The sequence below is a fragment of the Lynx rufus genome, unplaced genomic scaffold (genome assembly GCF_022079265.1).
Source record: "Lynx rufus isolate CCGP_SWC_20201006 ecotype Redwood Valley unplaced genomic scaffold, mLynRuf1.p SCAF_7, whole genome shotgun sequence".
Taxonomy (NCBI): Eukaryota; Metazoa; Chordata; class Mammalia; order Carnivora; family Felidae; genus Lynx; species Lynx rufus.
The window spans coordinates 82439779-82579117 of record NW_025814889.1 but is presented as its reverse complement, the minus strand read 5'-3'; the positions used below and the strand labels follow the sequence as shown (position 1 = coordinate 82579117).

At 44.9% G+C, this 139339-nt stretch overlaps 8 protein-coding genes, 1 long non-coding RNA gene and 1 pseudogene across 15 annotated transcripts; 4 read left to right on the top strand and 6 right to left on the bottom strand.

Moving 5' to 3' along the window:
- Positions 1 to 15258: 15258 nt before the first annotated feature.
- Positions 15259 to 17150, bottom strand: RPS26 (ribosomal protein S26). The gene is made up of 4 exons (XM_047065616.1): positions 17041 to 17150; positions 16593 to 16770; positions 15692 to 15822; positions 15259 to 15366 (listed from the first exon to the last, which is right to left on the bottom strand). The coding sequence occupies exons 1-4, from the start codon at positions 17041 to 17043 to the stop codon at positions 15331 to 15333; spliced, it is 348 nt and encodes a 115-aa protein (XP_046921572.1). The 5' UTR covers positions 17044 to 17150; the 3' UTR covers positions 15259 to 15330.
- A 2264-nt stretch (positions 17151 to 19414) lies between these two features.
- On the bottom strand, positions 19415 to 33903 carry IKZF4 (IKAROS family zinc finger 4). Its single transcript, XM_047067071.1, has 8 exons — positions 33782 to 33903; positions 31941 to 32034; positions 29774 to 29878; positions 28500 to 28760; positions 27660 to 27827; positions 24502 to 24651; positions 23900 to 24031; positions 19415 to 23282 (listed from the first exon to the last, which is right to left on the bottom strand). The coding sequence occupies exons 1-8, from the start codon at positions 33866 to 33868 to the stop codon at positions 22522 to 22524; spliced, it is 1758 nt and encodes a 585-aa protein (XP_046923027.1). The 5' UTR covers positions 33869 to 33903; the 3' UTR covers positions 19415 to 22521.
- LOC124502429 (uncharacterized) lies at positions 25483 to 27759 on the top strand. Its single transcript, XR_006959905.1, has 3 exons — positions 25483 to 25949; positions 26531 to 26682; positions 27651 to 27759. It is a non-coding gene; the product is annotated as an uncharacterized LOC124502429 (long non-coding RNA).
- Positions 33904 to 46286: 12383 nt separating the features above from the next.
- On the bottom strand, positions 46287 to 52439 carry SUOX (sulfite oxidase). 3 transcript variants are annotated; one of them, XM_047066814.1, is made up of 4 exons: positions 50411 to 52439; positions 48890 to 48946; positions 48442 to 48619; positions 46287 to 48204 (listed from the first exon to the last, which is right to left on the bottom strand). In XM_047066814.1, the coding sequence occupies exons 2-4, from the start codon at positions 48934 to 48936 to the stop codon at positions 46795 to 46797; spliced, it is 1635 nt and encodes a 544-aa protein (XP_046922770.1). In that variant the 5' UTR covers positions 48937 to 48946; positions 50411 to 52439; the 3' UTR covers positions 46287 to 46794. The 3 variants fall into 3 exon arrangements, with proteins under 3 accessions (XP_046922770.1, XP_046922769.1, XP_046922767.1); XM_047066813.1 differs by having other exon boundaries at positions 48442 to 48946; XM_047066811.1 differs by lacking the exon at positions 50411 to 52439 and having other exon boundaries at positions 48442 to 50378.
- A 57-nt stretch (positions 52440 to 52496) lies between these two features.
- On the bottom strand, positions 52497 to 59729 carry RAB5B (RAB5B, member RAS oncogene family). The gene is made up of 6 exons (XM_047065568.1): positions 59017 to 59729; positions 57896 to 58158; positions 56671 to 56822; positions 56158 to 56280; positions 55515 to 55608; positions 52497 to 55178 (listed from the first exon to the last, which is right to left on the bottom strand). The coding sequence occupies exons 2-6, from the start codon at positions 58056 to 58058 to the stop codon at positions 55063 to 55065; spliced, it is 648 nt and encodes a 215-aa protein (XP_046921524.1). The 5' UTR covers positions 58059 to 58158; positions 59017 to 59729; the 3' UTR covers positions 52497 to 55062.
- Positions 59730 to 69611: 9882 nt separating this feature from the next.
- Positions 69612 to 75158, bottom strand: CDK2 (cyclin dependent kinase 2). Of its 3 annotated transcripts, XM_047066923.1 has the most exons (8): positions 74847 to 75158; positions 74059 to 74136; positions 73834 to 73954; positions 73000 to 73170; positions 72419 to 72520; positions 71605 to 71748; positions 71108 to 71311; positions 69612 to 70827 (listed from the first exon to the last, which is right to left on the bottom strand). In XM_047066923.1, exons 1-8 carry the CDS (start codon positions 74960 to 74962, stop codon positions 70723 to 70725), a joined length of 1041 nt encoding a protein of 346 aa, XP_046922879.1. In that variant the 5' UTR covers positions 74963 to 75158; the 3' UTR covers positions 69612 to 70722. The 3 variants fall into 3 exon arrangements, with proteins under 3 accessions (XP_046922879.1, XP_046922881.1, XP_046922882.1); XM_047066925.1 differs by lacking the exon at positions 71605 to 71748; XM_047066926.1 differs by lacking the exon at positions 69612 to 70827 and having other exon boundaries at positions 71262 to 71748.
- Positions 75159 to 75961: 803 nt separating this feature from the next.
- PMEL (premelanosome protein) lies at positions 75962 to 83472 on the top strand. The gene is made up of 11 exons (XM_047065326.1): positions 75962 to 76037; positions 78296 to 78406; positions 78553 to 78699; positions 79414 to 79548; positions 79876 to 80037; positions 80287 to 81003; positions 81753 to 81869; positions 82118 to 82202; positions 82313 to 82522; positions 82577 to 82708; positions 83328 to 83472. The coding sequence occupies exons 1-11, from the start codon at positions 75962 to 75964 to the stop codon at positions 83470 to 83472; spliced, it is 2037 nt and encodes a 678-aa protein (XP_046921282.1).
- Positions 83473 to 83677: 205 nt separating this feature from the next.
- On the bottom strand, positions 83678 to 105284 carry DGKA (diacylglycerol kinase alpha). 3 transcript variants are annotated; one of them, XM_047065323.1, is made up of 24 exons: positions 105110 to 105284; positions 99552 to 99693; positions 99063 to 99136; positions 98597 to 98729; positions 98275 to 98349; positions 97762 to 97811; positions 97324 to 97398; positions 97007 to 97126; positions 96780 to 96894; positions 95959 to 96047; positions 95702 to 95821; positions 95402 to 95500; positions 95124 to 95207; positions 94833 to 94906; positions 94598 to 94672; positions 93895 to 93980; positions 93714 to 93803; positions 86410 to 86570; positions 86093 to 86157; positions 85287 to 85377; positions 84797 to 84995; positions 84566 to 84686; positions 84311 to 84371; positions 83678 to 84037 (listed from the first exon to the last, which is right to left on the bottom strand). In XM_047065323.1, exons 2-24 carry the CDS (start codon positions 99613 to 99615, stop codon positions 83954 to 83956), a joined length of 2205 nt encoding a protein of 734 aa, XP_046921279.1. In that variant the 5' UTR covers positions 99616 to 99693; positions 105110 to 105284; the 3' UTR covers positions 83678 to 83953. The 3 variants fall into 3 exon arrangements, with proteins under 3 accessions (XP_046921279.1, XP_046921281.1, XP_046921280.1); XM_047065325.1 differs by lacking the exon at positions 105110 to 105284 and adding an exon at positions 104284 to 104339; XM_047065324.1 differs by lacking the exon at positions 99552 to 99693 and having other exon boundaries at positions 105110 to 105279.
- Positions 105285 to 108078: 2794 nt separating this feature from the next.
- PYM1 (PYM homolog 1, exon junction complex associated factor) lies at positions 108079 to 126635 on the top strand. Its single transcript, XM_047066927.1, has 3 exons — positions 108079 to 108564; positions 125227 to 125320; positions 125712 to 126635. The coding sequence occupies exons 1-3, from the start codon at positions 108531 to 108533 to the stop codon at positions 126193 to 126195; spliced, it is 612 nt and encodes a 203-aa protein (XP_046922883.1). The 5' UTR covers positions 108079 to 108530; the 3' UTR covers positions 126196 to 126635.
- Positions 126234 to 137998, top strand: LOC124501938 (peptidyl-prolyl cis-trans isomerase D-like; annotated as a pseudogene).
- Positions 137999 to 139339: the final 1341 nt, after the last annotated feature.

Genomic DNA, 139339 nt, shown 5'->3' with positions numbered 1-139339 from the left:
TCTGTGCTGACAGCTCAGAGCCTGGAGCCAGCTTTGGAATCTGTCTCCCTCTCTCTCTGCCCCTGCTCCGCTTGCAATCTGTCTCTCTCTCTCAAAAATAAACATTAAAAAAATTTTTTTAATTAAAAAAAGTAAACTTAGGGGCGCCTGGGTGGCTCAGTCGGTTGAGCGACTGACTTTGGCTCAGGTCATGATCTCACAGTTTGTGAGTTCGAGCCCCGCATCGGGCTCTGTGCTGCCAGCTCAGAGCCTAGAGCCTGCTTCTGATTCTGTGTCTCCCTCTCTCTCTGACCCTCCCCCACGCATGCTCTGTCTCTCTCTGCCTCAGAAATAAATAAACATTAAAAAAAATTAAAAAAAAAACTTATAAAGTGCTTCACAGACCTAAAACTATAAACTTTCAGGAGAAGAACTCAATAACCTTGAATAAGGAAACTATCTCGATTCAATTCCAAAAGCATGATCTATAAAAGAAAATAAATTTGATTATAGCAAAATTAATAACTTCTGCTTTCAGTAGACACTATTAAGCGAATGAAAGAATAAGTCACAAATTGGAAGAAAAAATTTGTAAATCACATATCTAAGAAATAACTTGCATTCAGAATAAAGAACCCTCAAAAACAAAACAAAAACAAAACGCTCTCAATAAAACCTTGTTTAAAAAAAACTTTTGGGGCACCTGGGTGGCTCAGTCGTTTAAGTAACTGACTTCGCTCAGGTCATGATCTCACCATTCATGGGTTTGAGCCCTGTGTCGGGCTCTGTGCTGACAAGCTCAGAGCTTGGAGCCTGCTTCGGATTCTGTGTCTCCCTCGCTATCTGCCCCTCCCCAACTCACGCTTGGTCTCTCTCTCTCTCAAAAATAAACATTAAAAAAAAAAAAAAAAAGAACTCTCAAAACTCAGTAAAGGGGCACCTGGATGGCTCAGTCAATGGAGCATCCAATTCTTGATCTCAAGATAGTAAGGGTTGTAAGTTTGAGCCCCACATTGGGTGTAGAGATTACTTTAAAAAAAAAATAAAGGGGCGCCTGGGTGTCTCGGTCGGTTAAGCATCTGACTTCGGCTCAGGTCGTGATCTCACGGTCCGTGAGTTCGAGCCCCGCGTCAGGCTCTGTGCTGACCGCTCAGAGCCTGGAGCCTGTTTCAGATTCTGTGTCTCCCTCTCTCTCTGCCCCTCCCCTGTTCATGCTCTGTCTCTCTCTGTCTCAAAAATAAAAAGAAACGTTAAAAAATAAATAAATAAATAAAATAAATAGACCTCAATAAAATAAGCAAAATGATTTTTAAAACATGGGCAAAAGAGGGGCACCTGTGTGGCTCAACCCGTTAAGTGTCTGACTCTTGATTTCAGCTCAGGTCATGGTCTTGAGGTTTGTGAGATGGAGCCCTACATCAGGCTCCATGCTGACAGTGCAGAGCCTGCTTGGGAGTCTCTCTGTCCCTCTCCCTCTGCTCCTCTCCTGCTTGTGCGCTCTCTCTCTCTCTCTCTCTGTCTCCCAAAATAAATAAATAAACTTAAAACAAACAAACACACATGGGCAAAAAATTTGAAAAGACATTTTATCAAAAAAAAGATATACATCTGGCAAATAAGCACTTGAAAAGATGCTCAACATCATTAGTTATTATGGATAAACAAATTAAAGCCATAATGAGACAGCACTATTATCACCAGCTAGACCCCATGACCAGGCCTTTACTGCCCACCTGCCTGTACTCACTAACCTTTGTCTTACATCTTTCCTTAAGCTCTTCTTTCTGCTTTCTCCTTAACTCAGACAAATGAAACACAAAACCACCCCCTAGGTGATGGCAACTGCCCTAACAAGACCTCCCATAGCCCAGACCACCCAGACTTTTAAGCAGAAACTGCCTGGCACCTGCACAGATGGATCATGGGGTGACCTCCGGAATGACCTACAATTACCTTTACCTCATTATAGTACTAAAATCACTGTCCAAGGAGGAGCCTCAGCCTCATTTATATCACATCCGATGTATGTATAAGCATGTTTCCTTAATGTGCATGCATAACCTTATGCACCCACCACTACATAGGTAGACGGGGTTTCCCCATCTAAATACTAGTACTAACCCTAAACAAAAGGAACCCATTCACCCTCTCTAGGGGAGTGAAGGCTTTGGAAGGCATGGGAAGTCAAGGCTTTGGAAGCCATTCCCGTGATCTTTTGCTTCAAATAAAAGTTTTCTTTGTGGGACAACTCAACCTGGTGCAGTTTCTGGCTCATGGTGCAAACTCATGTTGGTTTGGTTACACCATGTACCTATTAGAATGGCTAAAATTAAAAAACAAAACAAAACAAAATAAGTACTGGAGAGAATGTGAAGAAACTGGAACTCTCATACTCTGCTGGGAGGAATGTAAAGTAGTATAATCACTTTGGAAAACAATTTGGCAGTATCTTTTTTTTTAAATTTTTTGGCAGTTTCTTTAAAAGTTAAGTATACACTTACAGTATGGCTCATCCAGCCAGTGATTCTATTCCCAGGTATTTACCCAAGAGAAACAAAAGCGTATGTCCACACACACTTCGTACATAAATGTTTATAGCAGCTCTATTTATAATAGCCAAAAAAACTAGAAACACACGTAACTGCCCATCAACAGATGAATGGATAAACAAACTGTGGCACATCCGTACAGTGAAATCCTACTCAGCAATAAAGAGCAATCATGCAACAATGATGAGTCTCAAAATAATTATGCTGAGTGAAAAAAGCCAAGATTAAAAAAGTACATACTGTATGATTTAATCATTTGTTTGCTTGTTTATTTATTTAGTTTTAAATCAGGCTTCATGCCCAGTGTGGAGCCCAATGTGGGGCTTAAACTCATGACCCTGAGATCCAGACCTGGGCTGAGATCAGGTGCTTAACTGACTGAGCCACCTAGGCACCCCTGTATGATTTATGTAAAATTCTAGAAAAATGCCAACAAATTTATGATGACAAAAAGCAGATTAGTGGTTGCCTCAGGAAAGGGCTGGAAATGATAGGATGGTGAGATTACAAAGAAGCAAAGGCAACTTGTAGGGTGATCTATATGTTCATTATTTTGAGTATGGTGATGGTTTTATGGGTATACACATATGTCAAAACTTTTCAAATTATATATTTTAAATATCTACAGTTTATTGTATATCATTTACCCTTAATAAAGCAATTTTAAAAATTGAGTTTTTATGACATAACAAAACTGAAGACTGGGCCAGGAATAATAACTATTGCCATTTTTAATGTTACATTACCTAGCAGGTTCTATGGAAAGTTTCTTGCATATGTTATCTTATTTAATTCTCCAAACAGTGCTTTGAAATGTAACTATTACAATTTTTTTTTAACGTTTATTTATTTTTGAGACAGAAAGAAAGACAGAGCATGAACGGGGGAGGGTCAGAGAGAGAGGGAGACACAGAATCTGAAACAGGCTCCAGGCTCTGAGCTGTCAGCACAGAGCCCGACGCGGGGCTCGAACTCACGGACCGCGAGATCATGACCTGAGCCGAAGTCAGCCGCTTAACCGACTGAGCCACCCAGGTGCCCCTACAATTTTGTTTTAAAGATTTTATTTGTGAGTAATTTCTATACCCAAGATGGGGCTTGAATTTACAACCCCGAGATTAAGAATTGTGTGCTCTACTGACTGAGGTGGTCTGGCACCCTCTAACTGCTACAATTTTTTTTAAGTTTGTTTATTTATTTTTCAGCAATCTCTCCACCCAACGTGGAGCTTAAACTCACAACCCTGAGATCTAGAGTTGCATGCTCTTCTGACTGAGCCAGCCAGGTACCCCATATATATATTTTTAAGATTTTATTTTTAAGTAATCGCTACACCCAATGTGGGGCTTGAACCCACAATCCTGAGATCAAGACTCACATGCTCTACCAACTGAGCCAGTCAGGCACCCCTACAAGTTTTAAATGAAGTTATGGAGGTTCAGTAAGTACCTTGCCCCAGGTCACAGAAAAAGAAGGGTTCAAACTCAGGTCTGTTAGATTGCAAAACTGAGCTCCTAACTGCTGCACTAGGCTGCCACTATGAACACTCCTCAGTACTGAAATTATGAGGCTGGCTTCCTGTCTCTGACATATATCATCTTTAACCCAACTTTAATCCAGGCAGCGGGGATCCTGGTAGTCTGGGTAGTGTTTTAACTTGGAGAAGAGGATGTACCCTTAGAACTTCTCTTTGTTTTTTGTTTGTTTGTTTGTTTCCTATTTTCCTCTTTCACAGCCCTCTGAAATCAGAGTTCATTATCAGTAAAATCCCCCATCTTCGACATTCCTTTCACCATTGGCTCTAAAGGAAACCTGGATCTCCCCAAAGGACCCTTGACTAGTGACTGAAAACCCACCATAATTTCCATTTTAAACATCCTACTCGAGGGGCCCCTGGGTGGCTCAGTTGGTTAAGCGTCCGACTTCAGCTCAGGTCACGATCTCGTGGTCCGTGAGTTCAAGCCCCGTGTCGGGCTCTGGGCTGACGGCTCTGGGCTGACGGCTCTGGGCTGACGGCTCTGGGCCTGGAGACTGCTTCTGATTCTGTGTCTCCCTCTCTCTCTGCCCCTTCCCCATTCATGCTTTGTCTCTGTCTCAAAAATAAATAAACGTTAAAAAAAATTAAAAAAAAATAAACATAATACTCTCTGACCTCTTATTTTTATCAGCTTTACTGTCCTAACTCCAACCAGAACTCAAACCCATTGATCATGTCCTTTCCATTGGGCCTCACCCTCCCCATGCCTTATCTTTCCTCCTTACCTACCTTAACTTCCATGGTCCGTCAGTATAGCCACTCTCTGGAATATACTCTCAATTCCTTTGCCCCTTCACTTCAGTGTGCTCATTTGGCTAACCCACAGCTCTGGCTAAATCCAACTCTCTATCCATTTTGGATCTATACTCATACAATTGAATAGATGGAGAAAAGTACATGATCATGCCAACTGGTCTCACTTTAAATTCCTGCCTCTAACCTCTAGTGCTGCTGGGCAATCACACTACATCCCACTGCATTCCCTAGTCCACTCACTTTCCACTCCCCAAATACCTGTTTCATTCTTTTTCTCTCTCTCTTCAAACCTCCAACTCCCCTTCCCTGTATTCTCATTCTCAGGTGATGACCTTGTCTCCTACTTCATTTGGATTATATATTCTACCTTCCCTCTTGTTTTTGAATTTTTTTTTTCAACGTTTATTTATTTTTGGGACAGAGAGAGACAGAGCATGAACGGGGGAGGGGCAGAGAGAGGGAGACACAGAATAGGAAACAGGCTCCAGGCTCCGAGCCATCAGCCCAGAGCCTGACGCGGGGCTCGAACTCACGGACCGTGAGATCGTGACCTGGCTGAAGTCGGACGCTTAACTGACTGCGCCACCCAGGCGCCCCTCCCTCTTGTTTTTGTACATAAACTGTCCATGCTCCTATCCAAGGCCAACGTCTCCACCTGTGCCCTGGACTCCACCCCTTGTCTGCTCAAGGACATGGCTCTTTCTGTTGCCTACACTGTCTATTTTTCTCTATTTCCCTCGATTTTCCCATCCTCAAGCAACCATGCTGACATTTCTACCATTCTATAAAATCCCTCTCTTTACCCCACTTCTTCCTCCAGCCACTGCCCTATTTCTCTCCTTCCTTTTTCAGCAAAACTCTTTGAAAAAGATGTCTCCAATGTTCTCCCCTCCCATTCTCTCTCTCTCTCTTTACAATTATCATATTTAACAATAATATATGTTAGACACATTCTGCCCATTCTCTTTTGAACCCGTTCTTATCATGCTTTTGTCCACACCACTTCATTAAAACTTCTCATCAAAGTCACTAATGATTCCATGTTGCTAAAGCCAATAGTCATTTCTCAATTCTTATTTAATCTATTAACAGCAATTGGCACAGTTAATTACTTGCTCTTCCTTGCACATTTTATTCACTTATGATATCCTAGTTCTCTTCCTACATCATTGGCCTTTCCTGTTCTCTTTTGCTGGTTTCTTCTCACTTCCCTGATTATTAAACCTTACAATAGTATATAGGATTCAGCCTCTAGACTTCTCTCTCTCCCCCTACCCCTATCTATATATTCTCTTTCTAGGTAGCCTCATCCAGTTTCGTGAATTAAAAACCAATTATAGGGGCACCTGAGTAGCTCAGTTGGTTAAGCATCTGACTCTTGATTTTAGCTCAGGTCATGATCTCATGGTTCATGAGTTTGAGCCCTGCATCAGGCTCTCTGCTGTCAGTGTGGAGCCCACTCCGGATCCTCTGTTTCCCTCTCTCTCTCTCTGTCCCTCTCCCCACTCTCTCTAAATAAACAAACACTTAAAAAAATTATAAAGTGATGATCCCTAGGGGCGCCTGCGTAGCTCAGTTGGTTAAGCTTTCAACTCTTGATTTCGACTCAGGTCATGATCTCTCTGTTTGCAAGATCAAGCCCCAAATGGGGCTCTGTGCTGACAATACAAAGTCTGCTTGGCATTCTCTTTCTCTGTCCCTCCCCCACTCACACTCACAGACTCTCTCTCTCTCTAAATAAACTTAAAATAATAATAATAAAGTGATAATCCCCAAATTTTTATTTCCAATGTAGGCCTCTTTCCCTTAAATTCCAAACCTTTATATCCAGCTGCCTACTTTACATTTTCCCTTTGATATAAGATGTGAAGAAATATATACATACACAATATCAGTACAAAGAAATTCATGTTCTTGGGTGGCTCAGTCAGTTAAGCGTGCAACTCTTGATCTCAGCTCAGGTCTTGATCTCAGGGTTGTGAGTTCAAGCCCCACACTGGACTCCATGCTGGGTGTGGAGCCTACCCAAACAATTTTAAAAAAGAAATTCATTTGAATGATGAAACTTCAGTTTAGTGGTTACCACTTAGAGGAAGAGAGTGGGATGCAATCAGTGGGGAGCTCACAGAGAAATCCAATTCTACAGGTAACCTTTTCTTTCTTAAGCTGGGAGGTGGATATATAGACAATTTGCTGTGTGTCTTAAATATTTCATTGTATGTTTTACCACTTCCCCTATACCTTCAGATCTTGTCTTCTTGCTCAACACCCTCAGTCCTCAGCCACCCTTATTTTTTCCAATCAGTTCTTTTCTGGTTCCCCTTTCTCCCAACTGATCTTGGACTTCTCCATCCACCAATCATGACTGAAGTAGCACTGTAATTTCCATGCTTATATTCCCAAACTAGAGCAAACCAATCCTGCATATTCTTTTCCTAGTACAATTCTTTTTTTTTTTTAATATTTATTTATTTTTGAGAGAGAGAAAGAGACACAGAGCATGAGCAGAGGATGGGCAGGGAAACACAGAATCCACAGCAGGCTCCAAGCTCTGAGCTGTCAGCACAGAGCCTGATGAGAGGCTTGAACCCACAAACCATGGGATCATGACTTGAGCCGAAGTCGGACACTCAACCAACTGAGCCACCCAGGCACCCTCCTAGTACAATTCTTTAATATCTTTCAAAGTATGGTCTGCAGATCACTTGTATCAGAATCACTTGGGGTGTTATTAAAATGCAGAGTCCCAAACTCCACCCTCAAGATCTTTGTTGTTGATGTTTTAGGTAAACTCTCCGCCCAACATGGGACTGTAACTCGGGACCCCTAAGATCAAGAGTCATATGCTCTATCGACTGAGCCAGCCAGGTGCCCCATACCCTCAAGATCTTTGAATCCTGCTTTTTAGAGGTGACATTAGGAATGAATTTTATTCAGTTGGCAGAAATAATCTTAGGAGATTATTTCATTCATCCCTGACTTTTCAATAAGCCTAGCAATATTTATTTATTCAAAATGTTGAGCACCTGCTGTATGTCAGGCAATATAATTGACCATCTAGACATTGTCTCTGACCTCGTAAGTTTACAGCTGAAGAAACATTTCCCATAGACACATGGGATGACTTTGGCGGTACCATCTTCGGTGATAAAAACCATTTTGGGGATAAAAAAATAGCAATAAACTTTTTTTTAACTTAAAAGATTATGTAGTTTGCTTTTAAAAAAGCATTACCTTCTATTTATGGCAAGAGTTATTAGTTTTCCATTTAGAATACTAATTTCATCATATAGAATCCTTTTTCATGATTAATATATATAAAGGTGAATCAATTTAAAGAAAATGACAGTTTTAGATATGACAGAAATACCAACAGAAGTATACAAATGTTTGAAGTTGGGAAGTACTCATCTAGCATTTCAGAGGTAGCTGTGGTATAATAAAAAAAATAGCCGGGCACCTGGGTGGCTCAGTCCACTCTTGATTTTGGCTCATGTCATGATCCCAGGGTTGTGATTGAGCCCCACCTTGGGCTCCCTGCTGAGTGTGGAGTCTGCTTAAGATTCTCTGTCTCTCACCTCTCCCCCTCCACCAGGTCGTGTTCTCTCTCTAAAACAAACAAAAAAAGAAAATAGCCAAGATTTATCATGAACTCACTAGATCTAAGTCAGATCATGTCACCGCTGTGCTCCCCCAATGGATTACTATCACTTTATTTTTGTAACAGCTTTACTGAGCTATATTCATATAGCTATAATTCACTCATGTAAAGTGTACAATTCAGCTGTTTTTAGTATATCTCACAGAGCTGTGCAAGTATCACCAATCACTTTTAGAATGTTTTCATTACCCCTAAAAGAAATCCCATATATTTAACAGTCACTCACTCCTCTCTCCTCCAACCTCCCTATCCCTAGGTAACCATTATTCTCTTTTCTGTCTCTATAATTTGGCCTATTCTGGGCATTTCATGTAAATAGAATCATACAACATGTGTTTTTTGTTTTGTTTTTGAGAGAGGGTACAAGTGAGTGTGGGGCTGAGAGGCTGGGGGAGAGAGAAGTGGGGCTCACACCACGCAGGACTTGAACTCATGAATCGTGAGATGACCTGAGCCAAGTCAGATGCTTAACCGACTGGGCCACCCAGGCACCCTCATACAACATGTGGTCTTTTATGACTAGCTTTTTTCACTTAGCATGTTTCCAGGGTTCATCAATGTGGCACATAGCAGCACTCCATTCCTTTTTATGGCCAAATATTCCTTTGTATGGACATACTATATTTTATTTATCCATTCACAAGTTAATGAACATTTTGATTGTTTCTACTTTTTTTTATTAATGTTTATTTTTGAGAGAGCACAGGCTGGGGAGGGACAGACAGCGAAAGGGACAGAGGATCCGAAGTGGGCTCTGCCCTGTCAGCACAGAGTCCTATGAGGGGCTTGAACTTATGAACTGTGAGGTCATGACCTGAGCTGCAGTCAGATGGTCAACCGAGCCACCCAGGTACCCCTTTTTTATTTACTTATTTTTAAAATTTTTAAGTAGGCTCCACACCCAATGTGGGGCTTGAACTCATTATCAAGAATTGCATACTCTACCAACTGAACCAGTCAGGAACCCTGGTTGTTTCTACTTTTTGGCTGGTATGAATAATGCTGCTATGAACATTTCGTGTATAAGTTTTTGTGTGAATATATATTTCCAGTTTTCTTGGGTATATACTTAGGAATGGAATACCTTGATCATATGGTAAATTTAACTTTTTGAGGGCTGTGTCCCAAAGTGTCTGTACCATTTCACATTCCCACCAGTAGTGTACAAGGGTTCCAACTTTGTCACACATTGTCCAGAACTTGTTATTGTCTTTTTTATTATAGCCATCTTAGTGGGTGTGAAGTAGTATTTCATTGTTTGCCATCACATTTTGAGTGAAGTCCAGGGCCTATAAGGACCCACATGATCTAACTTTGTATACCATAGGTAGATACATAATTTTTTTAAATATTATTTTATTTTGAAAGAGAGAACAAGCAGGGGAGGGGCAGAGAGAGAGAGAGAGACAGACTCCCAAGCAGGCTCCATGCCATTAGCTCAGAGCCCGACGCAGGGCTTGAACTCATGAACTGTGAGGCCATGACTTGAGTAGAAACCAAGAGTCGGTCACTTAACCAACTGAGCCACCCAGGCACCCCAATACACAATCTCTTATCTGAAGTTGACAAATAAAACAGCTCTAAACCAAAGATTTTTGGAACGCATATGGCAAAAAACCTGACACGAAACTCATGTTGGGTAATTTACATGACTGTTCTTGCATTGTGCTGCAGAAATAGTAATGTGTTTTATCCTGGGTGCTGCTCCAGATCCCTCTAAGGATGTTATATATTAAATAGTATATGCTCTATATTACTGTTCTAAAGTAAAAATCAATTCCAAAGCAAGTAAGGTCTTAAGGATTTCATATAAAGTATTATATATCTAAACCACTTCCCCCTAGTTCACTTGAATATAGCCAGATTGCTTTGCTTTTTCTGTGACATGCCAGGCATAGTTTCCTGAAGACATTTACACTTGGTATTCCCTCTGCTAGTAAGCTCTTTCCCATTTATTCAAATGGCTTGCTTTCACTTTCTTCAGTTTTTTGATCAAATGTTATCTATCAACCTTATCAGTATAAGGCCATTTATATAAAACTTAGATGGCTGGCACATAGTACTTAATTTTTTTTTTCCCTCTTTAAAAAAAGTTTTTAATGTTTTATTTTTGATAGAGAGACAGAGTGTGAGCAGGGGAGGGGCAGAGAGAGACAGAGACACAATCTGAAGTAGGCTCCAGGCTCTGAACTGTCAGCACAAAGCCTGACGTAGGCCTCAAACCCACGAATGTGAGATCATAACCTGAGCCAAAGTCAAACCCTTAACTGAGCCACCCAGGTGCTCCCTTTTTTCCCATTTTTAAAAAATATTTCTTTCTGACTTAGTTTCAGCTCAGGTCATGGTCTCATGATTCAGGAGTTCGAGCTCTGTGTCAGGCTCTGCGCTAATAGTGTAGAGCCTGCTTGGGATTCTCTCTCTTCCTCTCCCTCTCTCACTGCCCCTCCCCTACTCACACTTTCTTGCTCTCAAAAATAAACTTAACACAGTATTTCTTGAATAAATGTTTTGTATCACTTAAGCCTCACAAAAATACTATGAAATAAGAATGACCACGTGGGGGCGCCTGGGTGGCTCAGCAGGTTTTAAGCATGACTTTTGGTTTTGGCTCAGGTTATGATCTCACCTTTCCTGTGTTGGAGCCCCACATTGGGCTCTGTCAGAACCTGCTTGGAATGCTCCCTCTTCCTCTCTCTCAAAATAAATTAATAATAATAAAAAAAAATGGCCACCTAAAAACTAGAAAATTGGAGAGGAGTGCCTGGCTGGCGCTCAGTTGGTAGAGCTTATGACTTGATCTCAGGGTTATGGGTTGGGCATGGAGCCCACTTAAAAAAAGAAAGAAAAGAAAATTGGAAAGGTTAGGTAACTCATTCAAGGTCACAGAGCTAGAAGCAGAAGATTCACATCTAAGAGTCCACTCTTGGGTTCTTAACCAGACAGCTCTGTTTAATGTGGGGGGCTTGGCCTGAGAAACGAAGTGCCAAGCATATCAGCAAGTAACATTTACTGAATGAGTGAATCTAGATTCTAGCCTGTTCTTTCATCCGCTGGTTCAGCTTCCTTTGACAAGCCTATTAGCTTGTTGATGCAGATGAAGTAGACACTCCTCTATACCTAATAGTTACTGAAAGAATAAGCTAAATGTATAAACTAAAGAAGAGAACCAAAGACTGGAATATCCCAGAGACCTCTACCTGGCTTGAATACTTTACAAATGGAGACTAGAGGATACATCTTAAGTGTTACGGGGGCACTTGGGTGGTTCAGTTGGTTAAGCACTGACTTTGGCTCAGGTCATGATCTCACACCCCACATCAGGCTCTGTGCTGACAGCTCAGAGCCTGGAGCCTGCTTCAGATTTGTCTCTCTCTGCCCCTCCCTTGCTCACACTCTCTCTTCTTCAAAAATAAGTCCACTCAAACTAGATGGGAGTGGGAGGTGGGGACTCAGATGACTCTACCACCTTTTTTGCAACCGTTACAACTTTAGTCCACAATAGCTTAAGCACAGCAGGCTGTTCATTTTGCTGTCAACATCTGGAGAACCTTAAGCTGACTTGTGGGTCACTTCTGGTGGCACAGCATGTGATCTTTCCCATACATGGGAGCGATAACCTGATTGTCCACCAGACAAGGCGTGAATTTGAATTATTTGCAATGGGTGTTGGGTTGGGAGGTGGAATGGGGCTATTTTAGGGCCTGAAGCACATGAAAAGCTTTTTTATCAGTCATCTCTGGCACTCCAAAATTTCAATGAATTTGAGATTATCTGCAAGGAGAGAAATTGCTAAACCTATTCATAGTCCGGTTAGGCTCTGGAACGTACAATCCCTGGAGACAGGATCATTGTGTATTTTTTAAGATTTTAAGTAACCTATACTTCCAACACGGAGCTTGGATTTTCAACCCCAAGATCAAGAGTTGCACACTGTACTGACTGAGCCAGCCAGGTGCCGCAGGTTCATACTTTTTAAGAATGTATGCATGTGCGCGCGTGTGCGCACACACGCACCAAGAATGCACAAATCAGGGGCACCTAAATGGCTTGGTAAGGTTACTCTCGATCTTAAAGCGTTGTGGGTTTGAGCCCCAAGTTGTTGTAGATTACTTAAAAATAAAATCTTAGGGGCGCCTGGGTGGCTCAGTCGGTTGAGCATCTGACTTCGGCTCGGGTCATGATCTCACAGTCTGTGAGTTCGAGTCCCGCGTCGGGCTCTGTGCTGACAGCTCAGAGCCTGGAGCCTGTTTCAGATTCTGTGTCTCCCTCTCTCTCTGCCCCTCCCCACTCGCGCTCTCACTCTCTCTCAAAAATGAATAAACATTAAAACATTAAAAAAATGAATAAAATAAAATAAAATCTTAAAAAAAAAAAAAGCACAAATCAACATTTAAACTCCCAGTTCTGCAAAACTCAGTTAAAACCTACTCTGAAAAAAAAAAAAAAAAAAAAGGCTGAGCCTATCCATATTTCAAGAAAAATCCTGGGAGTAGTTATATGGCCTTGATTTACTATCTGAACCTGGCATTACCGAACAAGTTACGGTTTTAGAGCACCAGTTTAGCATCCATTTTTACCTCAGTGTTCTATCCAGTGTTTACCTTTGGTGTAAAGGGCCTACAGGAACAAAAGAACAGCCGGTATCGTGGGCCTCCCCAAAGGATGCAGACATTCTTATCTACATTGTTCTGACAAATTCAGCATTTGCCACTGCTATTTCAGCATATGCATTGGTATGCTGACCATGAGCAAAGTTGGGAGTCAGCAGTTTCTGGGTTTTTTTTCCCAGTTGAAGAATTCAATTAACAGGGTTACCTCTGGGGTGCCTGCGTGGCTTAGTTGATTAAGTATCCGACTCTTAATTTCAGCTTAGGTCATGATCTCCTGGTTTCTGGGTTGGAGCCCTGCATCCAGCTCTGTGCTGACAGTGCAGAGCTGGCTTCTAATTCTCCCCACTTCTCTGTTCCTCCCCTGATCACGTGTGTGCTAAATAAATATAAACAGCAGGGTGTCTGGGTGGCTCAGTTGAGCGACTCTTGGATTTTAGCTTGGGTCACGGGTTTGAGCCTTGCATCAGGCTCTGTTGCTGACAGAACAGAGCCTGCTTGAGATTTTCTCTCTGCCCCTTCTCAGCTTGTGTGCAAACTTTCCCCCAAAACTAACATTAAGAAATATATAATCTTAAAAACTGTGCAGAGACTGCTTGGGATTCTTGGCTCTCCTTTCCCTACTGGCATGCTCTCAAAATAAAACTTAAAAAAAAAAAAGAAAGGTTTCTAAGTGGGGCGCCTGGGTAGCTCAGTTGGTTAAGTGTCCCATTCTTGATTTCAGCTTAGGTCATGATCTCACAGTTCGAGCCCTGCATTGGGCTCTGTGCTGACAGTGCAGAGCTTGCCTGGGATTCTCTCACCATTCTACACATGCCATCTCAAAATAAATCAGTTAAACTTGTGATCTCCATACGAATGTGGGGCTTGAATTCACAACCCCAAGATCAAGAGTCGCATGCTCCAGTGGCTGAGCCAGCCAGGTGCCCGAAATGTGTTATTTTAATCAAAACTTCCAAGCTACAGGTTTAGTTCAGTTTGAGGCGGAAAATAATCATATAACCTAACTAGCTAAACCAGTCATTATCAACCCACTCCCAAATGGATTTTTCAAACATATATATTCATAGCTAGTAACTTTCTAATTTCTGAACTCCAGAAAAAACGACCCACTGACACACAAAGTAAAATACAGCTTTCTTCCATACTTTGTATGGAAATTCTTTTCTCTTGTGGGACTACAAGTTCCCAGGAATGCTTCTGGTATCCTGCACATCTTTACTCCACAGAGAAGTACACCATAGAAAGGTGAAAGCTGGCCAAAAACAAGCCCAGCAGCAGACCAATCCCAAAAAAGGTTAATTTTATAAAGGATCTGAAATACATATCCTCTGAAAAGCTATCCAAGTTATGTACTTCCTGTTAAAGTCTTTATGTCCCCCATTAGAGGTAAACACAACCTTAGTCTAAAGCATCTCCTGATGTACTCCTCACTCAAGTTTTCCCTTACCCTCCTAGTTCCTTATCCTATGAGAGAGAGAGTGAGCACCTGTGAACAAGGGAGGGGAAAACAGAGAATCCCAAGTAGGCTCGGCACCAGCAGTGCTGAGCCTGATGCAGGGCTCAAACTCACGAAACACGAGATCATGACCTGGGCCGAAACGGAGTCAGACGCCACTGACTGAGCCACCTAGACAGGGCACCCCTCATCACCCGTTTTTTAAATTTTTTTTTTCAACGTTTATTTATTTTTGGGACAGAGAGAGACAGAGCATGAACGGGGGAGGGGCAGAGAGAGAGGGAGACACAGAATCGGAAGCAGGTTCCAGGCTCTGAGCCATCAGCCCAGAGCCTGACGCGGGGCTCGAACTCACAAACCGCGAGATCGTGACCTGGCTGAAGTCGGACGCTTAACCGACTGCGCCACCCAGGCGCCCCAATCGTCACCCGTTTTTAAGACACCAACTTAATCCACTAGGCATGGTGGCATTGACTTAACACCCAGAGGTACCTTTAACCCTACCCCCCACCCCCCACAATGCTATGCAAGTTGGGGAGGCCCAGGATACACATACAAAAGAAACCAAGTTAAGGTTTTACTTACATGGATAAACTCTCTCCCCCATGAAAAGACCATGTAGCACTCCACACTTGAATGGAAAGTAATTACAGTACTTGTGACACATACAACTCCCACTCTGACAACAGATACACTCAACATGCTATTTATAAAGTACAATCTCTGTTTTATTTTATTTTTCCAGAGAACAGTTTTTCTTCAATCCTTAAGGACTTAACTCTTTACATAGGCTTTGGTGGAGGTCGTGGGGCAGCACCCTGGGGAGGGGAAAAAAACAAAGAATAAATTTTAAAAACATCAATGAAAGAATATTCCCTCAAAGAACTTGACAACTACCCTCCCAGCACTGACAATGCACTTGGGCCATAGATACAAGGAAAACCGGTAGGTGTGCAGCATTCACATTACTCCACCGGAAAGGGACTCTAACAATTCTTCTTCAGAAGAGACTTCAAAAGCAGACGTTTTACATCTACCATACCTACTTAGGGCTTAATTTGATATTCCCTGGATCTTCATGTTATCTTCTGTCCATCACCCTTCTGCCTCCCACATCTTTTTCATCTTTTTCAGGATACTTACGGCAGGTCTAAATCTGGGTGGTGGTGTTCGGTCCTTCCGTGCTTCACGAGAGCGATTCCTGACTACCTTGCTGTGAATGGCACAACTCACACAGTAATGCAGTTTCACATACAGCTTGGGAAGCACATAGGCTAAGAGACAGAAAGTAAGAGGCATAACAGTAGATATCATACCCACTTTGCACTTGTTCTCTCCTTCATTCTATCAGTTAAAAACAAAGAGTTAAGTGTCTCTCATGCATAGCTACAAAGTTGCACTTGGAAAGCAACTGTTCAGTTTCTGATAATTTAACACACCTGCATTTTCACAAATGAACACTCCCGGACCCCTACACTAACCCATCTTGTCATCATGGGTACCAAATCCACAGCCTACATGTAATAAACAGAGAATCAATCCAGTTCCTTCAACAGTTGCACCAATCCCACTGTCTGTCCCTTGGGCCCCTTTTCCTTCCTTAGGAAGACTAATTTGTTGTAAGAAAAAGTGACCAAAACCACAGGAAGCCTATTGCTACAGAAAGTCTACCTTTGACCAAATGAGACTACCTTCATTCTTGAAACATTATTCAAAAGACTTAGTCTGTACATTTTCGTAAGTATTCAAACGTTCTTCAACAATCCGTGAAGGTTGCTACATTTATCACATTAGAATCTCACTCTCTAAAGAGCCACAAACGATGACCCAAAGACTGCACTATTATAAAAGACACCGCCCAGTCAAGGGTGAAAAAAAAAACCCAAAGAAACAAACAAAAAAAGAACAATACATAATAAAAATACCGTTCTCTGTTAACCGTCAACAGTTCTAAATGTGCACAGAAGGTACCTGGGACGCGGCAGAAACGCGCCGAGGAAAAGAGCCTGCAAGTGGGGAAGGGCTGCACCAAGAGCTCACTCACCGTCGAAGACACTCGCTTCAGAAATGTCCCTGACCGCGGCGGCCTCTACTATGTTCCGGATAACGAACTTCTTAATGGCCTTATCCTTGGGGACGCAACGGGCACAGTTGGTGCAGCGAATAGGCTGCACGTGGCCGCGGCCTTTTTTGGCACGACCATTGTTCCTTCTTTTCTTGGTCTGCATCAGAATGAAGGTCTTTATTATAAAGGGGACGCAACTTTCCCAACCTTAGCCTCCTACCAGCTTCAATCCTCGCCGGCAGCCCCTAAAAAGGCTCCACTGAGACCTTCAGTCCGTCCGCAAATCCCTCCAAGTTCGGAACAAATATACACACTCTGTGTCCTCCCCACCCCACCATGGCCCAGGTTTTGAAATCCCCAACCCCCCCAAATCTGCTCTTCTCGGTCCTCACCAGGACACCCGCACTCACCACGCGCCACTACTCACCATCTTGGAAACGAGACCCCGAGAGAGGACGTTGAGCTCAGCCCGACTCTTTTATATAGCACGAAATCCCTCCGCTCACACAGGAAGACTATTTAGGAGACACATACCAAGAACGGCCACCCACTTTACTCAAACTTTCTTTATTATCCCGCGTTTACGCTGCAATCTAGGGTAGAAAGGCGTTTCTCGAGCTTAGTTATCCGTGGCAGACAGTGACCATGGGACTATTTAACCAGCTGGCGGAAGAAAATGAGGGTTATACGTTTCCCACCAAGCACCACGCACCCTACCCCGGAAGCAATTCTGGGCGTTGTAATTATCCGGTTTTTGCGACGCTATACGCAGATATTGCCCGGGGCTAGACCACAAACCGTACTATTAAAGGTCAGAGTTGGCGGGATGCATGGGAGTTGTAGTGCGAAGGTGGCAGGCCCTTGGCTGCGACCACTTAGAACGAAAGCGGAGCTACGCCACCGGGGGACGCTCTCGGCTTATTTCTCTCACAGTCATAGTACTTGGTGTGGGATTGAGAAACGGAGGACGGGAGTGGGTTGGGGAACAAAACGTTTTGTTAATTCTTCCTTCCAATACGGACAAAACCCTTTGAAGGGCCGTTGGGAAGTACGTGGGTGTTAGGGCTGTTTTTTATTCACTTAAAAAAAAAATCCCCGGATCCTGTTAGCATAGTGTCAAGCGCTGTAGTAAGCGCTTTATAAATATTAACTCATTTTACCTTCAACAAACCTATAAGGGAGGTACTATTATTATCCTCACTTTGCAGATTGAAAAACTGAGGTGTAGAGCCGTTAAAACTGAGGTTGCCGAAAAGTCACAGAGTTAGTAGGTGGTGTCCTGGCTCCATTCCACTATGTTGCCTCCCACCTAACAACAACAACAAATGGACGCTGGTATATAGTCTGGAACAGTAACTTCAACAATTTTGATTCCACCCATAGTAGAAATATATTTTACGTTGGTACTTAATACAAACACAAACACAAATACACAAACCTACAAAACGCAAACAGACTTCATGAAACAGTACTTGCCTTAGGACGTAAGGTGCAATGATATGTTCTATTTTATACTTTGCTTTAATAAATGTTGACCAAGCCCCACTGAAGTGATTTCATCACTCCCGTGATGAGTTTGGCCTATGGTTGAAACATACTTTCATTCATATAAGTTCCAATTACCTCTGAAGAGTCTTCAGAAAGTCTTCAGCTTTGAGCCGAAATGCTATCCATGGGCGGCCAACCACCCAGTTGTCTCCAAATATGAAAAAATTAGAGTGTCAAGTGGACCTCCCAGAATTCAGACCCAAGATGGTACAGATGGAGATCCACAATTCATTCATGAATCATTCTGGAGTCTGAACACCAGTTACTTTCTCTCAAAAGAAACCCATCGTGTTTTGTTTTGTTTTGTTTTTTCTTTTCTTTCAGTTTCTTTTAATCTCTAATCCAATTTATTGGGGTTAAAATTTATTTTCTAACTTTGTTTTGGATTCAGAACAACTATATTCATGGTCTCTCCCAATTTTGAATTTGTTAGTTTTAATGAGGCACAGAAAATGATAGACTTTAGATGGAAGCGTCTTCAATTTTCACTTCAATATAGTCTCATGGGAAACAGAAGGCAGACGTTAGTGTGTGGATTGGCAGTGAGATAAAACAGAAAAAAGTGCAGCGTGAAGGGGACAGAAAATAGTTAAGATTTAAGAATCAAGTTAATGTTCCTATCTTGGCTTTTCTTTGGATTTTTATAACCTAGGAGTTTCAGTGGCTGCATTCCCTGGCATAAAGGTATGGACACAGACTTTGGAGTTACACACTCCTGGGTTCAAATCTGGGTTTTGACATTTATTGGCTGATGAGTCTCGGACAAGTTATTTATTCTCTTCTGGGTTTTTATTTCTTCACTAGTAATGGTGGATCATTTATTTGTAGGTGGTTTCTACTATTAAATGAATACTTGGCACAGCGCTTGGCATTTATGAGATGCTCAGGAAGTGGTAGATCCTATTGTTTTAATCTCTCATGTTATTGTAACTTGTATCTCCCTAGGCATGTAATGTGTTTTGCATATAGTAGGTACTCTACAAATGTTTGACGAATCTCTACTTTGGACGGATAGGCAAGCTGGGCTTTCTCTATCCTGAAGGCACTCCTGGTAGGAAAATCTCCACTTCCCACTGTAGGTCGAAAAATCTGTTCTTCTGTGGGAACAACTTGAGCATTCTTATTTGGCTTCCTCTTAGTCTTAGACTTGTTCACCTTCAAAACGTTTAGTAGTTAGTACAATATACAGCAAGGAGGCCCCCCTTCCTCCCAGCAGAAAGTTACAGCAAAGGAAGTCTACAAAAACAACCAAGGGTGTTAAATTACTCATGTTTATTTATAACAGACCTTCAGCCAGTACAGTACAAAACTTACAGTAGTATATCTCCGTTACACAAATATTTACTTACAATATATTACATATACAAAATGCTTTGCAATAAGTCTCAAAAGCTAGTTTAACTCCCCTTGAGAAAGGAGAAAAACTCTTTAAAAAAGGGGGTTGGAGGAAACCAAAGGAAGAGGAGGAGGTGAAAGGGTAAGGTCCAAGGAGACACCAAGCATAGGCTACAAATGAAACCCTGGGAGAGAAAGAGAAGAGAGGTGGTATTGCACTTGCTTCTGTGTTTTATTTTTTTTTCTTTTTGTTCTTCATAACTTCTGATTAAAAATATATATAATATATATATATTATGTACACAAAGAAAGAAGCTGCTGGAAGTATTACAAAATCCCATCCACAGCTTGGACACTGACACAAAAAAAACAAAGGTCTGGAAAAGTGTCTATTTAGAAATTTTTTGTGTGTGGTGTTGGTTTTGAATATCAGTATAAAAGGAAAACACCTCTTTTCTCCATGTGGGTTTCAATGTGGGTTTTTTTTTCTTTTTCTTTACTTTTTTTTTTTTTTATGCAAAAGGAGCTGGGAGAGAGCATGAGGATGTTTGAGGTTCCAGAGTTGGAAGGCTCTGGAAAGTAGGATTTTGTACCTAAGACCCTGGTTAAAGTGCAGTGATGGTCTGGAGAGAGACAGAGTGCCCTTCTCTCCCCTCCTTAGCACCTGGTCTTGCCTTTCCAGTCTCTGCTCTCATGGGCTCAGAGTATAGCCTCAGAGCATAGTCCTTCATGTTCCAGGAGGTTACAGGTGCCAGAGCTGACTGGGGGAGGGGATGGGGGCACCCTAAGGCTCTGATACCTCAGAAGGGACTAGTCCTTATGAGGTGTCACCAAGTACACAGCAGACGCAGAAGAGGTGGTGAGGGGTAAGTTTAACAGGAAGGGGCTCAATAACCAGAACAGTTGAGGAGAACCCTAGATATTAATCTCAGCTCTGCTGCCATCCTGAAACAAGGAGCCAGTTCCCTAGGGTGCTGTTGAGAAGACTCTCCCCTTATCTAGAGACCACTCTCCTTCCAGTTAACTCCCCCATCCTCTGCCCTTGGCAGCATCTGTTTATTGCTACATTGGGAGGAACAATCAACCCACAATGCCCCTTCCTGACAATCTGGTTCTCTCAGGGAGACTACATAAGGGGGGAGAAAAAGGAGGAAAAAGAGGAGAAGTTTTTCTAGGGTCTCCCTTCCCATAAGAGGGTAAGGTAGACTCTTCTTAGAGCCCTTTGGAGCCCCAATCCCAGGGTCTGTTCCTTAGCCAACCCTTCACCATCCCCCTAAATTATCCCTGATAGGGAGTGAGAAAAGTAGGAGGCAAAAGAGCCAATAAGGAAAGGACATATGGAAAGAAAGATGGAAGGGAAGAGAAAAGGAGAGAGAGAGAGGACCAAGCGTTACAACTTGTGAGGTGTTGTGTTTGGTTTTTACTTTCTTTTTTTTCTTTTTTTCTTTAAATATAGAAAAACAGCCTTTGGTTTGAATCTCAAGGAAGCAGAGAATGGGATAGCTGTGGCCTGGGGGCAGAAAACGCTTGTAGAAAGAGACCTCCACTTGCAGTAGAGCTATCTCCTCCTGCCCCCTTCTCACTAACTAGGTTACCCAAAAAGCCAGGGGGTCTCTGCTGTAGCCAGGAGGAGAGTGCCCCCTCCTGCCCTACATCTGGGAACTGAGTATAGAAGGGGGCAGTAAAGGATGACCCCCAGTTCAGTTGTGCCCATCCCATTCTTGCCGGGACAAGAATGGAATAAGGTGAGGGGCAAATGCCCTTCCTCATCCTGGGATAATTTTTTGGTTATACTGAAAATTAGAAGAGAGAAAAGAGACACCCTTTTCTCCCTGCCACTGATCTTAAGAACAGGGCCCAGAAGCCTGGGAATGAGGGTGAATCTTGCAGGGGGTTGCGGGGAGAAGAAGAAGGCAGCATGACTGAGGGGTTGAGATGCCCCTTGTCATCAGGCAGCAACCCACTAGTTTCTCATAGGACAAGGACTGTAGGAGCCCCTGAGAGCCTAGGAAGGTCACTAGAGTGAAGAAGTTTAGAGGTGGAAGAGAAAGAGAAGAATTTTTAACCACCCCCTTCCCATGCCCTGGTTCCCAATTAGGCACCTGTGGCTCCCAACGTGTCAGAGACAGGATTGCAGACCTAGCCTTGGCCCCTGAGAATATAAAATTGGGGCACTCCAAGGAGAGAAAAACCACCACTGAGTAGACGAGGAGGTTGAAGAGAGTAGCTGTGTTGGGGGTTGTTTGAGGAGAGAAGAGATAGATCACATCCCAGAGGGAGATTCCCGAATGTGGGCTTTGGGGAACTCACGTTACTAGGGGAACATCAAGAGGACCCTCAGTCCCACAGTGCCTGGGGAGAATTTCTTCAGCCCCTCCTACTTCCAAGTGAGGAAAGCTTCATTTTTTCAAGCATAGTGCAAGCTGCCTAAAGTGAGAGGGCACAAGAGGTATGGAGTACCAGGTTGGAGGGTCCCAGAGAGGAGATATAATGCCACAGAGCAAACGGAGGGCCAGAGGGAGCTATCAGCATCAAAACTGAAGAATCAGATAAAGCAAAAGGTGAGGAATTAACACAAGAAGCTCAGAACTCTTAGGACTAAGAGGAGCTTCCTACCCCTAGGGCTGTTAGAGAAAGCTGGATCAAAGAAAAAAAAAAAAATGAGGTCTAAAGTGGAAAGGGACTGTGGGCAGGAGGGTGGGGGAAGTGGCAAGCGACTGATACAAGTTAAGAGAAAAAAGCAAAAGAAACATCCACAAATTGTATTAATAAATAACTCTGAATATGCTGGGATGAGAGGAGAAGAGGAAAAGGAGAAATGTAAGCAAAAAAGCCTGTTTCATCACAATGCTTAAATCAGTCAGGGTAGAGGAGAATAGGTGAAGAGGGGTCAGGGTCAAGTATGAAGTCAGGTAGCCAGTGGTGGGGGCTACCGAGCAAAACTCCTTGGGATGTAGTGGGGACAGAGCTAGACTCGTGTAGGCAGGGCAGTGGAGTGGCGGACTGAGGGGAGGGCAGCAGGTGGCTAGCCCACCTTGTGCTCCCCCCGGACAATGTGAGAAGAGAATTCGTACCGGTCCTGGCTGTGGTAACCACAGATGTTACACTCGAAAGGGTCTCTGAAGCCATGGCAGCCCATGTGGATGGTGAACATGACATGGTCCAGAAAAAGGATTCGGCAGTGCTCACACTTGAAGGCTTTCACGGGCTCACCACTCTCACCCACCACCCGGAGCACTTCCTTGGAGGGGCCTGGGGTGCCCCGTAGTAACCCCTCCTGCGGCTTGGGGTCCTCTTTGGCGTAGGCAGGACTGGGCCGGCCCACCACAATGGTGGGAGGTGGCTGGGGTGGGGGACCCTGAGGGAGGGATACCACCCCCCCAACCCGATCTTCGTGGTTGCTCTCTGTATCTGTGGAGTCTTGGCAGCCATTGCTGGGGGATGCCCCAGGGTCGGTCAGGGGGCCTCGGGCCCGGTAGAGGAGGGGACCTCCATCGGCCAGGTCCTCGGGTCCCTCACCTGCTTCTCGGGACCCTGGAAGCTCCAGTCGGCCGGGGAGGGGCTGCATCTGGGTGTAGACAGAGCTGATGACGGGTGTGAGTTCTGAGATGCAATTGGTAGGTGGAAGGCGGAGGGGACGCAGATGCTCTGCCCCCACAAAGGCCAGAGAACCTCCAAAGCCAGGCTCCAGGCCATGATGTGCTACCAACTCCACATCCTTCTCATAGCCACCCGAGTTCACATCATAGGGGATGTCTGAGAGGCTGAAACGCATCTGCTTTTCACCTGTGGAGAAGAGGACCTCAGCAGAGCTGGGTTTGGAGAATTCCCAAGCTCCTCCAGGATTACTTCTTTGTTTTCTTACCATGGGGATGGCTGTAATATTATTTACCACCCCTCATTTACTTCCCTCAAGGTCAGGTCCTCTTTGGGGCCACTCCCCAACTACAGGCTATAATCTTAGGGAAGGACTCAGTCCCAGCCCACTGATCTTTAAAACTTCCTTCATTACTCTTTATAAAGCTAGAGAGTGAACAATCAAGGCCAGATGGGTGGACCCCACACTCACACCTCCTCCCTCTGACACTAAGAGTCATTCTCTCAGTTCCCACAGGCTGAAGTCCTTGCTATTCTCAAAGCCTGGAAGAACCTGAGCTCCCTGACCCCTTCTTCTTACAACTACCACAAGACCCCTCAACACTGACCCCTCTCCACCCTCCTGAGGTACCTTCTCCCTCTTCACTCCCCTCCTGTTCTCTGGGGATGTTTTCCGAGCACCAGAGACTACCAGACCACTTTTCCAAATCAAATCTCCAGACCTAGCTGGTCAAATGGCTACCAGAGCTCAGATTTAGATGAGCTGTGGCTTAAAGCTGATCTCTTCTCTCCAACAGGATTCTTACCTACGAACTTCTGGGGGGTGGAACGCTTGCGTTTGGTGAGGCTGTTGGCCAGCCGATCAATGAAGGTTGGCCGCTCAGAGGATGAGTGCAACATGGAGTCTGGCACCATCTCCAGGTCACGTATCTCATCACCTGGGGGGAAGGGGGTGGAGATAAGTAATAGCTGGATGGGGGTAGCATTAGCCCAGCAGCCTTTGCCTGGAGAAAATCAGCAGGTCGGTAGCCAAGGAAGGTCATACCTGATACCTGGAAAACTAGGTTCTGCTCACTCCCCGTCCATCCAGAGCTCATCCTAGCAACATTTCAAGTAACTTGAGGACAATTATGTACATGTGACCCTTGATTTTATACTTCCTTGTGTTTTCTCTCTCCCATTACACTGAGGACATAGATCAAATCCTCTCTGACCCCTGGATCTCCCTGCAGCACCTACCACAGGGCTTTGCACCCACTGGAGGGCTTGGCAGATTTACTGAGGTAACTGTCCTTTTTCCACAGATCGCATCCCTTTGTGAAGAGGGGGTAGATGCTGGAATCATCCTGGTCCTGCACTCCCTCTGACCCAGCCCTCAACTCCCCCACAGGCCTGCCTACAGCCCTACCTGCTTGGCCAGCCAGAGCTTGGGCTTCAGTGCTGAGACTCTGTAGGTAGTTGTGGCACCGCTCTTTGTGCTCCTCCAGGGTACTCTGCTGTTTGTAGCTCCGGCCGCAGTAGTTACACTTGTAGGGCTTGCCCACCGTGGGAGAGGAGACTGTGGAGGAGACGGGAGACGGATGGCATGAGTCACTTCTCCCTGTACCCTGGCTCTACAAAACCATCCAGGAGCAAAGGCTCATGGGCTTGAGGAGGAAGGGATGTCGCTCAGGTGAGTTCGGCTTGTCTTTCCTTCCCTGACTCCAGCTGCAAGCATGGACAGATAACCGAACTGTGGAGAAGAGGGCCAGTGCGCAGCTATGGGAGGACAGAGGGGAGCCAGGGCATATAGCTTTGGACTGCTGGTGGGCCTCACGATGGCCAAACTGCTGCTAAAAACGGAAGGGAGGACCCAGGGACTTTGTAGGGGATCGTCCCTGGCAGGCAGGCTGGCCCCACCCCAGGGTCTCAGATTCTGGGGCCCAGACTGTGGTTTAACCTTTCCATGTGGCAAGCGGGTGTAAGTGCTGTTTATCAGACAAGGGGATTTTTTGCTTATGAGTTATCTGCTTCGGTTTGAGGGAAATTGGTGACCTGGGGTGACAGAAATGAGAGCCCTTATATCTGTCAATGGGGGGAGGGACAGTTCTCACTGACCTTTACTTATACTTTTACCTCCATCCTTAGCCTAGTTTTACTGATTTTCTTCCTCTTTCTTTCTTCCTTCCTTCCTTCCTTCCTCCCTCCCTCCCTCCCTCCCTTTCCCCCTCTCTTTCTTTCTTCCTCCCTTCCTCCCTCCCCCCCCCGCCCTCCCTTTCCCCCCTCTTTCTTTCTTCCTTCCTCCCTCCCTCCCTCCCTTCCTCTCTCCCTCTCTCTCTCTCCCTCTCTTTCTTTCTTCCTTTCTTTCAGATTTTATTTTTAAGTAATCTGGGGCTAGAACTTACAGCCCCAAGATCAAGAGTCACATGCTTCACCAGCTGAGCCAGCCAGGCGCCTCTACTGCTTATTTTTCTGTCCCTCTACACTGAGATACCAAGAGAGCCCCAGAACAACTATCACTGATAGAGAAATTCCGAGAAGAGAAAAAGAATAAAAGGACAGAGAGGAGAATAAAGGAGATGAGTAAAAGGAAGAGAAACAACAACTTTGAGGGCCTTTAAAATTTTTTTAAAAATAAAGAACAAGTTATAAAGATTTTTTCTGGGGTGTTTGGCTGGCTTAGTTGGGAGAGCATGCGACCCTTCATCTCAGTGTTGTGAGTTCAAGCCCCATGGTGACTGTACAGATTACTTAAAGAAAAAAAAGAAGATTTTGTTTCTACTGAAGAAGTCAGGAAAACTGAGATGGACACTTCATTTAAAGACAACTTTTGAGAGATGATATTTGTGACAGGAGAAGGAAAGTGAGAGAAACAAGGTACTGTATATTTTATTTTATGTATCTTGCTACTATTGAGCAGGAAGATAGGAGGTGTCTCCAGGAGGCTGGTAATACTAGCCGCGTGGCCCTTACACACTCACACACACACACACCCATAAACTGGGCCTTGATTCAATCAGTCTAATGCCATTTTGACCTTGCTCTGTAAATCCTAGTATTTGGGAGATGAGGTGAATGCCATGGTCCCTGTCCACTCAAGACTTTGGGGGAAATGGTTTAACATCTGGGAGAGGAGCCCCTTTTTTCATTATAGTGTGGGTTATAACAGAAAGCATATCACAGAGATGGGACCCAGTGGTATACCTGTGTCTAATTCTGTCCCTAATAAGTCTCCTAAAGAACAACATCCAAAATTTACCCAGCTGGCCTCATTGCTATTGGTTCAAGAATTCTAGGGAGAAGCCATCCTTGTTCCAAACCAGCAGGGGGAGCCGCCCCTTTTCTGAGGAAAAGGAGTAGGATTCTTTGACACAGAACATTTATAGGGGTCCAGGAAGGCTGCAGGATAGCTCTGTGACCAGCAAATCTTTTTTTTTCTTCCTTTCTTTCTCCCCCAGAGTTTCAGTATCCTTGTCAGCAAAACAAGGATAATGCCATCTACCTTAGAGTCGTTATGAGGATCACATGAAAAGACAAGCAAAATGCTTTGTGGATTATAGAGCCTGAATCAACGATGACCTTTCTCCCTGTTTCTCTACTCACCTCCAAGGTGAGAGAACCTAGAACACGGTAGGTGGCTGGGAAAAGGGTGATGAGGTGATTGCTCTGTCCCTTTACATCCTGGCCTGAGAGAGTTTGGGAAAAGAGAAAAATAGCAAGGAACATTTCCAAGGACAAATCCTACTAATTTTTTCCCTCTGCCCTTCTTCCAGCCTTTCCCCACTCTTGAGCTCCTCCTTCCTGCCAGCGTGACTCCCGGCCTCTTCACAAGGCCAAGTCAAAAACTTAAAATTTAGTAAGATGCTTCAAAAGTGCTATCTGTCCAGCTGATTCAGACAGATGTTGACTCAAACAGTCTTGGCTGGGGTAGGAAACCCGGGTAGTCTGGTTCGCTGGCACTGATCCAAACACTACCCTCTAGACACCCTCATGACTTGTTCTTGCCTCTGGGAAGGTGACAACCTCTTGGGATAGGGAACAGAGGTTTTTCCTAGGCTACCTTTCTCCCAGTTTGGAGGACCATGGCTATTTTCAGGAACCAGTAGGAAGTAAAGGAGAGGACAGACAGTGGTTGTCCGAGACGTCTGGTATTCTGGAGGGAGGTGATGATGGTGATGAGTGTGGGGCCTCGAGCACAGGGGAGTATGAGGAAGGGTTTTCCTGATGCTTAGAAGTATGTGTGTGTGGGGGGGTGACAAGGCACAGATGGTTCTGGCATTAGCACGAAACTTTAAAAAACAAAGGGCGAGTGACTGTTAAGAGCCAAGAAAATCACCCCTGCTCCTTTTGCTCCAAGTCACAGTGTGGCACATGTAAAATACCTCACCAAAGAGTCCCCCAAATTCCCCATGGGGCCCTGCTGCCCAGACGAGGGGTGAGAGAGGCAGGGCCCTATCTGCTCTGTGAGTGCTCTGCCCTCCTCAGTGACAGACACTGTAACTCCCCAAATGTCAGAGAGGTCACTGAGCTCTATTTTCTGGGTGTACTGAGGTCCCACTCTTCCTTCCCCCTAAATAGGTAACTGACCCGAGTGTGTGCGGAGGTGGCCAGTGAGAGCATCGCGCCGGCGGCAGGCGTAGTTACAGAAGGGACATTTGAAAGGCTTCTCCCCAGAGTGAAGTTTGATGTGGCGCAGCAGGTTCCCCTTCTGGGTGAAGGAGGCGCCACACTGGTTGCAGTGGAAAGGCCTTTCACCTGCAAGAGAAAGAACAGATCTCTGAGGACTGCATGTGAGGAATTTTGAAGGCTGAACCTCTTCTGTCACCCTCTGCCCCACCCTGCCTAACGGATGGTGCTCAGAACAATTACTGAGAGGCAGAGCTGTGGCACGCACAGGAAATTCCTGCTTTCTAAAGATTCCCTTGTGAAGAGCCTTACCCTGGGAAGGTGTGGATCAGGATGAATGGCAGAGCAAAGGGCACCAGGCCTGGAACTCTGGGCCAAAAGATCATTAACCCAAAACCGAGCCTTATTAAGACCCACTCTGCCCCTGGAGCCCAAAGGCTGAGAAAGCTGAGAAGAGGCTTTTGTTTTCCTTTTCTTTGTTTGTGTATGTTTGTTTGTCTAAATCAACAGGGCCCAAACAGGGTCCTACCCCTGTTGGGCTGTAGGATTCATCCTGAGGCTACATCTACCTCTCCCTCACCTCCTGAGAAAAATACCAGCTTTTCTTTATAACAACAGCTGATGAGAGTGCCAAAGAAGTACAGTGTGGAGGGAATCCAAACGCCATCCCCCCTTTCTTTCATTGGCTAGAAAATGTGCTGGGAGAGACTCTTCCCTTTCTGAGGCTGTCCCACTGCATTGTGGGCCTCTGCCTTTCCAGCCTACCCTGGGAGCTCCTCCTCAACCCCCTGGCTTACTCACCCGTGTGGCTGCGCTTATGCACCATGAGCACATTGGGTCCGATACAGACCATGCCGCAGACATCACATTTGAGCTTGCCATTGGGCAGCCGGATGCCCCCGGGGGAGTGAGGCTCTGGCCCACTTCCATCACAGTAGCCCAGGGGCTCTGACAACGAGTCTTCCACGATCACACTGTCGTCCTTTTCTAGGAGCCGCTCATCTGGCCCCAGCAGTCTGCTCGACTCCTCATCGCTGTACATCTCCACCTTGATGGAGTTGGCTGAAGGGTGGGATGGTGTTTAGGACAGAGACAGGCAAAGGGGGGAACCTGCCCGCAGACCAGAATGTCACTCCCAATGTCCAGAAGGCTTTCTCCCGGCCCTGAGACACGTGGGCTTTAAAAGTGGCCAATACCCTCGGTATCCTCGGTGGTGATATGGCACTCCTGCTGGGACCTGAAACAACCTTTTCCTTCTATCTCACCACCCAGGCAAATAGGCTTCAAGAGAAAGAAGTTGGGGTACATTGGATGTCTTCTGTCCCACTGGGGAGAGGAGGAGGCTAAGGAGAGCCTTTTTCTCCACTCTCTTGTCATAAAGAAAGACGTCTGGCTTGGCCCTGGGCAGGAAGCCAGCAAGTAACAGTGGCGGGAAAATGGTCCTAGGAAGACCAAAGAGACGGCAGGCTAAAGAGAGAGCAAAACTGGAAGACAGACATGGCTCACATTATCCTCCCTCCCCATAAGAGTGAACCCCCTCTACTCCCCTCCATTAAAATCTGGAGAGGGGGATGAAGGAGGGAGGAGCCACTGAGGAGTAAGCTTTGGCTCTAGCTCTGACCTACATTCCTGGCTATTCCAACCATTTAGAGAATGTCACAGATCTAGGGCCAGCTAGAAGAGGCAGTAATGGGGACCCTGTCCGGGCAGGAGAATGGGGGTGGGGCTGGGTTGGTGGTGATGAGAAGATCCCTCTCATCCCTATTTCCTGACTGACTCTAGCTTGTGACCATTCCTATGTCCTTGCTTCTCCAACTCCAGGATTTCTCTTTGGAGACTTTAGCTTAATCCCACCCGTGCTTCTTTTAATTCTACCCTTGTCTGGCAGAGACCATTCACTCTCCTTCCAGAAGTCAGAAGGACCCTAGATGCTGAACTCCTTAGTGTTTTAGAGGCTGTATGCAGGAAACCAGAGGGAGGCAGCAATGGGGAAATGGCTGCCAGTGGAGGGTGAACTGAGGGCCAAACACAAACAGGGTGCCTAGTGCCAGGGCAGGGCAGGAGATTGCACTTACCACTGAGTGAGCGGCTGGGAGAAGAGTGCTGGCTGTTGGGGGTGCTCACCGAGGGCCCCACCGGGGCCCCAAGGAACTCCTTCTCCAGAGATGAGTCCCCGCTACCTTGGAGGAGAGAATAAGAGGACAGGTGAAGCTGCAGCCGGGCCTTTTACTGTCCATTGCCTCACCTTTTCAAAATTCTGTTATGCTTTGCAAACACTCATCTTGTAGCCATGTACAAGGCAGTGTTATACGTTCAGCACCATACCTTGTGATGAAGTTTTGGGGTGATGGTGGGGTGGTCCAGAGCTGACGGCCAAGAAAGAATTCTTGAAGACGTCTTTGGTGCAAAAAGGTGATTTTATGAAAGCACGGGGACAGGACCCGTGGGCAGGAAGAGCTGCACTGGGGTTGCTACGGGTAACTGATTATATACCCTCAGATTGGGAGGGGGTTAGGGACAGAGTAAGTCTCCAAGGAATTTTGGAAGCAAGCTTTCCAGGACTTCAAGGGGCCAGCTACTGTTAGGAAAATGCCATTTATTACCATTTAGTAAAATCTCAGTCATGAGACCCTTCAGATGTATATCAGAGGACCATAAGCTTGGGGTATGATTGCTAGCATATATCTTGGGGGAGTTGAGATAAAGGAAGTTTCCAAAGGAATTTTTATATGTTAAAGTAGACTTACAGGATCCTGGGGGTTGGGATAATGTTAAGCTAAGATTCTCTTTTGCCCATAGCAAAGTGTCATCATCGAGGCAGCTGAGCTCTAGAGGAAGGTCACTCTGCCTGTTTCAAGGACTTGTCAATGGGCTGTAGGCAGTAAGGGAATTTAATTTTTCATTTGCCTTTGTTTCCCACATCACCATGGTAAGCACTTAAGCCCCTTTCCTTTGTTCTTGGGTAGCCAGGAGTGTCTGAGGAATAGCACATATATTCCACCTGGGGTGGGGGGGAGTGGCCCAGGAGGCTAGCTTGTACTTTGTCCTCAGCTTAACTTATGCTCCCTCATCACCTTGTGCCCTTGTCAGCCTGGTGCCCACTGCTGACTTCTGCAAGCTCAGTAGCTGCATCTTGTTCACTCTACCTTTTTCTAGGCCTGAGGGGAAGAGCATCACTGCCTGACATCTACAGGAAGGAAGGCTGAGGCTGGGCAGGCCAGGGTGGAGAGGAAAATGGGGGCCTCAAAAGGGAGGTGGTTCAGGAGAGATGCTCTTCCCTATTGTTCCTCTCCGGAGACCCCAGCACCAGGTTTGGGATCTGTAGGAAGGGCAGCTGGAATTGTCCCTGAGTCTAATGATAATAAAAGTGATCATAATGACAGCTGCTAACACTTATTGAGTGTTATTGAGTGCTTATTTTGTGCCAGGTATTGTTCTGTGCACTTTATGTGAACAACCCTGTTGAAGCAGGTGCCAATATTGTCTTAATTTTACAGATGAGAAAACTGAGGCACAAAAGAGGCTGTGTTACTTGTCCAAGGTGACATAGCTGGTAGTGGTGGAACCCGGATGGAACATAAACAGTAAGCACTCATGTCCTTAGCCACCCTCTACACAGCCAGTTGAGAGTCATTGTTTCAGCAGAGGAGAGTTGGGCCCATTAGATCTTCTCTTCTGAAATCAGTAAAAATTTGACTACTCTAGAAAGCCTCCAATCTGATATGATTCCAAATACCTAAATACTACTTGATGTTCCCTTGACAGTGACATAAGTTTATTCTCAATATATTCATTGTTAACTTATTGATAAATTGCTTTGTAAAAATGAGTTTTGAGAGTTTGGTTATGTCTTTAAAAATTAGTTAACATATCTGAAGATATGAATCATGTCTTTAAAAAAAAAAAATCCCTCCTCCCCGCAATCTTTTGCACAAATTTATAGGTAAAAAAATCCACAAAAACAAACAAACAAAAATAACATACAAGTAGGTAAACATACACAGAAACACAGACATATATCACACATGTAGATACACATAAAGAGAACATACCTACGGGGGTAAACACACCCATAGCCTTCTACATTATCTGCTAACATGAACATGCATGGATGCGTACACACAAGCCTAAATATGGAAGAGAGAGAGAGAGAGAGAGAGAGAGAGAGACAAACCCTAAAATTCATCCCTAAAGTCCACCTATTAGTACTTTACCCAATTTCCCAGCTATGTACATACTTACTTTCACAAAATAAAGATTCCATTATAAAATGGTTGGAGTCTTGGGCCTGAGGCAAGAAATCCGGAACACACCCTCCTGAGGGATCCCTCTCCAGCTTGGTCAGTGGGAAGAAAACAACCACTCAGGACTTTGGGACCATTTCCCATTCATATCCTCTTCTAAAAGTCCCATTTCCCCCATTCTATCCCATCAAAGCCTGAGGAAAATTTGTTCACTATCTATAGAAAATGCCTTATGGCATTTTCAGTTTTCCCAGCTGGGGCTCTTTAGATGAACCATGGTTATCTAGAAAAGTTGCCCAAGTCAGAACCACATGCATATCATCAAAGTGAGCATCTCAGGAGTTGTGGGTTGAGATGTGTAGACTCAGACCCAGTTTTACAATACGTCCTTTAACAGAGTGTAGGGTTTACTATGGTTAAAAGGGCTAAAAGGAGTGTCTCCTTGTTCCTTTTCAGACATTAGTGCTAACTTGCCCTAAATCACTTGATATTTGTAATGGGGGAAGAACTGAGCTCTGGGCCCTGGTACTGAGCCCTGGACCCTAAAACAATGAGTGAACTTGCTGGAAATCCATCTCTAGTCCCAGCCTACTGGGCTTGATATATGGGGAAAATATGCTTAAAGGAATATTTAGGGACATTAAGAGGAAAATATCCTTTGTCCCTTCCTTATTAAGGCCTGGGAACAGGAGGAAGAGTAGGTGCCTCCACAGTCACACCGTTAGTCTGAGTGGGTCTTAGATGCCATTGCCCTCCCTAGGATAAAGGTAAGAGGGAAAACAGGTTCAAGTCTACTTTTGTGGCACTAATACATAAAAATGAATCTGTTTTAGGGGTCAGAAAGTCTTTATGGGGACCCTGGGATTTTGAGTTCTAGCCGGAGGGTGAAGGGGACTAGAGTCAGATTTAGGAAGTTCAGCAGTTCCTCTGTCAGTCCCAGAAACCCCAGTGAGGGAACTTCAAATGCCTGGGACTCCCAAGAAACCCCAGACTGTCAAAGCCAAGAATTAAGGCCACTCTCAGGTCTCAGATAAATTTTCTTGGTCAAAGTCATCATAGATTGGCTGAACCCCCAGAGGGCAAAGCCAAATCATGAGGTTAACATCAGAGGAACAAGGAGGTGGGTATGGGGCAGAAAAACAGGAGGGAGAGAGAGGAAATGGGGCAAGGTCCCACCAGCTAAATGTGTTTCACATGCTGAAGGAGACAAGCCCTCCACTCCTGCTGCCCTTCCTCGATCCCTTCAAAGAGTGGTTGCCTCTAGGGAACAGCCATGAGGTCTAAGAACCTCCACACTTATCAGCAAGGAATCTTATCCTAACTGCTTTCCCTGTCTTGACCATGGGCTCCAGGGTGGCAGGATGCTAGCCTGCTAGCCTGCTAGCAGGGAACAGTGGGTACAGAAGCAAAGAAAGACGCCCATCCCCAGCTCTATTGTGGGGAAGAGGCTGAGGGCCCTCGGATCTCTCTGTTCGAGGCTGAGGCTTCTGCTGCCAAGGCTCCTCTTTACCTAGATTCTATTACCCATTCCCACCCAGGCCTGTCTCGGCATTTCACCCAGGGCAGCTCTACATCTGTCCCCAAGGCCTAATCAAGATGTCACCACAATCTCCCACTGTCCAAGTCGCAGTCTTTGCTTAGCAACACCAAACACCCTTCCCATCCTCCGCAAGTGTAAGGAGGAACGCCCCCTCCCCCGCCACACACACACACACACACACACACACACACAGCCCCCATCCTTTCCCTCTCCTCAGGCTTGGGAGTTGTTACTGAATTGGCTCCCTAGCCCCGGCACCCCCCTTCCCCCTCCACTAGCCACCTTCTGCCTGAACTTACATTATCCTTCCCTTGCCGGTGAGACCCTGGGGTGCGAACGCGGCCGCCGCCTTGGAAACGGCGAGGGAGTGCGGGTGGTGTGTGCATGTCTGCGTCTCGGTGGCAGGCAGGGGTGAGCCCAGCCACTCACCTTCCAGGAAGCGTGGATTCCTGGAAGTGAGGGGAACCGCCGTCATTTCGCAGGCAGCGGCACGGTGAGCAGGGGCCCACGGCTGCAGCCAACAAGAAGAGCTCAGCCCAGGGTGTATGTGTGTGAGTGTGTGTGTGTGTGTGTGTGTGTGTGTGTGTGAGAGAGAGAGAGAGAGAGAGAGAGGCAGAGGGAGAGAGAGAGAGGCAGAGGGAGAGAGAGAGAGGCAGAGGGAGAGAGGGAGAGAGAGGGAGAGAGGGAGAGAGAGGGAGAGAGGGAGAGAGGGAGAGAGAGAGAAAGCGAGAGTACGCTTGGATGTGCTTGGGGAGGGGGCTGGAGAGAATGTATATGTGTCTGGTGGGGGGGATGCTAGGCTACAGCATCCCTTTCCCAAGCCAGTAAAGGGGTGGGGGTGGGGGGTGTGCACAGGGAGGGGGAGGCAGATGCCGTTGCCCTCGTGCCCAGCAGACAAAGAGGAACTGCACAACAAATGCCTGAGAGAGGCAAGAGTGTGTGCAAGAGAGAGAGAGAGAGAGAGAGATGGATGGGCCCTCAGGGTGGGAGGGAGAAAGGGGGGCCCCCAGGGAAGGCCCAATCCTCTGCCAGCTGGGGAAGCCAAGGCCCCAGAGGTCATGGGGCCCAGGACATGGGGCAGCTTCAAGGCTCTCAGATCGTCAGAAAGCCCCTCCCCCACTAAACTCAGGCACTCAGATTCCCTCCTTTCCCTCCTCCTCCAGGAGGGAGGTTGCTCTTTAGATCTGGGGACTGACAGCCCCCTCCTTCCCAGCAGCGAGAAAGCCCAGCAGTCTGGTCTCAGGCTAGTGTTGCTCTGTGGCCCTGAGGCTTTTCAGATCCCAGGCAAAATCCTGGTATCTTCTCCCCACCTCCACTCCCCTCCCTCCTGTGCCCCTGGGGCCTGGGCGGCCGACAGCCCTGGATGAATCCGCCTTCTATCAAGACAAGGCCTCTGCTCCCTTCCCTTCCAGAGGAGCTGCTCACTGACGTGCTGACCTACTTTGGAGACTAGATTTTCTGATTCCAAGAATTTGGGGGTGGGAGGGGCTGTGAAACTTTGGGCTGCCTACCCCTGGATCCCTTTCGAAGGTTCCCTTAAACAGTTCACAGTCCCAGAAAACTTGTGAAAACACCGCTCAGTCAATTAATTGCATGAGCTGGGTTTGAGCAACTCAGTTTCCCCTGAAAGACAGGGAATGGAGGTGGGGAGAAAATCTGTGTGGTAAGTTAGTGGATCCCTTCTCTTCCCTCTCTCAATCAGGAGGGACTGACCTGCACCTTTAGAAAGAGACAAAGGGAGAGAAGATGCATTTTCTGAATCAGGATCTGTGAGGTGGGAAAATCTCTTTAAAGAACAGGAGAGATACTCCCTTCATCAAGTGGCCAGGTGAGGGAAGGCCACCTGGTATGAAGACAGAAGAGCTGTGATGACCTTGAAGGGCCAAAGTGTGCTTTAGGAGGGGTCTACACAGCAGCCTTTCCCACTGCTTGCATATTGGCCCAGGAGAGATGGGTCATTTAGAGACTCTCAGATGCCCCTCAAATGGACTGTCTCAGCCATACCCATTCCTGTGGGGGCTACTTTTCAGAACTAATGTTAGCCTTGGCTTTCCCTTTTCCTTCTCTTTAAGGTGGCTGCTGGCATCTAGAATTCTCGAAACACAGATGAGGGGTTTCTGGCCTCTACTTCCATTCAAAAACTATGCTGTGCAGAGGCTTCTCTTGTCTAGGAAATGTCAACCCGCTGAAAGCGGGGAAAATTTGGTTTCATAGCACAGTGAAGCAACCACCCTAGGGGCTTTCCTCTAATATCCAGCATTCTCCAGAGACAGAGCTCCATGGGATATTTCCCCAGCCACATTCTCAGTTTCTCATTTACCTACATTAGGGCAGGGACTGGTTTTTATCTGAGTGTTCCCCAGCAATAAAACAGCGTCCTGAGTGTGGTTGTTGCTCAGTAGTGGTTTTCTGAGTAGGCCTAACTGAGCAGGAGATAGAAGGATTGGGTGGTTCCTCAGAAGGGCCATGATTTTAGTTCCAACAAAATCTCTTTCAATTAAATCAGTCCACTTGATCCCTGTCACTGTGTCCAGCGCGTGGCAGGTATCGAATGCCTTAATCCATTCCAACTCCTTCCCCCTTAAATAAGAAAGGGGTCAGAGTCAGTGTCTTACCTTATGTTACCCACGTGCTGCCAATGACTCTTATATGTGTGTCTGACCCACCTAGCTATCATCTTTGAATGTACCCATAATTCCATTGGTCCCACTTCAGGGTATAAAAAATAAAATGCTATGGGTCATTTCTACAATGGTGCTTGGATTTCTGATGGGCATACTCATCATGTCAAAACCCAAATCTGGCTCCCCTTATCTCTTATAATCATTCCCTGCCCTGACATTCTAATGATCCAAAAAAGGAGTCCTTGCGTCTTAGAGACAAACTCTGTCTTAGGCCCTTTTCTGCGCCTTCAGAGAGGGGGCCAGAAAAATTCCGCATTTTTTTTTTCACCTTGTTGTTAAACTCTGAGAGGACCCTGATTACTCTCATATCTCTAAAAGCCGTTTGTAGTATAAGCAGTGATCTCTTCTGCCTCAGTAAGAGTATTTGGCAGGTATGAAAAGCCATAGCATGTTATGACCATGACAAAGGACTGGGGGAAATGAGAAGTGGGCTCCATATCGCTCCTTCAAAGGCTCTTCGTTGTTGGCCCACTGGCTGAATTCAGCCCATAGATAAGTTTGGCTTGCTCCATGGAACATTTTTTTAAAATATTGAGTCATTATTCTAAAATGGAGACATTTCACATAAAATATGGATTTCTGAATTCTGTTGAAAAATTGGAAGTTTTGGTCACACCGGATACACATTCTGGCATGGCAGTGACTGGTGGACACCGAGAAGCAGTTGCTCCTTGAGGTAGGACATGTGTTCTCTGTCCATGACAGTCCCCACATTCTCTTCGGCTCATTATCCCAACCCAGTTCACTCATTTACATACCCAACTGGCTCCTGCAGGCCTTTGAGGTTTGAAACGCTGCTCCACTGTCTACCTGGCTGGGATAGAATATCCTGTTTGGCTGGTGACCTCAGAGAACAGGAGAAGGAATCACATCTTCCTTCAATCTCTTTACTTTTAAATCATTCCTCTCTATTAGTCTCCACTCGTATTCCCCTCCTATTCCCGTCCCCTACCCTTATCCTCCAAGAAGTCTGGGAAGAGAATCACTATTTAGGGAATGTAAAATGACCAAAATAGATGCACACTACCAAGCAAACCAAGCATGAGTGGCAGCTCTGTGACGACTGGGGCACTCAGAGGTCCTGTGCTAGGCTGAAGGCTCTCCACTCTGCTCCACAGGCGAGTGTCTGCTCCCAGCCCCTTACAAACAGAATGCACAAGAGGGCATACCAGACATATAGGAGCGGCCATTGCAGTCTTCTATATCCATCTTAGAGTCTGCTGAAAGAGAAAATAGCTGCTATCAGAAGCCAGATCTGGGAAGGGAGGAGGTTTCTAACATTCTGGAATTAGCAAGTGTGCTCTGGCCCTATCCTAAAGATGAAAAACCTCATACTTTGTCCTGATGAGAAAGACAATGTACCCTGACTTACAGACCCCAGGGTCTTGTCCAACCCACAACTTCTACAGGCTTCCCCAGCCTCCGAAGTGGAAACAGTGTCTTACTCCAGAGTGGTCTTGGTTGTGTTGTTTTGAGAGTAGACCCCTCCTCCTGTAGGTGGAGCTGATGCTGTGGGAAAGGAGACAGGTTACAGCCCAGCTTTCTGGAGGCACAGAAACCAGCTCCATAGAAGCTCTGTACCTTAAGGATGGGGTAGTAATAAAAGGAAGAAACAGGATTCTGTCTCAGGGGATTCTTTTTGTTGGGGGGGGGTATGTGGGGGAGGGTGGGGGACAGGAAGGTAAATATGGAGGAGAGCAGCCCACCTCAGGTTCAGTGGAGTCCACTACTGAAGGTATAATAAACAAATTAAATCTTCAAGTGGCTTCTCCCCATATTCTTGTCACTTACGTTGCTATGTTTTATTTATTTATTTATTTATTTTAGGGTGGGAACCCTGAATTTAAAATGCAGGTTAGTCTATTTGACAGAAGCAAGCAGTAATTGGCAGTAGAGTATTAAACAAATCAAGAACTGAGAACAATTAAAAGTGATAATTTGTTGCAATGAATTCTCTCTTTAGGAGCCTGTGGGAGGAAGAAAAAAAAATCTCTTTGGTAGAAATTTACATACCTCCAAAATTGATTTCACCAGTCACCTAATGAAAAATAAATACTCCAGGGGCAGATTTGAGGGCGCAAGAGTGGAGAAAGGAAACAGTTGGAGCTGCCACCAGGATTCCTGTCTCTTTGAAGGATCTCTCTGAGGTGGATGGATGAAAATTTGGTTTGCTTGTAATACTATACTGTTAGAGGCAAGGATTGGGGACTCTGGAGGATGCACAGGGGAACAGTATCTATTACCCTGTCTTCTCCTTCCCCCAGGTCACTCTTGCGCCGAGAGACATCATACTCTTCTGAAAAGTCTCAAGACAAAGCCTGAAACATGGGCTTTCCTTCACTTCACAAAGCAGCTCTGCCTTAGATTTCATCAGAGAGTCCTAGTCTCACCCAGGAAACCTGGGTGTGGAAGAAAAATTTATCTAAATTTATTTTCAGTTCTTTTCTTCACATCCTCCCTGAGATGGTCTCAGCTTTGGGATCAGACTGCTAGACCAAGCCACAATAATAAGTGGTTCCTTGAAGGTTCCCTTAGGGGTAATGATTAGAAGAGCCCAAGTCCACAGTGGTTAGCAAACTCATACCCCCTGGAACTAGCCATAGAACTGTGGTGGTCAGAGATTCAAAGAATGAGGAAGGGCGGTCTGGTACTCATGGGGCCCCTCTCATTTCTGAATCATTAGCTCCATAATTGCCTTTTAGGATTTTTCAAAACTACTGCAGAGCTAAGATGCCACATGTGACTTCCCTACACATACGCACTCATGCACACAAACAGGAGAAGCAAGAATGGGCAAGATTTCCTCCATTTTCTGCTTGGAGAAACTGAGGCTCAGAGCAGTGACGTTACTTGTCTCTGGGCTCATGGTGAGACTGGAACAAAACAAAACAAAAGAACACAGGTCTCCTGAGCTGTGCTCTTCCCATTAAACCATCTTGTTTCTTTTATTCAAAAAAAATTTTTTTAATGTTTATTTTTGAGAGAGAGAGCACAAGCAGGGGAAGGGCAGAGAGAGGGAGACACAGAATCTGAAGCAGGCTCCAGGCTCTGAGCTGTCAGCACAGAGCCCAACCCAGGGCTCGAACCCACAAACTGTGAGATCATGACCTGAGCCAAAGTCTGCCCCTTAACCGACCGAGCCACCCAGGTGCCCCACTGTCTTGTTTCTTTTGGAAAGTCAGAATACTCAAGGCCTTCATGGATCTTCTTGCTTTCCCCTGGTTCTAACATCAATTAAGGCATCTTTTCCTTTGGTATGACCTCCGTGGGAGTGGGGTCTGTTACTTAAAAAGGAGGAAAAGTAGAGCAGGCTCTACAGGGAGAAATATATTAATGTAATGTGTGTGTGGTGTGTGTATGTGTGTGTGAGAGAGAGAGACAGAGAGAACATGAAGGAACCAGGGGCTAGATAAGCACTAGGTAGGCAAAAGAGTTGGAGCATAGCATTCAGCTAGCACTGGCTCAGGAAGTACATCTCATTCTTGGACACCTGCTCAAATGGTCCCAAAACAATTTCCAGAAGGGTCTGAAGGAGTTGTTTTCTGAGTTGGACTTTGTTCCTAGCAGTAAACTGAGCTCTTCTGCTTCTTAATTGCTCTTAACAGGTGCTCCATGACACATCTTGGGCAAAATCAGCATTTGGCTGCCTCTAACAGGTCTACATGCCAAGTTGGTAACCCTGGAAGTGAGAGGGGATAGAGATTCTGCTGTTCCCAATCTTGGTGCTCTGAGAGCCAGAAGCAAATCAGTAGATGTACTTCACTGTTTGTTCAAGTCTCCAGGCAGCACATCCCTCCCAACCTTCCCACTCCCCGCCCCTCAAAGCATCTCCTCCCCTGCCTGGCCAGGCAGGCAGATCTTAGTGTCTCCTTAGAGGAACTGGGTCAAATTAGGCACTGCCAATTGGAGACATACCGCAGGGGGAGGAGGCATAAAAAGAGAGAAGTTAGTTACACAAGACAGGTTTGGCTCAAAGATCTTGGAAAGAAACCGGCTTTATAGCAACATAGGCATCATTCAGTGATGGAGGTAGGCACATATGTACTGTAAATTCAGTTCAGTGAGCTGAATACAAAGCAACTAGAAATAGCTAGTCTCCTAATTCAAAAGGAAGCGTCTCTGTGAGGGAGGAAAGGTTGGTCATTGTAACCTCCGGAGACAAAGGTTTTCTTCCCTGTTCTTTTGAATCCACTTGGCACTATAACAAGAGCCCTCCATGGCCCTGGCTTTCTCCCATCAACACAGTATCACATTTGAACAGGAATGGGCAGGAATGGACATTCCTTTTAGACAGAAGATTTCCCACCACACTTCCAGACAAGCACCAGGTCATGACCAATCCAAAGTCTGACTTCCAGGGGCAGGTCAGGCATCAGCTACCACCCCCAGCTTCTCATCTCCACAAAAACATCCCCACGGCTTTCACTATTGGGTGACAAAAATGTCAGAAAGTCAAGTTTTCTGTATGTGGTAGCTCTGAAAGCCTGAAATAAGATGGATATCACAAGTATTTAAAGCTCTTCAAATCCTTCAAAGAATCCTGTTTGATCCAGTGACACTCCAAAATTGGAATTTAAAATATACTCCATGTGGTCTAGTGTGTAGAAAGGTAGCGAGGAGGATATTGTTGGGAAAGAAAGTGGAGGTGGAGAGAGTGGCAAGGATTTGTGCCATCCTTTTGGTTATTGTTCTGGAACTGCAGCCGAGAGTAGCAATCTTTTCTCTGGTCTCTCTTAGGACCTGGGACCTGAAGTGTAGCCCGGTGATTATTAGCAAGACAGAACTTTTCACCTGCCTGGGAGTGAGCAGTTCAGGTACTGCAAGTAAACCAAACCCACAGCATCATCCTCTCCTGTCTGTACCTCCATGAACTGAATGAAAGCGACACAAAAACATGTTGGAGTCACATAGCTGCTTCTGTGGTCTATCGGGGCTTTGCATAACTGGGGACAGGAAAAAAGTAAATGGTTGAGGGAAGAGATGGAATAAGGCATTGTCTGCAGCCTGACTACGTGCCCCTTTCCAGGAAACAGACCTTGACATTGAGCAATCTGCAGCTCTGAAATGATCTTTGGGTCAACCTAGTACTCTCTGAAGGAAACCCACCAACCTTTTCTCAGCTCATGTGTCTGTCTTTATAGCAGAAAGGTCTGACTCATTTTTTTCACCAGGCTGTAGATGATGACCTTCTGTCTACATATAAGACAGACGAAGACAGCTCAGCTTCATTATCCAAGTGCTTGGGGAGCAGTGCTGAGGGGATGAATTCCCAGGTAATCCTAGGAATGACCAGTCTCTAAAAAAAGAAGGGGTATGAGCTGGAAACACAACGTCTGGGGAGTGGGAAAATATCACCTCATTGTCTCCTTTTAGATCTCAGAAGGATGAATAGTTTCTCTTGTTCTTTGCACTTCCCTGTCCTCCCCATGTAGACTGCAGAAGAGAGAGAAGGCTAAGGTTTATAGATAGGAGGAGAAACAATCATACCCCTCCCATGTCTCATTTTAAGACTTAAGAAACTATGGAGGGGCTAAACTGAACAGGTAAATCACTAGGTGATGCACATGAGCTGATACTCTCTGGGTTTGTGGTACACCCTGAAGTATTTGAGCCCTGTGTTTATAGAAAGGCCCCACAAAGTCACTGCTATTCAACTGTATGTTTGGGTAAAGGTGAGAAAAGTAGGCCAGCAGTGTTCGATTTGAGTTTCTTAATAATTAGTTTTGAAGCCAAAGATGCCCCTAACAAAGTTAGCTTAAGTGAAGTTTGAAATTACGTGGAAGGTTCAGTGAACTATCCTGACTGGTATAGAGTAGCAAAAAGGGGGAAGAGATGGGAACAATTGCCTTTGGTGGCAGTCCTGACCAGTAGTCTCTAATGCATGCTGATCAAAAGGGCTCACTGTTGTTTGGGCGGGACAGATATTTTCAGGCTCCTCTGCTAACAAAGAATCTTGCCCTGACAAGTAAGCCTCTCTTCTTGTGGAGGGCCTAGGGCAGGAATGTTGTAGGACCTGGGGAATCTTGCAGCTAGAATTGAGTTGAGAGATGATCTCCAATCTCTTGTTTTTTAACAGAAGAAGAAACTAAGCTGAGTCACCTATCTGGTTAGTGACAGAATTAAGACCAAATAGAACCCAGGTTATCAGTCTGGTAACCAGTCTTTCTACTACAGCCCAAAGTTAAATTTTGCCACAGTGGGAAGGTTTGGGACCACCCATGCTTACCTTCTTTCTCGGATGTTGAAATGAAAAATTTGGGGGTCTGCATCTTGTGGCTTAAATCCTTAAACTAGAAACACTGGTTTATGGATGAAAGAAAAAATAATCCTCTCCCTCCCATGTCTCTTTTTAGAGATTATGAGCCTGAGGGAAATGCCAACCTAGGCCCTTACTAGGTCTCTTTAAGGTAGAAACAGAGCTCCTTGGCTCAAGGATTACACCAGCATATGTATTCCAGTAGAGTCTACAAGGTTGATGCCACTCCCACTGGTGGGGTAGGAGGGGACAGGCCATTCATATCAGCACTATCCTTTCTTACATGCTTTCGTCAGATAAACCTTGAAATTATCTCCGTTTCCAATACAGAATCTACAACTCTTCTGAGAAGGAGGCAAATCAAACAGCTGGGAATTCAGAGCCTTCTTTAGGCAGGGTCATGACACCAACAAAGAAAGGGAGTCCCTCTGCCTGTAGCATTGTCTACACCCACAGAGCTCCACATTCTTATTTGTTCTTGTAGAGTAAAATGAGCCCAGAAATACCTGCCCTACAAAAATTTGTCTTCATTTTTCCTTGGTTATTTTGTGTGTATGTTGAAGGAAAAAAGATGGCCAGTTTGGGAGAAAATAATTTCTTTGTGGATGTTAGTAGGAGGTAAAAGGTGGGATAATGTTCCTCCCACACTGGGAAGTACAAGCTGCAGATTTAAACTAGGAGAAAATAAAGAAGAAATGTTCAGTTGCATTTTCACTGGAAAAAAGTCAGGACTTCTTTCTGAGCCAAGTCCCAAAACATGCTTTGCCCTTAACCTACTAAGAGGAAGGGGATTGCCCAGAAGCTACAACTGAACTACCTGCACTCAGTGGGCAACAAAGACATTATATTCTGTGTTTGAGACATCAGCATCTATTGACTAGGGCAAGATATAATTCTGACCCTGCCAAATTGAGGGCAGCTCCCACCACCTGGGACCCACCCTAGAAGTTCCAGTGAGATCTATCCTGCTTCCCAATGACTACACTATTTTCTTATTTTATTTTTTTAAATTTTCTCCTTTTAAGACTTTGTTTTTATCTCATGAGCCACTCTTCTGACTATTCTCATGATCCAGGGAGCTGTCTGGATTCTCTGGCTTTCGGGTGTTCAGGCAAGGCTGAAGTTCCCTACACCACAAAGCAATATTAACTGAACTACTGACAGACCAATGAGGAGATACTTTTACCAAACAAGAAGCTACAATTTCAACGATTGTTTGATTTGGACTTGTCCTGGTCTTGTCCTCAGAATCACAGTTATCTTAGGCAGAATTATTAGGTAGTCAGACACCTGTTTTTAATGCTTCCTAAGAATATCAACATGTACCTTCACACAGATAAAGTGAACAAATAGCAGTAAGGGGAAACAGCAGGCCTCAATGTTTTTTTTATTATACATTTTTTAAATGTTTATTTATTTTTGAGAGAGAGAGAGAGCATGAGCAGGGGAGAGCAGAGAGAGAGAGAGAGAGAGAGAGAGAGAGAGGGAGACAGAGAATCCAAAGCAGGCTCCAAGCTGTCAGCACAGAGCCTGATTTGGGGGTCAACCCCACAAACTGTGAGATCATGACCTGAGCCCAAGTGGGACAATTAACCAACTGAGCCACCCAGGTGCCCTGGCCTCAAATGGTCTTCTGCTTGGCCTTGATGATGGAAGGCCTAGCGTTGATATGTGAGTGAGTCAGAAACTTTCTAAGCTCACCACTGATGCTTTAAGGGTTCAGGCGGGGTAGACTGGGAAACAGGTGGGGCTATGAAACATGTCAGTGGGGGATCTGTAAGAGTCACAACAGTTGGCAGTTTTGCTTATGAGAGAAAGGACTGAAATGAAAGAAGGTATGCAAAATTTGACACAATATAGTTGGTAATGCATCAAATCTTCCTGGAAGCAGAGTTAGTAAATTCTTGACCCTGGAGAAAGAAATGGGGCACTTTATTTCCTAAACATCTTATACCTAAAGATCTGTGTTCCATTAAAACCCAACTCATGACAGGACTCCAACTGGTCCTCATGACAGGACCAGTCACGATTAAAAAAATTCAAAAAGCGGGGCACCTGGATGGTTCAGTTGGTTAAGCAGGGGACTTTGGCTCAGGTCATGATCTTGTGGTTCATGAGTTTGAGCCCTGCATTGGGTTCTCTGTTGTCAGCACAGAGCCTGACTGAGATCCTCTGTCTTCCTCTCTCTCTCAAAAATAAAATAAACATTAAAAATTTGAAAAAATTAAAAAGTAGAGAAGTCAAATGAAAATTTCAAAAGTGAGAATCTACAACTCTAGCAGACAAAGGGGAAGAAAATAACTGGGGATGGGTTGTGCGAAGAGGTACACGGAGGCCTATTTCAGTTTACAACTGCTTCCCAAAGTCTGTCTCTCCTTAGAGTCCTCAGACCCACAGCTTCCTCTGTTACATTTCTTTCTTAGGACTCATATGCAGTGAATCTCTTCCTTCCCAGCCCTGCTTCTCAGGTTCCCTAGACGTCTCACCCTACATGGTACCTTAGACCGCACTTTCCACTTGCACTCTAAGTTTCTTCTCTACTGTTTCTCTCATTCTGCTCATTGCCTCCCAGATCTTCCCACCGAGGCCTATGTCCTTCTCTCTAACCTTCTCGACAAACCGCCCCCCCCCAGTCCTCTTGCTTTCTTGCCCAGGTACCCCCTCTGCTTCTCTTTCTCACCCTCTTCTGTTCTACCCCAGCGGTACCCCACCAAGGAGCCTCGCGCACCCAGCTCCTGGCTGTCTTGACCCGTCTCCCGACTTTTTAGGACCCTTTGGCTCTCCGTTACCTTCCCCTCAACCTTGGAGCCTCGAGCCTAACTCCCCCACTAGCTGGGCCAGCTCCCTCCCCTCGGGCCACAGCCCAGGCGGCCACCCTCTTCCCGCCAGCCCCCAGTCCGGGTCTCCCCTTGCTTCACGCCCAAGCCCCTCAGGCCCCGCCCCCGGCGACCGAGGCCCCGCCCCCAGCGCTTCGCCCAAGCCCCGCCCCTCACTCACCTGAAGCAGCTCCGCGCGCGCGCAAGCTGGGGGGGTGAGGGAGAGGGGACGGTGTTGGGGAAGAGGGGGGCGGGGCGGCGGGGGTCCCCCACTCTGGCCCGGGCGGCCCAGTGCGGGGGGAGTGGGGTCACTGAGGCGGCGGCAATCGGGCCGGACCCGGGACCCGGGCACTCAGCGGCGGCGGCGGCTCCATCTCCATCAGCGGCTTCACCTGAGGAGGGACCGGCCCCCCCCCAGCAACCCCCCCCACCACAGCCGTCCCCCCTCCCCCGAACAACTTCCGGTCCCACTACCAGGCGACAGGCGGCGTGGCCGAACACCGAGCGCCCCCAAGCCAGGGAGACTGCTGGGGAAAGGAAAAAGAGCTAGGGGAGAGTAGCCGAGCGCCGAAAGCTTCAAGTCGGAAAGGAGCGGTCGCGTGCGGAGGGTAACTCGATGACTGCCCCTGCATCTGCGTTTGATTTGTAAGCTAGGCGCACTTTGGATGCCCCCACCTGCCGTGGCATATCTGCCCCTAGTGCCAAGTTTTGCCCTGCCTCTAAGGCAATATTGATTTTAGCCTCTTAGAATTCTTTGCTTTTCCTGCCAAGTGTTTAGAAATGGGGAGGGGCGGGAGGAGCTTAACAATGCCATTTAAAAAAATCTCTCTTGAGGGTATTCTTAGGTGAGTCACCTAAGCAACGCTACAGATACTGGCGGACCTCGGAGAAGGAAGCCCCACTTTTTGACTTCCCTACTTCCCTCCCCCCCCCACCTTGTTTGGGATTATCTCACTACATATCCCAGTACCAGTGCACCTCCCTCCTGCAATATGCTCACGCTCCAGCTTCAAGAAGTCCCCAAAGTAATAATCTTTTCTTTTTTCGGAGTTGTGTCTTAAACAGATACTTTATTGATGTGTTTAGAAAAGTGGAACTATAAAGGGGCAGGATTGCACCTCTCACGACCCCTGGCAACCAGAAAGTCAGTAGAAAGTTGCATATACATTTTTTGTACACATATCCACACACATTCTCTGAAGACTCCCAAGAGGAAAAGCAAAATAAAGTGATGATAGACACTAGAAGTGGAGGTGGGGTAGGAGGAGAAGAGTGCTTGTTTACAGAAATTTCCCCACTTCTAGCCTCCATCTTCAACAGCTCTCAACTTCTGGCATAATAGGGATATGTAACATAGTGTCAAAGGAGAGCTGGTGTCTGGGTGGAAATGTGCAATGTGCATATCTGTGTGTGGTTTAGTAAGGCATAGTATAGGGTTGTGATCCAAGAAGTGGAGGTGGAAGGAAAGGTTTTCCTGTGGTAACAAGGCAAAAGGATGTGTGTGGAAAGGGGTTGAGATGATGATTCTGGGGAGTAGGTAATTCCATTTCACCTTCTTATGGGGCGACATGGACATGGACACGGTGCCAGGCATTGCTGAGCACACCTCGCAGGTTCCAGATTGGGGCCACGGTGTCTGGTTGCACATTGTAGCTGTCATCTACAGCTTTACAAACAATGTTCAATTCCTTTCTCCCAGCCGGCACAGGGGCTTGCAGCTGCCATAGTCGCCAGGCCCAGGCCTTTCTGGGACGCTGTTCCTCTCCATCCAGCTCTGCCACGTGCCAGGTTAGGCCCCCATCCAGAGACACATCCACCCTGACCACAGCCCTCCCACCACCACTCCATGCATAGCCCTTGATAGTCACCTCCCCTGATTGTACTGTCTCCCCATCCTTGGGTTCTGTGATGGCTGACTGGACAGGAAGTTCCTGAATAGATGGAGCTGAGTCAAAATCTACTGTGTCCCAGTCCACAGATGGAGAGAAGCCTTTATAATCCCGCCGCTGCCAGTGACTGTAACTTTCCTCTGGTTCTACACTCACTTTGCCCAGCCATTTGACATGGCGGGCACCCACCACACCAGGAACAACCACTCGCACAGGGAAGCCATGGTCACGAGGCAGAGGCTGCCCATTCATCTCGTATGCCAGCAGGACCTCAGCTTCAGGATCCATGGCCCGAGCCAGAGGGATGGATGCTCCATAGGCAGTCCCTGTGGGGTCTGAATCCAGTCCCTCAAAGCAGACGTGGGCCTCAGTTTCACAGAGTTGGTGACCAGCCTTGGCTAACACATCACAAAGGCGTGCCCCAGCCCAGCGTGCAGTGCTAATGGCCCCGATATTCCACTCCAGACCTCTCACTTCTTTGAACTGAGTCATTTCAGAGCGCCGGTTGCCAGCACACTGCAGAGTTACAGTGATCTCGTGTTTGGGGAACTTGTACAAGTCATCCAGGGATAGGCACAGTGACTGACCCCCAGGTGGCCCTACTACATGCAGACGATAGGTTTCTGGGTCCAGGTTAGGTACAGGCAGATGGTTCCGGGTGAAGAAGATAGGGTTAGGTGTGATATAGTTTTCCGTCAGCAGTTCAGGGGGGGGCTCTGCATTAAAGGGGCGCTGGCTGTTGACCTTCAGGGCTGGGTGACGTACGGGATCATCAATGTAGGGGTCAGAGGTCTTCAAGGTGGAAGGTACCTTGTCTTCAGGGCTCAGCTCCCCAATCTTGTACTGAGCCAGAATCTCACGCACATGGGGCTGGTTATGAACAGCATAGAGGGCCCAGAAGGGCTCTAGAGGACCCCCTGCTGCTAGCATCAGCTTTGATGGCCCCCCAGGGTGTAAGTCCACAAATTCTGTAACATCAAACACCTCACAGCCCAGAGTCACCCAGATCCTAGTCTCAGGGCTGCTGTGAGATCTCACTTCCTCTCTTGTGTATACGTGTGGTGACTCCTGAGTAGCCTGCAGACAACGCAGGGGTAAGGCAAAAGAAACATAAACAGTAAGAAGGAATCACTCTTGCTTATCCTGACCCAAACCATAAAGTCATGGCCACTGTGAAAGAGAGGTAGCAGATTTCATCTTTACTCTGCATGAAGACAGTATCACCATGGGCTCTGTGGTAATAGCCTGGGTTGCCTGGGGAGCTTATTAGGGCCCCCTTGTTCTGACAGTGAAGTCCCTTTCTTCCCCACTTACCCTGCACCGGTGGTCATGATAGGCCAACACTGCACCCAGGCCTAGCAGAGTCCCCATGACTTTCCATCCCCTGGTGCTGGAGTTATCACCAGAGAAGGCAAGGCTGGGGCACTGGGGCTGAAGTGAATCATCTGTAGAGCAAGCCCGAATATAGAGCCTTGAGGGGGCTGACTTGAGTCTGGAAGAGAGAGAGGTCCTCTTAGCAGCACACTCCTGATCATAGGAAAGGGACAGTGAAGGCCTGAGGTTTACCAGGTTGGCCATTGGTTCCTTCAGTTGGGACTTAAGTTTCTCCAGGGTTGAGTGGAACAAGCAGGTGAGATATGGCTTTCCCTTTCCTCCTTAGTATCCAGTATTTCAACTATCTTATCTGGTAGATAAATGTCATAAAGATACTGGGGGTGGGGAATATGGGCTGAGACACAAGTTCTAGGATGCGATGGCCTACCTGCAGGCCTGTCGGAGATGGGGGATCACAGCCCTGTGCAGCAGCATTGTGACAGACCTGTGGGAAAAAGATTCCAGGATCAAGATAAGGAGTTCTGGGAGGGGATGCTATTAGTGAAACTTGAGGAAATGAGTGGAAAGAAGACACAGAGGTCAGCAAGGTGCTCTCTGGGCAAATGAAGAGACTTTTTCTGTGGTAATGAGGCCAAAGGAAGGGACTATGTGTGGGGGGAGGTCCAAATGGGTCCTTAGAGAAAACATAAAGGACTTCAAAGAGACTGTGCTGACAGGATGGAAGGGAATGGGGCAGTGGGTAGGGGGCTTCTAGAATCACCATCCTCCATTCTCTATCCACTACAGAGACCAATGTTCAGGGCCAAGGGCCTAAAGGTCAGAAGCCAAAATGTCGACTGTCCAGTTTGCTGGTTTATTATTTCCAAAGTCAGCAGAGGACAAATGAGAGGCAGACCAACTTAGGGACAAAAACATGAAAAAGGCAGTGGCAGCCTAACAGGGTGAACCAGCTCAGATTCTGGGGAGTCAAACTGTTTTGGGTTTGTGAAATGAGCCTTACCATTAACCAGCCCCATTTCCTGGGCAAAATACCAACTCTCTCAGAACTTATGTCCTCATCTATGAAATGAGATCTACCTAGCAGAGCAGCTGTGAGGAGCAAACACATAATAACATGGTTTTTGAAGGCCTTTCAGTCCCTTCCTTTCCTTCTACCGACCTTAGGAAAAAAGAAAATTGAACCTGGCTGGGAACTGGACTCCAACCTAGGGTTCTCACCCCTACCTTGTCTATGCCATTCCCGTGAACTCAGCAAATGGAGAAGTTAATGGCTTTGGTGTCAGGGAGTGGGCTAAAGAAGTAATTTTTCCCCTCTCTGCCCTGCAGCAGTTTGTTCCTCACAGCATTGAGCAGCTCACTGACCCCAGGAAGGCCAAATCCAGGAAGAGTAAGAAGAGTCCCAATTGCTGGCGAAATGCTAAAAGGGGGGGCAGGCCGAGAAACTGTGAAGGAGATAGGAACAGGAGCAGTCTGCATTTTACTCCTGGGCCATGGGATCCTCACTCTCCCTCCCACCTGCCCTCAGTCCCAGCAGCCTACTTGAACCAGACAGGAGTGGTCCAAGTAGGACTGACTTGCGGGTAAACTTGGTAAACCCAGTGTCCCAGGTTTGGGAGAAGCAGCCTTCTGCTCCAAAACAGACGCCACCTCCCTTTTGCGGGTGGTGACGCCTCACCCCCCCGGGGGGCACTTTAGGTAGGAGGATATGTCCAACTCCAGAGCACAAGCACCCAGTCCAATGCCATTGCCCAGCAGCTGGTACAAGAGTGTCTCGTAGCAACACACTGCGCTCCTAAGAGGAGCAGCGGGAGTGGAGGTGGTACTGGGTTTTTGTTCGAACCCATGGGGTTCGGAGCACCCCCGGGTCCCAAGGCCCTGGCCATCTCCCAGGTTACCAGTCGTTCCTCCTCCTCCTCCTCTTCCCACTCCCAGTCCCCAGCCCCCTTACCGGGTTCGGGTTCGGCGTCCGGCGTCGGCGTCGGCAGGGTGGATGGCTTACCCGCCCAGCTCCCAGAGACTGCTGGCGAAGGGGCGGGGCCAGCATCGTGACGTTGGGGCCGAGTGAAGGAGCACTCTCGCCTTTCTGTTCATCCCCCAGCTATTGGCTGACCGCGCGCCTGCAAGCTGCTGTGCCCGCCTTCTGGAGGCGGAGGCAGGAGGGGTGCCACGAGGGCTCGGAGCTAAGACTGGCTGTTTTTTGTTTCCAATCCCCGCTCGACAAGGAATGGGACTCTCACTGTTGTCCAGAACTGGGCAGTGGAAGGTGACGAGGACTCCAAAGCTTGGGCGGAGAGGTGGGAGGTTTTGAGACGCCCCCGCCCTGCCCCTACGGCTGTGACACAAGGTGCGTTCACTGAGAAGGCCTGGGAATCCAGCCGGCATTCTCCCGGCTGTGAGCTCCACCTCTACCCTGTTTTTGACAAACATCTGTGTTGCAACTAAAACAGCCCGGTTTGCCTTTTAGTGAAAACAAGGTCAAGCGCTCAATTCTCTTATATCCAAGAATAAATACAGAAACGAAGCTTAAATAGTGGTTCAAAGACTAGTTCCCTTGGACATGTCTATTTTCTTCCCAAAGTATAGAACAATACAAATACCTACTTTTTTTTAGTTAAGCCAATTAAAAAATCATTGTCATAACTAGAACAATATTTTAATACCCCCAAGTATAAAGATTATAATCGCTCATAATCACACAGTGGAGAGCACTAAGAATACGTTTGCCATTATCCTTTCATCCTTTGGCGCAGTACACACTGTTTGTTATTGGCTGGCTGTGAACTTGAGGCGAACGTATCCACACTGCCCTCTAGAGGCCAAAAGGTTGAACTACAACCTTACTAAGTGAAGGTCTTCATCTTTAATTTTGGAAGATCATTTCCTCTCCCTTTCTGCTCTCCTAAAGTGAACTAGAGCTTTTGTCAAGAATCATTGAGCCCTGGGGGGAGTACTAAGAGACAGAAGGAAAGTGGAATCGGCAGTGAAAAGGTAAGTTTGGCCCTGAGGGTTTTGGAAATTCCAGCTCAACCGTGTTCAATTAAATCATTGGAGAGGTCTGATGCCCAACCTATCCTACCAGCCTTGAAAATTGGGCTCAGCCCAAGAATACAGATAAATCAGTTAGGGACTGTCTGAGGCTGCAGGATAAGACTTCTCCATAATAACAGTGTCATCTTGTGTGCTCCACACATACTTTACACAATTGACCTTTGAACCTCAACTTTTCTTCATTTTACAGAAGAAGAAACTGAGGCAGAGAGCAGTTAAGTACCTAGGTCAAGGCCACAGCTGATAAGTTGGTAGATGGGATTGTAATGCCAGCTCTGTCTGGAACCAGTCCTTCTTCCTGTACTTCTGCAACCATACCTGATCTTTCTCTGTGTCATTCTCTCCCACCCACCTCCATTTAGACCGTGATGGACTGAAGGGCTTCAAGTACAGTAGCAAACAAGAGCAGATCTAGGAGAAATTTTCCTGTTGGGGTGGAAATGATCAATTAAAAATACAAATTTCGTGCTTTCTTTAACCTTCTTTAGGTCACGGACCCCTCTAAGATACTAGCAAGGCAAGCAAGGCACACTTTCCCTGGAGAAATGCATAAACTTTTGCAGAATACTTCAAAGGATTCACAAATACCTTTCCTTCCAGTCTCATCAATTGTTTGCCCAGAGGTCCACAGACCACACCCCCTACCCCACCCTGCCCAATATGTATTAAGAGGTCTATAAAAATAAGTTACGTCAGATTTGATGAGCTCTCTAGCGGCTTGGGAATAGGAGTGATTAAACAGCAATAAAGCGAATATTTTCCAAATTGGGCTATCTCACTATTCAAGAAAGATTAAAGGGAACTTATAAGGAAGTACGATGACGTAGGAGAGGGTATATTTCTGATTCACGAAAACACTGAATGCCCTTTCTTCCAAATTTCTAGTATCAAATAGCAAAAAAAAAAAAAAAAAAAAAAGAAGAAGAGAAAAAAAAGAAAAAAGAAAGAAAAAAGAAAAAAAGAAGCAACACTCCAATACACTTTTCTTTTTTTTTTTTTTCCTTTTTTACTTACATTAAATACATCGGTAAATCAGCAGTCGCATTCTGTTACCACGATTGTTATGTTGGGAGAGGAAGAAAAGGGAAAAAAGGCAAATGCTTTCTTAGAAGAAAAAAAAAGGACACCCCCCCACCCCCGCCTAAAAAAAAAAAAACAACTGATCAGAAGGGAAGAAAAAAAATGAAGAGCTGGGAAATAAAAACTAAGATCCCCAAGCCCAAGAAAGCTCAAAGGAAAGCAGAACTGGTAGGAAGTAGAAGGACTGGTAGGAAGTAGAAGGAAAAGCAGCAGATAGGCCTAAAAGCTAAGGCCAATCCTGTTCCTAAGGGGGCTGGGGAGGGGAGAAAAAGCCTGGAGAAATGGTTTCCCAGCCCCAAGGCAATGAACCACTTCACTCCCATTCCAGGGGGAAAGATGCACAGAGAAAAAAAACAAACAAAAAAAACCCTTCATTTCTAAGGAATTTAAGAGAGCGATCCTAGTTCTTCCACTTATAAGAATGCACTGGGTGCTTTGGGGAGCTAGTGGGTGCTGGGAAAGGAAGAGAAAAATATATGTGTTTCAGGGCCACGGGAACTAAGGCTGCCCCTGGAAAAGGAAGGGAATTGAGGCCTAAGTGGAAGAACCTAAGCTGGGTCCTTCGGAATCTCAGCTTCAAGGATTTCTCAGCTGCTCTGGGACAGAGGGCAGTCTGCAAATCAAAGGGTAGAAAGGTTCCAATCCTAGGTCACTGTGACCTTTCCTATCTTACTTCCCCCAATTTTCCCAAAATTCTGGGCTGGAACAAGAAGGAGTTTAGAGCTCTCTCTTGCCTTGATGGCTTCACAAAGATATGCTAAAACACCGGATGAGAGAGGCCAAGAAGAGTGGCTAGAGATTTAGAAGGGACCAACATCCTCTGGTGACATGAGACAGCTGTGATGGACCTTCAGTGGCAGTTGTTCCCTGTCCACAGGAACAGGTGTTATGATTTGAGGGGTCCACAAGTAGGCCTGTGGTATTAACTTCTAGTGGTACATGGATTAAACCACTGGCTGGGGGTGAGTATGAGGATAAGAATCAGGGGACTAAATGGAAGATACTAACAAAGGAGAAAAGAAACAGGGCCTGATTGATGGGAGGTGGAGGACAGAACAGACTGTACAATGGGAATAAAGATCATACCTATTTACAGGGAAGTAGAAAAGACACAGTAATGGTTGGATCAAATTGAATGTGAACCCTAGGAAAGGATAGAAAACTCCTCCCTCCTGCCTGACACCCCTCTTCACTCCCATACAATGGCCTAGGCTATCCCGAGACCACTCTCCAGTTGCTCAGTTAATTCCCCAGGAAAGGCAAACCTATACTTGAGAGCTAGGTTGGCAAGAATATAGGTTAAGAGTCAGAGCTGGAGGAAGCAAGCAATGGAGACTGGACTTGAGTAGCTGCCACTGGTCCTGTTCTCTACAGCCCCTCCCCAAACCTCATATATATACTACCTTGGGTTCCATTTAATTAAAAAGGTGAGAGGGCAGGTAAATAAATCAAAACCCCCATAAAACAAGTATCCCAACTGAACTACCACCAATTAAAGTGCAAACTGCAGGGGAATATAGTGGCTGGGGCTGAGGCCATCTAAAGGCCAGAGAAAAAAATGCATATGTATAAATCAGAGGATGGGATTCAGAAACTGGTCCCTCCTCTAATTAGATCACAGCAGAGCCAAAGATGCAGGCAACCAGTGAAGATTCTTTGGAGGACTCTGGGGTCCAGAGTCTCCCCCACTATGGGGGAGAAGCTACCTAAGAGGCTGGGTGAGGGGGAAATCAGGCCTTGGAACAGTTCCAGAGCCACAGGTGACACTGCATCTCCACCTCCTCTACCTCTGCCCAGTTAGCTAACAACACAACTCCCACCTGGTACCCGAGAGCTTGCCTTCCCGTTCTCATCTCTACCTAGAAACACCCTCCACAAGGCCAACTCATGGAGACTGCAGTGTTTTCAAATACGAGAAACTCCAACCAAATAAAAACAAAAAGGAAAGGTTTCCTTACTCCCTCCCGCTCTGAGCCTTACTCTCCCCCAGGGCCCTTTAATGTGACTGAACTGGAAACCTCCTTCCTCAGTTCCTGGGTTCACCACCTTCTCCATCCTGGGGAGAGGAGGAAAAGGGGATCAAGAACAGGGATTGACCAAAAGCAGAAGGGGAAGGGGCAGGAGACAAAAAAATGTTTTCTGGAAAAATGAGGAGGAGGAGGAAGAGGAAAGATAAGTAGGTCACTGTCTTGCACCTATAATACAAAGTGAAGAAAGTTTGTTTTGGAAGGTAAGTCCTGGGGGATCTGACCCCCAAGCCCCAGAGTAGGGGTAGGAGGCCAGTGGCAACAGCTGCCTGGTGTTGGTTGCTGAAGCGTTAAAAAGTGCCATGACGGAGCTGTCAGGAGGCAGCCCTTGGGAGCCAGGGCTCAGTGTGCTGTTACCGTAGGGGCTGTGTGCTGAGGGGTGGGGATGGAGGTTATTTCTTAGCTCTCGTGCTAGCTCCATACTTGTTTGCTGCTAGCCACCCCCTCAGTTGCTACAACACTGGCTCTTGTTCTGCTGGGACTGCTCATGGAGATCCACACCCCGGCTTCGGCCTGCTGCACCCCCCAGATTCTGGGGTTCACTCTTTGGCAGCTTCTTAGCTAGAGATAAAAAGAGAAGGGAAAAAAGTATGGTAGATTTTACTCATCTCTCCAAAAAGACTATTGGGTGGGGGAGTGATATGGGGAAAGGGGAAATGTGAGAGATTAAAAGAATGTTTTGAAGAGGGGAAGGTTCACTTTTGTAAACTACATTAAAGATGTGGGGGGATGGGGGCTAAAGCTGTAGCCAAAGGATGGAAGTCATAATGGAAAGTTATTTCCATACCTAGTTTTCACAGCAGGAGACACTCCCCTCTGTCTTTACGACTTGGGCTAGTGATCTTGCCAAGAGGCAAGGCAAAAAGACAGGAAGACCCCAGGCTGTTCTGACCTTACCTATTGCCAGGAAGAGATCGTTCACGTTCATAGCTGTCTTGGCTGAAGTCTCCATAAACAATAAGCTGTTGTCATCTGCATACGCCTGGGCCTCCTGCAAGGGGTGGGTATACTGGTACTCAGAATGTAAGACAGGAACAAGTACTGTCTTTCCACTTCCATGTAGCACCAGAACTAGGTAGTATCCTAGGTTTAATTGCCCTCTGAGCCAGCTGGCTCTGGACTCATATTTTGGTGACGACTTCCTCAAGGATAACTCATCGTCTAGACCATTTAATCCAACAAGCAGATATCAGGAATCTTGATAATGAGGGAGAAGGTAAATTGGTTGGGGGCTTTTAGGTTGTGACACTTGAATAGTCCCTTACCTCAAATTCACCTGCTCCCTCTTTCCTGTTTTCACATTGATATCCCTATAGCTGGTACTCCCCTACCCCTCTGCTCTGAAGTTTTTTTCTGACTCCTCTAAAATCTCCTGGCTGTCATTAGGGTCACAGTATTGTTGTATTTAGCCTGGTGTGGAACTGGGGAATGGAGATGATAAATGTCCTCAGATGAGGTTTTCAGAGAGGGCAGGTTTGGGGACTAAAGATCCTAAGTACAGAGGGAGTGTGTTACAGAGGGATTCTATGGGCCAACTTACTTCATACTCCACCATGCGCTTATTGGCCAGGTCAGCTTTGTTCCCCGCCAGGGCAATAACGATGCTAGGACTGGCCTGTCGCTGTAGTTCCTTTACCCATGTCTTCGCCCGGGCGAAGGTTTCCTAGGAAAACATGAGGAAGAGAAGGTAGGCTAGAATGACTGCCAATCTAGGCCCATCACCTTCTTTTTTTTTAACTTAAGATTTTATTAAGTAATTTCTACACCCAACGTGGGGCTTGAACCCACAAGCTCAAGATCAAGAGTCACATGCTCCACCGACTGAGCCAGCCAGGTGCCCCAGACCCATCACCTTCAAAACCCTGTCTCAAAACTCACCTCTTCTAGGCAACCTTCCCTCACTGAAACCACTTTGTCATTACCTCTGTCTTACCAGCACTTGGGAGTAGAATTTATACTCTTATTTTATTTTGCCATTTCAAGAACTTGTTTTTTCTTCCCCACCTAATTTAATTCCTATTAATAAAAGCAAGAAACTTCACAGCCCACTTACCTGATTAGTAATGTCATAAACCACAATGGCAGCTTGGGCACCTCTGTAGTACATGGGGGCCAAGCTATGGTATCGCTCCTGCCCAGCTGTGTCCCAAATCTCAAACTTGACTGTTGTGTCATCTAGACAAACAGACTGGGTGAGGAAGGCCGCTGTGGATGAGAGAATGGAGGGGAAGAAGTTGTAAGTAGGAGGATCAATGGGAAAATCCCAGCCCCCTTCATAATATCTCCATTCTCAGTCTAAGACCAGTTACCAACCAGGTCATTCAGCTAAGAAAAAGGTTTAGAGTTCCTCTCCTTATGTATAGGTCTTAGAACCAGGATTAAGACTGCCCTTGGCTAAGTCCTTCCTGCCAGAAGTTCCTCTAAGTAGTGGGGGCACATAAGCTATGAATGTTAGAGAGAGGAGCTGACACTTATCTCTCTTCTAACCAAAATAGAGGAATAAGGGATAGTGACAGAAAATAAGTTTCAAAGGTCACATCAATAATTAATTAGAAGATTTTAAAGACTGATGACAGATCCCACTATTAGCAATAAATTTGGCTGTTACTTTTTAATATAATCTTCTGCTGGTCCAAGAACACTGCATTTCCAAGGTTACTAGTAAAAGTAGGGAAGGTGTAACATGGGAGTTCTCATAAAAGATCTTTTACTGAATTACCGCCCTAGGGAGTAGTAGAAGGGAGAAGGTAGCAAAGGTGGGAAAGGCAGATGTCTTTTATCTTTTATATTTAGTTCCAGCCTCTTCTACAGAGCTTTTCCAAACATACATGTCTACACCTCCACCAAATTCACCCTACTTCCCATACTGATCAGTACATCTAGGGCAGGGCCCAAGCATGACAGGATAAAAATGTTCCCCAGGTGATTCTGATGTACACTTTTGATTATGAATCACTGCTTTAAGCCAACCCTGCTCAAGATGACACTCAACTAAACTTCAATTGGATTAAGAGGAAAGTGAGAGGAAGAAGACAAACAGATTAAAAAAAAATTAGTGATTTTCTTGGTGTGCAAAGGTCAACCTTTCTAATTTTCTTCTAGGAAGCAAGAGGACAAACATATCTATTTTTTGGCATTATGACAATTTTTTTTCTTCTGTTTTATAAAGGATTTCTGTTCCAGAGAGCTAAAAAGGCCAGCTCCACAATCAGGTCTCTAGATCTCCCTTCAAAAAGCCTCACTACACACTGAACCTCCTCTTTCCCTGAGGTACTCACCTCCAATGGTGCTCTCCTGGTACTCATGAAACTGCCCTTTGACAAAACGTAATACCAGACTAGACTTCCCCACTGCAGATTCACCCAGCAGGACCAATTTGAACTGGCATATTTTGCTGGCCTGCGGCTGCCCATTGGGCCTGGCTGTGCTTCTGCTAGTCATGGCTAGATTATCCGAATGGGAAAGGGTGGAGGGAGGGGGGATGCCACAAAGCGGCAAAGGGGGAAGGGGGAAGGGGAGGGGACTTCAGGCTTCAACAGTCCTGCAAGAAAAAAAAAGTGGGTAAAATTAAACACCGGGCCATTGCTGCTGCAATCAGTTTTAGAGAAAAGATAAATCTCCTAATTTCTTTGCTCCTATGAGGACTTAATAATTAAAATCAACCCCATTAACCCCATCAACCCCACGGAGAGGGTCCCAGGTAGCTGACACTCAGTGGTAAGAATGCGGAACAATAAAATAAAAACTGCATCGGAAGTGGAGTCTGCCCTACTACATAATCTCCAACTGCTAAGGGAGCTGAAATGGAGAGACTGAAAATGGTATGAAATAAGTTTATCTCCCATTACTTTTCCACCAGATCTTCAAATAGCAAATTGATCAATTTTTAGTTGGCCCGAAGAACACCCAAATCTACCCACAAGTACCGTAGACCCCCAGTATCTCCTTGGTATCCCTGGTGCTGTCCTTCCCCTCACCCCCATCTTTTTTCTAGCTTTCAAAATGAGAGATGCACTCTAGGGGTGTGGGATGAGTCACCCCTCCCTAGGAGCAGAGGGGTAGCTTCTGGGTCCATATCCTTCATACACAACCAGTCTTCTTGATGTTTCTGAAACTCTAACCAGGGTCCATTTGCCAGAAAAATCTGTCCTTTATCATTTCTGGTCAAAGGTGAGTAGAGAAATAGACCATAGACAACTAACAAACTGCATTCAGCATCAACTCTTTCTTTTTGCTTCTGCCACCTCTCTGAGTCTGAGAATCTACCATGTCTAAGAATCAGTAGGCTTAACCTCTCAACTTGCAGCTGTCTTCCTGGTGCCTAGGGATTAGATTACTCTCCACACTAAATGGGCCTAACAGCTGTAGCCCTCCAAATTTGAAGCAGAGAAAGGTGTACCTTTTGACACAAGCAGGAGTCTCCAGAAGATGATGCAGGGATAAGTTTTCAAGCGATAAACATTTGATGAAAAGAAACTGAACCACCTTTTTTTTTTTTTTTAACCTCCCAAGGAGCTTGGAAAGCTGGTGGTAGAAGAGGAGACAGAGACAGAAGTGGAGACTTCTGAGAGTCTAATCATCCAAACCTGAATATACTTCATCATTCTGATTCTGAGGGGAAAGGAACTATAAGATTCAAAGGTGTTAGCATGATTAGAATATGCAAAACTTCTGTCCAAAACCTAAGCATTACTTTGGTTGTACTTTGTTCAAATTAATCTTTCTGTTCTCCAAGGCTGATTCTAATAACTCCATAAACATACTTTATGGCACGTGGGGAAACATTATTTTGTCACTATAGCAAGATGCTTTGGAGTCAAATCAGCGTTAACAATCTATAATTCTACTAAAGATAGAATAAAGATAGTAAAGAGAAAAATTATACAGGAGGCAGTGCAGAGGAACAAAGACTACGAAATCTAATTCACTGGGTTTATTTTACAGTTTTGCTTACTACCTGTGAAGCTTTGGGCAGATTACTAAATCCATCTGTGCATTTCTTTCATCTGTAAAATGGGATAATAGTTTATGGGCTGCATAAAGCTGTTGTGAGGACTGAGATAACACAAATAAGTATTGACAGGGGCATCTGGGTGGCTCAGTTGGTTAAACTTCTGACTCTTTGATTTCAGCTCAGGTCATCATCTCATGGTCGTGAGATTGAGCCCTGCCTTGGGCTCCATGCTCAGTGTGGATCCTGCTTGGGATTCTTTCTCCCTCTTTCTCTGCCCCTCCCCAGCATGCACACGTTCTCTCTCAAAATGAATAAACTTAAAAATAAATATGCGGCAAAAAGTCCTTCATGAATATTAAACCACTAATCATTTTTTTTGAGTGTGCATGTGTGAGCTGGGGAGGGAGAGAGGAGAAAGAATCTCAAGCAGGCTTCACACCCAGTGTGGAACAAAAGCTTGACATTCTATCTCTGGACCCCGAGATAATGACCTGAGCTGAAATCAAGAGTTGGATGCTTAACCGACTGAGCCATCCAGGCACTCCTCATTATTAACGACATCAAGAAATTTCTCTGAGCCCTTCCTTCCACCTTTATAAAATGGAAAAAACACCTAACTCACAGAGTAGCAATAAAGGTTAAGGAAAAGATATATTTAGCATAGTGCTAAAAAATAAGTAGTGTTGGGGAGTCTGGGCAGCTCTGTCGGTTAAGCATCCAACTCCTGGTTTTGGCTCAGGTCGTGATCTCAGTCATGAAATCGACCCCCCCCCCCCCCGGCTTTCTGCCCCTCTTCTGTTCGCACTCTCTCTCTCAAAATAAATAAACTTGAGGAAAAAAAGGTAAGTATTATTTAGTGGCCCTGATTTACAGAAAAGATCAATGAGAACTCCAAAAAGTCCCAAAGTAGACTAGATTAAGACAGAGGAATGTAAGAAATTACTCTGATTCTACTGGGTATTTTATATTCCCCAGGCCAGTGAGTCCTACGAATCCAGATACACACAGGCTATTTTGTGGTGTTTTCAGTGGTTCATGAGGAAATGGTAAAAATAAAGACGATATAGCAAGTTTTTCATAAAGCTAAATTTATTCAATTTAAAAGAATATTCTCTGTAACAAGACTTCTAACTTCTTACTTTCTTCGTTATCAATTTCCTCTCAAAGGTAAATATGTATTATATAGAAAAACCTCTAACACCTATTGTTAAAAAGTTGTAGTACAAAACACATGGTTGGATCCTACATATGTAAAACAAAATTCTGCATATAAAACATTTTGGAAGAATACATACAAATTTGTTAACAATTTTGTTACCTCTCTCTGAGGAGAGTAGGATTGAGGAGGGTGTTATGTGAAGGACTTAAGAGTTTTTCATTCTACCAAATTCTTTTTTTTTTTTAAGAAGAAATATATATTTTTTAATTATATTTTTAGGAAGCATTTTTTTAAAAGCTTTCTAAATAACTGTTTTAATGCTTTAAAAATATAATGGTGTTGATTGGCAATAGTAAGACTTCTAGATACCAGTATGTGGGAAAACAAAAACCCTCAAATTTAAATTAATTGGTCCACAAAATCCTAAATTCTGGGATCCAGTACTGCAAGAATCGGTATTAATTAGGTTCTTAGCCACTAGTCACAATGCTTTAGCTCTTTTTCAAACTGGGGGTTGTAAACCAATAATGACCTTGAAATCACTTGTGGATCATGATCAGTATATTAAAAAAAAAAGGGGGGGGGAGTGCCTGGGTGGTTCAGTTGGTTGAGCATCTGACTCTTGATTTTGCCTCAGGTCGTGACTTCGTGGTTCAAATGTTTAAGCCCCATCCATGTCAGACTCTGTGCTAACAGTGTGGAGGCTGCTTGGGATTCTCTTTCTCCTCTCTCTCTCAAAATAAATAAATAAATGTTAAAAAAAATTTTTTTTTTTAAAGAAAAAATAACAAGTATGTTGCAAATAAGAATCATTTTGTGAAAATGTTTCACTTTATGTACACACATTGAATTATGATGTAAAATGTTTTGTTTTATTAGGAGTCATGATTAAAAAAAAAAAGTTTAAAAAACTGCTCTGGAGAGGCCTGACAAGGAAGGAGGGGTTAATAAGGATGGGAGAAGTCTAGTCTCTCGCCAGCCTATAGGTTATGGTTACTGTTATAAAACTTCTAGATGAAATTAAGATGAGGGCTGACTATAGCTCTCCAGGGGTCAGAGGATTCTTCAACCCTGCTACTGAAGTTATGACACAATTATGAAAATGGGGAGTCAAATTAGACAGGGGCAGTCCCGTGTAGTGCTGGTAACGGCTTTGGAATCAAGCAAGGTTGGGTTTTACACTCTGCTTTGCCAGTTAAAATCTACTGTGATCTTACGCTACTCCCTTTGCCTTTCTGAGCCCTGGCTTCCTTATCTATAAGGATCTTTGGGGAGGGAGGGGGTTGGAAAAAGTAGTAAAGAGTGAAATTTGAATTCACTTCCAAAGTTCTGGGTACATTTAAGAAATTCCTGGGGTGCCTGGGTGGCTTAGTCAGTTAAGCATCCAATTTCGGCTCAGGTCATGATCTCATGGTTCATGGGTTCAAGCCCTGTGTCAAGGCTCTGTGCTGACAGCTCAGAGCCTGGAGCCTGCTTCAGATTCTGTGTCTCCCTCTCTCTCTGACCCTCCCCTGCTTGCGCTCTGTCTCTCTCTCTCTCTCTCTCAAGAATAAACATTAAAAAAAAAAAAAAAAAGAATAAACATTAAAAAAAAGAAATTTCTTTCCCTTAGAGTTTCTCAGAATCTGTGAGAAATGATTTTTAAAAACATATTTATGTGGCACTTCATATACACTGTTTCATAAGAAAAGATAGGCCATCATAACTCTACACTTTAGAACAGAAAACAGATGACACAATAGGAAAAAACAGATGATAAGCTGATCAAGTTTCCTTTAGGTGACATACATATGCTATATTCTTTAAGACACAACAGGAAAAGTTACTAGATTCTTTGACTTATTTGCTCACCTTTTCTTTCTTTCCTTTTCCTTCCTTCCTTCCTTTCTTTCTTAAAATAAGCTCTACATCCAAGATGGGTTGAACTCATGATCCCAAGATCAAGAGTTGCATGCTCTACCCGCTGAGCCAGCCAGGTGCCCCAATTATTTGCTTACATTTTCAACTATTTCAAAGCATGTGATCTAAGGGGCAGAACACTAAGCCTCAATTACTACTTTACAAAGAGAAAACATGGGAGTTAGAATGGACTGAATTTTCATAGGCACATGGCTCTAGGCCTGGGAAAATAGTAGTAGGGAGTAGGGGAAATGTGGAGATAGGAAACAGTCACAAGCACATTCAGGTTGCAAAACCCTTGTTACCCCCACAGACAAATCAGCAAACTTTCTTGCTACTAAGCAACCTTGGATTGTCACAGATTAGAAACTAGTGGGTTAGAAAAAAATACCTTCTACCCGATGTGTCACCTCAATAATATGTCTTACCTTCCCTGTTCACAGTAATTGATGGGCTGCCCATCACTGTGCCTTGATCTTCAACCCCAGCATGTATATAAGGCTATTATGTTTTTTATGCAATAGCTAGATTCTCAAAAGATCAGGGGTACAGATGTGAAATAATATACATAAGATTCAAATGATTCCTAGTGGTGACTTTTTTTTCCTAAGAGTTGACAGTAGGCAAATGATCCGTTCAAAGACAAAACATAAACCACTGCCACCCAGCCAAGTGGTGTGATGATTACCTTCAAACCTGAGGCAAAAAAAGGGAGGACAAGGAAGTTATTCTTCCCTTCAACCCTTTCAGACTGGGAGAGAAAAAATCAGATTTAACTTCCCTTAGAAGTGCAGCTCCACAAAAATGGTTTATCAAATGACCATTAACTAGGGAGGACTGAGGTTTGACCATGGCATCAGCCCATTGGGGAGGGGAAGGTGGAGGATGAAGGGGTCAGTTCATTAGTTTGGGTAGCTCCCCTAAACGCTCAGGAAAAGTATGCATAGGAAAGGTTTCTCAGTTTGCTGGTTCCAGCAGAGCAAGACTCTATTCTTCAGCCCCCCTTCCGCTTGGTATCTTTGAGTGTCTGAGCCAAACACATTATGAAGCCTCTAGAAGACTATCACCTATTAACAGAGACTAACTTCCAGATACATTGCCACTGGAGTCTAGCCCACACTCAAATGTCAGTCCCATAAGGTCAGTTTGCCAGATAAGAGGCAGTCTAGAGGTCTAGTCCAGTCTCTGTATTTTACAGGTAAGGTAACTGAGGCACATAATATTAATCAACTTGCCAGGTGTTACCATACAGACAGCTATCACAAATAATATTAACTTGCCAGGTGTTATCATACAGACAGCTAAATCTCCTTTTGGTAAGTACTCCAAGTCATGTACTCTTGCTAGTAGTATACCACTATACCTCTTAAGGAAGCAGGAGATGCTAACTCTGAATTGAACCCTGAAGAGGGCACCAGGACTGGATCAAGAGCTTAGATTGGATAGTTTCTGCCTCTATTCAGTTTAGATAAGTACTTCCTTTGGGACTAAAACCAGGTAGACAGACCCAGGACTTCCCTGAGAACTAGAATCCAATTCTATATTCTTCTAACAGAATAATTCACTCATTACCATGCCTCTCTAGAAGGTCTTGACCAACCCTGCCAGGAAGGCTGAAATGGAAATAATTTAATGGAATAAATGATAGGGAAAGAGTGGTAACTTTTACAAGGGTCTGTGTGCTGGGGACTAATGTAAGAGATTTAATGATTAGGGAAGATAGGACAAAAGCCAGTGAATACCTTCAACTCTCAACTTCTTTTAGACCCCAAATTACTAAAATCTTGAACTGAGAGTTCTACTACTTGGCTCTTTCATTGTGTTGACCAATGTTAATTAATGAGTCACTGTCTTAAATGAGAGAGTCCTTCCACTTCCCCCCACTCTCCCTTCCATTTCCCTAAGAGGTAAAAAGCATACTTATCTCTTATCAGTATGGTAGTACAAACTCTATTGACCTAGGAAAGATTTGGAATGTCCTTCCCCACTTTGTGAGACCAGTAAACTCGTAATTTATCTTTTAAGGCCAAGCTTAAATGTCACCTTCTCTGTGAGACACCTTCTCACCCAGCAGAATTCATCAGTTTCCTCTGGGGTCCCCTAGAATTACGACGGTATTTCTATCACAGCATTTATTACATTATATGAGTTCATTGTGTGTGTTTGTTCTGCTGAACTATCAACCTCTCAAAAAAAAGTGTTACTATTTTTTTTTATGTCATCTTGACTTTCCAGCACAATGCCTGGTCCCTAGTAGGTGTTCATTAAATGCTCTCTAAATTAATTAAGGCTAAAGCAGTCCTGCTTTCCTCCTTCATCTATTCTTCCCCTTTTTGTGCCACCTGGATAGCTTCTTACTCAGTTCCATTTGGGAATGTTTTTAATAGTCCTCAGAATACCAATTCTCTCCCTGGCCTCTTTGTGATCTCCCTTGGATGGAGGGCCCCCTTGAGACCCAGCCCACAAAGTACTGTTGCAACTCACATGGGCTAACTGCTTTTCCTGTCACCCGTTACTATGCTCAGATGGCCTAATCACACCCAATATGTGGCCCTCCCACCTTAACACTGAAGCAACTGTGGCTTAAAACAAGTTCCCTGAGTTTTCAGTTAATGTTAAGTGTTAAAAAAACTTTGGGTCATTATCTCTATTAATTCCTGAACTTGAGAAACACAAGTTAAAAAAACAAAAAACAAAAAAACCCACCATCACACCACCACAGTTAGAGGACATTCTGAAAAGGTATCCACTGCCCCTAAACCAAAGCTACAGCCTGGCTCAGAAATCTGCATACACTTTGCCCACCTGGTTGGCTCCTTACTAAGCTCAGTTACTGTTCAATGACTAATTCTTTCCCAAAACACTCTTGGGAAGTGGGAGTGTACTGTGTAGGGTTTTAAGGTATCCTTCCTCCTTGAGGGCTGTTGCATTTCCTTATTTTGAGTTTACTGTCTTACACTTTGGTCACTTTCCAATCTGAAATGCTTTAGGATTAGGGAGCAGCCTACACACTTGCTTCTCCTAACTTATATATCCTCAGAAGTCAAATTCGTATCAATGCATAAAACAAGCAAACTACAGAAAAGCAATCCTTGCTCCTGGGCAAGGTGAGAGTTAGAAGATAGGAGGTATGACTTGAAGGACAATGGGAAAGCCCTCTTCTCCAAATACATTTTTATAATTCTGGATCTGTGTCAGATTGTTTCTTGAAGGTAGACTTGGATTAAAAAGAAGGTGGAAAAGACAAAAAAAAAAAAGTCTAGAAGAAAGGGACACGATACCACCAGGATGTAGAAAATGGCAAAGCCTGTAGAGGATTAAAACACACACATAGACACATATCCACACAATTTTCTCTAGGACTGGCTTTGCAGAAGGAAAAGAAAAACTCCTGGGGGACATAATTGAAGTTTCTGAGGGCACTGTACAAAGGCTGGGCACATTAGAGGGCTTCTAGAGCCAGTAAGAACAAATTCAATTAATAAGGTGGTAGTATGAAATGTCCTAGCTGTACTGAGGTTTAGAGGAAAACCAATTTCAAATCCAGAGAAACTTGAGAGCTTCTCACATCACTACAGAAAGACAGATACAGGGGCCCCTTAGGAGAGCCACTGTCTTCTTTTGGGTTAATGAAAAGATATTCAATGAATGTCTGAACACTCAGAGGCCATGAACCAGAAGATGGAGGTCTCAAATTCCTCACTTTAGCAAAGATGCCAATAATTCTCCCAAACAAAAAGATTTACCTCAATGCTTCTTTCCTGCCCATAAAAAAAGTATTGGCCATCTATTTGGGCATTTCCTAGGATACCTAATGCACAACTGGGGGATGCTGGGGACGGGGGCGGGGGGGGAGGTGCGGTGCTCTGTGTTTTAAGAAGGTGAGGAGGAATAACCCAAAGTATAGCTCTCTGCTTGTGTGAATTTGATAGAAAACAAAATGATCTGTGAAAGGAGCACAATAAATAAGAGAGTATCATTCCAGAAGAGAAAACTGGAAAGAATGAGAGACCAGAGTTTAGTGGGAACATGAAAATAGAATTGCCTTTGGTGGCACATCCCCCAAAGTAAGATTAGTCTGATCTGTTGTCTCTTATCTCTGACTTTTCTGGATAAAATGAGCCAAGTATGTGTGTGAAGATTTACACTTTTTACACTTCTGTACAGCCTGAGTATTTAAAAATATGTACGTATTACTTGTGTAATTAAGAAGAAATATAATCATAAAATACATTTGTATAAGAGGGTAAAAGGAGGAAGTATAAGGGAAAATCCAATAAACTCCAACTATAGGGGACTAAGGAGATCAGAAGACCATTAAAAATATATGGGGGGGGGGGGGAGAATGTGATTCCTGTGCCTTAGTAATCCATCTTTTTCTCTACTCACCCGTTCCTCATATGCCTCACTGTTTGACCCAACTTTTACCTGGGCTCCTGAAGAAGTAGACAAGGAATAGGGGTGATGCCAACCTTCTGGAATGGAATTTCTCACTCTTCCTCAAATCCCTTCCTCAGTGATATCACCTCATATTTCCAGGCTTGTTCCACCTAACCATTACCTGCCTGGGAAATACCCAAGTTGAAGTCCCATAAAAGTTTCACCAACTATGGTCAGAAGATCTGTGACTGGGGATCTCTTAAGCCCCTTTCCAGGGCGGATAATACAATCGCTGATCCCCTGCTTCTAGGTCAGAGATACTGTAACCACCATAGATCAGATTATTAAGTGAGAACAAACACCCCCCAAATCCAACTTCTTATTTCTTAGACAGCATTGCACCCTAACCCAGCTGAGGTTGGTAAGAAGAAACACAGCCTGCACCTTAAACCAGTTGAAGCCAAGGTAAAGTGTAGGGAACAGTTGGAACAGCCAACAGTCACAATTTTTTTTTTTTAACTTTTGTCTTCATTCGCTACCCCGGGAGTACCAAAAAACTTCGAGTCACCACAACTCACCACTAAGAGGAACAAAAGAGTGGGTCCTTTCAAGACCCAGATCCTCCAGTCCACCCATGAGCATTCCCAGAAGCTCCCATAACTGATACCAGGCCCTGCTTCCACTTCTCCAACTAACTAGTCTTCTAGATTAGAAAAGCTTTCCTCCTTTGCCTCAGTTCTCCCTCAATGAACCCAAATCCCTCTCAGCTCAACTCAGAGCACCCTAGTTATTTTCATAATAGACACTTTCCCTGAAGAGAATGCCCTTTACCCAACTAAGATGCCTTCTCAGGCCCTTCCAACTAGACAGCTCGAAAGCCTCAGCCCCGGTTATCCTCGCGGCCCGGGCGTCTGGTTTGACCCCTCCGCACCTCCCGGCAAATGGGCTTACCTCACCCGTTGCCCCGTCCCTTTCCCCCAGCTCCTCCCTCCTCAGAGCTGCTCAATGAGGCCTGCCCCTGCCCTCACACAGCCCCGGGCCTCCCGCGCCGGCCCTCGGCCCCCAACACAACCCGGCCGCCTCCCGGCCTCACCAACTTCGGGCTCCCAGCCCGCCCGGCCCCCTCCTCAGCGCCCCCATTAGGCCTGCCGGGGCCCGGCCCCTTGCTCCCCTCTCCAGTGGGCCGCCCTGACCCCTCGCTGAGGTCCAGACCCGCCTCTGCTCTCAGGCCAGTCCGCTCTCCTCTCCTGGGCGCCTCCGCCCCTGCCCTTGTGGGCTCCATCAGCCCGGTACCTGGGGCTCCGTCTCCCCCGTCGGGCCCAAGCCTGTGTCGAACAGACAAACAGCTGCAGCTCAACCAAACCTCCTGCCCCTCCTCCTCCTCCTCCTCCTCCTCGCCTTGGGGTGGGGGCCCCAGCCAATAGCACGATTACCCGCCTACCACCAAGGGTGGGCGATGTGTGCACTAATCCGCCAATCCGCTGGAGAAAGGCGGGCCTCTTCCGGCGCCGTCACCAACGGGTACCAGCGAGGGACTGGACAGGCGGGGCTCCGGACCAATATAGAGAGGGAAACCTCGAAGATGGACGAGGTGAGGAACCAGTAAAGAGCTAGCTTTCTGAGACAGGGGGCGGTTCACTGCTGACAGGCGTACATATCAACCAATAACATCTCGACGCCCTCATGACCCCGCCTTCTGACTCATAAACATCTAATCAGGTGAGTGATGGAGGCGGGTCCAAGTGAAGATTTAACCAGTACTGGGAAAATTCGGAACTTGAATGGCAGGCAAGGCGGGTTGAAAGTAGCCTTAGGAAGGCCGCTACTGACCTTCGCCCCTCCCCCCGAATTTGGCGGGGGCTGACTCTAGCTCCCCGCCCTTTATGACAAATTGGCGGCGTAAAGAGAAATATCTCACCTAAGGACCCGGAGTCCGGGAATTAAAGTATAGCTCACGTCGGTGCGTCCTCCTTTTTGTGGGGCCCCAGAAGACAGGAATTTTGCGGGTGGCTCGCGCCGGCGGTCTGAGATGTTTTTTGGTGGGGTTGAGACAGTGGCAACTCCCAGGAAGTGGTAGCTTGGGGGGACGTTAGCCCCCTTAATGATTTTTCATACAGACAATTTATATATTCTGAACTATATGTAAATATGATTAAAGTATTTTTAGAAAACTGTGATACGCAACAAAAAGGAAAAACGACGAGCTTCCTGGGAAATGCAGTGTCAAGGCGAATTCCCACGGAGCCCACTTCCAACCACATTGCTGCTCCTAAGTCCCTCCTAAACCTCTGAAATCCAGGAACTGCCGTCCTGTATGTACATGTGTGTGGTAGGGGATGATTCAGGTTCGTGGGGAAAATGAAGTAGGCTTCCATTAACCTGGCCGTAAAATGGGGCAGTAATTCCCATTGTGTCCACCCTGGGCACTATCCCAATTGCATAAGAGAAGCTAAACTGGGGTGATGGAGTGAGGTGGATAGCCCTGCACAGAGATGAGGAAGAGGGGAGCTCTGAAACCAACTATCACATATACACATTCATATTCTCTCTCACACATCATTCTTTGTGTAAATAAATACACCTAAGTAAAGGAGGAAAGAGATGAACTATAAAACTAGGAACTTTTGTTTTTAATGAATCACAAACTAAATTACAAATAATGTTAATAGCATGAACACTCGAAGACAAGAGGTGGGAGAAGGGAGACAAACATCAAAAAAAGAAAAAAAATACTTTTTTTAAAAACATTTGCATTACAAAACCCCAAGGTGCACATGGCAACAAATCCACCCATTCCCACTTAAAAAACACTATAACCTGAAATATAAATATAATTGTTCATCCTTCTTTTAAAGAAAAAAATTTTCCCAATGCCCTCACTCAGTCACAGCCCTAAAAAAGTGTCAGCATTTTCAAAATGATGTCTAAACCCTAACTTCCACTCCTATGGGGGGTAGCCTTCAGAGGAAGATGGGACCTGGCATGTGAAGAACCAAGAGTCTTAAAAGGAAGAGAAAAATTCAGACAACTTTTACTTGCCCCATAAGGCCACGGTGAAGTACAGTCCCTGTCCTAGAGCCTCCCAGATACCTCTTGCCCATAGTTGGGACAGATAGAGGGACTAGGGGCAATTGTTTCTACTGCAGTCTCATCAAGACTGCAGAGACTGGGAGTCTTGAGTCTCCCACACTGTTAGGTGAGATGAAACACTAAAATTAGGGTATAAACTGGTTGGATCTATTTTTTAACCTAATTCTTTAAAACAGGCCCCTCCCTCTGTTTTGTTTTGCTTGGTTTCTAAAGTCCCAACTTAGGTTCTCTGCTATCAGTTGACCTTATAAACGCAGTGGCCGAGGCGAGGCTTGGGGTGTCTGTCATCCCGAACACAGGAAATAATAATTTTCAGGGCTTTCAGAGATTGGGATGGCAAGCCCTATGTGGAGGGCAGTCTTTTCTTTTCTTTTTAAATACCAGCCCTCCTCAGCAATGACTAAGAAGAGGGGGAGAGGGTGGTGGAGGGACTTAAGTGCATCTAATACTGAAGCTTCCTTTCATTTTCACCTTATTTCTCTTCTCCACCCCTTATATCCTCAGAGTTGGCTGGCTAAGAGGGGGAGGTGTTAAGGCAGCCAGACAAGATCAGAGGGCAAATAGCCCAGGGCCAAGGCAGATCAGGCCCCCACTGGAGGAGAGGGTGAGACTGGGGTAGGACATCAGAGTCGAAGGTGGGGCACTGGCTTGGTCACATCCTGGAAGAAAGGGTGAGCCAGAGCTGCCTTTGCCGAAATCCGCTTGTTGGGGTCGTAGTGCAGCATTTGCTGGAGGGAAAGATGTATGCTGACTTCAGTGATGTGACATTGGACTAAATGGGCAGCAGGTGTTCCGAGAAATCAGGAAAGCAGAATTCCTTTTACCCAAGCAGGGTTCCCAATTCCCTCCTCCCTACATCTGAATGGGTGTGCCAACAGGGAGAGAGAAGCAGGGACTAAGGAAATGCCAAGACCCAGAGTCCAGGGTCTCATCCTTCCTACATCCTGGAAAAAAACCTGCCCTGGGGGAGTAAATGAGAGGAAATGGGTGCCCACCCCCAACTCTCACCGACAGCAAGCTCCGTCCATCTTCATCCAAGGGAGGAACAACTTTGCTAAAATCTTGCCGGGCCCACTTGGGGAAACTCGGCTTATAATCAGGCATAGAAGTAACTCCTGGCCAAACCACTTCATCTGGGGTCCCCAGAGTCCGGAAGATCCGGAAGAGTTGGTCGATTTCAGAATCTCCAGGAAATAGGGCTCGGCGGGTCACCTGAAAATGGGTAAAGAGAAAAGGCCAAGACCCGCACTGATGTCAGTCAAAGCTGCTCCCTGTGCACCGGAGGTTCCCACAGGCAGTGGAAGGTCAGGAGGGCCCCATGACTCCCTCCCCAGGGCCTTTCATGGGGTCAGTCACACAGAGCCTGAGACAATGAAGTCCCTTCATCTGTCTCCTCGCCCCCTCCTTCCTTCCCCCAACCATGCCTTTGCAGATCCCCAAGGCTGGGTGGGGCTGAATGTCTGGGGTGCCACTGACATGTAGCAAAGGGATCCCAAGCCACTCACGGGGTGTGGGGTAGACACTGCGGTCATCCCCCCTCCTTGTGATGCAGCCACTTCTAGATAGGAGCACAGCGGGCAGAGACTGTGTCTTCCATTTCTTCTGTGTTCCCCACAGCACCTAGCATGGTGCTGGGTACACACTAGGTGCTTAACAAATATTTTTTGATGAATTGAGAGAGGAATATGGGCAATTGTAAGGTAATGTATTGGGGGATAAATGCACATTTTATATATAGGTTAATGGTCTCCAAGCCCCCAGTTACAACCCAGATAAAGGACCATAAAACAAATTGCTGATTTGATTTGAAAACTCAGCCCACTCCACTGTTATATTAAAGAAAATGAGAGCTCCCAGAAAAGTCTGGGCCTCAGGGATCTTTCAAACTGAAAAGCCAGAGGTTGGGGAGGACATGATTTAAGCCCGCAGTTTAAATAAAAGTATGAATAAGGTGAACATAGTTGACTTCACCATAATCCTGGAACCCTACAAGAAGGTCTACAGGCCAAATGAAGGAGGCACTAAATTGGTACTCATTCTCCCAAGTATATGCAGACTAAAAACAGCTGCAGAAATAATTTCGCTCAATTCGGGTATAAGAGATGTGTATTGGATGCTAAGACTGTTTGAGGATATACTAACATTGTGGTTGACATCAGGGACGACAGTCCTATCCTTTCCCCCTACCCACCTTGGTGCTACCCTAGAGAAGGAACCCTGTGATAATATAGAATGGCCATGAGTCTAGGCCAAGAAACAGTTCTGTTGTTCTTGAATGTGGGGGAGTGAGCTGGGTGGAACTCGGGCTTGCCTCCGTACCATCTCAGCAAAGATGCAGCCCAGGCTCCAGATATCTACAGCTGTGGAGTAGTACTTGCAGCCCAGAAGGATTTCAGGTGCTCGGTACCACAGGGTCACCACCTGGGGACAAGAGCAGGAAGGGGAAGGGCGGTGCGTGGGGCATGGTGATTCCCATATCTCAGCTCTTCAGTGTTACTCTGCTAACTCTCAGCCTGTTAACAAGCAGCCTCTCTCCCTCCATCTTTCCCATCTTTCTGACTTCCCCTAAGTATAGATGACTACATACAACTTCTTAGACCAGAGTTAGTCTCTGGGGACCATATTTTCTGAACCCAGAATTTACAACCTTCCTGGAAAACTTGAGAAAAGTGCTCATAATTTTAATAGTGTGCCATCCAGCTCTCCTGGCTTGGCATCTATCAAAGCCCAGTTAGCCCCACAACTGGAACTTGGTGCATACTCTAAAACCTCTTGGAGTGCCAGAGATACTTTCCGTGTAGTGAGAGAGAAACTGCTGGCCAGAGATGTTTAAAATTTTGTGAATGTTCTTGTTAACACCTCCCAGGAAGTTCAGAGAAGAAATGCAGAGAGGGTCTCACCTCATGGGTGTAAGTACGAACAGGTACTCCAAAGGCTCTGGCTAGTCCAAAGTCTGCTAGCTTGATGGCCCCCTCTGCGTTGATAAGCAGATTCTGAGGTTTGAGGTCTCGGTGCAGAACCCGATGAGAATGGCAGAAGGCTAGGCCCTGGAGCAGCTGGAACAGATAGCTCTGACAAAGGAGAGAGAGAAAACTTTCTCTACCACAGTGAGCTACTAGATCTGCTCTGTGCCTGCAAAGCTCTACCAAAGCCTTTTACTATATTAGATTATAATTACATGTTTATAAACTGTATCTCCCATTGGACTATCAGTCTAGTGAAGATAAGGACCAGGTCTTCTTCTTCAGTTTTGCATCTCTTTTCCATATCCTGTACCTAATACATTGAAGGTGTTCAATAAATGTGCATTGAATAAACGTTTGTTGAGAGATTGAAAATAACTCGGGGAGTAAAGAACCCAGCCCTAAAACAGACAACAGAAACTCACTGGCTATTTCTCCTACCAAACAGGTGGAAGGGCTTCTTGGAGGAACCTACCAAGTGCCCTCAAGTCCCATTTATCTGAGTTTCATCTGACCTTCCACCTGAGCTATGAAGTTGACTCACTAGAGTTTCAACTTCTTTGATTCTCCTACCCAGCCCTAGGGTTAATAAACATAATGAGCAGTGGGAGAGCCACAAAAGAAAGGGGTGTGTGTGTTGTGTCTGTGTGTGCAGGGGGATGAGGGCTGGGAAGGAAGCCAAGATCACAAATCATCACTCAGTCTGCACAGCGTGCCTTCAGTCCCCCCAAAACATGCCCATGCTGGGGAGGAGTTAATGAGAAGGATTACCTTGATGAGGGGAAGAGGAATGCCAGTCAAAGCAGAGGCATCCATGAATTTCTTCAGATCCTGGTGCAGAAACTCAAAAACTAGGTAGAGTTTGTTTTCTGTGTGGATGACATCCAGCAGCCTAGGGAAGGGAGGTCCAGGAATGGAGGTGAGGAAGAATAATACCCAGGCTACACAGACAAGAACACCTCCTTTACTGTCAGAACACCTCCGAGATATACTTACTTGACAATGTTAGGGTGGTTAAGCTCCTTAAGCAGAGAAATCTCTCGTATAGCAGTACTGGGTACACCCTCTGTCTCACTTGGAGAGGTGGAGAAAGCAGAGATAGGAATGTGGTTACAAACACTCCTTTTCCCCCAGCTCAGTCATTCTTTTCTTCCCAATGAGACACCACCCCAGCATCCCCTAGGGAAGTGAGAGAAGAGAAAGGGTGCTGTAGGAGTTAATTCGCCTTTGGACAGGGGATATATTAAGGTCATTATTCTTCTTTTCCCAGCGGTAGGTAAGTAAAGCCTCCTGGTGGAGGTAAAGAAGAGAGAAGGAAACAGGGAAAAAAATAGGAGTAGCAGCACCCAGCCTCCCTAGAAGGGCCAGTGAGGTTCAACTGCCATTCTTTTAAAAGAGGTAGAGAATTCTAAGATGAGGGTGGGGTTGGGGCAGTCAGGAGGACTCTTCATTCAGAAAGGTGCTCTTCACTGGTTCCCACAAAACCCAACTCCACGGGGAGTCCTGGACCCCATCTCAGAGGCCTCCTTCCTCTTTCTGAGTCTTTCTGATTGCACATTTGGGGGCATCCCTCGACTTTGGGGAGGAAGTTTCCCATATATTCTAAGTGCCCTACACTCTCCACCGGGAAACCCATCGCTGTCCTCCAACCCACCTCTCCACTTAAAAAGAAGTCCCTCCCTGCCACCTTCCGGTCCTTGGACTGCTACCCGCCTGTTGGGGTGGGGGCAGGGGGCACTCAAGGATCTCCCGAGTTAGGAGTCCCGGGTACAGAGGCCACTCACGTGTCCAGGCGGATTTTTTTAAGCGCCACCACTTCTCCCGTCACCTTGTTTTTGGCTTTGTACACAACTCCGTACGTGCCCTCTCCGATCTTTTCCACTTTTTGGAAGTTCTCCATGAAGCGCTAGCGAGTCGGGTCAGCCCGGCCCTGGAGCGGGGGCCTGGGAAACCTGCAAAAGGCGGGCCCCGACTCTCGGGGGGTGGAGGAGGGGAAAACCGGGCCCAGCTCCGCGGCCCCAGGTCAGGATGGAACGCAGTGTATTTCTCGCTCTTGTCAATTTGTCCAACTTGAAACAATGTTGCCGCCTCCCCTCCAGTTCCCTACCGCCACCAGAGGCCCCGCCCCTCCTTCCCGCGTTTCCCTAGCTCCGCCCCCGGCCCTTCCTATTGGTTAACGTCAGAGCGGCGGGGGGCGAGCCCAGCGCGCCTAGCTGCAGCAAATGACCCCACCTCACGCAAGTTTATTAACGAGGATACTTAAGTTTCTGCCTCTGTGGGGAAGCAAAATGTGTTTTTCCAAGTACCTGATTTGGACTCGCGTTTCCTACCTGTGTCCTGAATCTGTAGGGATTTCCTGATCTCTAATTCGCCGTTTCACCACCTGTAGGGAAAATGTGTCTCTCCCTAAGATTAAATTCCACCTGGCCCAGGGAGCCTCCTTTGAAAAGCAGGAAATTGGGAATCTCATTGTACGGGTTTTCTGGGCCCCGGAGATGCAGTTGCCTCCGCCCTCTGTCTATTCTATACTCTCTCTTTTGGGATGCAGGGTCTTTGTTTTTTTTGAAAGATTTCCTGATTTGATTAAAAAAGCAAAAACAGATTGATTCACTCTCCTATGGTGAATCGTATATGTTAGGTACATGTTATGCACCTGCCCTTCAGTCAATTCTTTCCCAGTCAAGAAGAGAGCGACCCAGTGAAACTAGAAACTGTGGTTGAGTAGCGGGATGTTCAGGGACCAGGATCCCTTGTCAGTTCTGCCTTTCTCCGTCCTCCTGCCCCTCCCAAGACTCCTCTGGATGGAGAGGAGGAAGGGCTATGCAAATGAGCACCCCTCTCCTATATAGGGGCTTGCCCCAGCCCCCCAGCACCTTTGGTTGCTGGAAGAAAGAACAGGATGCATCTGGTGCTGAGAAAATGCCTTCTCCATGTGGTTATGATGAGTGCTCTTCTGGCTGTGGGGGTTACAGAAGGTGAGTGTGGGGAGTATTGCCATGAACAAGTGTGAATTTGGGGTTGCACACCTGCTCTGGTTTTTCCCCTCTTTATGGGAGATACCAGCAATATCTCAGGCTTCTCCCACCCATTTGAGTTAGTGAGGACATGGGCATCTGAGCTCCCTCCCTATGTGGAGATCTGGGACTGAGCCTGAGAATAATACCATCTGCTTGTAAGGGCACAAGGATAGTGGGTCTTTGTAGCCCTAATCCTGAGGCCCCTAGGGCAGTGAGTCCAAGTAGGGGCTTCAAAAGTGAAACGAGTGGGAGACTCTTTTAGGCAATGACTTAGGTACCTGGGATAGGGTATTTGAAGTGAGAAGTGAGAGAATGTGGTATTGGATTGAAAAAGTAAGGAGGTACCACCTCCCCTCTTTGAGATGGGGATGGGTGAACATAGCTCAGGCTTTTGTTCTGGGGCTGGAAGAGACAGGCAGAGGGGTCTCAGCTGAGCATCACATGAAAGGGCTCTGGGGGATTGGGGCCTCGTGACAGGAGCAAGGGGTGGGGGTGTGGGTGGTGAGAGGGTCTGGAATGTCCCGTGCTGCTCTGAGGAGGGAGGGTTGGGAATGAAGAAAGAATGGGGCATCTTATGATTCTCTTGCTCTAGTGGTAGGATGCTCTATGAAATGATTCCAGATCTCCCCTCCCCAAGCAGACTCAGCTAGGTATCCAGTACACATTAGAAATGGAGCAAAGATAGTTTCTCCTGTGCTAAAATATAGATATCATGTCCCAGTCTCCCCTTTCTTTCTCTAGATCCCTGGTCTCACAGACTTCTAGGAGCTTCTCCTTCATCTGACTTCCCTCATTTGTGCTGTAGTTTCAAGTCTTTTTCTTTTACTATGCTCCTAACTGTATTTTGGAAACATTCTGTTCATACTTGTCCACCTGACCCTCTTAAAAAGATTGTGCTTACTTTTTAGATATTGATTTTTTAAAATCATAAGACATGTTAGATATTCATGAAATTTTATATGAATTGGGTTTGATAATTGTGTCCAGTGTGAAATGACATTGTGCTGATTCAAGAAAATGTTCATATTTTTTACAGATATATACTGAAATTGTGGGGTTAAAATAACAAGATGTCTGGTATTTACTTCTAAATGCTTTAGCCAACAAATAAATAAACAACAATAACAAAGGATAGAAAAAGGATAGTTTTTGTATCTGGGTGAGGTATATGTAGATCCCTCATACCCCTTTTTCTCAGACCTTTCTCTTGGTCAGTTATAATAATTTTGTCTGCTTGGTCCTCACTCCCAACCTCTGCCTGCCTCTGATCCATCCTCTACATTGCTTGCTATAATGATCCTTCTAAAATACAGATCTGATCATATTAAAAAAGCTTCTGAAGGGTGAATTTTTTGGCATGGAAATTATATGTCAATGACACAAAATCTTCTGCCATGGTCTTGTCTACAGAATAAAAGCCAAACTCCTTTGCTTGGCATTCAGGGCCTCCACTTGTTTTCTTGGCCTCATCTCTTACAGTGTTCATCAACCACACTGGTAGTCCCTGTCATGCCTCATGCTAACATGCCTCCATGCATCTGCTCATGCTGGTCCTTCTGCTCAGTGTGTTCTATCCCACAGGCCAACTCGTCAAGCCGATGGTCTTTCCCAATTCACCAGAGTGGAACTAATCTTTTTCATCTGTCATTTTGTTGTACTTTGTGAATGTCTACAACATAGACATGTACTTTGTGAATGTCTACAACATTCACAATATGTGGGCATATTGAACAGTGCCTTCAATTATTATAATTTATGGATGTATCTATTTCCAATACTTTACCTTGAATCCCTTCAGGGTTATGTCTTGTTTGTTTTTGGTTTTGTTCTTGTTTTTTAATGTTTATTTGTTTTTGAGAGAGTGAGAGATAGAACATGAACAGGGGAGGGGCAGAGAGAGAGGGAGACAGAATCTGAAGCGGGCTCCAGGCTTTGAACTGTCAGCACAGATCCCCACACAGGGCTTGAACTTACAAACCGTGAGATCATGACCCAAGCCAAAGTCGGATGCTTAACCGACTGAGCCACCCAGGTGCCCGTGTCTTATTCGTTCCTTAAGTCCTTTGTACCTATTACAGTGCCTGGTACGTTGTGGGTGTTCAGTAAATTAAGATGCACTTTGAATGTGAGAGTGAGTAGGGTGACATGGGACAGTGCTATTCCCTGACACGGGACTGAGGCGTGATCTTAGGACCTTCACTGTACCTTCTTTTTAGGACCCAGAGACCAGGACTGGCTGGGTGTCTCAAGGCCGCTCACAACAAAACCCTGGAACAGGCAGCTGTATCCAGAGTGGACAGAAATCCAGGGGCCTGATTGCTGGAGAGGTGGGAACTTAGCAATTTCCGGGGAGGGCAGGGTGTGGGTAGAGGAGCAAGAACTGGGTTGAATGGAGCTTGGGAAGATAGGAAGGGGAAAGGTATAAGGGGAGAAAAAAACAAGGAGTCTCAGCTAATGCAGCTGTCCTTCCCAGGTGGCCAGGTGTCCTTGAAGGTCAGTAATGATGGCCCTACACTGGTCGGGGCAAATGCCTCCTTCTCTATCGCCCTGCACTTCCCTGAAAGCCAAAAGGTGCTGCCAGATGGGCAGGTCATCTGGGCCAACAACACCATCATCAATGGTGAGTACCTCTCTGCTCTAGGACCTTACTCTAAGGGCTCAGATTCCCTGGTGTCCCCAGTGAGCTCAAAAAGTATTCTCTTCCTTTCTACTTTTCTTAAAAAAATAAATTATATACATATTCTATAATATTCGTTGTAGAAAAAAATTTTAAACACAGATAAAGAAAAAAGAAAAAAAATACATAGCATGCAAAATTGCGGGCAGAAGACCTAGGGGACCTAGAATTTAGACAGACATGGATTTAACTTTGTAAATAATATGTGACCCTGGGCAAGTTACTTAATTGTTTTGTACTTCCATTCCCTTATCTGTAGAATGGGGATGATACCTACTTGAACAGTTGTTGTAAGGATTAAAATGTGATTGTATATAAAGAATTTAGCATAATGCCTGCCCTAGGCTAAGGCAAGGTTCAAAAAATGTTAGCTGGTGGCTCTTATTTTTGTTTTTATCCTACTAGCTAGAGCAAACCACTCTAAATATTTTGATATATGGCCTTCTAATTTCTTTCCTATGCCTGTCGTTAAGTACATATGAATCTTTAATTCCAGTTTCCATCCTTCCCGCTGCCACCCAAAAGGGTTATACCAAGGGGAATGTACTTTGTAGCTAAGGAGTATTCCCACAGCCCCTCTCTGGGAGCCATGTGAGGAGTTTTGGTGTACAGAAGGGAATGCCAGGGTTTGAGGGTGACTCTGTATTGATCTTTCAGGGAGCCAGGTGTGGGGAGGAGAGCCAGTGTATCCCCAGGTACCTGATGATACCTGCATCTTCCCTGATGGGAGGGCCTGCCCATCTGGCCCTGGGTCTCAGACACGAAGCTTTGTTTATGTCTGGAAGACCTGGGGTGAGTCATCCACACTTCGATTCACCTATTCTTACCTGATCCCCTTTTTGTTTTGCTGTGAATTTCCCCAACCTTTATTGCCCCCATGGTTCTTTCCCCTTCCACAGCACATAGCCTGCTCCAACTCTCTCTACTATATTGTTTCTGGGGGCCCTTCCCGAATTGTTGTGCCATCCCATGGAACCCCTCATTAGGACTCCTTTCCTGACCCCTACTCAATACATCTCTCTCAACCTTCCTTCTGTACTGCCCTGTCTCTAATCCTTCCCCTCAGTTCCCTTGGATCAGTACCTCCCTGACCCTTGCTTTTCTTTTCAAAAACCTCAGGCCAGTACTGGCAAGTTCTGGGGGGCCCAGTGTCGGGACTGAGCATTGTGACAGGCAAGGCAATGCTGGGCACACATACCATGGAAGTGACTGTCTACCACCGCCGGGAGTCCCAGAGCTACGTGCCCCTTGCTCACTCCTGCTCAGCCTTCACCATTACTGGTAAGGATTTAGGAATGGGCAAAGGAATAAGTCACAGAACAGTAAAAGATGGGGAGGGTTGGCCTGACCAGTAAGGGGAGAGGGGAAAGGGGAAATGGTATGTAACCTTAAAGGGGCAGAGCCAGGAAGACCTGGACAGAAGAAGGTGGGGCTTAGAGTCAGTGAAGGGCCAGTCAGCTTGAGTTTAGTTGGTGTGTAACGTTCCCTCGGCCCAGGTCTGGTTCTCACCTTTTCTGGCTCCTATCTCAGACCAGGTACCCTTCTCTGTGAGCGTGTCCCAGCTGCAGGCCTTGGATGGAGGGAACAAGCACTTCCTGAGAAATCATCCTCTGACCTTTGCCCTCCGGCTTCATGACCCCAGTGGCTATTTGTCTGGGGCCGACCTCTCCTACACCTGGGACTTCGGAGATGATACTGGGACCCTGATCTCTCGGGCACTTGTGGTCACTCACACTTACTTAGAGTCTGGCCCAGTCACTGCCCAAGTGGTGTTACAGGCTGCGATTCCTCTCACTTCCTGTGGCTCCTCCCCAGTTCCAGTCACCACAGATGGGCATGGGCCAACAGCAGAGGCCCTTGGCACCACAGCTGGGCAAGTGCCTACTGCAGAAGTCATAGGTACTACATCTGGTCAGGTGCCAACTGCAGAACCTTCTGGAACCACAGCTGTGAAGATGCCAACCACGGAGGTCACAGGCACTACACCTGTACAGGTGCCAACTACAGAGGAAATAGGTACTACAACTGAGCAGGTGCCGACCTCGGAGGTCATAGATACCACACCCGTAGAGATGCCCACTGCAGAGGCATCTGCAACACCTGAAGTGGCAATCGCAGAGCCCTCTGGAACCACAGTTGTACAGGTAACAACTAGAGAGCTGGTGGAGCCCACAGCTGGAGAGGTACCCACCCGTGAGCCTGAGGGTCCAGATGCCCGCCCATTCGTGCCTACAGAAGGTATTACAGGTAAGAGGGTCAGTGTGAACGAGGTTCATTGAGGTGGGTTATTTGTCACTACTCTAAAGAGCTACTCTACTTACCCAGGCCCCAGATGTTACCCAATCCTTTGCTTACCAATGGAGTTTCATCAGAGCTCTCACTGTTATTAAGCCCTCAAGTCCCTCTTAAGAACATGGAATCTATCTGGAGTTAAGAAAACCAGGGTCTGCCCCTCGGCCACTGGGAGAGAGCTTGTTGCTTCTCTGTGTCTCAGGAGAGCTGTTCCCTGAGGCTTCTGCCAGGGAACAGACTGTGGTCATTTACATAGTAATTTGTATCTCTTTCTGTGCAAGTATAAATGCATAGGATTCCGTCTTAGATTCTGGCACCACTTACCACCCCTGGATTCTTTTCCCAAAGCAGGTCAACCTGAAATTGTGGTAGGAACACTGAAAAGGTAGGAATGACCTGGTGGCACGTGGAAGAGTTAACTTTTGTCGAGTGTCTAGATCAGGACCCAGCACAGTGTGGAGTATGATAAGCATTTGGGGTTTCTTAAAACTTCAGTGCTACTCCTAATTGTGTGGCTCTGGGGTGCTCGTTCCTCCTCTGGGGCTTCAGTTTTCTTATCTGTAAAATGAGATTTTCCAGGCCTTGCCTGATGCCAAGCCCGGGTGCAATAGCTCTGGCTGTACCTGGAAAAACGCTTGCGTGGCCTCTACTTCCAGGTGAGTCATTTGTCTCTTGACTTTGCCTCTTCAATCCCCTCCTGCCAGGCTCCCAGAGCCCCCTGCCGGATGGTGCAGCTACCTTAATCCTGGTGAAGCGACAAACCCCCCTGGATTGTGTGCTGTATCGATATGGCTCCTTTTCTCTCACCCTGGACATTGTCCGTGAGTCTTGACTACTTTGGGGGCTGGTGGAGGGAGGTGTGTACTGCCTAAGACTGACCAGTAGAAGCATACCTTGGAAGGAGTTACTCACCTGGACAAGAATATCCAGATCCCAGGGTTTTTATTTTGAAGGCATGAGGATGGGATTGGGGAAGTAGCCCTAGGGCTTTCCTGTCTGTGCGCCTTTGGGGAGGCCTGGTAGAGGAATCCCACATTGTACCCAGACTTAAAATCTTGCAACTTTGCAGAGGGTATTGAGAGTGCTGAGATCCTGCAGGCTGTGCCATCCAGCGAAGGGGATGCATTTGAGCTGACCGTGTCTTGCCAAGGCGGGTGAGTGTCCCACTGGTTATCCTGAGAACTCTTGGGTTGACTGTTGCCCCGCTCTCTGGTGTCTAATATTCCCTCCCAGTTGCCCTGACCTAAGCTGACACCTTTCGCAGGCTGCCCAAGGAAGCCTGTATGGACATCTCATCTCCAGGGTGCCAGCCCCCTGCCCAGCGGCTATGTCAGCCTGTGCCACCCAGTCCAGCCTGCCAGCTAGTTTTGCACCAAGCACTGAAGGGTGGCTCAGGGACCTACTGCCTCAATGTGTCTTTGGCTGATGCTAACAGCCTGGCGATGGTCAGCACCCAGCTTGTAATGCCCGGTATGTACTTGGACAAGAAGTAGGGAGAAGGGGGGAACAGCAAGAGGCTATCTGGTAGGGAGCAGACACTGACGGAAACTGTGCCTGGGATTCTGTTCATAGGTCGAGAAGCAGGCCTTGGACAGGCTCCCCTGTTCGTGGGCATCTTGCTGGTGTTGATGGCTATGGTGCTTGTATCTCTGATATATAGGTGAGGGCCCCACCATCTAGCTCACACCTCCTTATCCCTTATTACCACCACTCATTCTTCCTCAAGAGGAGAGGGAACCAAGACTTTTTTTGAAGAAGCCTGGTATCCAGGAAAGAGCCCAGACTTGGAAGTTAAACAGACCCAGGCTGCAGTCTTGCTGGTGGGACCTTGGGAAAGTAGCTTAATGTCTCTGAGCCTCTGAAAAATAGGAAAACTAATACCTGCCCTATGGGGCTGTTGTCAGGATTAGAGACAATGGTGGTAAAGCACCCAGTTCTGAAGCGAGAGTGCAATAAATGATGATACTGATGACTGTTGTTATTAGTAATATCAAGAGTGGAGGAAACTGGGTGAACTGAGTCCTCTACCTGTGAGAAGGGCAGATCCCCAGGCCTGGAGTGCCAAGGTCCTCAAAGCACTGAAGCTTGTAGTGTGAGAGAGGAATGGACAGAGGTTACCATAAAAACAAGATAGGATGAACCCTATTGGTGAGAAGGGGAGGGGCCTTGGGTCAAGGCCCAGTAAACTTGGGATATGGGTGTGTCCTCTTTTTTGGAGAAGCACAGGTAGGTTTCCCTTGTCCATTGCTAATCAGTTTCTTCTTTTTCTCCCAAATCAGGCGAAGACTTCTGAAGCAGGGCTCAGCCCTCCCCCTTCCCCAGCTGCCACGTGGTAGCACCCACTGGCTGCGGCTGCCCAGGGTCTTCCGCTCTTGCCCCATTGGTGAGAACAGGCCCCTCCTCAGTGGGCAGCAGCAGGTCTGAGTACTCTTATGTGATGCTGTGATTTGCCGAGGGTGGACAGCAATGCCTATCTTTTCTCAGTCCTCCCTTGGAAACTACCATTAACTGAAATAAATACTCAGAACCTGGTGCTGTTTTATGTTCTTGCTTCTGGGAGAATCTATATCATTTACAGAGTGGAGGTATACAGAAAGGAGGTGTACCATTTACTTAACAGATATCCCAGTGGGGGGAAAAAGTCATTTTATTTAGATGAGGCACTTTCAATGTATGTGTTTGTGGTGGTGGTAGTGGGGTGTGTGTGTGTGTGTGTGTGTGTGTGTGTGCACGCACATGTGCATGGCGAATAGTGGAAGTGGTGCAGGATAATAAATATTTTGAGGGTGAAGGAACACTCTCCTGAGCTGGCAGGAGGGTGTGGCAGCAATGTACAGAGCCTAGGAGTAGAGTCCAGGGATGAAGAGGTGGGTTCAAGGCTGGCTTGGAGGCTGAGGTGTCCCCTTCAGCACAAGAAGCCAAAGAAATTGGAGGAGCGAGGGGGTGGGCCCACAAGCATGGGCATCTGGTTCTTGTGGGTGATCTTGATCTGGAAGGGAAGGGGGCATGTTCAGAGGTAGGACCTGGTTCTTTGGGGCTGGAGCAGTAGAGATTTTGGGGAAAATCTATGGAGTTCAGAGGGGTTACCAGGGTCCTAGAGAGGCCATGGCAGGAAGGCCAGGGGCTAAGAAATCAGGATTTGGGAGGAATGGTTCACAGGGGAACTTCAGACATTGGGAAAGGGTAGAGAAGCGATGGAATGGAGATTTAGGATCCATGAAGCCTGAGGGTTCAATTCTGAGCAGGCATAGGTAATACTCACTGTACAGGGTGTCTGCATCCAGGGTTCTCCATCAATTTGCATGGGAAGGGTTTTTGTGGTGCTGTGGGAGGCCAAGGCAGATTGGTGGAGATTTCTTTACCAACTGAATACCAAAACTCTTTCTTGGCTTGGTTTTGAGACCCTTTGTTACTGAGGAAAATCTCCTAGTACAGCTCCTTCCTACCATCCCCATGACCCTTCTGCTCTCCTGGCCCTACTCCTTCCCTCAGAGCCCCTGGCCAGAGTTTTCCTTACTGGAAGGTGATTTCAGAGCACTTGGCCAGCCGATGTCCAGCATTCTTGAGCTTGGTATAAATCTGGCCCATCTCAATTGCACCCTCCAGCCCTACCACTTCCAGCCGCTTGTCGCTTAGGTCTGGAGGTGGGAAGCAAGGAGATAAGGTTTGCAGAAGCAGGGTGCCTCCAAAGGGAGCCACACCTTCCCCTGGGTCCTGCCCACTCAGTTCCCAAGGCTGCTCCTCTCACCTGGTACACAGGTTTTCAGGATATCAGGGTCGGTGATGACTTTAGCTGCAGCGCCCAAGGCCTGGTTGATCCCATGGATATCTCCATGGGGTTTCTTCGTATCACCCCAGAGATTGGAACCACCATGCATGCTAGGGATGTTCAGCACTGCGATACCTTCTAGGGACAGGTTGCTCAGATCCAGTGGTTTCCCACAGATCTGAGAAGGGGGAGAGCACAAATCATGGCATAATCATGGATGTGAGCCCTCCCTCCACCAGATGACAAACTGCGAAGGCCAGGAGTTGGAGGTTTACAAAGGGTGGCAGGAAATAGGCACCACCATGCATGTGCCTGGTGGCACATGCCACCTGGGAAATCGGGATTGGACAGCTGGGGGGGTCAAAGTACATGTTCAAGAATAGGGGAAGTTTCTGAAGGTTCCTGTGGAGGGGGAAACAAAGTTATAACAAGCTGAAAAGCATGTAGGATCGGGTCTCATCACACCTACCTCAACTGTTAAAGACTCCTCCAGCCTTTTGCATGTTGAGAAGATGGATTCAGAAGTGGCGAATTCGAAATACCATAGCTTGTTCTTCATTCTGTATGACCCGAAAGAAGGCCCAATAGGGAGAGGACAAGTTACACAAGTGTTGGCAGAAGAAGGCTAAGAGACAGGGAAAGACATCAACCTCTCAGGGAAAGGATGGCCTTGGTTGAGCAGCTTCCTAGAGGTGCCACTGCCTATCTAAGTGCTCTGAGTCAAACTTGGCCAGGAGCGCCCAAGTGGTTCAGTCAATTAAGCATCCTCCTTTGGCTCAGGTCATGATCTTGTGGTCCGTGAGTTTGAGCCTCACATCAGCCTCTGTGCTGACAGCTCAGAGCCTGGATCCTGCTTTGGATTCTGTGTCTCCCTCTCTCTCTGCCCCTCCCCAACTTGCACTCTGTCTGTCTGTCTCTCTCAAAAATAAATAAACACTAAAAAATAAATTAAAAAAAAAAAACAAAACCATGGGGTGCCTGGGTGGCTCAGTTGGTTAAGAGTCTGACTTTGGCTCAGGTCATGATCTCACAGTTTTTGAGTTGGAGCCCCACATGGGGCTCTAAGTTAGGCTCTGTGCTGAGAGCTCAGAGCCTAGAACTTGCTTCAGATTCTGTGTCTCCCTCTCTCTCTCTCCCCCTCCCCTCTCTCATGCTCTCTCTCTCCTTCAAAAATAAATAAACATTAAAAAAATTAAAAACAAAAAAACAAAAAAACTTGGCCATAACCTGGTCCCTGCCACTGTGGATGTCCGCACCCACCCTCCTTTCCCTTACCTGCTGTTGAACTTCTCAGGATATTTCTCTCGCATGATGTGGAATCGGTGAGCAATAGAGGCATCCTGGGGAGAATTCAGGGCATGTAAGATCAGAGGCCTGCCTCTTCTCTCAGCACAGAATACTCTCTCTTTAACTTCCCCATTTGGCACCAGTATGTCCCATGTTCTTTTCTTGCAACTCACACCACTGTACCCCACCCCTCATTTCCCTGTGTCACAGCCCCTTTAACTTCTACCTTCTCTTTCTAACTAGCTCTAGCCTTTCCCTTCTTAGCCCCTACTTCCTCCCTAGCCCCCATACCCCACTCCACTGACCACACCAATGGAGAAGTAGTTATTGATGATTTGAAAGGGGACTGGGTCACTCTTTTCTTCAGTTTGTTGAGGTATCACCTCCACGGACCACCGATCCATATGTACCACCTTACTCATCTCTAAATCCTTGAGGATCTTCCCCAAATTCTGTCCCTCATATCCTAAGGATGGGGAAGAAGATAGGTTAGTACTGAGCCCTGGGTCTCAGAGGGCCCTCTTCTTAGCTCCCAGCCCCACAACTTCCCAGAGATCCTCTGCCCTAGTTCTGCAGACCCTCCTAGCTCTAGCCAGTGAAGGGGCAGGGTGCTTGGTCAGAGCTCCCATGGGCCATTCTCTCTTTCTTTTTATGTAAGCTCTGCACCCAATGTGGGGCTCAAACTCATGACCATAAGACCAAGAGTCGCATGCTCTATCGGCTGATCCAGCCAGATACCCCTCCCATGGACCAATCTTAAGGTCAGCCCCTTGCTGGCCCTTTTCTCCACACTGTCATGGAGAGTGAATCTTGCCAATGTATATATGAATCTAACAATAACATCAAATTAGGGGTGCCTGGGTGGCTCAGTCAGTTAAGCATCTGACTTCGGCTCAGGTCATGATCTCATGGTTTGTGAGTTTGAGTCCCATGTCAGGCTATGTGCTGACAGCTCAGAGCCTGGAGCCTGCTTTGGATTTTGTGTCTCCCTGTCTCTCTGCTTCTCCCCTGCTCATGCTCTGTCTCTCTCTCTCTCTCAAAAATAAATAAACATTAAAAAAATAAAAAAAAAGCAATAACACCAAATTCATCTGAAAGATTAATAAAACAGCCAAGAAAATACAAACTTCTGGGGCTCCTGGGTGGCTCAGTCAGTTAGGTGTCCAACTTCGGCTCAGGTCATGATCTCATGGTTTGTGAGTTCGAGCCCCATGTCAGGCTCTGTGCTGACAGCTCAGAGTATGGAGCCTGCTTTGGATTCTGTGTCTCCCTCTCTCTCTGCCTCTCCCCCACTTGTACTCTGTCTCTGTCTCTCTGTCTGTCTCTCTTTCAAAAATAAAGAAAATGTAGGGGCGCCTGGGTGGCGCAGTCGGTTAAGCGTCCGACTTCAGCCAGGTCACGATCTCGCGGTCCGTGAGTTCAAGCCCCGCGTCGGGCTCTGGGCTGATGGCTCAGAGCCTGGAGCCTGTTTCCGATTCTGTGTCTCCCTCTCTCTCTGCCCCTCCCCCATTCATGCTCTGTCTCTCTCTGTCCCAAAAATAAATAAACGTTGAAAAAAAAATTTTAAAAAAAGAAAAAAAAACAAAAATAAAGAAAATGTAAAAAAAATTAAAAAAAAGGAAATATAAACTGCTGAAAAAGATGAGTGATGAATAAGGATTCTCTTTCTCTCTCTCATGCTTCCTTTCCCTATTCTACCAGAGAGAACACAATATGAAGCAGTGGTATTTAAACACTGTGATACTGACACAGTGAATAGAATAAAAAGTTCAATACTAAAGAACAGAGTGTCCAGAAATAGACTCAAGTATATAAGTGAATTTAGTATATGATTACATTTCAAAGACATGGGAGAAAAGATAGACTATTCAATAAAAAAAGGTGCTGGATTGGGGCACCTGAGTGGCTCAGTCATTTGGGCATCCAACTCTTGATTTCGGCTCAGGTCATGATCTTACGGTCACGGGGTCAAGCCCTGCCTCATGCTCTGCACTGAGCTCACGCAGAGCCTGCTTGGGATTCTCTCTTTCCCTCTGCCCCTCTTCCCTGCTCTCTCTCTAAGATTAAAAAAAATAAGGTGCTGGATGTAGATGTCACTCTTACACCAAAATTAATTCAAGATGGGTCAAATAATTTATTTAAAATTTTTTTTAATGTTTATGTATTTTTGAGAGAGAGAGAAAGAATGTAAGCAGAGCAGGGACAGAGAGAATGAGTGACACAGAATTTGAAGCAGGCATCAGGCTCTGAGCTGTTAGGGCAGAGCCCATGGGCTCGAACTCACCAACTGTGAGATCATGACCTAAGCCGAAGTCAGATGCTCAACCGACTGAATGACCCAGGTGCCCCAAGACAGGTCAAAGAATTTAAATGTAAAAAACATTGCCTGGGTGGCTCAGTCGGTTGAGCGTCAGACTTCAGCTCAGGTCATGATCTTATGGTTCATAGGTTCAAGCCCTATGTTGGGCTCTGTGCTGACAGCTCCAAGTCTGGAGTCTGCTTCAGATTCTGTATCTCCCTCCTTCTCTCTCTGCCTCTCCCCTGCTTGCACTCTGTCTCTCAAAAATGCATAAACATGAAAAAAAATTTAAATGTAAAAAAATGAAGCCGAATTTGTTCTAGCAGAAAACATGAGTGAATGTTTTTGTCCTCTTTGAGTGGAAAAGTCCTTTCTAAAGCATAATACAAAACAGGGAGCCAAAATGTCGAAGACTGATAAATACAATTATATTAAAATTTAAAACTTCTGTATGGTTAAATAAACACACACCGAAAAAAAGATACAAACTGGGGAAAAATATCTACAGCACATATAACAGACTAACTTCCCCAACATTCAAAAAAATACTTATAAATCACTAAATCTAAAAAGTTAGTAGAATATGGGCAAATAACACAAATAAGCCAATCACAGAAGAGATACAAATGACCAATATGCACATTAAAGACACTCAGTATTGCTAATAATTAAAAGAAATGTGAATTAGAACAATTAGTTAACTTTTGTTGCCTATCAAATTGACAAAATGTATAGAGACTGAGAACACCAAGTGTTAATGAAATTATGAATAAGCCAGCACTCTTATTTGCTGTTAGTTGGAGCATAAATTGATCTTTATTTTTGGAAGGCAATTTGGCAATTTTTATCCAAATGTTATCCAATTTTATGAAAATACTTTGATGCAGCAATTTCACTTTTAGGATTTCTCTTATAGAAACAAACACACATGTGAACAGAGATGTGTGTACAAGGGTGTTTGCTGAGGTACTGTCTAAGACAGCACAAAATTGGAAACAATCTAAATGTCCTTCGGCAGGGGAAGGTTATATAAATTTTGGCAAATTCATGCCAAGAAATAATGTGTAGCCATTGAATATAAAATGTAATCTGTGTGTATTAACATGGAAAGATCCCAAGACATTATTTAATGAAAAAAGAAGTCCCAGAACAATCTCTGTAGTATGATCCCATTTATGTTTGTTTAAAAGTTGTGTGTGTATGTGTGTATGTGCGTGTGTATGCATGCATGTAAAAACAGGAAAATGAGTGCAAGAAAAGAAACAGTGGTTATCTCTGGGGAGGCACATGGAATTTGGTGGGGAGTAGGGGGAGGAGACCTATATGTGAAAACATACATTTTACTTTTAAAGTCTTTACAATGAGAATGTACTGATATATTATTTGTGTAACTTTTATTTTTTTTTTAGTGTTTATATATTTATTTTTGAAAGAAAGAGAGAAAAGCAGAGAGAGAGGGAGACAGAGAATCCCAAGCAGGCTCTGCACTGTCAGCTCACAGCCCCATGCGGGGCTTGAACTCACAAACTGTGAAATCATGACCTAAATTGAAATCAAGAGTCTAATGCTTAACCGACTAAGACACCCAGGTGACGCTCATTTGTGTAAGTTTTAAAAAGAAAATAACTAGTAAAATGTAAAATGTTCATACTCTTTGAGCTGGCAATTCTACTTCTAGAAATATTTCCTAGAGAAATGGAATGCTACTCTGTAATAAAAAGAGTGAGGTAAACCTGACTATATTGAAATATAAGGATAACCACGATGAATGGTTTAGTTAAAACAAAGAAGAAAAACATCATCAATAGAAAGATCTTTTTAAGTACATATGAGTATGTCTGGAAAGAAAAACATGGAAGAATAGATTCCAAAACTTTAGGAAGTAGATTACAGGGAATTTTCTTGGCATGTATATCTGAAATGTTTGAATTGTTTTTTTACCACAATCATGTATTATTTTTGTAATCAGGGGAAAAAAACGATTAAAAAAAGTAAGTATCCACTTCCTCACATTCCACTGATAGTTCAGTTCACTGTAATTTGCCTTTCCCGATGCCACCCCGCTGAAACTGTTTTGGCCAAGATTGCCAATAATTCCTGCCAAAACCAACAGTATATCTTTAGTTCTCATTTTTAACTCATGAAACTCCTCACTTGGCCTCTAAAATACCATTCTCTAAGCTACAGAGGACCCTCTCTGACTGTTTCTTCTTAGTGTCTGTGGCAGGCAGAATAATGGTCCCTCAAATATGTCTGAATCCTTTTTCTTTTTTAAAGATTTTATGTATGTATATATGTATGAACATATATATGTATGTATGTAGTTGCTACACCCAATGTGGGGCTTAAAACTACAACCCTGAGATCAAGGTTGCATGCTTTACTGACTGAGCCAGCCAGGTGCCCCAAAGATGTCCACATTCTAATCTCTGGAATCTGTGAACATGTTGCCTTACAAAGCAAAAGAGACTTTGCCAATGGGATTAAATTAAGTTTTTTTGTTTTGTTTTGTTTTGTTTTAAGTAAGCTCTGCACCCAACATGGGGCTTAAACTCATGACCTGGAGATCAAGAGTTGCATGCTGTACCAACTGAACCACCCAGGTGCCCCTAAATTAAGGATTTTTAAATGGGGGAGATTATCCTTGATTATCTGGGCAAGACCAATATAATCACAGGGATCCTTCTAAGTGAAAGAGGAAGGCGAGAAAGAAGACTCATGGAAAGGGATGTGACAATGGAAGCAGAGGTTGTAGTGATAACGTTGCTGGTTGGAAGCTGGGCCATGAACCCAGGAATACAGGCAGCTTCTAGAAACTGGAAAAGTCAAGGCAAAGAATTCTCTCCTAGAGCTTCTAGAAAAAACACAACCTTTCCCAATCAATACCTTGATTCTAGTGCAGTGGGACCTATTTGGATTTCTGACCTCCAGAACTGTAAGATGATAAACCTGTGTTGTTTTAAGCCACTGCTCATGGTGATTTGTTGCAGCAACAATAGTACATGAACACAGACTTCTTTAATAATGCATCTTCCTCTGCTTAACTGTTAAATAGGATGTTTTACTAGGGTGTTCCAACCTTGTCCATCTTCTCTTTTCACCTCTTTCCTCAGGTAACTCATCTACTCTCAGGATGTCAATTACCTCCTAGAAACAGATGATTCTCAAATGTGTATCTTCCTAACATCTGTTTGTAACTACCCACCACACATCTCCATCTCCTCCACATGCTCCACTGACACCTCAAGTTAACGTGCCCAAACTGAATTGATCTTCCTTAAACTGGTCCTCCTCCTATATTCTCTGTGTTAAATGGCATCCCACATGCTCAGTTCACAAACCTAGAAAATGTCCTAAGACTCCTCCACAACCCATTAGTTACAAGTACTGTGGTTTCTACCTCATGAACTGCACTGCTGTTGCCTTTGCTTTGGTGTTCAGCATCTCTTGACCAGACTATTGCAATGTAGGTAATTTTCTATCCTGATTCCTTCCTCCAATCCATCCTCCACAGAGCTCCCACTGTGGTACTTCTTTCATCTCTTCTTCGAGTCTTATGATTTTTTTCAATATCAACACAAATTTTCATTAGTGTGGTATTTATATCATTATTTCATGATTTAGATTGAATTGCCAGAAACTTCTATGAGAGTCTCATTTGCAGAACGCACAGTGAAGACCCCAAATATACAATTTCAGAGGGTCTAATATTGTAAGTAAAACCAAAGTTAGATATTGAAGATTTAAAAACTGGCTTGGGGTGCCTGGCTGGCTCAGGTGGTAGAGCGTGCAACTCTTTGTCTCGGGGTTGTAAGTTTCAGCTCTACATTGGGTGTAGAGATTGCTTAAAAATACGATCTTTAAACATAAAATAAAATAAAATATAAAATAAAATAAAAACTGGCTCCCAAAGCTGGTCATATAGTTTATATACAAGATTTAGATTATCATATACACTCAGAGAGGGGCGCCTGGCTGGCTCAGTTAGAGGGCATGCAACTCTTGGTCACGGGGTTGTGAGTTTGAGCCCCACGTTGGGTGTAGAGATTGCTTAAATAGATAAAACTTTAAAAAATAGAAATGTAAAAACCAGTATGCACTCAGAGATATTTTTACATTCTGAAATAATATTTTATATACACAGGAATTTTTATTATATAGAGAGAATGTAATTTATAGATATACCTATTTTCTCTTTGAGTTACATTTTTCATGAGTTCAAGTGTTCCCCATGGTTCAGGGTTTGCACATTCAAATGCCTCAGTGGCTAGAAAGGTAAAGTGAATGAGTGAATAGCAGGGAGCTAAAAAGTGGTGAACTGAAGAACATATGACCTACTCCTCAGAAATAACCAAAGTTTAAAAAATTTAACACACTTCCAGGCAAGCTATGCAAAACAATATTAATCGTTTCTGTAGGCCGTCTGCTCTCAGTCTCTGGCAGGGTAAAATTAAAAACTTCTCAGCACAGCATTCATGACCCTCCATAATCTGCACCCTATTCAACTCAGTCTTTCCCTTCCCCATTCCCCACCTTGCACTGCATGTCCCAGTCATAATCAATGACTCACACTTTCCCTGACGGAGGCACTACCATGCTATTTGGTGGCTCTTCTGGTCTTACACAACTCCTTCCACCTAGAATGCCTTTCACTGTCCTTAGCAGTCCCCTATTCCAGAATCTTCTGCATGATCTCAGAACTGGACTCTGAATCCAACAGCCTCAAACCAAGACACCTCAAACTCAACCTGTCCCACCCTGGCCTCTCTATCTACCAATATCATCCCTCAAACTCTTTCTGTTTGAACGGAAAAAGAGACTAGAAATCAAAGACTATATTTAAGAGACTGTTGCAATTGACTTGGGAAGAAATGATTATGAGTGAACGAATGACCTCTGATTAATTGGTTGATTGATGGAATGAATCATGGCCAAGTTCCCTGCTAGCTCCATCACTAAGCATCTGACTTAGCTCTTATACAATCTTTCTTATTCTCACATTGTCCTCCCCTACCTCCATATTCCTTGATTCTCTGAGTCCTAAAAGTTGGTTGGGAGAAACAGAAGGATATTTTTAGGTATACAGGGAAGGGAACTGTCACCCCTGACCCTTCTAGGTTCAGACTGTGGTCCTTGCTTCTTCCAAAGCTTTCTTCCCTTGGGACAATCCACTTTGGTAACATCCCATCTGTGCCTCTCTTCTTCCCCAACGCTCTTTCTACAACAGATGCCTAGACACCTTATCCATGTGCTTTTTTCTTCCTACCCAACTCCCCCTAATTCCCGGGAAAACAATTTCTAATCACTTACCTCCTCCCCATCTTAGGCAACGAGCCAGATCATTTCCAGTGCCCAGGGGCAACACGGCAACAGGGGGCACAACTGGTAAGTTGGCTTTGTCTAGGGAGGCAGGTCAGGAGATGGATGGAGGGAGTTAGCTCTAGAAGGCCAATGCCCCGGTACCCTTCCCAGAGCCTCTCCCTGCACTGACCTATGGTTTCTAGAATCCAGCCTACTGTGCCATCTCCACCACACACCAAAATCCGGTAACCAGGAACATCTCTGAAGAATCTGAGCCTGAGATAAAAGGTAAGAGAGAAGATGAGGAAGGACAATAGGACCGAGGCTACCAACTCCTGGATGGGCAGATTACTTCTTATATTTCATTCCTTATGACCCCCTTTCCCTTTGTCAAAAGACTTGTTTCTATTAAGGGCAGAGAAAAAATACAATGGGGAAAGTTATAGACACTCCCCAGTGGTTAGGGAGAAACTGGTATCTATTTTGTTTTTAACATTTGTTAATGTTTATTTATTTTGAGAGAGAGAGAGCAAGCCGGGGAGGAGCAGAGAGAGAGGGAGACAGAGAACCTCAAGCAGGCTCTGTTGCTGTCAGCACAAAGCCCAACATGGGGCTCAAACCCATGAACTGTGAGATCATGACCTGAGCTGAAACCAAGAGTTGGAGGCTTAACCCACTGAGCCACATTTATGTTTTGACAGCACAGCAAAGATGAATCAGGGAAGTCAGAGATGGGGGATACCCAGTGATGCTAATAAAGGCAGCATTCTGAATTCTGGTTTCTTGAGGTCCCCTAGCCCTGCCCTTCCAACATGTACTCTTTTCTGCTCTCCCCCAACATACACAAGCAGACACATACAAACACTGTGATATAGCCCCTAACCTATACTCACCCTGGCTCAGGACCATCTTTTAGGAGGTTGAACACCTGTCGAGGGTTTAGTAGATACTGGAATTTCCAAAGCACCCTGTGTGAGGGAAAAAGGAAAGTTCAAGGCGGGGTATGGATATTCTGTACTCTACCCTTTTGATGTCCTCCTCAAGTACATCCCCTCCATATACACAGAATTCCCAACCTCTGTCGGTCCTCCTTCCCCATCTTAGAAGACCCAGTATATCTCTTCTCACCTCTCCCCCTGCTTCCCGCCACTCTTAGGGTTGACAAAGACCAGAAGTGGGTGGGTGTTAGAAACAGGGTCAATCTGAATTTGGGGAAAAAACAAAGATAAGGAAAACAGGGTTTTGTCAGAGTTAAGATAGACCCTGGAGACAGGGGCAGAAGGCTGACATTCCCCCACAATGCTTCCCCCTCCCCTACCACGGTGGGGCTTCTGGAGAACAGGCACCATTCCCCAGGTTTCCCACTTAATTTCCTCCCATGAGGGCTCCAGCCAAGAAAAACCCACCCCCAACATGTACCCGCAGAGCCTCAAAGGTGCTCAAACTTAAATCATCTGTGGTCTTCTGGCTTGCTTTGTTAATTTTACGCTCCTGTCCAGAGGCCTAGAAAGGGAGGGAAGCAAAGAGAAGGAAAACTGGATTGTGTGTGAATCCCTAAACAGATGAGAGTCTGACTTGAATCCTAAAAGGTATAGGCTCTCTGCTCTAAACGGCATGGTGTGTGGGGGGGGTGGGGAGGGCTTAAATCAGGGAAGCACCCTTCCTGCCCCCTCCTAGGCACTGCCCAAGGGTCTCACCAGGACGCTGGGATAGATGGACGATGGAGGCAGGATGTGATCCCGGAGCAGCCCACAGTCACACTCATGACCCATGGTTTGCAGGCAGTCATCATGAATCTGAAAGACAAGGTGGGCATGCAGACAGCATGGAGAGAACCCCAACACCTCTCAACTTGAGGGCCTAGTGCTGGAAAGAGAGCCCTTGGGAGCAAGGGCAACGGTGGCTGCCAGGAAGATGCAGTCAGGGAGGCCAGTGCAGAGAGGGCAGTTTAGGAAGGGGCCCCAAGGCATAGGCTGGAGGACAGCTCCCAAACTGACCTCTAGGTGGCACCACACACAATGCAGTCCGACCAGACTGTGGTAAATGCGGATCTTTTTCTGACAGCGGTCACATCGGCCAGACTCACAGCCTCCTCTCACCCACACATGTGATTGGACCTTGGGGAGAAAGGCAATCCCTTGTCTGAGAGAGTCTGAGCAGAGACTAGTGGAAGGGCTTGAGGGCAGCAAGTGGCCAAGGCCTAGGGCAAGGGCCAGGATGCAGGTGGTAATGGGGTGGTTATGGGATCACTCACACCAATGTCCTTCCGGGACTTGGCATAGGTGCTGACTTCACAAGGCAAGGCCTTCATGGCACACTGGTCATGAACGACGTACTTACAGACTGGGCAAGAAGGAAGAAGGTCAGAGCCTTAGCTGCAGCCCCTCCCTCTATTTCCTCCTTACCTGGGTGTAAGGCGGGATCATTCACTGAAACAAGACGTATAAGCCCTTGCTGTGAGAGTGTGGTAGAGAATTAAAGTTTGAGGTGGGGGCTCACCTCCAAGACCCGTGCCTTTTTCTCACTCTTCCCCATAAAAAAGCAATTGCTACCACATGCCTACCCCCACTCTTTCCAAATGCCAGGAACTCAGCTGAAAGATGCAAAGGAGGCCCAGATTTAATAATAGATAATAATAATAATAATAATAGCAGCTAATTTTTACTGTAGACTCAATAATATGTACACGCACCTTGTGAACTACTCTTCGTGCATCAACTTATGTAATGCTCACAATTACCTCATTTTTAGTTTAAAACCTCATTTTAAATTGAGGCTTAAAGAAGTTATGTGGCTATGTCATACACCTTAAACTAACGTAACATTATGTGTCAACTGTATTTCAAGAAAGAAAGAGAAAAAGAAGGAAGGAAGGAAGGAAGGAAGGAAGGAAGGAAGGAAGGAAGGAAGGAAAGAAAGAAAGAAAGGAAGGAAGGAAGTGTATGGCTTTCCCACATAACTAGTCAATGTCAGAACCCAGGATTCAAACCCAGCTCTCTCTAAGTTCAAAGCACCATGTCCTGCAGATAGCCAGGGTGCCCCTCTGCTCCCACACTCCCAGGCCCCATCACTCACGGTTACAGCTCAACCCCTGTTTGCCAAGACCAATGCTTGACTCGCACAGGTTGCAGTAGACTGGTCGGGGGAACCTCTTGGGTCTCCACATGTGTTGCCCATTGTCCTTCAGAGTCTGGGAGGGCACAACAGATGTAAAGAGTGTCTAAGCCCTTAGAGGGCCAGCCTCTGGCAAACACATCCCAGAGCAGCTATCCTACCCATCCTCACAAGTCTCTCCTACTCACCATCTCCAGACCCAGTAGCACTAGCAGTGGCACGGTGGTGGCCCCAGCCCGGAGCCACTCAGCTAGGGAGACAGAGCCGCTGCCATCATAGTCAATCTCTTTCATCATCTCCTGAAGAATCTGAGCAGAGAATGGAGGGGACTTTTAGTGTGAATGGACTCTCAGATCTGACACTTCTCGGTGCTGCCCCCTAGGCAATCCAGCCCACTGCTATCCTAGCCCAGGGAACCGAGCTGCCTTCAGAAAAGGGGTAAGGTAGATATAGGACTCACCAGGGAAAAGGCACAAGGAGGGACATTAAGGAAAAACCGCCTTACCGGCCTCAGCTCAGACACATCCCAATCCAGGTATTCAGCTACTCGCATCATCTGTATGATGATTCTGTCCACTTCCTGGGGGCCAAAAGGTAAGAGCCACAGCCATATCCCACCTCCTTACCACCATTCAACTCTTCTCTAGAAATCAGGGTTCCTGGGTTCCACCCCGAGAGCCACCTCTCATTCTCAGGTGTCTCTGCCAAGTAAACGAGTGTCTATGTGTTTTGGTATGTTTGCAAGGCAGCCCCCAATTCATGTCTCTAGCCTCTACTTTTAGGAGGCAGGAGCTGGGGACCCACTCCCAAATTTAGTCCTGGAGGATTTGACTTATCCCTCTAGCTTCCTCTGCTTCTTAAGGATCTTGGAAGAGTTGGGACAGGAGGGCACAGACAAATGGACACATACTCCCTTGGCCAGCATACAGGTCCCCCAACTCACTGAGCTGTCCAGGATCCCATTTCTGTCCGTGTCGTACAGCTTGAAGGTGACTGTGGGGTGTTTTAGGGGGGCCAGGGTCAGTTTGTGAGGGATACCAAAAAAATTAATAACAGAATACAGGAATAATAAAGACATGGGAGAGAACTTTTAGATGAAAAGCCCAGAGCCTGGTGCTGGGACTGAGAAAGGAGACAAAAAAGGAGGGGAAACAGGCCTGGATTCCGCTCTTGGTGAATCTAGTTGGGGAGACAACACGCACCTCCCACAACCCAAGAACACCCCCAGGATACCCACATTAAAGCATACAGGACATGGGAACTGGGATAACTATGATAGATGGCATTAGGTATAGGAGTCTGGGGGAACAGAGGAAATGGGTCCATTCTCTGGCCCCATCTTTGTCTGGCCCCGTGAGCCCTTAGGAATCCTGAAAACATAGGGGAAAGAAGGCTGGAGAACACCTCCTCTTCCCTCTCCTTTCTTCCCCTCTTCCAGTCCAGGATTACAACTCACATTCTAGCTTGTCTTCTGGCCGGCCACCCTCCAGAAGGGAAAAGTAGCAGGAGACATCACTGAGACATACCAGATCTGGTTACAGAAAGTACAGCATTTCTGAGGCTGGGGCTCTCTCCACCGTGGCTCTTCTCTTTGCCTTTGTTCCAACTCTTCCCTTTAACTTTCCTCCCTCCAGTTCCCAGACCAGCATGGCTATCCTCTACCTCTTTTCCCCAACCCTGCCCCCAACACGTGACTCAGTTCAACTCTCACCCCGACACTCATACTAATTTCAGTTTTCTTTTGGAAGCCCAGCCCTGTCCCACCTACATGATCATACCATTTTTCACAGTGTCTTCTAAACAGTGACCCGTCTTGAAGGATTCAAACAGTGCCAGACTTAGGTGATTGGGAACATTATCTGCTTCCAGATAGACTTTCAAAAATTGCTGGAATCCCTTGTACCCAATGGCCTATGATGAGAACAAGCATTACCCTAGGAAGTATGCAGGATGGGAGTTGAGGACTGAAGAATTAGGAGTAGTGAGGACAGAGACAGTAAGTTGCAGAGCCAAGAAGCATCCAAGGCAGAAATATAGTTTCTTCTCAAGGCTGAGTACTGAATCAGAATCTCTTGCTTTGTCCTATAGCAATAGCTGTAGTAACAGTGGACACAGGGGTATCTAGAGGGAGGATAGCAAGGGGTGGGCCCAGAATAATCACTGGAAATTGGGGATCCCAGTGGGATAACAAAATCAAAGATGGGAGGGGTTGGTCAAGGAGAGGATTTCCCAGATGTCACTCACATCTCCTTGGAGATATTCAGCCATTTCGCCATCCTCGAAGAGCTTTAGGACATCACTGACCTTTTGGGTGGAGTCTAGGGTGTGAAGAGGATGAAAGAAGTGCATTAGTCTGGTTTGGTTCTCCCTGCCCTCTGCCAGAGTCCCACCCAGACATCCAACAGGAAAAAAAGAGTAAAGTAAGATAAAGAAAGAAGAATTCCAAGAAGAAACACAGAAATGCACAGAGAAATACCGCGAGGATAACATTTCAGATGCTCCAGAGCGGTACCTCTCTTTACATCTTTTCTCTGAGACTTGGGGCAGGCTGTTAAGGTTCAGAGAAGGTGGGTAGAAAGTTGAGACCGCAGATGTCTCCCCATCTCTCTCTCCCCCCTTTCCCATGCCTATGGCTGGCTTTGGGCTGCTGGGGAAACTCGGGGAAGCAGGGATGTGGAGCAGGGATTCTCTGGGGTAAGTCTGCCGAACTTGAGGACTGAGAGGAAGACTCACATTCCATGTACTTCTGCAGCTGGGCAAAATCACTGGGGCTTATTTGGCCCCTCTCCTTGGCCATCTTTCTTTTATTCTGAAGGAGGGCCACAAAGATGACTTGGTAATACCTCTGCCTGGACCTCTGCTTCCAAGGGTAACTCTGGAGGGAGATGGCAAGAGTATGTGGTGGGAAGAGCCAGCTGTCTTCGTCTTTGCTTCTGTCTGCTCCGTTCATTGTCCACTCCTACTCTTACTTCTGTTCTTTCCTTTTCTCTGAGTCCCTCCCCAGTCTCTTCCTTTCCCCGTGTAGCTCTCCCATGTGTCTGTCTCTCCCTTACAGAGTCTGTCCTATGTCTCTGTTTCTCTGACTCATCTCTGACTCTTTCCCCTCCATTTCTGGATCCTTCTCCAGCTTTCTGATTTCTCCCCCAATCTGTCCCAATCCATCTCCCACTCTCCCCACACACTCATTATCCTCCCCCCACCCTCCCCAACTCCCACTCCTTCACCCCCCCATCGCTTTCCCAGTCTATGTATGTCTCTGTGGGTGTGTCCCTGTCCCTCTCCTGTTTCTACCCTTTCTCCCACCACCCCCAGTCTTTGCAGTCTCTTCTGAGCCTGCTCCCTCTCCCATCTCGCATCCCTCAGTCCCGGCCCTTCTGCCTTTGCGGCCGTTCCCACAGCGGCTGTGGCACGCCTCCCCGGCCACGATCCCATCTTGCTCTGCCTCGGGCCTCGGGCCTCAGCACTACTCACCCGCCCACTTCCCGAACCACCCACGCCCCTCAACGACCTCTAGCGCTTTTGACGCGCGACACAGAACCAGCTCTGGCCGTGTCCTCAGCCCTGGCCCCGCCTCGCCTGAGTCCCGCAGAGCTCTACCGGGGAAGGGCGGGGACCCCAGGCTGGCGCGCGACTGGAAGGAGGTAGGAGAAGTCTCTGAACATCTATCCATCTGGCCTCCCAGTTCTAGGAGGGTTGAGCTGAGTGCAGGAGTCTCAGATTCAGGTTTTTCCTTACACCCTGCTAGATTACCAGTGTTTAGGGAGCCCTAACTTACAGCCTTGGGACCCAGGGACCCTCACGTGGATCATGCTGACCACTGACAACAAGGGCCAAGTCGCAGAGGGCAACTTGGCTTGAAGATTCAATAACAGCAATAACAGTTATATCTTACATTAGTATAGTATAGCACTGTCTAGGAGTCAGCAAAACTAGGGTTAGTCATATCTGGGTCCCATCCTTAGATCTGGTACTGCTGTGTGATTTGGACAAATTATATCTGTAAAATGGGAAGAATGATACCTATCTGTCACAGTTGTGAGTATGAAGTTAAATCCTGTATGAAAAGTACCAGCGTAACACCTGCATATAGAAGGCCTACAGGAAATGGTAGCTCTCACTGCACTAACAATTATAATCAAATCCCATGAGATAAGAAATTACTGGTAGAGCCATTCCACACACGAAGAAACTGGAGTTTGAAGAGGTTGGGACTTCCCAAGGCAGGTGGTAAGTGGAGGAGTCAAAGCTCTCTCTACCCCAAAAACCACATGATGGGGCCCCTGCCTCTCCCTGTCCTCCTCTTGTTCTACTCTCCCCTCCACATACTGCCTTCTTCTAATCTCACTGCCCTCCTTTCTGTTCCTTAAGCCAAGTTCTTCCCTGCTCAGGGCCATGAGACTTACTGTTCTCTCTGCCTAGAACATCCTTTCCCTTCTTGGCAGAGCTGACTTCTTTGCCTAAGCTGAAATGTCAGCTTCTTCAAGAGACCTTCCCTGATCATTCTCTCCTAAAGTAGGCCCCCCCCCTTTGCACAGCACTCTCCTTTGTTCCCTTCATAGTACTTATTATCGCACACAGAAACTATCTTGCTAATTTATTTGCTTCTTTGTTTACTGTTCGCCTTCCACAAGGGCAAGAACTTGTAAATTCCACAAGGGCAGGAACTTGTCAGTGTTGTTCACCACTATATCCCCAATACCTTGACCGGCGCTCAACATGTTGTAGGTGCTCCATATTGGTTGTACAAATAGTAGTGTAAAGTTAGGGAGCCATATGTTGGAAATGCTAGTCCAAATATGGTTAAATGGGATTCCATAGTGTCCGTCCTGACAGGGGAATATGAAACAATTTGGAACACATTTAGGAGGTGCTTGGTAGATATTTGTTAAATGAACGAATGATGCTAAAAAGCACTTATTGTGGCACTCCATCTAGGGCTCCTGCCTCCCCTCTGCCCACTCATTTAGGGTTAGTTGGGTAAGGCTCAAGGAGGCAGTTAGGGCCTACAAGAATTTCCTTTCTGATGGTGCAAGAATCTTCTCTGCAGCCTCTGCCCTTGGGACATCTCTGCTGTCCCTGTCTATGTAGTATACCATTCCTGTTCTGAGGTTCTCTGGGAACAATAAGAAGGGAGTTCTGGGACACTGATATTCTGGGGAAAAGGACTCCACCCATCTGGCTCTTTTCAATGACTATAATCCAACTTCTATTGCCAACAGATCTAATGAATACATAATAGTGTTAGGGTTAATTGGGCCTGTATGGCTTAATTAGCCTCTCTGATTACCCCTGGGGATTCTTAAATGGCTCCAAGATTCTAGGAAATGAAATCTGAGAGAGAAAGTGACAAGGAGAGAGCAAAGGAGGGACGATGAACAGGAAAGAGGACATGTCTCTCTTTTCACAATGACCCTTCCTAGCCCCCCCCCCCACATCTTATATGTAGTTTTTAGTACAGCTTAAGAGAATGGATGTTTTAATTATACAGGCATGGATTAGAATCCTAGCTCTTGGGTGAGTTATTTCATCTTCCTGAACCTGTTTCCTCATTGGTAAAATGGGTACATAGAGAAATCAGTCACAGCATGGAGATTAAGTAAGATAATACATGCAATATACTTAGCAAACGGCATGGCACAGAAGAAGAACTCAGTAAATGTTAGCTATTCTTGTCGTTGCTGTTATTGTTGTTGTTGTAGTTATATGAGGGTGGTACACAGAGAAACACATCTGGAAATTAGGAAAAATGATGTCTTTGACACAGGAAGGCATAAATTCTAAGGACTCCCAGCAGCAGTGAAGCCCAGTTGTACACTTGCCCTTATTGTGTCATTTCAGGCACAGACATGTAGTATTAGGATACTGCACTTTGCCTTTGGGAGGGTGAGGAGGTGGCGAGAAACTAGACCATCAGGGTCCAAGGATACCTCTGGGCTGGGACCTTGGACATAAGGGCTCCTGGTATCTTTTCAGTTGTCCTCTTGACTTCCCTCACTGAAAGTTTGGCTGCCCCTGTTGCCGAATCGCAATAAACTATAGGATCCTGGACCCTAGAGCTGGAACAAATCCAATTTTGTCCTACCTGCTCCATACTAACCCTGAGGCTATAACCTGGGCTAGTCTAGGCGAATGCCAGGGCTGGGAGGGTGGGGTCGGTCTGCTGCCCGCCTGCCAGCTCTTTGTGACTCACCCTTCCCTTCCCTCCCCTGGCTTCCCTGCCCGCCCCTACCAACCTGGGGTGAGAAAGTAAGTTGACTTGGAGGCAGAGAATCCTAGAACATATTCAGAGCTGGGAGGTACCAACTCTCACATTTTACAGAGCAAGAAACTGAGGCCCAGTCAGAGAGCCACTCTCGCAGGGACACCCAGACTCTAGACCTCCATTAAATCTCAGAGCCTCTGTTTTCTAGATCTTATTTTAAACAGTAAACACTAAAATTGCTGGTAACCAAGAGGTACATATGATTTCCAAGGCCAGTGCAAACATTTAAAATTTCCTTTTTCACTTCAACATTCATCACTCCCATTTCAAGTCATATAGATTTACCATTACTGAAGAATGAGCTATGTCCCCAGAACATTCAGGCTGACCCAGCAAGGAACCCCAAGCAGCAAGCCCAGGCCTGATTACCTAGACTTCGGAATCCCTTAACCACACCAGGGCCTGCACCCTCCTCCTCTTTCCCAGGACTGACGGAGGGTCTATTCTTTCCTGCCCATCCCTGCTACAAGTCAGTGCCCCCTGCCCCCCAAGGAATCATTTGGCTTGAAGTCCCAAAATTCGGTAAGCCTACATACATCTTGCAGATGGGAGTGTTGACTGATTAAGGGGTGGTGTGTGTGTGTGTGTGTGTGTGTGTGTGTGTGTGTGTACGCGCTCGGGAGCCTGCATGTGTCAATGTGTAGTACAGGAGGAAGTTACGATGTTGGCATGGTTGGGGGATGTGGGCTCAAACGTTCTGAGGCTGAGGAGATGCCCAGTAATAATCACATTTCTTCCTCAGTGAGGTTCATTTCCCCCCATTTAAAGGTGAAAAGTGGGATTCAGATCCAGGTAGTTTCAGAAACTTCCCGGTGACAGGTGTGGAAAGGACGGGGTGGGAAGTTGGGGACCAGGAGGCCAAACAAGAATCCTTCTGCACCCATGCAGTGTTGTGAAGGTTCCAAAACGGACTTTGCTTCCATTCGGGTCCCCAGGAGCCGAGCTTCACCATCCCTCCGAATGAGCAGGAGGGATGGAGGGGAAGGTCTGGGGGAGACGCTGCCTGCGGGGCTCTGGCCCATTCTCCCGCTGCCCCCCGAGTCCTGGCGCAAACCCTTCTAGCTACCCGCTCCAGCTGTCAGGCTTCCTCCTTCTCGGCCCAGCAGCCCTACCCCAGCCCGAGCAGCGGCCCCTCCCGCGGCCCCCGCCCCCTCCTGCTCCGGTGGGAGGGAGGGAGGCGCGGGGGGCTCGCGGGGTCTCTACCTTGCCTGCGGAGGGCGCGCGGTGGGAGCTGAAGCGCGGCGCGGGAGCTGGAGCCCGAGCTGGGCTGGAGGGGACGGACCAGGCAGGCGCGGCTGCCGCGAGGCCGCCCCGTTCCTGACGACACAGCTGCCCGCCCCCGACCCCGGCCGGCCCGCCTGCGCCCAATCCCGGCGCCCCCAACTCCGGGAACTCCAGTCTGGAGAGCTCCCTGTTTCCAGCTCGCCAAGCCTGATCTTCCCACCTCCCCAATATCTGTAGGGCTCTGGTCTGCGCCACTTTCTCCACATCCTGCACTTCTCATCTTCCCGCCTCGGGACAGCTCGGTTTCTATCCATCTGCCCTTTTTTCTAATCATTCACAGCCTCTCCCCTCATCCCAACCCTGGGAGGCCAACATAGGGGGCGGGGCCGATGATGGCACAGCTTGGCAGCGGCACACCTAGGCGACGTCTAACCCTCTCCCAGTTGCTGCCATCTGGGGGACTTCCCTTCCCAACTCTTTTCCATCCTCCATTGACCGAATTCATACTCAAAAGATCCCACAGCAGCAAGCCCAGAGTCCCAGACTCTACATCCTGACACACAAACGCCTCCCTCCTCCCATGGGCTCTGCACTGCTTAACAGTGTTTGAGGCCTACCTTTACCTCTAGTTTCCTCACCTCCCTAAAACCCAAACCCCAGATGGCTCAGACTTGTTTTCCCCAATGTAAGTACACCTCCTTGTCTCAAGACTCACGGCCTTCCCTTAATTCTGGGGTGGTTTAGGTGCAAAGGGAACTCTGGTCTGTGTCCACTCTTTCTCCATGCCCTAACCCTCCCATTTTACCTGCTGGCCCTGGCAGGTGGTGTAGAAGACCCTGGCCAAACGTAAGGTTGAAAGAAGATCCTTTCAGCAGTTCCTGTCTGGAAACTTCTGAAGTTAAGGCTCTTAGGGCAGCATGGATGATGGTGAGGCTGGTAGTGCAAGGGAGATAGACAGAGGCCTAGGACTAACTGGTAGGAACTGGGGACCCAGGCATCCTGCTCCTTGGCCCCGCCCCAACCCAGGCTAACCCCTCCTAACCCTCATTGAAGTAGGGCACAGTAACAAGGGCTTGATTTCCTGGAATCTTTCCTCTTAACAGCTGGTGGTAGAAGAGAGGGGGAGGGGAAAGCTCTGACTGGAAGCCTGTGCGTGTGTGGTGTATATATGTTGTGTATGTGCGCGCGCGCGCGCGCGCACACACACACACACACACACACACACACACACACACAGTATATACATACTTTTGGTGGGGGTTGGAGAGGAGAAGGAATGAATACATGAGGCCCTCTAGTGGAAACAGAGGGATCTAAGCAGTTCTTGCTTGTTTCCAGACAGGCTTGTTGGAAGAGAGTCCTCCATTTTTATCAGAAATATAGCTGCTGAGTAATAGGGTTTGGGAGTACTGTTGCATCTGAAAATCTGAGGGAGATGAAAGGGATTGGAGAAAGTCTGTCTCTCTGCTCCTGTCTCCCAGTCTTAAAAAGACAAGGGCCCTGCCACTCCCCATCCTTTATCCACCCCCCCCTTTTTTTCAATATTTTATTTTTAACTAATCTCCACACCCAATGTGGGACTTGAATTTACAACCCCAAGACCAAATGTTGCATGCTCCACCCACTGAGGCAGCCAAGCACCCCTATCTCCCCTTCTTATACGACCTCTTTAGTCATAAGGAGTCAAGAGCACTTTTGAAGGCCCACTATGCACCAGGTCCTGTACTTAGTTCTGTAGGACAGCCAAAGACACAGTCCAGCTTAAGGACTGCACCAATGAGTAGCTTGGGTGTGTGTGTGTGTGTGTGTGTGTGTAAAGCCTTACGACTCTAAGCCATCATAAACAAACAATATAAGAAAGCACAAGTCCCATACTACCTTTTCCAGTTTTCTGCTCCTGGACCCTTCATCTAGAAATTCTGGAATGATACCAAGCCTAAGGCACTCAGCTTTCCTTGCAAATATCACTAGCAGTGATACCATCCTACATATGACCTGTGTTTTTCATTCCATCATCCTCAGTTATGTCCTTGCTTGAAGTTAAATTGTTCCTCTAAAGACCTCTTTTTTTTTGAGACTTCAAAGTGGAGCATAGGGTGATCTCTAATAAGGAATAAAGTGAAACCAGTCATACTCTAGGCTTCTTTGTGTCTTCTTTAGGATCTCTACTCCATCATACATACCTCGTCAGTTATTGGTGGGGATGGGAGGGGAAGAAAGGCCCAGAAACTTCTAAGGAGGAGGCGTATAATGCCTACTGTTCCAGGTGCTCATTTCTTTAACCAACCACATCATAAAAATCAGAAAGAAAGAAACCGCAATGAACAAAGGAAAAGGAAAAAACAACAGCTTTGTTCTCCCCAGGCTCTTCTTTCTCCTCTTCCTTCTCAGGGTGTATGTGTGTGTGTGTGTGGGGGGGGCACATCCGGGGCCCAGGGCTGGGTCCTAGGCAGGTTTGCCGGGCAGACAACTGAGTTTCACTTCCTGTCAACCCCAGAGCTGAGGCAAGACATCAGGGGGCATGGTGGGGGTTGGGAGGGGGGGGGTTGTGCTGGGTAGTCAACTGGGGCCACTTTAGGATTCCATTCATTGAGCAGCCTACTACTACTAGTTCTAGTTCTCAGGTAGTCAAGACCAATACATCCCTCTAGTTTTTAAAGGCTTCCTCCCACATTCTCACCTCTAATAATCATTAGTAACAAGGCTAAGGACAGGATGCTGATCCTGTGAGGCTGAAGCACAATTGTTGAAAGAGAGCAGGGGTTAAGGATGGCAGCGTTACAACACCTGCAATGTTGTGTACTGAATGCAAATCAATTTTTAAAGGAGTCTCTTTGAGACCTTCTGAGTTGGGCCTCTGGTGGAAGTCAGGAAGGTGGAACATAGACTAGAAGACAAGCTGAGACCTGAGAAAACTTCAAAAGTTTCATATCAACCCTTTAGGAAGTTCCTAGTCCGTCATTGCTCTCACTTTTTTTTCCTTTTCTCACCTTTTTTGTTTTTTAAGTAGGCACACAGCCTAGTGTTGGAGATCGTAATATTTGCCCCTCTCTACGGGTTCCAGAGGTACAGTTGGACATGAACCTAAACCAAAATGGGGGATTTGGAGGAAGGTAAAAGAGTCCATAAGGAAAGAGCAGCGTGGAGAGGGCAGAGCCAACACCTGAGGAGAGGAACCTGCAGTCGGTCCCTCCCAGGCTGCAGGGGAAACGAGTTTAGCAGGATTCAGCCCTCGAGGATCAACGGCTGCTGCAAAGAGCGGGGGAGGGAAAACATTTGGGTACATCTAAAGAGTAGGGAGGCAAGGGGCAGGGCAGGACTGCAAAGGGAGTGACCGTACAAGTCCGGACCTTTGGCGAGTTGCCCGGGGCTTTGGATCCTCAGTGCCCAGACCTACACGAGGTTAATTAGAATATTAACTGGCTCCGCCCAGAAGCCTTCACCCTGCCCTCGGACCCTGGGGCCCAGCCTAAGGAGGCTCCCGGGGTCGAAGGCCAGAGCAAACTTGGGCCACCGTCTTTTCGCCGCCCGAATCCTCCGGGCCGCCCCAGGGGCAGGGCCAGCCAGGGCTGCCCGCCCAACCCGGCCCGCCGCCTCCTCGGTCGTGGAATTCGCCGGCAGCCCTTAGGCTGCGGGGACAGGTGACCGGACAGCAGCACCCCCTGCCTTGCACGCCCCTTTCGCGGATCTGACCCGAGGGTTGAGCTGGGTAGCCGAGGGCAATCGACACGCGATTTCGACCTCTCCACCTTCTAAGAGAGGGTCAGTTGGGGGTCTTCCATTCGTCCCTGACAAGATTGGTGCGTTACCGGAGTTTGGCCGCCCCATGTCCCGAAGCCGCTCTGGGACCTGGGTGCAGGCTAGGGCCTGAATACTCTAACTCATTTATCAGCCCCACTTTCGGGGTGCAGGTGGGCCTTGCCCCCTTTTCCCTCGAAGGTCCTGGACGGAGAGGAGCCGTGCCCCAGAACTTCTCTCGGTGCCCAAAGGACTGTTTTACACGGAGCAGACGCCCAATATTGGATTCAGTGGCAGTACTAGAGTCTGCGGCTTTTATTTTGTGAAAGTCTTTAGCTTCTACTCTCTTCCTCCTTCTCCGTCCACGAAACGGTGTACTCTCCCTTTAAGACTAAAATGGTGGCTGGCTACGATCAGGACTCCACTTCCGGTGGGGAGGGGGGCGGGACCCCAGCCCGCTCACGCCGGAAGTGGTTTGCGTTTTCAAGATGGCGACTCCCTATGTAACTGACGAGACCGGCGGTGAGTGCGGGAGGCGCGGAGCCGCTTCTCCCCGGGCTCTCGGGGCAGGGGTTCGGACTTGGAAAGGGGTCTGTGCCCCGCCCATCCCGGGGCCCCTCCTTTGCCCCGCCCTCCGGACCGCCTTCCCCATTCATTCTCTCCTATGGGGTGTCACCTGCGCCCCCTTCTGGTCTCGTGTTTGGGGGTCTCCGCTTCCGGTCACCCAAGCCCTGGGGTCCTCCAGTGCAGGTTCCTGCTCCAGGACCCTCACAGGCCCTTACCTTTTCTTCAGCAGCTGGAGATCTCGTATCTCTTTTGGCTTCTCCAGGCTTGGGAGCTCTTACACTCTCAGTTCCCTCCAATTCCTGCTTTTCTCCTGTTCCCCTCCCCCATCTTTCAGCGGTACCTGCCTTCTGCCCTACCCCAGCCCCATTTTAATTCCTATTCTTGAAGCTGTATCTGTTGAAGACTTCCTCATTGCTTTTGTGTAGACTTCCTGCATAATGCTTTTTCCATTCTCTCCCACATCTTCATTGTTGGGTTACTGAGGTTCAGAGGTGTGAATGGAACAGTAACCTAGTATAACTTTAAACTTGAGTTTTCTTTTTGATGGCACCACCTTTCTGTACTTTTCTGGTGGTGATGGTGATAAAAGTTGAGGGATCTGAGGTGGAAGAAGGCAAACAAGAGGTGTCTAATGGCCTCTCAAGCCCTCTGACAAGTTCATAGAACCCACTATAAATTCTGCCTAGAGAAGAATTTCCAGCCTGGCTGATTGAGATGAAGTGTCCACTGTGTATGGAGGTTTATGTGTTGAAAACAAAGTGAATATTTTCATTTTGGTTTTGTCCCATCCTTACTTCCTCATCTGTAGAAACATGGGCATAGTGATATCTACCTAGTGACCATTAAATAAGATAGCGTATGTGCAAGCAATTTATAAAATGCTGTGCAAGGCAAGGTGTTAATGTTTTTTGTAGCCTTCACTGTGTATGTGTAGTCTTCTGTAGAAGTGACACTGTGTATACTGTGGTTGGTACATACAGTCTGTTTTAAAAATGTGCCCTTTATTTGTTGCTTTGCTGCTTTCCACGTTCCTTACATCTCAGTCCACCTCTCCTATGGTATCCTATGGCAAGCCAGGTCTCTCTGCTACTTCTCCTCAGCCTCACATTTCAAAGTGGTACACAGAACTTCTGTTCTCTATTCAGTAGGTCCTTCTTCTACCAGCTCCTTTAATACGTGCTTCGAAAATATTGCTCATCGTCCAGTACACTTTTCTTTCTTCTTAACGATTTTCTTTAAACACGTATCTTCTGTTCTCTGTGACTATGTAGAAGAGAAGGAATCACACTGCTTTTTTTCTTTCCCCTACTACTTCCAGATCATTGACCTACCACCGTCACTCTAATCTCTGTGAAGGTATTGTCATGCAGTTAGAGCATTGTCTCTAAAACTTCAGGGCCATCATTTATTGCCCACAAGGACCCAGACCTATTGCATCATACTTTTTTCTCCACTGTTTCTTGCTCTTATTCTCAGTGTCTCCAGCATCTTTGAAATACTGATCTTATAGTTCAGCACAAGACAGTTGACTTTCCTTTGTATTTTTAAAGTAGCTACACATCAGATCACTACAACCTGGACCTATTACGCTACTTCCCCTTCAGGTGCTCTTTATCACTTTAGCCTTCTTACTAGTTACCTTTTTCACTCCTTCCCATCCACAGATTCCACTTTTTGCCCTTCTGAGGTTCTTAACTTTTCCCATTTCATTGAGTCTACCAGTACCTTCATGACTATCTTTGATGCTGCTCTGCTAGACCTTAGTGACCAGCCACTTTGATACTATCTTCATTGTTTGCTTCATTCATTTTGATCTTCTGTATTTGGCAAGCACTTCTGTTATCTTGAATCATACTCATCACCTATTTTTTTGGCTTCTGTGTCTAGACCACCCACAGCACATGGCTAGTGAAAAAGTGCAAAACCTGTACATTCAGTGTAATATAACTTAGTGTTAACTTCTGCCAAGATCATGGCTTCTCTCAAATTCTTTTTTCTTGGTTTGCTTACATTCTACCATGGCTTTTCCCCAACCTTTTCCAGCACTCTGTGACCTCCCTTTTAATTCCCCCCTCTTGTAGCAGATGTCTTCACTTTCTATTTCATGGAAAAGTCAAGGCCTAGCATTTGTTTCTTTCCTGTTCACAGCCCGATTTCTTGAATATTAGGTGTACCCATACTGTTTTCATTTTCTCACTCTTATTTGTCCTTTAGCTTTTTACAGTTTTGTTTCTAGCACCAACCTCTCTCCTTAGTTGCTATTTCCCTTTTCTAATAGATTGGTGAATAACTTTTATTCTTGAATATACTGTCACACCTTAAATTCAGTCTGCCCAAAATCAATATCATTTTTTCCTTATTTCGTTAATGGCATCCTTAGCCAACCCAAGATCAATTTTTTGTACCATCTCTTTTTAATTTTAAATAGACTTTATTTTTTAGAACAATTTTAGATTTATAGAAAACTTGAGAAAATGATAGACAATTCCCATATATTCAGTTTCCCTTATTATTAACATCTTACATTAGTATGGTACCATTATTGCAGTTAATGAACCAACATTGATGCCATTATTATTGACTAAAGTCCATACATCATTCAGATTTCCTTATATTTTAAAGATTTCATTTTATTTAAAAATTATTTTTATTTATTTTTCAAAAAATTTTTAACGTTTCTTTATTATTGAGAGACAGAGACAGAGCATGAGCATGGGAGGGGCAGAGAGAGGAGGAGACACAGACTTTGAAGCACGCTCCAGGCTCTGAGCACAGAGCCCGACACGGGGCTTGAACTCACAAACGGGGAGATCATGACCTGAGCCAAAGTCAGACGCTCAACCGACTGAGCCACCCAGGCGCCCCTTTGTTTTTATTTTTCTTATTTAAAAAAAATGTTTATTTTGAGAGAGAGAGAGTGCACCCGTGTGCACACACATGTGTGCACACATAGTGTGTGCAAGCAGGGGAGGGGCAGAGAGGGAGAGAGATGATCCCAAGCTGGCTTCACTCTGTCAGCGCAGAGTTCAACACAAGGCTCTATCCAACAAACCGTGAGATCTGACCTGAGCTGAAATCAAGAGTCAGACACCTAACCGACTGAGTCACCCAGGTGTCCCTATTTATTTTTAGAGCGTGAGCTGGGGAGAGGGGCAGAAGGAAAAGGAGAGAATATGAAGCAGGCTCCGTGCTCAGCACGGAGCCTGATGCGGGGTTCAATCTCAGGACAGTGAGATCATGACCTGAGCTGAAGTCAAGAGTCAGATGCTTAATCGACTGAGCTAGCCAAGCGCCCCAAGATTTTATTTTTAAGTAATTTCTACACCCAACATAGGTCTCAAACTTAACAGCTCTGAGATCAAGAGTTGCATGCTCTTCCCATTGAGCCAGCCAGGTGTCCCAGATTTCCTTAGTTTTTACCTAATTTTTTTTTTTTTTTCTGTTCCAAGATCCCATCCTGGCTACCCTATTACTTTTAGTTCTCATGTCTCCTTAAGCTCCCATTAGCTGTGATAGTTTCTCAGATTTTCATTGTTTTTGATGAGGAATTTTGAGGAGTGCTAATCAAGTATTTTATAGGATGCCTCTCTATTGGAATTTATCTGATGTTTTTCTCATGATTAGATTGGGGTTATGTGTTTTTTGGGGACAATCACAGAGGAAAAGTGACATTTTCATCATATCAAGGGTACAATATCATAATGTTTTTACTGTTGATATTGACCATGATTGTGGTCATCTGGCTGAAGTCGTATTTGTAAGCTTTCTCCAGTATAAAGTTATCCTTTTTTCCTTCTCTTTTCCATACTATAGTCTTTAGAAGAAAGTGTCTATTCACAGCCTATACTTACGTTTCCTTCCTTAAGGATGGAGTATTTACATATGTTATTTGGAATATTTCTGCAGATTTGTCTCTTCTCCATTTATGCAATCATTTACTTATATCAATATGGACTTTGGGTTATAATCTAATACTATTTATTTTATTGCTCTGAATGTTCCAGCTTTGGACATTGGGAGCTCTTTTAGTTGGCTCTGTGTCCCTTTGACATACCCCACCAGTGTAGGTTTTTGTTTTTGTTTTTAGCTCTTCTTTACTTTCTTGTGTCTAGAATATGCTCCAGGTTCATCTTTTATCTTTCCTATCCCAGTCCTAGAATCAGACATTTCTCCAAGGAGCCCTTGTTCCTGTTACTGAAGAATAGTCTCAAGAAACCAAGATGCGAGCACTAGATATTGTTATATTTGTGGTATCATCTTTTATTCCTCTCTTGTTCCCCATCCTCCACCACATACCAATTGTCAAAATATCGTTCTGTTCCTACTGCTATTATCCTTATCTCATCTTCAGTACTTGTTAGGTATATGGCCTTGGGGAATTTTTTTTTTTAATGTTTATTATTTTTGAGAGAGAGGGAGACACAGAATCCGAAGTGGGCTCCAGGCTCTGAGCTGTCAGTACAGAGCCTGATGTGGGGCTCGAATTCACGGACCACAAGATCATGACCTGAGCCGAAGTCGGACACTTAACCGACTGAGCCACCCAGGTGCCCTGGCAATTTTTTTTGTAAAGAAGGTATTTTATTTATTTGTATATCTATTTGTTTTTGAGTTTATTTATTTTGAGAGAGAGAAAAAGAGAGAGGGGGTGGGGAGAGGCAGAGAGAGAGGGACTGAGGATTTGAAGCAGACTCTGCGCTGAGAGCAGAGAGCCCAATGTGGAGCTCGAACTCACGAAGTGTGAGATCATGACCTGGGTGGAAGTCTGACACTTAACCAACTGAGCCACTCAGGTACCCCAGGCCTTGGGAATTTTAAGACTTGGGAAACTAAGCCTTCGTTTTCTCATCAATAAATTCGGAGTAATGACTCCTACAACATAGGATTATTGAGAGAATTAAAATTTAAATGAAATAATGTATATGTTTGGCACATAGAAAGTGCCTGGCAAATAGTTCTGTAATAATTACTGTTATGTAAGGATTATTATATGGATTAGAAGAGATAAATGCAAAATATCAAGCATAGTACTTGGGTCATTCTGCATGCCTGATCAAATTCCATTTTCCTTTATCCTGCAAATATTGCTGTGACCTCCTAAATACTTGTCCTGTCTCCAGTCTCTCTCTGTTCCAGTTCATTTGGCACACTGTTGCCAGATTACTGTTCCTTAAGTATAGATTTACTTATGTAATATTTGCTCAATATAATTCATCCACCCAGAGTCTACTGTTTACTTTGGCACATATCTTTCTGATCTTTATTTTTTCTGTACATTTTTAAAACGTTTTTGAATTTGATGGTATATACACCTACATTTTGCCTATTCATTTAACCTTATGACATAAATATTTTTTCTTGTTATTAAAAACTCTAAATATTTTTAAAAATATTGGCAGAGTTTTACTGTTTGGGCATGTACCCTCTCATGTTTCATCTGTCAGTGGACTTTTATTTTTTAATTTTTTTAAGTTTATTTATTTATTTTGAGAGAGTGGGGGAGGGGCAGAGAGAGACAGAGAGAGAGAGGGAGAGGGAGAAGGAGAATCCTAAGCAGGCTCTGTGCTGTCATCACAGAGCCTGATGCGGGACTTGAACTCACAAACTGTGAGATCATGACCTCAGCCGAAGCCACGAGTAAGACACTCAACTGACTGAGCCACCCAGGTGCCTCTGTTACTGGGCTTTTAGATTGTTTCCAGAATTTTTGTTACAAGAACTCCATGAACATTTTTGTGCATAAATTTTTGCCTGCATTTAGGTCATTTTCTTAGGATTGAGTTCCCAGAAGTAGAATTACTGGGTTGGGGGGGGGGGTTCAAACATTTATTTATTTATTAATTCATGTTGATTGTAGCTAACTTGGAAAATGTTTTTGTAAGTAGTATAAAATAGAAGTCACATGCATGTTTGGAAATTCCAGAACCCAAAGATAACTACAGTTACACTTCTTTTTAGTTTTTCTGTGTACATATGTAGCATATCTATATTTTACATAATTGGGATCATACCAAATGGCTGTTTCCCAAAATATGATTCTCAGAATGCTTAGTAGTCTTGTGAGATGTACTGCAAAATAAGTAAACACAAAATAACAAAATAAAAATAAGGTTCCTTTGGTCAAATAAATTTGGGAAATACTGTGGATCACATTCCCATTGTGGATACTCACATGAATAAGAACACATTAACTCCTCATTTAAGTCCTGCCAATAAGAACAAATTTTTTCTTTCTTTCTTTCTTTCTTTCTTTCTTTCTTTCTTTCTTTCTTTCTTTCTTTCTTTCTTTCCTCCTTCCTTCCTTCCTTCCTTCCTTGCTTCCTTCCTTCCTTCCTTCCTTCTTCCCTCCCTCCCTTCCTCTTTCTTTTCCCTTTCTTTCTTTCTTTCTTTCTTTCTTTCTTTCTTTCTTTCTCTTTCTTTCTTTCTTTCTTTCTTTCTTTCTTTCTTTCTTTCTTTCTTTCTTTCTTTCTTTCTTTCTAAGAGAGAGAGGGAGAGCACAAGCAGGGGAGGAGGGACAGAGAGAGGAAGAAAATCCCAAGCAGGTTCTTTGCTGTCAGCACAGAGCCTGACAGCTCAATCCCATGAGCTGTGGGATCGTGACCTGAGCTGAGATCAAGAGTTGATGCTTAACCAACTGAGCCACCCGGGTCCCCCCCTTTTTTTCTATGTTTAACCCAGAATTGCCCACTTATTTAACAATTTTTTGGGGTAACTCTTGTTACTATCTTATGGAAGTGTTTTCCAGAAGTGTCTTGTATAACAAAAGCTTTGGGAAATGCTGGTAAAAGATAGGATTACCTTATATTATCTTGCTATGTTAAGCCAAATTGCTTTCTAAAGACTTTTACGACCAATAATATATGACTATGCTGGTTTAACCACATCTTTGACTGCATTGCTATTATCATCTCCAAAAATTTTACTACTTTGACAGATGAAAATTATATTTTATATTTATATTTTCTTTATTAGTATGGTTGGCCTTTTTTGTATTTTTTGTTTGTTTATAACACAGTATGCAATAAGTGTAAAATGCACAACCTTTGGAACAAACCTACAGCCTGGGTTTGAATTCTGCAGTTTGCTGACTTTGTAACTTTGGGCAGGCTATTAAATTTCTCATCATCTCTAAAACTAGAATAATCCAGGGGCACCTGTGTGGCTCAGTCAGTTAAGCATATGACTCTTGGTTTCAGCTCAGGTCATGATCTCACAGTTTGTGAGTTCAAGCCCCACACCGGGCTCTGTGATGACAGCATGGAACCTGCTTGGGATTCTCTCCCTTTCTCTCTCTCTTTCAGAATAAATAAATAAACTTTATTAAAACTAGAATAATCCTTCATGGAGTTATGAAAGTGAAATAAGTCATGTATATAAACACAGCCCTGTCCTGAGCATTAAGGAGGCACACAATGGTAGCTGCTACTCTCTTTTTGGAATTGACTGTGAAATTCACATATGTACCATTAGCTTAGATACTACTCTTTAATATGAGCACAAACCACTTTTCAGTATAGTATCACCACATACTAGGTCTCTGCTTATAACTCCCAGTGAAACTGGACTATGTAGTATAAGGTGGAATAGTATTGTGCATTTGTGGTCTTGGACATATATTTAACTTCTTGAAGACTCTTGACCTCAGCTAGAGATGGTAATACCTACCCATTGTCTAGATTCAATAAGGTAATGTATGTAAAGTTCTTATTGCAATGTAGATACTTATTAATAAATGCTCTTTCCTAACTGTTCTCAGCATACTGTGAGTTTTCCACTGCTATGATTTTATTTGTTGTTACTCTTAGAAGGCTCTTTCCCTTCCTTTCTCTGTCTGCAGAAATATCAGCCACTGATTTGTTACTGTTATTGTTACTACTTCTACCTAGTATTTAATGTCAAATCCCTAAGATTTTCTTGATTTTCTGTTACCTTCCCCCATCAAACAGGATGTGATTATTTATTCTCTTGAAATTTGTTACCAGTATGTATCAGTGTCTCTTAAGATACCTAAGACATTTATATTTTTGTTTTATTCTTTGTTTGCCTAACTTGCCTACCCTTCTTCTTACTTAGACTGTAAATTTCTTGAAAGTAGGGACCATTTTACTCAATCTTGATAATCCCTGTATCACTTAGTAGGGTACTTGTGTCCTAGGAGGCTTCCAGTGTTTATTACATTTCATTAATTTGTACTTTTCTGAGGCTATATTCTTGGAGATAACTAGAAAATGCAAATCGCCAACATCAGTATCTTTTTCTTCTCAGTTCTCCTTTTCCTTAATCTCTGTGTACTATTCAATACTGTTTACCACCTGCCCTTAAAACTCTTTTGGTCTTCATGGCATAACACTCTCCTGGTTCTTTTCTAGAATTATTATTTTCTGTTGCTGCCGACACCTTTTCCTTGTTGAGGAAGATGATCATGACTGTTTTTCCAGGCTCATTCCTCCAAATTGGATCTTCTCTTTCTATATTTTCTCTAGGTGTTAGAAACCACATCTAGGCGTTATAATAATTGTTGGCCCTGAGATCACCCCTAGGCTCAGCTCTGTCTTGTAGATCTCCTTTCTTATTTGAGCAGGTCCCAGGGATTCAACACACCTTTAACAGTCACTTCCACATAATCCCTTAGAGTTCTCCCAGCAAGCCTTGCTTGCTGTCCTGTCTCTTCACTGTCTTCCTGCCACCCCTGAAAACAAGGCCCTTTACAGTTTAAGGCAACAGATTAAGGATTACCAAATAGCAAATGTGAGAAAGTAAGTTTACCAAGTTCTTATAGCAATCTCTAATCTGTAGTTTCTGACTTTCTCAAGGGGGTTACCTGAAAATCCTGATGTTCTGCCCTTGTTTTTTATTTCTATGGGTAGGAATCTCCAAACCACTCCCTTCTTTTTGACTTTACCTTTGGATACCGTGAAGGCCAGAGAATGGAACCAAGAGAACATAAAATAGATGCTTCTTTGTGACAGTTGGCTGTTTGGATCGCAGGGCTTCCAGTTAGGATGGCCATTCAAGAAACTTCTGACCTGTTTTTCCTCATTTTCCATCTTTATTAATCTTAAGTCTTCAGCTATAATCTTTGTGCATTTTTCTTAAATATATGTTTCTAGCATTGTCCTTTTCTCCTTAATTTCACGTAAGACACTGCCTATCTAGAATTGAATTAGTTATTTTCACAAAGTTGTCATCTTCTCTGGACTTCGTGTGTGTTTTTTTTAAATTCCAGTATAATTAATATATAGTGTTATATTAGTTTCAGGTGTTGGGCTTTCTTCATATCAGTGATTTTTATTCTCTAAATTTTGCACATTCAAGAGTGATACTGTAATTATTTATTTGTGTTCTTACTTATTACCTTTCTTCCTCACTAGAATGTATGCTACAAAAAGGCAAGACCATTTTCTTTATTCATTGTTGTATCCCTAGCTCCTGTTACAGTGCCTGGCACAACACCCAAGTGGCTCAATAAACATTTAAAATCCATGTGTGAAGAAATATTATTACCATATGCCCTATTTACCCACAGGTATGTTGTGAAAATAAGAGCATACATGTGAAAAGCACCAGATCAAACCCACGGTGGCACTGTTTCAATTATTTCGTCTAATTCAAATCTTGGCAGTCAAATCTCAACAGTCTTCAAGTCTGTTGACTTGTTCTTCACAATGAATTTCTCTTTCATTTTCCTTTCAATACCCACAGAGACCATCTAAATCAGTTTTTCTCTATTTTAGCTATTTTCATTTTTTCTACCTTTAGTTTATATTACACATTTTGAGGTTAATCTGAAAGCATTGCTTTGAACATATCATCTGTACTCTGTTTTTGGCCTTCAGTGCTCTTCTACGGTCTGAAGCTTAAGTCCAAACTCCAGAGAAGATTGGTTACTTTTCATATTCTGACTAATTTACTTCTAGTCTCTTTGCCCATTACATGTGCTTTTTGCCCAAAATATTCTAGGTTCTTGTTCTCTAATATGATACTTAAATTTACTTATTTAAAATATTTTTTAAAGATTTTACTTATTTATTTTTTAATATTTATCTTTAATATTTTTTTTGAGAGAGAGAATACAAGTGGGGGGAGCGGCAGAGAGAGAGACGGAGAAAGAATTCCAAGTAGATTCCGCACTGTCAGTACAAAGCCTGACATGGGGCTCAAATCCATGAACAGTGATATCATGACCTGAGCTGAAACTAAGAATTGGATGCTCAACCAACTGAGCCATCCAGGTGCCCATAAAGATTTTATTTTATTTTTTTAAAGTTTATTTATTTTGAGAGAGCATGGGGAAAGGGTAAAGAGGAAGGGAGGGAGAGAGAGAATCCCAAGCAGGCTCTGCACTGTCAGTATTGGAGCCTGATGTGGGGCTCGAACCTTGAGATCATGACCTGAGGTGAAGTCGGAGGCTGAACTGACTGAGCCACCCAGGGGTCCTGAAAATGTTATTTTTAAGTAATCCCTTAATCTCTACACCCAATGTGGGGCTTGAATTTACAACCCTGAGATCAAGAGTCACACGCTCTACCAACCAAGCCAGCCAGGAACCCCTATTTATTAATTTGACTTAATTATAGTCTTCTATGCGCCAGGCCCTTTGCTTCAGAGATCAAAGACAAAGTCCCAGTGCTCAAGGAAGTACACAATTATGTTAAACATCAGAGCATGATAAAGGCCAAAACAGGTGTTGTATACAAAGGGCCTGGGGTGGGAAGGAGGAACTGAATTGGAGTTTATACTTGAACTTGACCTTTAAAGACCAACAGGAATTAACTAAGATAAGAATCAAGGAAAGCCTGTTCCAGGCCAAAGGAAGCAAAAGCAAAAAGGCATAGAAAATAGAGACACAGGTCTGGTGAGATTTGTATTTCAGTCAGCTGGAGCAGAGTGTGAGTGACTAGTAGCTGAGAGGATTGGCCTTTTGTGTGTAGTCCTGTCCTCCATGTAAATACCCTGAGGACAATAGGAATCCAGAAAGAATTTTTAGCAGGGTCTTGACTAGTCTCATTTGTCCCTTTGCGTATATTGTCCCATATTCCTGAAATACTTCCCTTTCTTTTCTTGTAACCACACTCCCCACCTCCACCTGTCTAAATCCTGCTTATCTTCCAAAGATTACAACAGATCTGTGTCTTCCACAAAATCTTTATAATAATTACCAGGTCAAAAGTATTTTCAATCTCATTGTGTACCCATTCTCCAACCCATTCAGGTTTGAAACCTAAAGTTTGATCTTTTTTAAAGATTTTATTAAAAATTTTTCTTTTAATGTTTTAATTTTTGAGAGCAAGAGAAAGAGACGGAGTGTGAGCGGGGGAGGGGCAGAGAGAGAGGGAGACACAGAATCTAAAGCAGGTTCCAGGCTCTGAGCTTTTTTCGGCGTGGGGCCCGATGCGGGGACCGAACTCGTGAACCTCGAGATCATGAATTGAGCTGAAGTTGGACGCTTAACCAACTGAGCCACCCAGGTGCCCCTAAAGATTTTATTTTTAATGGGACGCCTGGGTGGCTCAGTCGGTTAAGTGTCCAGCTCTTGGTTTTGACTCAGATCATGATCTCATGGTTCTTGAGATTGAGCCCAACGTCAGGCTCAACGCTCAGTGTGGAGCCTGCTTGGGATTCTCTCTCTCTGTGCCCCTCCCTTGCTAGTTCATGCTCTCTCTCTCTCTCAAATAAACAAATATTTTAAAATATGCATAACATTTAATAATTGAAATCATAGTATATTTATATAATTTCATTATGGTTTACATTATGTTACATTACATGATTTAAAATTTTATTATCATTTTTAAGAATTATATCCTGTCTCTTTAAAGATTATTTATTTTTAAGTAATCTGTACACTAAACGTGGGGCTCTAACTCTTGACCCTGAGATCAAGGGTTGTACACTCTACTGAATGAGCCAGCCAGGCGACCCTGTTATCATTTGCAATGGATGTGTTATACACCATTCCTATATAACTGGACTTGAAGCTTGTTTTTAATTTTTAGCTCTTTTTAGATAATGCCATAATTTTCACTGTCAATTCCTTTTTGTTTTTTTTCCTGTTGGAGGTATTTCCTTATGCTAAATTCTCAAGGTGTTGGAATTACTAAAATAAAGTGTTGAATTATTTTTTTAAGAGTTTTTTTTTTTAATGTTTATTTTTGAGAGAGAGAGTGTGCATGAGCGAGGGAGGGGCGGAAAGAGAGGGAGACAGAGGATGCCAAGCAGGCCCCATGCTGCCAGTACGGTCTGACGTGCAGCTCAAACCCATGAACCATGAGATCATGACCTGAGCCAAAGTTGGACACTTAACAGACTGAGCCACCCAGGAGCCCCAAATTATTTTTTACTTTAACCCTTTACCCCTCCCCCATCAGCAAATTCCCAAATGTTGATTCTTTGATAATGGATTTGGCATAAGTCTCTTCCTTTCTCACTGTTTCAGCCAATTCTATCACATGCCAGGGTTATTGCACCCTTTTTTCCCCTGATTTTCCACGTCTCCAGTGTTTCCACTTTCTAATTCACCTTTTCATCCTGCCAGATTAATTGCCCTAAAACACTGCTTTGAATTCATTCATTAACAAGTATTTACTGAATGTGTGCCACCTGCCAGATATTAAACTCCTTAACTGGAGTTTCAAGGTCTGAACATTCTCCCCTCATTTACTTAAAACAAATAAAAAAAAATATTTTTTTTAACGCTTATTTATTTTTGAGACAGAGAGAGACAAAGCATGAACGGGGGAGGGTCAGAGAGAGGGAGACACAGAATCTGAAACAGGCTCCAGGCTCTGAGCTGTCAGCACAGAGCCCGACGCGGGGCTCGAACTCACGGAGCGCGAGATCATGACCTGAGCGGAAGTCGGCCGCTTAACCCAACTGAGCCACCCAGGTGCCCACCCCCCCAAAATTTTTTTTTAATGTTTATTTATTTTTGAGAGAGAGAGAGAGAGAGCGCACATGCAAGCTGGGAATGGGCAGAGGGAGATGAAGATAAAGAATCCGAAGAAGTCTAGGCTCTGAGCTGTCAGCACAGAGCCTGATGTGGGGCTCAAACTCACAACTGTGAGATCATGACCTGAATCAAACTCTGATGCTTAACTGGAGCCACCAGGCGCCCCTCCTCTCATTTACTTTATATCAGCCCTCTCACCCACCATCTCCTGATCATGCCATTTCCATTCCCATGTGTGACATTTTGTTTTAGAATGAGCTTCTATTTAGAATTCAATCTGCCTCCTTTTTCATTTCCTTTAGTTTGACTCTTTAAAGCCCAGGTTCGGTCTCAGTCTTCCCTCCATGAAACCTCAGTTTTTTGATTCTTCAATTTATACTCTTGTGTTTAAACTGTTGGATTTAAGCAAGCAGTATCCTCAAGTGGCTCTCGTTTTATTCACCAGATAAACTTCAAATTCCTTGACCTTTTGTTTAACGCTTTCCAAGATCTGGCCCCATTTTTTAGTACCTAACATGAGCTGTCTGACTTACCTAGACTCCTCTACTTTTTATTCTTTAAATACCCCAACCCCCTTCCCACATCCATGCTTTTTTTTTGCTTTTTGTTCTTTGTCCCATCTTTTCTACCTTTCAAATCTTAACCATTTTCTTTAACAGTTTTTTTGCTTTTAGTTTAATTTTATTAATGACATTTGCATTTTGAACAGAAAGCCAATTCAGGGGTCCCTAGTTAAACATCGACTTTTGATTTCTGCTCAGGTTATGATCTCAGTTTGTGAGATCTCACAGTTTGGGTTGGGCTCTGAGCTGACAGTGCAGAGCCTGCTTGGGATTCTCTCTCTGCCTCTCCCCCAGTCCCAATAAATACGTAAACATTAAACAAACAAACAAAAAAAAGCCAATTCATGGAACAATATATAATCTGTGTGGAAGGCCCCAGACTTAACTTTTTACTTTTCTTTTACAAATCTTTCTTTCTTTTTATAAAAGTAATGCTTAAAAAAAAAAAAAAGATAATACATGAGGCATCTGACTGTCTCAGTCGGTAGAGCATGCAATTTTTGCTCTCAGGGTTGTGAGTTCAAGCCTCATGTTGGATGTGGAGCCTAATTAAGAAAAAAAAAAGTAATACAAGATATGTATGTATATATAAGATTTTTAAAAACAAATTATAAAAATAAAGATATCTATAAGGGCAAAAAGTATATATCCTAATGGTTAATGGTTTCTATTACCTCTTCTTCCAGGTTATCCCTCTTAAAATAACCAGCATTAAAGGCTTGGTATCTTGGTATGTGTCCTTCCACACCTTTCTCTTTGCCCCTGTGCCCAGACTGTATGGACTACTAAGTGCTGCTCCTTTTGCCCCAACAAAATCGGGAGCATACCCTACACCAGCAGTTCTCAGAATGTCCAGGATCTCTGCGGGTTCCCTAAGACACTTTAAGGACGTCTGCAAGCATAACTGGTTTTATTATAGACTAAGGTGTTCATTGTCTTTTTTTGCTGGGTTGACATTTGCTCTGAGGGTGCAAAAGCCAAGGTGGGGAAAACCGCTGGCCCCTTAGCACTAATCAAGGTGGTTGCACCAAACGACCAGTCATTGTGTTCTTTGCCGCCACATGGTTGCAGTAAATAAGGCCAGTTTCACTTAAGAATATCCTTGATTATGCAATAAGATTTGCTAATTTTATTAAAACCTGGCCCTTGAATACACCTCTTTTTACTTATTTTTTTTCCAGCTCTATTGAAATATAATTGACATATAACATTGTGTAGGTTTCAGGAGTGCAGTGTGATTTGATGCATGTATATATTGTGAAATGTTTACACAATAAGGTTAGTTAACACATCCTTCACTTCACGTAATCGCCATCCATCTTGTTGTTAAAACTGTACTCTCATAGCAACTTTCAAGAATACAATACAGTTCTGTTAATAATGGTTATCATGCTGTACCTTAGATTCCTCACAACTTAACTCATTTTGTAACTGGAAGTTACTCATCTCTTTCATGTTCTCTGTGGACTAATTGGGAAGTAAGGATGAAACACTACCGCACACTGGAGTAAGGTGGTGTCTTAAGGAAAAGCACTGGCGCAATTGTCTGCAAGTCACAAGCTAAACAGCTTCCTTTTCATGGAACACCATTTTTACTTAAAAGAACCACTGACAAACCAGTAATTCAGAACTGGGTATCTGGCATTTTCCTGAAAATGAAGGAAGTGAACACGTCATTTCAAGGAATACAACTGACAGTATTTGTTGCTGATGGTAAAATTCAAGGCTTCAAGTAAAAATCAGAATTTTGGAAAAGTTCTATTTGCCACTGCCAGCTTGACAGCTTCCCAGTAAAGACTTTTCTGAGGATATTAGCGAATATGGTTTTTTAAAAAATATTGCATGGTGAAATGGATAATATTGCAAAATAAGAGCAGAAGGGAGATCCTGAAATAAAAAAACTTGGAGGATAACTACTCTATATGTTATCCTGCAACTTGCTTTTTCACTTAGTGTATCATGAACACCATTCAAGCCAAAGTCAATGCATTTATTTATTTTTTATTTTGTTTTCAATGTTTATTGATAGATGCAACTATATAAAATCAGGGCATGAACATGACTTGATAAAGTAAGTAGACTTAATTTCAATTCTATAATAAGAGGGACCAATTCAGATTCTCACCATTTGTTTCACACCCACAAAACCACTTCAGGGGCATTAACAATCCGTCAAAACTGATCAGTTTTGTGCAAGTAAATCATGTTTGTTTTTTAAAGACTTGTGTACTTGCCCAGGCACAAGGATATTAAAATCTAGCACATAAAGCTCATTAATAGAGGTAGAAAAACAGGCAATATACTATTACAGCAACAGCCATCATTACAGTTAAGAATTTTTCTGTAACAACCAAATGGATAATCAAATATTGCAACAACTCAAGTATTACTGAGCAAAGTGCATTTCTAGTGCTCAATGTTGCTGTTCATTTTTTTCTAACTTACAACAGCGTATAACTGGCAGCAAAGAAAGTCAGTGCATTTATATCTGACATTCTTTTTTCATAAGAGCATGGTGTTCCATCCTGTGGATGATCCACATGTATTCGATTGTTCATTTATTGGTGGTCATTCAAGTTGCCTCAGTTTTTGCTGTTTTAAATAATGTAGCAACAAACATCCTTTACAAATATCCTTGTGTACTGGTGCTTTTATATCTATAGTATGGATTCTTAAAAGTTGACCTGTTTTTCATGACCCATCTTAATAAAGCTTCCCCTGTCTACATCTTCTCTCGTCATTTCTCCTTGCTACGGTTCTTGTTTTTGCCCTCTTTTGGCCCCTTTTTCAGTTATTGCCTTTTGATGCCCCAATGCTATTATTGTCTTGTGTTTTTTTTTTAAAAACTCTTCCTCTGTGCCTGTCCTCTTGCCAACTAGATTAAAAATAGAAAATAGTGTAAAAATAGAAACTCCTGAGGGCAGGGATGGTGTATTATACCTCAGTAAATAATGCGCACTCAGCTATTATGCACTCAGCTAAATGGCTGCATTTAATAGACAGATGGGTGCCCAGGGAAGCTGTATACATTCATTCACTCATGTTTTCAAATTGGGAACTATTTGAAAGTTAGAGTAACTGTCTAACTTAATTCTCTCATTGCAGGCAAATACATTGCCTCAACACAACGACCCGACGGGACCTGGCGGAAGCAGCGGAGGGTGAAAGAAGGCTATGTGCCCCAGGAGGAGGTCCCAGTGTGCGTGGTTAGGCGTGAGGAGGGGGTATTTAATGGAATCCACAGAAAAGAAGAATTTCCTGATCCCAATATCTCATGAAATGCGAGGAGGGAGCAACTATATGAGAAAGAAGAGGAGAGGGGGCTGGGATACAGCGATGAGTGAGGGTTACAAGTGACTAGTTCTGTTCCTATTGGCCTCTGTTTATCAGAATCTCCAAACAGCATTCAGGATATGGAACTATGAGTCCTAGAGACCTTCCCACAGCCTGCAGAACAGAAGAAAATTGGGGAGGGACCATAGGAGAGGAAGGAAGTGAGAGAATGAAAAGAGTGGATTGATTTGGAAGGTTAAGAAAAGGGCTCCAGAAGTCAGTGCTTCTTTGAAACTGTTGGCATCTCTTCCCTGCAGGTATGAGAACAAGTATGTGAAGTTTTTCAAGAGTAAACCCGAACTGCCCCCAGGTCTGAGCCCCGAGGCCACTGCTCCTGCCACCCCATCCAGGCCAGAAGGTGGCGAACCAGGCCTCTCCAAGACAGCCAAACGCAACCTGAAGCGGAAGGAGAAGCGGCGGCAGCAGCAAGAGAAAGGGGAGGCAGAGGCCTTAAGCCGGACTCTCGATAAGGTGTCCCTGGGAGAGACTGCCCCACTCCCCAGCGCTCCGCAGGGCTCCCGGGCAGCCCCTGCAGCTGCCTCTGACCAGCCTGACTCAGCCGTCACCACCGAGAAGGCCAAGAAGATAAAGAACCTAAAGAAGAAGCTTCGGCAGGTGGAAGAGCTGCAGCAACGGATCCAGGCTGGGGAAATCAGCCAACCCAGCAAAGAGCAGCTGGAGAAGCTAGCGCGGAGGAGGGCGCTAGAGGAGGAGCTCGAGGACTTGGAGCTGGGCCTGTGAGGCCTTTGGGGAGCAGGGAATGGACTGCAGAAAAAACCATGGGGCTCTCTGGGGTCCTGGGGAATGTGGGCAGCAGCAGTCAGGGGGGTACCCCCTCCCTACTGACTCACTTCCACTTCTCGTGGCCCAACTCCGTCCTCCAGAGCCTAGCCTCGCCGTCATTCCTTCCCTCTTCTTCCCAACTCCTATTTTTTGGACTTTTCTCCCTCCCATTCCCAGTGTTCAAAATCTCAGTGATTACCCCAGGTACCTTTGCTGCTGATTTGGGTGTCTTGTTTAAAAGAAAATTGGGCGGGTGGGAATGTCTTAGAGAACTGAGGTTGAGGGTAGGGGGAGTACACTCAAGTCGGAGTCTTGGTTCCTGTTCACAGTGTTTATGGGTTATTTCCCCCGCCATCCCTCACCGTTTTTTTGTTTTTTTGGTTTTTTTTTTTGTTTGTTTTTTTTGTTTTTTTTTAAAGAACAGAATAAACTCAAGTAGACAACATGTCTGGCTTTGTCCCTCTTTCCAGCTTCCAGTAGGTGTATTATCTCCTCCAGTTTGGTACAGGAAGACAAATATTGAGAGTAATATTCCTTTTTTTTTCTTTTTCAAGTAGGCTGCATGCTCAGTGTGGAGCCCAACACCGGGCTTGAACCCACGATCCTGCGATCAAGATCAAGACCTGAGCTGAGATCAAGAGTCAGATGCTCAACAACTGAGCTACCCAGGTTCCCTTCCTCCCTCCACCCGCCCCCCCCCCATTAACTTTTTTGAGAGAGGGAGAGAAAGCATTCCGGGAGCATGTGAACAGGGGGAGGGGGCAGAGAGAGAGAGAGAGAGAGAGAGAGAGAGAAAATGAGAATCTCAGGCAGGCTCCATGCCCAGTGTGGAGCCCCAGGCAGGGCTCGATCTCATGAACTGTGAGATCATGACCTGAGCTGAAATCAAGAGTCAGCTGCTTAACCAGCTGAGCCACCCAGGCGCCCCCTATTCCTTTTAATTTTTAAAAATTGTGAGTGTATGACCAAATTAGTGACCCTGATTTCTGTACCTGTTTGCTCAGACTTCAGTGAATAGTAATTAGGTTATAATAAAAGGAAACTTAGAACAAATTGAATTTGACATGTTAATTTACATGTGTCATTACTATCCTGCTGCATAACAGTGGGGCCTTTGTACCTTCCTTACTGTTTCTTTCCAAAAATAATCCACTTCACAGCATCACTGGGGCAGCTCTTCTGAAATTTTACTTTCTTAGATGCTACCCCAAGATGGCATTGTCTGACAAACTAATACAAGAAGAGGCATTTAGAGCTGTCACTTAATTTTTGCATATCTGATTCCCACACCCTCACCACAATCTTTCTTTCTAGCCAGCTGCTAGTGTAGAGACCAATGGGAGGGAAGTCAACTGTAATGAACTGCCTCCGTTGTTCAGAGTTCTTAGCCTGACTCATAAGGTCCCATACAATCTAGCCTCATTTTTTGCCGTTCTTCAGCTCTGGTCAAAATGTGCTCCCGGGTGCACTGACTACTTTCTATTAAAAGAACCATATTCTCTCAGCCTCAGAGAGGCTTTGTCCTTTCTGATCCCTCTGCTTATAATATTCTTGCTGACCCCTTCTGCCTCGTCAACTCTTAGCCTTTGAATCTCAGTGTTATCCTCTCTAGGAAGACTTCCATTAGCTTCAAATATTAATTTAGATGCCTCTCTGAACTTGCTTCCTTACTTAGGTTTGTGATGGGATTTATTATATTATGTTATGCTCGGTTCCGTGTTAGCCCTCCTCCTTGTTAGATCATTGCACTCATCTAGCCCTGGGACTGTTTATCATTGCATCACACTACCCCAAATAGTAAATTCTCAAATACTTAATGAATAAGGCCACAAGCCATGTGTAGAAACAGAAGACGAGGGATAATTTGTGCCTCAAATGGCTGAGCTCATTAGTAAGGACTTGCCTGGGCACCTCAGTGTGAGACTAAAAGCCTGAGTTTCCTTCTGTAGGACCCCTGCACAATTACGAAAATTTTATAAATAAGGCTTAATTGGCTTATGTATATAGATATTTGATATTTTATAAGTTCAGATGTTTTAGAGGAATCATACTTGACTATTACTAGGGAGAGATTAAGTGCTTTGCAAAAGGATTTACCTCAGTAAACCTTTGAATTTCCTGGATCTTTATTTTATTTTTAAAATTATTTTTAAAATGTATTTCTTAATGTTTTTAATTATTTTTGAGAGAGAGCGCACAAGTGGGTTAGGGACGGGGGGGGGGGGGGGCGGGCAGAGGATCTGAAGTGGCCTTTGCTCTGACAGCAGCAAGCCCGATGTAGGGCTCGAACTCATGAATTGTGAGATCATGACCTGAGCCAAAGTTGGATACTTAACCAACTGAGCCACCCAGGTGCTTCTAAATTTTCTGGATCTTAAGTAGTTTTATACAAGTTTATTTTGATATTTGTTGGGCCCTGTTAGTCATTGTGCCAGTCTGGAGGGATGCAATTATGAATACAGGGATGCAATTATGAGTATGTAGAACCTTCATTTAAGGAAGCTATAAGTTGTGTAAATCACTAATTGAGTACTAGGCACATTAATTAAGTGCTAGGGTAGAGGTACCAGCACTGTTTTGAGGGAGAACTAAGAGAGAAATAATTTCTTCTGATTGGAGGAATGGAAAGACTTAATGATGGTGTTGGATTTTGAAGAAGATTATGACTCATATCTCAACAAAGGCAGGTAGGGGAGAGCAACTGTGCACAAAGGCTTGGCAGCATGGAAGAGATATGGTGAATTTGGTTTCAATTCTGTAGGGGCACTTTTCCTTAGCAAAACATCAGTGTTGATATAGGATGAAAATTTACACATAGACTGGCTAGTGTTTTTCAAAATGTGAGTCATGAAATCGATTTAGAAAGTTCTGGCCAGTAGGATGTTGGGGTTTTTTTTCTTCAAGGTTTTAAGTATTTTCTACATCAAGTATGGGCCTTGAACTTACAACCCCAAGATCAAGAGTCATATGCTCTACTGACTGAGCCAGCCAAGCACCCTACTAGTGGTGTTTCTAAGTGGAGTAGACTAGAAAATAGCAGAGACTGATGCTTAATAAGGATAAATATGTCTCATGATAATTTTGTTTCCAGTGTTGAGTGAGGATATAAAATGTATTCCTTACCTTGGTTTGCAGAAAAATACATTTGAAAGCCACTGATAAAATCAATACCAAGGGGCTGGGGCATCACACATTCTCTCTCTGGTCTCTCTCTTTGGGATGGTTGGGGTAGAAGGTTATTAGTTTAATTATTTCCCCAATGGGCCCTTATAGCTTATGGCAAAGTAAATTAGCTCCTTGCTTTTTTTATACTCTTGAAGCTATATTACTATTTATTTGGCAATTCTTTCCCCTTTGCTGATGATTCCTCCTAATGTGTAAGTAGCAAAGATTCTAGAGATCTGAAAGTGAGTTAATTTAGAATTGGCCATTTACCTTCATGGTCTCAGAGCCCTTATTTTATTTTATTTTACTTTATTTTATTTTATTTTATTATTTCATTTCATTTTTATATATTTTTTCATTTTTTCTATCGTGTCATGTCATATCCTATCCTATCCTATCCTATCCTATCCTATCCTATCCTATCCTATCCTATCTTATCCTTTTATAGAAACAGAGTGCAAGTGGGGGAGAGGGGCAGAGGAAGAGAGAACGAGAATCCCAGGCAGGCTCCATGCTCAGCCCAGGGCAGGGATCCATCCCAGGATCCTGGGACCATGACCTGAGCCAGAATAAAAGAGTTTGTGGCTCAAGGGGCTGAGCCACCCAGACACTCCGTGTTAGTTTCTTTTTATTCACTAGGTGGTGCTGTGAGGGGCTGGTATTTGCAAGTTAGCCTGTCTCTAGACTCCAGCTTGTTTTGAAATTAGCGGATAGGGTTACTTAGTCAGAAAATCTTTTCTCTTCAAGTTCCCAGGCATTCCATCACAGGGCATATAGATCTCCCTTTCCTCTCCAACTATAACTTCCTTTTACAAATTGAGGAGGTTAGAGAATCTGGGATCAAGAAGGTAAAATTTTTTGTCAGTATTGCCATCTCTCAAAAGAGATCAGAAATGGTTTCCATTCCCCCCCTAGAGATCAAAGAAGATGCTGAACTGCAGTGGAAAAAGGTGGAGGTTATACCCCAAAAAGAATAACTAGTTTATGGGGCAACAGAATTGGCTGAGAGGAGGGAAGGGAGGAGATACTAAAGGATATCTTCCTTGGGAAAGCAACAAATCGTAGAATCTGATTATATTCAGCAAACATTTTTCAAGAGCTTTCTATAGGCCAGGAGAACACGAAGTTGAGTAAGTTTAAGTACCTGGGGTGCCTCGGTGGCTCAGTCAGTTAAGCGTCTGACTCTTGATTTCAGCTCAGGTCATGATCTCACAGTTTCATAAATTTGAGTCCCACATCCAGCTCTGCGCTGACCCTGCAGAGTCTGCTTGGGGTCCCCCCCCCCGCCCCTCCCCTCCTCATGCTCTTTCTGTCTCTCTCAAAATAAATGATAAACTTTAAAAATTTTTATTAAAAAAAATTTTGGTACTTGCTTGGAGCGCCTTGGTCACTTAGTCGGTTAAACAACCGACTTCGACTCAGGTCATGATCTCACAGCTCATGAATTCAAGCTCCGTGTGTTGGGCTCTGTGCTGACAGCTCAGAGCCTGGAAGGCAGCTATGCTCACTACTATACCACCAACGCTGCACAGCATACAGCTCAGAGCCTGAAGCCCGATTTGGATTCTATGTCTCCCTCTCTCTCTGCCCCACCCCCTTACGCCCTGTCTTTCTCTCAAAAATAAACATTAAAAATTAAAAAAAAAAATTAGAACCTGCTTTCTAGAAGCTCAAGGAAAAGAGGAAACACTCAACAATAATACAGTGTGATAAATAGGGGCATACACAGGGCTCTGTGGAAGCAGAGAAAGGACCCCTAAGTCAGTAGTGGTGGGGGGGCCAGGGAGATGGTGATCAGGGAAGGTTTCCTAGAAGAGATGACACCTAGGCTTTCATTCTGGAAGGATAAATAGGAGCCTTCCAATATCCTAGAAATCCACAAGTCTCCCCTGGTGACTTCATTTACTCCTATTATTTCAACAATTACCTCTGTGCTAATAACTCTCAATGTTTCCCTAGCCCTGTCATCTCCAAAACCTGCCCATCCAGTACCTCCTATTTGAATGTTATTGTTCAAATTCAACTTGTCTAAAACAAAGCACTGAAAGAGGATCAAGGCTTTTGATTTTTATGGTAATCATATAATTTTTATCCTTATTCAATATATGGGTGGATATCACTTCCTGTATGAATTACTGCAAAAGTATACTAGCTGGTCTCCAACTTAGATCTCTCTCTACCACCCATTTCTCCAGTCTGTCCTATACACTTAGATCTTCAACAAGATTTATCTTCCCAATGTTTATGGTATTGAAAATCAACCTTTAGGGGCGCCTGGGTGGCTCAGTCGGTTAAGCATCCGACTTCGGCTCAGGTCATGATCTCGAGGTCCATGAATTCAAGCCCCGCGTCAGGCTCTGTGCTGACAGCTCAGAGCCTGGAGCCTGTTTCAGATTCTGTGTCTCCCTTTCTCTCTGACCCTCCCCCGTTTATGCTGTCTCTCCCTGTCTCAAAAATAAATAAATGTTAAAAAGAAATTAAAAAAAAAAAAGAAAAAAAAGAAAATCAACCTTTAGAGGTTCCCTTTGGTCTACCCAATGGAGACCAAGCTCCTTTATCCAATAGTCAAGTCAGTTGCCATGGTTTGAATGTCCCTCCCCCCCACACCCTATTCATGTTGAAATCCTAACCCCCAAAGGTGATAGTATTAATAAGTGGGGACTTTGAGAGGTGATTAGGATTTGATAGTGGAGCCCTCCTGAGTGGGATTAGTGCTTTTATTAAAGAGACCCCACAGAGCTTCCTAGACTCTTACACCACGTGAGGTTACAAGAAGTCTGTCACCTGAAGTAGGGCCTTCTCCTGGCCATGCTGGCACCCTGATCTTGGACTTCAGCCTCCAGAACTGTGAACAATAAATGTCTCTTGTTTATAAGTTACCCAGTCTGTGGTATTTTATTATAGCAGCCTGAACGGTTTAAGACAGCATTCTATGTTCTGGTCCTGAATGACTCTTCCTATTTTTATATTGTGTGATTCCCTAAAACGCCTTTTATAGCCAAACTCTTCTACTCAATGTTTATTTCCCAAATATAGCTTATGCCTTTCTACCTCAGTGTCTAAGTTTATACTCTTCTCATATTTCTTGTCAAAATGCTATCTACGTTCGGAAGGGGAAGGTTTCCTAAAGATAACATCAAAGGCAGAAAACATACATGACATGATTTATATTTTAATATGTAAAGAGCTCTTGCAAATCAACAAGAAAAGACAACCACTGTAATAGAAAAAATGGCAAAATGCATAAAGAGACTATTTTAATTGATGTGGTTGGATTAAAATCTACCACCATGCTGTTTTATATTTGTCTTATCTATTTTTGTTCCTGTTTTCCTGCTGATCTTTGAGTATTTTTGGTATTTCATTTATCTCCTCTTATTAACTATATATATTTTTTCAATAGTTGCACTAAGGCTTACCATATGCACCTTTAACTTACCACAGACTATCTTCAAATATTATATGACTTCATGTGTAATGTAAAAACTGTACAATAGTATACTTCCATTTTCCTTTCGCTCATCCTTTTTGTTATTGTTGTCATACATTTTACTTCTACATATATCCCACTGTATATTATTACTATTTTTGTCTTAAAGCATCAGTTATCTTCTTTTTAGATTTTAGTTTATTATTTTTGTAAATGTTTATTTTTGAGAGAGAGACAGAGTGCAGGCAGGGGAGGGGCAGAGAGAGAGGGAGACACAGAATCTGAAGCAGGCTCCAGGCTCTGAGTTGTTAGCATGTGGGCTTGAACTCACGAACCGTGAGATCATGACCTGAGCTGAAGTTAGAGGCTTAACCAACTGAGCCACCCAGCCACCCTTTTTAGATTTTATTTTTAATCTCTACACCAAATGCAGGGCTTGAACTCACAACCCTAAGATCAAGAGTTGTATGCTCTTAATGACTGAGCCAGCCAGGTACCCCAAAGAGTCAATTATCTTTTAAACAACTTTTTAATTTATTATTATTATAATTTTTTAATGTTTATTTATTGGGGCACCTGGGTGACTCAGTCGGTTGGGTGTCTGACTTTGGCTCAGGTCTTGATCTCGCAGATCATGAGTTTGAGCCCTGCATCAGGCTCTGTGCTGACAGCTCAGAGCCTGGAGCCTGCTTCAGATTCTGTATCTCTCTCTCTGCCCCTCCCCTGCTCGTGCAATTTCTCTTTCTCTCTCTCTCTCTCTCAAAATAAATAAATTGTATTTATTAAAAGTTTATTTAGTTGTTTTGAGAGAGAGAGAGAGAGAGAGAGAGAGAGAGAGAGAGAATTCCGAGCAGTCTCCACATTGTCAGTGCAGAGCTGACTTGGGGCACAAACCTACCAACCATAAGATCATGATCTGAGCCGAAACCAAGTGTCTGGACACTTAACGGACTGAACCACCCAGGTTCCCCTTAAAGAACTTTTTAAAAGTGTCTTTTAGGGGCGCCTGGGTGGCTCAGTCGGTTGAGCGTCCAACTTTGGCTCAGGTCATGATCTCAGTCTGTGAGTTCGAGCCCCGCGTCGGGCTCTGTGCTGATGGCTCAGAGCCTAGAGCCTGCTTCTGATTCTGTGTCTCCCTCTCTCTGCCCCTTCCCTGCTCATGCTCTGTCTCTCTCTGTCTCAAAAATAAATAAAAACATTAAGAAAAAATTTTTTTTAAAAAAATAAAAAGTGTCTTTTATATTTACCCACAAATTTACTATTTCCATTCCCTTTGTTTGTGTTCATCTGAGTTTTCACTTGATATCATCTTTCTTCCATCTGAAGAACCTCCTGTAGCATTTCTTATCAGTGATAACTTTTTTCAGCTTTTATTTGTCTTAAAATGTCTTTTTTGTCTTCATTTTTACATCCACTGGAAATACTATTCTAGGTTGGCTTTTTTTTTTTTTTCATTTAGCACTTTAAGGGTGTTATTCCATTATCTTCTGTCTTGCACTGTTTTTGATGAGAAGTTAATGCTTATACTTAACCTTTGCTTCAGTCTATGCCATATATCTTTCTCTCTGTCTTCTTTTCAGATTTATTTTTTATCTTCGGTGCTCAGCAATTTGGCTATACTGTGTCTAGGTATAATTTTCTTTGTGTTTATGCTGCATGAGGTTCATCAGTTCATTTGGATCTGGGTGTTAATATTTTTTTCATGAAATCTGATGAATTTTTTGCCATAATTTCTGCAAATATTCTTTCCTGCTCCCTTGTTTTCCAGTACTCTAGATTATGTGTGTGGTAGAATGCTTGATATCATCCAACTGGTCGCTGAGGCTTGCTTATTTCCCCTCCATCTTCCTTTTCTCTCTGTGCTTCAGTTTACGTTGTTCTTACTTCTGCATCTTCAAGTTCACTGACCTTTTCAACTTTATCATCTAATTTTCTCTAAAGGTCATACAATGGTATTTTTCATTTCTTTTTTTTAGTCTCCATTTATTTCCTCATTGGATTTATGGTTTTCTTGGACTATTTGAACTTATATCAAGATGTTTTGAAGTCTTTACCTATTAATTGCATAATTTCTTTCATTTCTGGGTCTGTTTTTATTGTTTAAGTTTTCTCCCAGCTAGAGATCACATTTTATTTTTTTCTTTTGCTTATTTATGTATTTATTTATTTGGTGGTTGGAGGGAGTATGTTTATTGGATGCTGGACATTGTAAATGTTACATCATCGAATTTCTGGATTTTATTGTCTTTCTTTAAGCTTTGTTCTGGCAGGCAGCTAATTACTTGCATATCAGCTTGATTCATTTGAGGCAAGTTTTTAAACTTTGTGAGGGAAGGTCTAGAGTAACTTTATTCTTGGGCTAGTAGGAGTCTACTCCTAAGACAGCTTTTTCAAGGTATCTAATGAATGCTCTGAATATTTGACGCAGTCTCTCCAGTCTGACTGGTTGGAACTCTAATTTCTTCCATTCCTGTGTGAACTCCAGTAATTATTCACTTTATAATTCCCCAGCAGTTGTTCTTTACCAGGTAGTTGATTTTTGGTCAGTTTCAAGAAGTCTCCTCTGTCATGCTATGCACATGTAGCCTGCTATTCAGCCAAAAACACTGGACCACTATGCAAATTTGTGGATCTCTTTCTTTGCATAGCTCTCTTCTCTCTAGGACTTTCTCATAGAATCTAGCCTCCTCAGCCTCCCCAAAATCTAATCTCTGTCTCCTCAGCTCAACAAAACCCCTGTACCCTTGTTAGGTTTCCCATCCCTGTGCTATAGTGTGAAGAGTATTTATGGGCAGGTAGTTGGGATAATTGGAAGGTGCACACAATTTTTCTTTCCTTTTCCCTCAAGGATTACAACCCTATGCTGCCTTTGCCCAATATCTTAAAACAATTGTTTCATATATTTTGGGCAGTTTTCTAGGTGTGTGTGTGTGTGTGTGTGTGTGTGTGTGTGTGATGGGAGGACTAGTCTGACACCAGTTACTTTGTCATAGTCAGAAATAAGATAACTCAATTTTCACTTGGTATAGAATTATAGGTTGACATTTTTTTCTTTCAGTACTTCAAAGACGTCATTCCATTTTCTTCTGAATTATATTGTCATCTTTGTGCCCCTATATGCAGTGTGTCTTTATCAGAAATGAAAAGTAAAACAACCAGATACAATTTACTCTTATGTTATTAAAAAAAAAATCTCAGCCTGGTTATCAGGGAAATGGGTATACTCATATTTCTGGTGGTGTAAATTGTCGAAGTGTTCTTGTGGAGACAGTTTGAACCTAAGATACTAATCATCTAACATATTTTTCCTGTAGAGGTTCCCGGTTGTCTCAGTCGGTTAAGCCTATAGGGGCACCTTGGGTGGCTCATTCGGTTAAGCATCAGACTGTTGGTTTTGGCTCAGACCATGATCTCAGGGTTAGTGAGATCAAGCCCTACCTCCAGCTCTGCCTGCTTGAGATTCTTTCTCTCTCCCTCTATCCCTCTGCCCTGCTCTCATGTGCTGTCTCTCATTCTCTCTCTCTCAGATAAATAAATAAATATAAAAATAATAATATAATAAAAAATGCTAAAATATTTTCTAGGCATATAGGAGAATAGAGAAGAGGTTTTTTTTTCTTAAAGTTTATTTATTTAGAGAGAGACAGAGAGAGAGAGAGAGAGAGAGAACGAGTGGAAGAGGGGTAGAGAGAGAGGGAGAGAGAGAAAATCCCAAGCAGGCTCCGTGTAACCGAGAGATAATGACCTGAGACAAAATCAAGAGTTGGACGCTTAACCATCTGAGCCACCCAGGTGCCCCGGAGATCTTTTTAATTTAAAAGAAATCAGAGTCCACTCCCAAATATCTGGGATTCAAAGTGTCGCACCAGGACCCCCAAACTAAGCCCTCCAACCCCAATAAACCGCACCCCCCACCCCATCTTCTTTGCTGTGGACATTGGAGGGGAGCAAATTGGTCGAACTGTCCTAGAATTGTTTGCAGATGTTGTACTCAAGACTGCAGAAAAATTTTGAATATTGCATACAGAAGAAAAAGGCATTAGACATACTACTGGGAAACCTCTCCATTTCAAAGGATGCCCTTTCCATCAAATTATTAAAAAATTTATGATTCAGGGTGGAGACTTCTCATATCGAAATGGGGCAGGTAGAGAAAGTATTGATGGTAAAAAATGTGAAGATGAAAATTTCTATTATTGAGCATGACAAATGTGGGCTGCAATACAAATGGTTCTCAGTTCTTAATCACAATGGTTTGCACTCCTCATTTGGATGGGAAACATGTGGTATTTGGCACAAGTAATTAAAGGAATGCGTATGGCAAGGATATTGGAAAATGTAGAAGTGAAAGGTGAAAACCTTGCCAAATTATGCATTATTGCAGAATACAGAGAACTGAAGGAAGGGGATGATATTCCCAAAAGATGGTTCTGGTGATAGTCGTCCAGATTTCCCTGAGGATGCAGATATATAGATTTAAAAGATGCAGATAAAATTTTACTAATAACAGAAGTCTTAAAAAAAATTGGAAATATTTTTTTTCAAATCCAGAAGTGGGAGATGGCTATTAAAAATATACAAAAGTGTTTTTTTTTAATGTTTATTTATTTATTTTGAGAGAGAGCAAGCAGAGGAAGGACAGATAGGGAGGGAGAGAGAGAGAGAATCCCAAGCAGGCTCTGCGCTGACAGCACGTGGGGCTTGATCCCATGAACTGTGAGATCATGACCTGAGGTGAAATCAAGAGTCGGTCGCTCAACCAACTGAACTACCCAGGCACCCCCAAAAATATACAAAAGTTTTAAGATATATGGAAGGTTCAAACGCTGTTATTGAGAAAACGGACAGATAGAAGCTGCAACCTGTAGCTTTAAGCTGCATGCTGAATATTGGTGCTGATAAACTGAAGATGCCAAATTGGCAGGGAGCAATTGACAGCTGTTTGGAGGCTCTTGAAATAGACCCATTAAATACCAAAGCATTGTACTGTGAGCTCAAGGATGGCAAGGATTAAAGGAATATGATCGAGCATGGGCTGATCTTGAGAAAGCTCAAGAGACAGCACTGGAAGATAAAACTATCTAGACAGAATTGTTGAAAGTTAAACAAAAGATAAAGGCACAGAAAGATGGAGAGAAGGCAGCGTATGCAAAAATGTTTGCCTAATAAAGGTTTCAGTTATTTCAGTTTTACTTAAATATTATGCATTGATTGTATAAAGGCAATAAGAAAATTTAAAGGTTATTGTCTGTAATATATGATATATATATATGTAACATATGACCCCTGATGTGTCTCCTTTGATACTTCAGTTTCCCATTGTTTACAGTTTAGGAATACTGAAAATGTTCTTTTTTTTTTTTTAAATGTTTGTTTATTTTTGAGAGAAAGAGAGACAGAGTGTGAGTGGAGGAGGGGCAGAGAGAAGGAGACACAGAATCTGAAGCAGGCTCCGGGCTCTGAACTGTCAGTCAGAGCCTGACTTGGGGCTTGATATCACAATGATATCACTTGACCTGAGCTCAAGTTGGATGTTTAACCGACTGAGCCACCCAAGTGCCTCCAAAAATAGTTCACTCTTAATAAAACAGTGTTACAGGGCCTGGGTGGCTCAGCCAGTTAAGTGTCTGACTTTGGCTCAGGTCATGATCTCACCATTTGTGAGTTTGAGCTCCATGTGGGGCTCTGTGCTGACAGCTCACAGCCTGGAGCCTGCTTCGGATTCTGTGTGTCTCCCTCTATCTCTGCCCCTCTCCAGCTCGCACTCAATGTCTCTCTCTCTCTTTCAAAAATAAATATTTAAAAAAATATTTTTTTAAAAAAGTGTTACAATGACAACAACAAGACAAAAAAACCAAAGCACAAATAAAAAACCCAAACCAACAGAAAAAGAAATCATGCTGATTACACTTATATGAATTCAATAATAAGTAAGACCAATTATTACTGTTTGAAGTTAGGATGGTGGAAAGGGGCTCAGTCGGTTAAATGTCTGACTCTTGGTTTTGGCTCATGTCATGATCTCAAGGTTTGTGAGTTCAAGCACTGAGTCAGGCTGTGTGCTGGTGGCATGGAGCCTGCTTGGGATTCTCTCTCTCTCCCCCTATCTCTCTGATCCTCCACCCACCCTCTCTCTCTCTCTTTCTCTTAAAATAAATAAATGATGGGGCGCCTGGGTGGCGCAGTCGGTTAAGCGTCCGACTTCAGCCAGGTCACGATCTCGCAGTCCGGGAGTTCGAGCCCCGCGTCAGGCTCTGGGCTGATGGCTCGGAGCCTGGAGCCTGTTTCCAATTCTGTGTCTCCCTCTCTCTCTGCCCCTCCCCCGTTCATGCTCTGTCTCTCTCTGTCCCAAAAATAAATAAAAACGTTGGAAAAAAAAATTTAAAAAAAAAATAAATAAATGAACTTAAAAAGAAAAGAAGTTAGGATGGTGGTTACATTTGGAGGTAGTGACTGAAGGGGACACAAAGGAAATTTTTGGGATGCTTGATATATTTTTATATTTAT

Bases quoted from the DNA above. Each gene is read 5' to 3' on its own strand.
- RPS26 (XM_047065616.1), bottom strand. The intron at 15,823-16,592 runs GTGAGTGAGCTC...TCTGTCTCTTAG, and splicing joins TGAAGCGAGTGTCTTCGACG to CCTATGTGCTTCCCAAGCTG. The intron at 15,367-15,691 runs GTAAGTATCCTG...TCCCCTCCCCAG, and splicing joins CACCCAGATTTAGACCTGCC to GGTGCTGCCCCACGACCTCC.
- CDK2 (XM_047066923.1), bottom strand. From the start codon at position 74,962: ATGGAGAACTTCCAAAAAGTGGAAAAGATCGGAGAGGGCACGTACGGA. The intron at 72,521-72,999 runs GTGAGACCCTCT...TCTTGTCCCCAG, and splicing joins TTCGTACTTACACCCATGAG to GTGGTGACCCTGTGGTACCG. The intron at 71,749-72,418 runs GTACGGAGGCAA...ATATTTGTTAAG, and splicing joins GCTGCATCTTTGCTGAGATG to CACCTAGTGTGTACCCAGCA.
- RAB5B (XM_047065568.1), bottom strand. From the start codon at position 58,058: ATGACTAGCAGAAGCACAGCCAGGCCCAATGGGCAGCCGCAGGCCAGC. The intron at 56,823-57,895 runs GTGAGTACCTCA...TCTCATCCACAG, and splicing joins CCAGGAGAGCACCATTGGAG to CGGCCTTCCTCACCCAGTCT. The intron at 55,609-56,157 runs GTAAGTTGGCCC...CACCCCTTGCAG, and splicing joins AGCGCATGGTGGAGTATGAA to GAGGCCCAGGCGTATGCAGA.
- IKZF4 (XM_047067071.1), bottom strand. From the start codon at position 33,868: ATGCACACACCACCCGCACTCCCTCGCCGTTTCCAAGGCGGCGGCCGC. The intron at 24,652-27,659 runs GTCAGTTACCTA...TCTCCTCCACAG, and splicing joins CCACCTCCGCACACACTCGG to TCTCCTCTCCCACGGTGGGC. The intron at 23,283-23,899 runs GTAAGAATCCTG...TCTTCTCCACAG, and splicing joins CACCCCCCAGAAGTTCGTAG to GTGAAAAGCAGATGCGTTTC.
- SUOX (XM_047066813.1), bottom strand. From the start codon at position 48,705: ATGGCCAACCTGGTAAACCTCAGGCCTTCACTGTCCCTTTCCTATGAT. The intron at 48,205-48,441 runs GTAAGTGGGGAA...CGTTGTCTGCAG, and splicing joins ATCATGACCACCGGTGCAGG to GCTACTCAGGAGTCACCACA.
- DGKA (XM_047065323.1), bottom strand. From the start codon at position 99,615: ATGGCCAAGGAGAGGGGCCAAATAAGCCCCAGTGATTTTGCCCAGCTG. The intron at 97,399-97,761 runs GTGAGTTGGGGG...TTTGGCCCCCAG, and splicing joins ATGGGATCCTGGACAGCTCA to GAAGTGGACAGAATCATCAT. The intron at 84,996-85,286 runs GTAGGTGTGATG...CCCCCTTCTCAG, and splicing joins AGGAGTCTTTAACAGTTGAG to ATCTGTGGGAAACCACTGGA.
- PYM1 (XM_047066927.1), top strand. From the start codon at position 108,531: ATGGCGACTCCCTATGTAACTGACGAGACCGGCG. The intron at 108,565-125,226 runs GTGAGTGCGGGA...CTCTCATTGCAG, and splicing joins TGTAACTGACGAGACCGGCG to GCAAATACATTGCCTCAACA. The intron at 125,321-125,711 runs GTGCGTGGTTAG...TCTTCCCTGCAG, and splicing joins CCCCAGGAGGAGGTCCCAGT to GTATGAGAACAAGTATGTGA.
- PMEL (XM_047065326.1), top strand. From the start codon at position 75,962: ATGCATCTGGTGCTGAGAAAATGCCTTCTCCATGTGGTTATGATGAGT. The intron at 78,700-79,413 runs GTGAGTACCTCT...TTGATCTTTCAG, and splicing joins CAACAACACCATCATCAATG to GGAGCCAGGTGTGGGGAGGA. The intron at 81,870-82,117 runs GTGAGTCTTGAC...GCAACTTTGCAG, and splicing joins TCTCACCCTGGACATTGTCC to AGGGTATTGAGAGTGCTGAG.